At 51.6% G+C, this 142,223-nt stretch overlaps 1 protein-coding gene across 1 annotated transcript; it reads left to right on the top strand.

Annotated features, from left to right (window-relative positions):
• Positions 1-25,613: 25,613 nt before the first annotated feature.
• PAX7 (paired box 7) lies at positions 25,614-131,160 on the top strand. The gene is made up of 8 exons (XM_015441872.4): positions 25,614-26,175; positions 28,787-29,022; positions 29,617-29,746; positions 30,717-30,845; positions 86,644-86,843; positions 95,148-95,313; positions 97,884-98,086; positions 130,302-131,160. The coding sequence occupies exons 1-8, from the start codon at positions 26,091-26,093 to the stop codon at positions 130,707-130,709; spliced, it is 1,557 nt and encodes a 518-aa protein (XP_015297358.3). The 5' UTR covers positions 25,614-26,090; the 3' UTR covers positions 130,710-131,160.
• Positions 131,161-142,223: the final 11,063 nt, after the last annotated feature.

Here is a 142,223-nt window from a genome sequence, read left to right as displayed (position 1 = left end):
AGGTGGGATGGGTATGGAGGCCACCCAGAGAGACAGAATCAGCAAAGGCATTGACCATGGCTACATTGCACCCAAAGCCTCTCAATGCCTTGGGTCTGACGTGCAGCCCAGCCCGTCTGGCACAAATGACACCCAAAGGAAGCATTCAGATCCTTCGTTCCCTCAGGCAGCTGGGGGTCTCTAGGACCCTCCTGGGTCCCAAAGCTCCCTCTGCCAGCCACAGTGGTTGCGGGCCCACCTGCCCTTCCCAATGGGAGCAATACAGCCTTTCTGGACGTCTCTAAGGCCTCCGCCTCCTTCCTCGGAGACTGCCAGTGTCCTTGTCTTGGCCCAGGTCCTCACCTTCCTCCTTTGGCTCCCTTACCCCTCCCCACCTGCCCACCCCCATCAGAAGTTAATTCCTCAGAAACTTTCCTTGGGAGCAATTTCCACTTCTTATTATGCCCGCTGCGCCGGCCCGGCTCGGTGCTATCTGGCTCTGTACAGCAGGGAAGACGGTCTGACACTTGCCTGGAATAGCAGAGGTGACGGAGAGGGGGGCGGCTCCTGGGATTACGATAAGGGCTCTCAGGCCGCTTGGTATGCCGGCCCAGGCTGCACGCTTTACCTTCCATATTGGGGTGATAAAGATGATTTTCCATGCTGGTCCCTATCTCCTATCAAGACCAAACATTCAAATGCAGCCCTACGTTTTCAACTCTGCAGCACCCTGCGAGACACCGCCTCCTCCAAAGGAAATGGAACCTTACTATCTGAAAGTTAAAAAAAAAAAAAAAATTAATTGAAGTAGCCAGGTCAATCCCTCCCTATCAACTCCTGGATTTAATGAAAAAATGGAGACCCATTTTGAAGGCAGGTGTGCCTATGGGGGGGCAGAAAGAGAGAGAGGGGGACTGGGAGGTATTTGGCCAGCTTCAAGAAAGCCCCATGCACGCCTTCAGGAGGGCTCCAGACAAGGGCACCCTGTCCCAACCCACTTGCAGGTGCCCTGGCCTCAAAGTTGCAAAATCCCAGCCAAGGAGGAAGACCTTGACCCAAAAGAGAGGTGCCAGGTTGGAAGAAGCGGGAGGGGTGGGGTGGAGGAGGGAGCGTGACTTCCCTTCCCATCTTAATAAAATTTTACCAAAGAAGAAAGAGGCTTCAGGAAGGTTTGGCTTCTGTTTATATTATTATTATTATTTTAGGATTTCAGAATTGTTTCCTGGGTTCGGAGTCTGTCAGCAGAATATTTATTGTACTTTATGGTACATTAGTAACGAGATTGTCTTCCCTTTCCACTGCCAATTTCAAACCCCCTGTCATTCTGGAAGGAGAGGGTATTAAGGAGGAAGATTTCTTTTTTGCCAAAGTCAGCAGCTACGGCAGAGATGCCACAGCTCCCGGAACTCCAGCTGCCGTGGCGTCGCCCACAGGGCCTGGGGAGGAGTGGGGGAAGCCGCTAAGCTTTCAGGCTTTGTGCCCTGGCTGGGCCTGGCACCACCATGATCATTGTTCCTCTTGGTCATCGTGCACCCCGTGCACCCGCACCTGACACCACCTGAACTCTTCAGAGGGCTGCTGGGAGCAGCCTGTGGAACAGGAAGAGGCCCTGCCCCCTGTGTCTCCCCATCCCCAGAGGGGCACCACACCCCAGCACAGCCTCAGCACCAGCCACAAATTACAGCCCGGACAACCGTGGATCACTGGCCTGCAGGAAGGGGCCGGAGTGGAGCGCCGGGGATAAGGAGGCAGCCCCATCCCCCTCCTATGGGAGCAAAGGGACAAAGGGGCCGGAACAGAGAGGTTGGCTGCCTAGCCAGCTGCCCTGCCCACAGCAGCTTCTCCTACAGGTTTTACAAGTCTGCCCTGGAGGCGGGGAGAAACGTGGCCACAAGCCACTAATTACAAATTGGTTCAGGGAGGGAAAGGCTGGAGAAGGGGTTTCCACATGAGTTCCAACCTCAGTGGGAATTTCTCCTCTTTCTGGGATGGGTCCTGCAGCAAGCTCTGGGCTGGCAGAGGGGTCCCAGCCTCTGTCCCGCTGGGTGTTTGCCTGCCGTGCCTCTCCGGGCCTCATTTTTTTCCCACCTGTCAACCAAGGGATTAGATGAGATCAGCTCCAGGGATATTCCTAATTCTGGTAATAACAACAATGATAAAAGCTGCCACAGGCAGCCGGTCGCAGTGGCTCACGCCTGTAATCCCAATACTTTGGGAGGCCGAGGCGGGCGGATCACAAGGTCAGGAGATCGAGACCATCCTGGCTAACTCGGTGAAACCCCGTCTCTACTAAAAATACAAAAAATCAGCCAGGCGTGGTGGTGGGCGCCTGTAGCCCCAGCTACTCGGGAGGCTGAGGCAGGAGAATGGCGTGAACCCGGGAGGTGGAGCTTGCAGTGAGCTGAGATCATACCACTGCACTCCAGCCTGGGCGACAGAGCAAGACTCCGTCTCAAAAAAAAAAAAAAAAAAAGAGCTGCCATAGGTATTACCTCATTGAATCCTCCAACAACACTGTCAGTTGGGTATTGTTACTATCTTCACTGTGCAGGTGAGTGAGCAGGAGGAGCAGCGAGTGCGGCGGCCTCGGAGGAGGCAGAGTCAGGCTTGTCCTTAGGTAGGTAGTGGCAGTTGGTGCCTAGAGTCCTGCCTGACTGCAGAGCCCTCCTCGTGACTCTCAGCGTAACGGCATCTGACAAATCTGCAGGCCTAAGATTATACATTTATCTTCCAACTTTTCCTCATCAACTAAAAATAAATAAAGAAATCTGTCTAGAATCTTAAAAACTTCAGGATGAGTTCCTGGGCAGCAGCAGGACTCTCCGCACCCATGCAGACATCGGCTGCAATGTGAGAAAATCCAGGCCTGGGCCTTTCGCCTAGGTGGTGGAGAGGGTGTGGAGAAGGCAGCCAAGCCCGGTTAGTACCCTGGGGGCACCATCGCCCACCACCTTCCCTCCTCTTCCAGAATCCCGCATGCTGCCAGGCCCAAATCTCCCCTCTCTGGACCACCCTCAAGAAAGGTGGGATGTTACAGGGCAAAATTCCGTGTTTGGGGGGCTGTCCTGTGAATTGTAGGGTGTTCAGCGGCAGCCTTAGCCTTACCAACTAGATGCCAGGGGCACCCCCAACCGCAGTTGTGACAACATTCCCAAGTATTCCCAATTGTCCCCTGGGGGGCAGGGGGGCAAAATCCTCACCCAGTTGAAAAACTTGCTCTAGTACTTAAAATTATGGGGCCAGGATACCCCAGTTCAATGCCCCCTTCTGCCACCTAGAGTGTGGCATTTGGTAAGCTGCTCAACCTCTCCAAAGCTCAGTCTCCCCGTCCATCAAATGGGAATCGTAACGATTACAAGGACACACCCTGAGGACTCGACAAGAGAAAGCCTGTGCGGTGCACACAAGGCCCTTAGCCCAGAGCCTGGAAATGGCCTTAACCAAAGGAAATGGTCATAGGACGGGAGAAGCAATAGTGTCACCCAGAGAAGAGGAGCTTCACTGATGGAAGTCACCAGACTTGGGTCTGGTGTCATCACAGGTTGGGCACAGCACAGGCTGAAAATTTGTATGCAGACTTTGACACTCTGGCTCTGAAGGCCCTGGTAGTCACCTTGCCTGATCCTTTAACCAAACACCCCACATCAAGGTTTGCCTCATTTCATTAGGTCATCAGTTCTCAACCAGGGGCAGTATTCACTCACAGAGAACATATGGCAATCTCTGGAGACATTTTTTATCGTCACAACCAGAAGTGGGAGTGCTATTGGCACCTAATAGGTAGAGACCAGGGATGCTTCTAAACATCCTACAATTCACAGAACAGCCATCAGAGCAAAGAATTGCCCAGGCCAACATGTCAGTGGTGTCCAGATTGAGATATACTGCATCAGACTGATTTGACTCCACTTTCTTTCCCTTTTTGCCTTGGCCACCAGGAAGCTCAAGGCAAAGTTTTATACTCAACTGCCATAGCTGTTTTTATTCTTGGTTTCCAACTCAACTATTTATCTCCCCAGCTCTCATCTTTAATTACTCTATATGTTCTTTTATCCTTCTTTCAAAAGGCCTATAGGATTTTTATTTTGATTTAATCATGCTTTACTCTTTTAGAAAGAAGATGGTATATACACCAAAAGCCCAACTAATCTCTATTGCTTCTTTTTAGGTGATTAAAATTTTTGGTGTGTAGTTTGCACTTTCTTTTTTAAGTTATTTTATCCTCTCAAAAGCCAAAAAAAAAAAAAAAAAAAAAAAAGCATGTATGTAAAGAAACTGAGGCTCAGCCAGGTAATCCTGTGAGTAAATAATGAAGCTAGAACTTCCAAACAAGTGAAATGTCAGAGACTAAATGAACCATATTAACCTGCTTAGATGGGCAATAGTAATCATTCTTAATGTATTCATCCTAATTAACCAATTAATCCCTACAGCAACCTTTTAAAAACATAACACCATTTCCTTTTTAAAGATGAGAAAACCCAACATCCCCAGCCAACATGGATGACTAAATTAGATAGTCTCATCCAAAAGCCACTGGATTAATTCTGTCATCCACACAGACTAAATTATCCAGATGATTGGCACATGTGAGGTGGTCTCCTCATTTTTCAGCAAGCCATCATCAGGATGTGCCCTCCACTCGGCTGCCTGATGGATTGCCAAACTCAAAGTGGCAGAAACAGGTATATCCAGGCAATGAATAAAGGGAAAAAAGCCACGAGAGGAACAAAGTACTCATTCATGCTACAACGTGGAAGGGCCTTGTAAACATTATGCTGGGTGAAAGGAGCTGGCCACTAAAGGATACAGCCGGGCATGGTGGCTCACGCCTGTAATCCCAGCACTTTGGGAGGCCGAGGCAGGAGGATCATTTGAGGTCAGGAGTTCAAGACCAGCCTGGCCAACATGGTGAAACCCCGTCTCTACTAAAAATACAAAAATTAGCTGGGTGTGGTGGCCGGCATCTCTAGTCCCAGATACTCAGGAAGTTGAAACATGAGAATCACTTGAACTCAGGAGGCAGAGGTTGCAGTGAGCCAAGATCGTGCCACTGCAGTCCAGCCTGAGTGACACAGTGAGACTCCATCTCAAAAAAAAAAAAAAGAATATATATTGTATGATGCCATTGAATAAAATATGCAGAATAGGCAAATCTAGAGAGAAAGGAAGTGATTGCCCAGGGCTGGGGGCAGAATGAAGAAGGATTGCTGTGGGGATAAGGCTTATTTCAGGGTGGATGAAAATGTTCTAGGGCTAGGCAGCAATGATGGCTGTACGACATGGTAAATGTACTCAATGCTGCTGAACTGTGCAGTTTAAAATGGTATATTTTATGTTATGTGTATTTTACCACAATTTTAAAAAAATGTAAAATAAGAAAGAAAGAAAAAAAGAAAAGGGCCAGGTAAGGTGGCTCACACCTGTAATCCCAACACTTTGGGAGGCCAAGGCAGGAGGATTGCTATAGGCCAGGAGTTTGAGACCAGCCTGGGCAACACAGTGAGATCCTGTTTCTACAAAATAAAAAATAGGCCAGGCATGAGGGCTCCCGTCTATAATCGCAGCACTTTGGGAGGCCGAGGCAGGTGGATCTCTTAAGGTCAGAAGTTCAAGACCAGCCTGGTCAATATGGTGAAACCCTGTCTCTACTAAAAATATAAAAATTGGCTGGGCGTGGTGGCGCACACCTGTAGAGGTTGAAGCCACGAGAATTGCTTGAACCTGGGAGGCGGAGGTTGCAGTGCACTACAATCATGCCACTGCACTCCAGCCTGGGTGACAAAGTGAGACTCTGTCTCAAAAAAATATATAAATAAATAAAATTTAAAAAAACATTAGCCAGGAGTGGTGGTGCACTCCTGTGGTCCTAACTACTAGGGAGGCTGAGGCAGGAGGATCACTTGAGCCCGGGAGTTTGAGGCTGCAGTGAGCTAGGAGCATGCCACTGCATTCCAGCCTGGGTGACAGAGTGAGACCCCATTTCTAAAAATGATAATAAATAAATAAAAATAAAAAATAAACAAAAGGAAGAAAAGGCACAAGCAATCTCCCACTTCTGGGCCAGGAGACGGCATGATCATCTTTTTCTTTCTTTTCTTTCTCTCTCTTTAATGTTGAAATATTGTTGGCACAACAAACCAACCGAAAGAAGGAAGGAAGGAAGGAAGGAAGGAAGGAAGGAAGGAAGGAAGGAAGGAAGGAAGGAAGGAAGGAAGGGAGGGAGGGAGGGAGGGAGGGAGGGAGGGGGAGAGAGAGAGAGGGAGAGAGAAAGAGAGAAGGAAAGAAAGAAAGAAAGAAAGAAAGAAAGAAAGAAAGAAAGAAAGAAAGAAAGAAAGAAAGAAAGAAAGAGAAAGAAAGAAAGAAAAGAAAGAAAGAGAGAGAGAAAGAGGGAAAGAAAGAAGAGCCAAGCTGAAACCGCTGGAGCAGCTGAAGTCTCGCAGGCATTGTGGAGCATCAACAGGTCCAAAGGGTGCTCTGATTGGTCCGTCAATGGGTTATTTTGTCTACACAATACGGTGCAGCTGGTTCAAAGCTGGATTTTTGTTTTCATTTTCCCTCACTTTGGCTGGATGCTTTACCTCGGTGAATAAGCAATTTGAGAATGACTGGGGAAAAAATAATATTTTTACTCAAGTCCAGGTTTCCAAATTGCCCAATTAATAGAAGAAGGGGAAGTCCTTTCTTTGAAGGATCTGGCCTGAAGCATTTGGAGCCAAAGTGAGTTTTGGTCCCACCGCAAACGATGGGAAAATGACTCAACAGGAGGTCTGCCCTGCTTCACTCCTCCCTGGGGCCAAGAGAGGGAGTTTCTTATTTAGCAGGTGTACTGGGGGTTATTCATCCTACGGGAAGGGAAAAGCAACCTACAGAAATCCCAGTTGAGAACGGCTAATGAAACTGTGTAACTCCATACAAGAGAACATGATGTAGCTATTAAATACGCTGCCTGCAAAAATTAAAAAAAAAAAACAAAAAAACTAAAGACACAAAGAAGTATTTTCACATAGACTTGAGTGAAATAGCACTTGAAACTATAGTACAATTGCAAATGTAGGGACAGGGGAAATACTGGAAGCAAACACACCAAAATGCAGGGCTGATTCCCTGGCCAGTCTTTATTTTGTTCTACGTACGTTGCAAAGAGCGAGTGTGTTGCTTTTATGATCCAAAAACATTTTTTTTTCCAAATATTTTCAGGGAATATCAAGGACCAGCCTTCCCTTTGAAATGGCTTCCAGCTTGCAAATAGCCTAAACTATTCTTCGCTTTCTGCCTGTAGCTGCAGCCGCGGTGGGGGAGATTGCAGATCACAGGCAGAGAAGCGGCTCGGCTGGGTTGCTCCTGGCCACCTCCCAAAGATGCTGCCTCTGCAGAGAGCCGGAGAGAAATCCGACCCTGGAGAGGCTTGGGTTATGGGCTTCTGGGAACACATAGCCTCCCACCAGCACCAGGGCTCCTTTCTCACAGAGAATCCAAGGGTCATTTTAGATCAAAGTTGAGGCCATTCTTCCTGGAATCTTCTTTCTAATGCCCTCCATTTGTGCCTCCACCCTCTTACTGGTTGTGCGTCCTTAGGCAAGTCATTTGTACCACTTGCCAGTAAAAAGAACCAGTTGTTGGCTGGGCACAGTGGCTCATGCCTATAATCCCAGCACTTTGGGAGGCCAAGGGGGGTGAATCACCTGAGGTCAGGAGTTTGAGACCAGCCTGGTCAACGTGGCAAAACCTCATCTCTACTAAAAATACAAAAATTAGCTCGGTGTGCTGGCAGGTGCCTGTAATCTCAGTTATTCGGGGGGCTGAGGCAGAAGTACAATTTGAACCCAGGAGGTGGAGATCGCACCAGTGCATTCCAGCCTGGGCAACAGAGCAAGACTCCATCTCAAAAAAATAAATAAAATAAGCCAGGAATGCTGGCTCACATCAGTAATCCCAGCACTTTGGGATGACGAGATGGGCAGATCACCTGAGGTCAGGAGTTCGAGACCAGCCTGTCTAACATGGTGAAACCCTGTCTCTACTAAAAATACAAAAAAATTAGTCAGGTGTGGTGGCAGGCGCTTATAATCCCAGCTACTTGGGAGGCTGAGGCAGGAGAATCACTTGAACCTGGGAGGCGGAGGTTGCATGAGATGAGACTGCACAATTGCACTATTTGTAAATAAATAAATTAATTTAATTTTAAAAAAAGAGTGGGTTGTTCCAGTGAGGTTCAAATAAGCAAGTCCTGGGGCTCCAACCCTGCCTGGGGTGTGAACCCTGTATCCTGGCCAGTCTGTTCTGGTTCTTCACCTCTCTGGATAGTCCTGTAAGCCAGATGCTCTCTACCAAAGAGGAAATGGGATAGGCTCAAAGAGGTGAAGCCTCCTGCCCAAAGTCACAGAGCTAGAAAACTGCAGAGCCAGGATTCGAACCCAGATGCCTGGCCGCAGAGCCCAGGCTCTTTTGAATAGTTCCTCATTTTCATGTCCACATTGTCCCTCTGACTACACAGCAACTTAAGGATTGACACCACATTTGATTCAGTCAACATTTGTGACGAATCTCTAAAAAATGATAATAACACAGAGACACATATCGTAAGTCCGGGCATGGTGGCTTACGCCTGTAATCCCAGCACTTTGGGAGGCCAACGTGGGCAGATCACTGGCCACCGTGGTGAAACCCCATCTCTACTAAAAATATAAAAATTAGCTGGACATGGTGGCGGGTGCCTGTAGTCCCAGCTACTCAGGAGGCTAAGACAGGAGAATTGCTTGAACCTGGGAGGCGGAGGTTGCAGTGAGCCAAGATAGCACCACTGCACTCCAGCCTGGGCGACAAAGGGAGACTCCATCTGTTTTTCATACTTTGCTTCATTTAATCCTTTCATCAGTCCCTGAGAGGTAGCTATTATTATCATGCCCATTTTATAGATGAGCAGATGAAGACACAGAGAAGTAAACTGACTCACCCTACATCACACAGCTGTGGAGTCAGGAGGACATGAAGCCAAAGGTATCTGATATGGTTAAGATGATCAGTTTCACAGCTTGGGTATTGCAGTTGGTGTCTACATAGGACCAGGGGTGTTAAATTCTACACTGACTGTTTGCCCTGGGTGCTTTCAGCTAACAGGGTCACCATAAATCTTGATCCTTGCTTACAGCTGGGTGGCCATGCCCTGGGCCAGAGTGGTTGGCATGCTGAGTCTCCCTTACTAGACAGAGACTGTGAGAGCAGTGAGTCTGCCCAGCTGTGGCCAGTGGCCAACAGCCAGCTGTGGATTGGTGGACAGCGTGGCCCAGCTGTAGATCAGCGGACATTACCCAGCGACAGGAGACAAGAGAAGATGCTCTTTTCCTTGCAGATCACGGATGTGGCCCACGGAGGAACTGTAGGTGTTCACTTGCCAGCCTTCCATACATCATGGTGCACCCAGAAACTGATACGCTTAGGGACAGACAAGACCGCTTGCAGCTGTAGGCACCTGGCACAGCCACCTGCTCCCACCAACACATTCCCGCCCCAGGTTCAGGGGATCCACATCTTGGCATAAGAAGTGGAAGGCTGTGTTCAGGGGGATCCCTCTCCCTTCCTCACCCTTTAGAATTTACTTTTCACTCTAAGGAAAAATAAATAATTTACCTCAGAAAGGCTTTTAAAGGAACTCCCAGTTCATCCCAAGGAAGTACTGTTTTAATGTAGATTCCCAGCTTCAATGTAAAGACATTGGTGCCAATGAGTACATTTGAATGGCCCATAGTTTGCAATTTGCAGCAATCCAGTATCAGTCAACACTTTTTGTTAATGTATCTTTTAGAGAATAAAGAAAACTGATAAAACTGATAAAAGATAAAACATATCTCCATGAATCTTCTCAATAATGCCCAGCTCCAGAAATTCAGAACAGAATAGAATTTCCAGGTTTCAAATCATGGATGCAAGCTTAGGGACCATCTGACCTCATCATTAAACAGAGGAGCACACCGAGGCCCAGAGGGGGAGTGACTTACCCAAGGTCACAGAGCGAATTTGTGCTGGAGCCCAAGTGGGTACCCAGGCTCCCCGCGGTTCTCAGACCAGCACTGCCCAGAGAGGTACAAGAAATAAAAGTAATTGTCTAAATTGCAAGGAGACAAATACAACTTCTCCATCCCCAAGGAGAGTGAATGGACGGAATCTTTAAAAGCAAAATTGCCACAAAAAGTTTTCAAAGACTTTCCTAGCCTAATATATGTAAAGAAATCTTTGGAGAGTCATTCCCCATTAATCAGCTGTCAGCAGTGTTCTGAGGGAGGGGAGGGGAGTTGAGGATGGAGAACACTAACTCATTTCCCAGAGCCTGTCTTCAGGATTTCAAAAATGAGTTTAGCAGAGCCAGCCACTTTGGGGGCATCTGAGAAAATGAGAAATACTTCTAACACCCTCAAATGCTCTCAACCCACAATGGTACCTGTGATTTAGCGACTCTCACACTTTAGCATGCATACGGATCTTCTGGAAGGTTTGTTAAAACAGATTGTTGGCAGGGTGCGGTGGTTCATGCCTGTGATCTCAGCAATTTGGGAGGCCTAGATAGGTGGATCGCTTGAGCCCAGGAGTTGGAGACTAGCCTGGGCAACATTGAGAGACCTTATCTTTACAAAAAATACAAAATTTAGCCGGGTGTGGTGGCTTGCACTTGTAGTCCCAGCTACTTGGGAGGCTGAGGTGGGAGGATCACTTGAGCCTAGGAGGCAGAGGCTGCAGTCAGCGGAGATCATGCCACTGCACTACAGCCTGCGTGACAGAGGCAGACCCTGTCTCAAAAAAAAAAACAAAAACAAAACATAGACTGCTGCCCACACCTTCTCCATCCATGCAGAGTTTCTGATTCAGTAGGCATGGTGCAGGGCCTGAGAAGTTGCATTTCTATCAAGTTTCCAAATGAGGCTGATGCTGCTGGTCCATGGCCCACACTTTGAGAATCACTGTTTTGTGCTCTTGATGCTGTTTGGATGGCTCAGACAAAAGGGTGAAAACCAGTTTTATGAACCTGGGAGCAGAATCCCACAGCAGTTGGGCACAGAACTCAAAGTCAAGCAGACGTGGCTGGGACTGGAGGTCTGCTGTAGACTACAGGAGTCCAGCCTGTTGCTGTTCTTCCCTGGTGCTTGGCTCTGGGGCTGACACGCTATGGGTGTCCAATAAATGTGTCTTTCTGGGTGCTGTCTTTGCTTTTAGGTGGACGTAAATTACACCAGTGCCTCCCACTCCCTAAAAGGAAGGGAACGGAGAGATGGCACAAGAGTGTGGAAACATCAAGAGTGGCCATGGCTCTCTTGGTTTTTCACTTTGACATTGGTTTAGGAGCAATTAGGTGCTGAAGCCTGAACATGGATCCAAAGTCCATTTATTTTCATTGTAATAATTTTCACATGGGTGTTCTTATTTTTTAAAGTTGTAACCCTTGGCCGGGCACAGTGGCTCACGCCTGTAATCCCAGCACTTTGGGAGGCTGAGGCGGGCGGATCACAAGGTCAGGAGATCGAGACCTTCTTGGCTAACTCGGTGAAACCCCGTCTCTACTAAAAATACAAAAAACTAGCCGGGCGTGGTGGCAGGCGCCTGTAGTCCCAGCTACTCGGGAGGCTGAGGCAGGAGAATGGCGTGAACCCAGGAGGCGGAGCTTGCAGTGAGCCAAGATCGCGCCGCTGCACTCCAGCCTGGGCGACAGAGCGAGACTCCATCTCAAAAAAAAAAAAAAAAAAAAAAAAAGTTGTAACCCTCACCAGGTGTGGTGGCTCATGCCTGTAATACCACCATTTTGGGAGGCTGAGGTGGGCGGATCACAAGGTCAGGAGTTCAAGACCAGCCTGGCCAACATGGTGAAACCCCGTCTCTACCAGAAATACAAAAATTAGCCAGGTGTGGTGGTGGGCGTTACTGGGGAGGCTGAGGCACAAGAATCACTTGAACCCAGGAGGCAGACGTTCAGAGAGCTGAGCCTGCCACTGCACTCTAGCCTGGCAGCAGAGCGATACTCCTTCTAAAAAATAATAAAAAATAAAAAATAAATAAATAAATAAATTTATATATATAATAAAGTAAAATAAAATTGTGACCCTCATTATAGAAAATTTACAAAATGTTTGGAGGCAAAAAGAAGAAAATAGCTATTACCCATAACCTCACCCCTTAGGAGTACTCACTCATCATTTGGGAATACATTCTTTGGGTGCTATTTTTCCACACAGAAGTATTTTTTTTCTTAAGTAGAATCATGCTGTTTGGGAAGTTGCCTTTTTTTCACTCTATGTTCCATGACTATTTTTGCAGGTCATGAAATTTTTCCAGGTACAAATTCCAAGGGGTGGGATATAGTTCCATTAAGAACATAGACTCAGCCAGGTGCAGTGGCTGACGCCTGTAATCCCAGCAGTTTGGGAGGCTGAGGCAGGCGGATCGCTTGAGCCCAGGAATTCAAGACCAGCCTGGGCAACATGGTGAAACCATGACTTCTACAAAAAATGCAAAAGTTAGCTGGGCGTGGTGAGGCACATGTGTAGTCCCAGCTACTCGGGAGGCTGAGGCTGGGGGATCACTTGAGCACAGCTAGGTGGAGGCCGCACTGCACTGTGATTGCACCACTGCACTCCATCCTGGGCAACAGAGTGAGACCCCGTATCAAAAAAACAAAAATAAAAATAAAGAACATGTATGTAGACTCTGAAGCCAAACTACCTGAATTCACATTGGCATCTGCCACTTACTAAATAAGGGAAGTTGGACAAGTTACGTAACTTCTCAGTGTCTCCGTTTCTTCACCAGTATAATTGGGATGATAGTATTTGTACTTATCACAACAGTTGCTAAGAGAATTCAATGAGCTAATCTATGTAAGGCATTTAGGATGGTTGCTAGCATGAAGCTGAATTTCTGGTGGAATATGGGTTATAGCCTAAAAACACTACACATTGTTGCCTCTTATTATGTGTCCTTGTAATGGCCTGGAGTATTCCATCATATGGATGCTTCATAATATATCTGTCAATATCCTATTGTTAAGAATGTTTACTTTTTTCCAGCTTTCCCTTTTGGAAAAAAAATACTGTGACGTACTTATATCTTGGCACATATGCATGTAAATTCCTAGGCATACAAAGTGATGTACTGAGGATGGTTCTAAACATTTCTAGAGCTTTTGAAACACACTTGCTAAATTGCCCTTCAGAAAGCATAGCAATTTACTCTGCCACACAGTATATGAGTCACACTTTCCAGACCTCTCAGTCATCCTGGTAGTACCATTCTCCCCTTCACAACTGCCACTTAGATGGTCTGGGCATGGTATCTCCTTGTTTTAATTTGCTTTTCTTTGAGGTTTCTGGTAAGACAGACCATTTTTCATATACTACCAGCCCTCGAGTATGTCTTTCATAAAGTGCCTGTCTACGTCCTTTGCCCAGAGATTGTTCATCATCCTTATTGATTTGTAAGTGCTCTTTATATAGCAAAGATATTAACCCTTTGCAGCGGAGGCACTGAAAGCTTTCAATCTAGTTTGCCATTTGCTCTCAATTTTATTTTCAGTGTTTTTTTCTCCCCCTGTGTGTTACTTTGTTTGCCTCAGATCCCAGCCATGGGAGCCATAGCCTCCTCCCCCTCAGCATCTTCCCTGCCCAGCTCCACCAGCCTGGGGCCCTTTTAAGTCTGCAGCCTGGGGCAGTCTCTTTGATTTACTGCCCCCCACATAATGAAAAACCCCAGATTGGAAAGTGGTCTATCAGGTCTTTCCAGAAGTTTAAAACGACCCCCAAATCCACTGGATTCCTACCCCTGCTGGCTGCCTCATAAGGTCACAGGTCATAGGTCATCACGCCCCAATGACCCCCAAAAAGGGATAACTCAAGCCCCCTGGTGATAACAGTTGATACCAGCCAACAGGTTTGGCTGCTTGCTTCTCTAAAGTTCCCTGATAATTTTTGGTGGAATGTAGGTTATAGCCTAGGATAGCAAGAGGAAAAATAATATTCAATAGAGGATAAAAGATAAGAGATGCCCGTGACTGAGCCCTGCTAAGTGCCAGCTGCTCTACATGCATTATCTCTGCAGCAATCCCCACAAGCTAAGTGTCACTGTGCTCGTTTCTTAAAAGAAGAAATGGAAGTTCAGAGAGGTTAAGTAACTTGCCCCAAGAAACCCAGCTCCTGAGGGTTGAAGCCAAGATTAAAATTTAGCTCGTCAGATTTCAAAACCTGTGTCCTCTTCCTGAGCCTCACTCACCAGGCTTAACCCCTGGCTCTGCCACATGCTTGTTTTATGACACCAGAAAACCCCTTCACCACATTAGTCCCCAGTTTTCCATCATCTGGGGATAATAACAGCTTGCCTCCATACCATGCAGTATCAAGACGGGAGCCAAGTTTTTAAAAAAACATAGACATGAAGACTCCATAACTGTAAAATGAAAGCTTACCTTTGACAAAGGTACAAATGGCACCTTCGTAGATGAATTCTCAGAAAATAGCCGTTAATTCACTTACAACCTTACAACTTGTATCAGTCGTATATAGTCAGATATTTATATTTACAGAATGGATCGCCAACCCCCCTTCCCATTCCCACAAATCGTTTTCATTTATTCAACAGATATTCACAGTTTTCCAGGTCCTGTGGGAGAGAGGACTGTCTGTGACCTTAAGGAGTTTGCACTGATACACAGATGCACACACATACACACACATGCATTCTCCATTCTCACCTCCATTTGAGTTTTCCTTTACAGTGCCTTTTTTTTTTTTTTTTTTTTTTTGAGACAGAATCTCGCTCTGTGGACCAGGCTGGAATGCAGTGGCACGATCATAGCTCACTACAACCTTTGTCTCCCAGGTTCAAGCAATTCGCCTGTCTCAGCCTCCCAAGTATCTGGGACTACAGGTGAACGCCACCACGCCCAGCTAATTTTTGTATTTTTAGTAGAGACAGGGTTTCACCATACTAGTCAGTTTGGTCTCGAACTCCTGAACTTAGGTGATCTACCTGCTTCAGACTCCCAAAGTGCTGGGATTAGAGGTGTGAGCCACTGTGCCCAGCTAGAGTATCTTTCTCTTCCATGGCTTGAAACCTCTTGACTCTCCAAGGTCTTAGAGACACAGAATCCCTGCATTCACATGAAACTGGTTCCCTAACGAACCCGGCCTTCCTGACGCATGGCAAACCTGTGTTCACCTGAGTCCCCGTACCTGGGGGTGCAGTCAGAGCAGGTGTGGCCCTACCCTTTCAGAATGTGGCAGCCAGTGGCCAAGTGCCAAGGCTCATGCCTGTAATCGTAGCATTTTGGGAGTCCGAGGCGTGCGGATCACCTGAGGGCAGGAGTTCAAGACCAGCCTGGCCAACATGGTGAAATCCCTTCTCAACTAAAAATACAAAAGTTAGCTGGGTGTGGTGGCAGGCACTTGTAATCCCAGCTACTTGGGAGGCTGAGGCAGGAGAATCACTTGAACCAAGGAGGTGGAGGTTGTAATGAGCCAAGATTACACCCTTGCACTCCAGCCTGGGCGACAGAGTGAGACTCCATCTCAAACAAACAAACAAAAAAAGAACATGGCAGCCAGAGCCAACCCTGCATTTGCCCTGCAGAGCCCATTCTGCAGATGCAACTCCAATCAATGTCCTTCAGGATCCAACTGTATCTGCCCAGCAAATGAGACTCTTTTTCTCTTTGAAACCAACATTACCTGAGTCCTTAAGGATAATCTCAAAAACATGATGTTGAGCAAGACAAGCTTCAGAATGGTGCCTAAAGTATACCGTTACATAAACTGTAACAACTGTTTATTTTAATATACATATGTAGTAAAAAATATGGGCCAGGAGCAGTGGCTCTTGCAATCCCAGCAATTTGAAGGCCAAAGCAGGAGGATTACTTTAGCCCAGGAGTTCAAAGCCAGCCTGGGCAACATAACAAGACCCCGTCTCTACAAAAAAAATTTAAAAATTAGCCGGGCATGGTGGTGTGTGCCTGTAGTCCCAGCGATTTGAGAGGCTGAGGAGGGAGGATCGCTTAAGCCTGGGAGATGGTGGCTACAGTGAGCTGTGTGCGTGCCACTGCACTCCAGCCTGGGTGACAGAGACCCTGTCTCAAAAAAAAAAAAATTATAAAAGCATGTACATTAGTTTCCTGTGGCTGCTGTAACAAATTCCTACAAACCTGGTGACTAAAAATAACAGAAACTTACGCTCTTAAAGTCTGGAGGTCAGAAGTCCTCAATTACTATCTCGGGGCGGAAATCAAAGTGTCAGGTCAGCAGAGGGCGCTCTCTCCAGATGCTGCGAAGAGAATCCCTCTCTTGCTTCTTCCCGCTTCCAGTGGCTGCCGGCATTCCTGGACTTACGGCCACATCACCCGTCTCTGCCTCCATGGCCACATTACCTTCTCCTCTTCCATGTGTGTCAAAGCTCCCTTTTCTTCCCTCTTATAATGACACTTGTGATTGCATTTAGGGGCCGCCAAGAAAATCCAGGATAATCTCCCCATCTCATGATCCGTAACTTCATCACATCTGCAAAGACCTTTTTTCATTTGAAGGTAACAGTTACACGTTCCAGGGATTAAGACCTGATATTTCTAGGGGCCATTATCCAGGCTACTACAGAATGTAGAGAAACGACAGATGCCACCTTAGTGACTGTGCTTCCTTCCGGGGAGAGAACAAAGGGACCGAGGCAGGAAAGGGGTACTCGAGGGTGTTGACTGTGGCCCTAAATAGTTAATGGTAAACATTTATTAAAATAAATAAATAACTTAAAATTTAAAATTTTAAGCCCTGCTTTCTCCTAGCTATGCAACCCTGGGCAATTTATTTCACGTCTTGGGACCCTTATCTCATCTGTCATATAAGGATGCTGACTTGTATTAGGATTAAATAATATAATGAATGGAACATGCCTAACACAGTGTCCGGCTCATTGTGAGTACTGAGTTACCATTATGATGATTATTATTTTTTAAAGACAGGGTCTCACTCTTGTTGCCCAGGCTGGAGTGCAGTGGCATGATCATTGCTCACTGCAGCCTCCATCTCCCAGATTCAAGGGATTCTCATGCTTCAGCCTCCCAAGTAGCTGGGATTACAGGTGTGTGGCATCACACCTGGCTCATTTTTGTATTTTTACGAGAGGCGGGGTTTCACCACGTTGGCCAGGCTGGACTAGAACTTCTTTTATTTTATTTATTTATTTTTTTTTTTGAGACGAAGTCTCACTCTGTCACCTAGGCTGGAGTGCAGTGGCACCATCTCAGCTCACTGCAACCTCTGCCTCCCAGGTTTAAGAGATTCTCCTGCCTCAGCTTCCTGAGTAGCTGGGACTACAGGCTTACGCCACCACGCCCAGCTAATTTTTTATTTTTAGTACAGATGGGGTTTCACTATGTTGGCCAGGCTGGTCTTGAACTTACGACCTCAGGTGATCCACTCACCTCGGCCTGTCAAAGTGCTGGCATTAGAGGAGTGAGTCACTGCGCCTGGCCAGGCTGGTCTAGAACTTCTGGCCTCAAGTGATCCACCTGCCTTGGCCTCCCAAAGTGCTGGGATTACAGGTGTGAGCCACTGCACCCAGCCCATTATTATTATTATTGTGGTGGTGGTTCTACCTTTCTGAAATTGAGGAGCATTTTCTACAATGCATCTGTGGGTGCCAGCGTGTGCATATGGGCGCGCACACACACGCACACACACACACGCAAGCACACAACCCTTTCTGAGCAAGAGAAATAAGTTTTTCTGCTCCAAGCCCTGGTTTCTGAAACTCAGCATTGGTAAGGGGTTGGGTACTCAGGCAAGCTGGAAACTACAATGGTAGAAGCGGGGGGAGCCCTTTGCAAAGGTACTTTTTGATCTGCTCTAACTGCCACTATAGAGAATTAGATGGAATTCATTTTTATGATGAAGGAATTAATGGCTATGGAGAGAATCGGGTTCAGGTGGAAGACTTGAATCCAAAGGAGGGAATAAAGCCTTGAAATTCAAATGAAAAATTATTATATAAGCATAAAGGAAACCTATTTTACACCTGTAAGACTAAATGTATAAATATGAACCAACTGCTCCCTCTGGGAAATGGGGATTGTGCTTTTAATTCACCTAGACAAATATGCAGTGCATTCTCACTTCCACCTATACATTTCAATGAAGACTGGGCACCCGCCAGGGGCTCCTGAGTACCCCTAGACTGGCCACCTCCTTCCCCAGGCTAAGCACCTTCTGGCCCAGCAAAAGCCTCTCTGGCTTCCGCAGAATGCCCAGAAAGCAGGTGAGGCTCTCTAAGCTGCAAAATCCTTGAGCAAGGTCATCTCAAAGGCTGCCTCTTGGCAGTAACATTCTCTGATCCTACAGTCCCACACCCCCACCAGGACTCCCAAGGCAGTATCTAAAATTTCACAGTCATCAGAATGCTTCAGCTTCATTCATTCATTCATTCATTCATTCATTCAATAACGCCTCTGAGCACCCACCACGCACCAGTCTCTGTGCTCAGTGCTGAAGATCATCTGGTTTACAAAAGAGAAACTGATGCTGCAAGAGAAGAACAGAAGCAAGAAAGAGCTTTGAAATCTAGGAGGCCTAAGTGAAAAATCTCTTCCCGGCCAGGCACGGTGGCTCACACCAGTAATCCCAGCTACTTGGGAGGCTGAGGCAGGAGAATCGCTTGAACCCAGGAGGCAGAGGTTGCAGTGAGCCAAGACTGCACCATTGCACTCTAGCCTGGGCAACAAGAACGTAACTCCATCTAAAAAAAAAAAAAAAGAAAGAAAGAAAGAAAGAAAGAAAAAGAAAAGGAAAGAAAAATCTCTTCCATACTGTCTGATAACTCTTTGATCTTGGACTCACCTCTGAGCCTCCCTGAGTCTATTTCTTCCTCTGTAAAATAGAGATGCTGTTATCTTCTACTTGGGGTAGCCTTGAGATTAAGCAGACTCACTGTCAATTGTGTGGCACAGAGTGGGCATTCCAAAATTCTAATTGTGAACGTGAGTACCCAAGGTCAAAGAAGAACATAAGCATCCAACTTCAAGATCGTTCAGCTCTTTACTGTGTACCATCTGTGTTCTTTCAGACACTGAGCTCCGTCCCAGAATTGCAGAGATAAATACAAAAAAAAATTCCAGTGGCCAACTATCAAGGAAGTAGGAAACAAGGAGGCCAGTGCGTTGAGTGCCAACCAACTGTAGATCAACCATGACGCTAGGCGTTTTCACCCAACTCATCCATGCTCCTTCCGACAGTACAGATGGCCATGTTTTGAGTTCTGTTGGAGCACTGTTCACCATGCATATATGGCCATGCACCCTCGTGGTGCTCCAAGGGACAAGTCTCCAGTTAACCTGTGAGGAAACCTTAGCACACAGAGAGCAAGCCAAGGTTCAATGTACTGGATCATTCATTTGTCCATTCATTCACCCAATGACGTTTATTGAGCATCCATTATGGCACATAGGATACAGTGATGAACACACAGAACAAGTACCCTTGTCCCTGTGGAGCTTCCATAAGCTTCTACCAAGTCCATCTGTATGCTTCTCCTGCATGTGGGAGAGGAAAGACCCCTCCCCGTGGACTGAACCATGATAGGGGAAGGAGCACCCCAGGGAGAGAAGGAAGTAGGAGTCCTGCAAACCAAGCAGGAGACGTGCAAGCAAGAAAACTCAATTCCATCAGCTTCCTCTTCTCAACAAGCCAATCTAAGGTGGAATACAGGTGGCGTTTGATCTTTTCATCCTCATTCCCATCCTGCCTCAGCCCTGAGAAAGCCTGGGGGCCTGGAGGCAAAGTTCGCCTGGGCTTGTGGGCTTCCTTGGAACTTGTGCACAGCCCAGAGCTCCAGGCCAGCCAGCGCACTGGGCTCACCACCTCCCTTTGATTGTTTGATGAAAGTGCTTTGAAGGTCCTACAGATGCTCTGCTGTGATAAGGTAATTGTCCAAGGGCAACATCTACAACCCATTAAGGCTGGACTTGGTGCAAATTGAACTTGGAGAATGCACCTCGGCACCATCTGACACTTGGTCTTTTGTTTCGGCAACTGGGAGTTTGGGAGGAGGCTTTCCTCCCGAGGCTTCCAAAGGGTGCTAAGAAAGAGAAATTCCTGTTACACATGTGCTACCTCACATCTCTGCATGAGCATATGCACTTGTGTGTACACACATGCACGTAAGTACATATGTAGGCACTCTCATACTCTCTTGTATACATGCTTTTGTATACTCTTATATAGGTGCACACTTGCTCTCAGCCTCACATATTCATATGAACGTATCCCAGTACACCTTCATCCCAATGCATTCCCCTTAAACCACTGGGACCAGACTGGGGCAGGCTGGCAGGGGTGTTCTCTTCTTCCTGGGAAAGTTCTTTCTCCACTTCAGAAATGGAAAGGAAAGACGGATTCCCAGGCACGGGCAGAGAAGAAAAGGCTTTTACAGATATCAGGGACCACTCTGTAAAAATAGCTTTAACCACATCTCTGAAAGCCAGTAGAAAAGCATTAGTAGGAGAGGTAAGTGCAGACAGAAGAAGGAAGAGGAGTAGGAGAAGCACCTTGGCCCGTCCTGGGTCTTCTTCTAAGCTTCAGCCTCACTTGTCTTTACTTCCAGAACCTCAAGAGGTAAAAGGCTCCCAGGACCAGCCTGACAAAGAGATGAAGGGAGAAGAGGGAAAAATGGAGGAAAAGAAAGCAGAGAGAAGGAGAAAAGGAGGAAGAAGAAGAAGAAGAGAAGGAGAAAATGAGCAGACATGAGAAACAGGGAGGAGAAGGAAGAATGGAGGAAGGAGAAGCAGGGAGAGGAAGAAGAGGAGAAAGAGGAGGGGAGAAAGGCGAACACCAGGAAAAGAAGGAAAAGAGATGAAGAGGGGCCGGGCACCATGCCCCACGTCTGTAATCTCAGCACTTTGGGAGGCTGAGGGGGGTGGATCACCTGAGGTCAGGAGTTCGAGACCAGCCTGGTCAACATGGTGAAACCCTATCTCTACTAAAAATGCAAAAATTAGCCGGGCCTGGTGGTGAGTCCCTGTAATCCCAGCTACTCAGGAGGCTGAGGTGGGAGAATTGCTTGAACCAGGAAGGTGGAGGCTGCAGTGAGACAAGATTGCACCACTGCACTTCAGCCTGGGGGACAGAGTGAGACCCCTGTCTCAGAAAAAAGAAAATAAAAAGAGGTGAAGAGGAGGAGGAGGCAAAAGAGGAGGAAGAGGAAGAAAAGGGAGGAGAAAGAGAAAATAGAAGAGGAAGGGAAGGAAGAGGAAGAGAAAGGGCGAAGGAAAAGGAGGAGAAAGAGAGGAAGGAGGAAGACCAGGAAGAAGGAAAGGAGGAGGCTCACCCGAGAGCCCACTTAGCAGTAGGCCTGGGAGAATCCTGGTTATTATTACTGTTGTTGTATCTTTACTGATGTTGTTCTTGTCCAGTTCTTGAGAACTGGAATCCAATGCATACTATTCCATTATTCTGGGGAAAATGAAAATGTCGAGCAAAATTTCAACTTGGTTTCCTTTTCGTTCCTATTCACGTTTGGGCAGATTGTTTCAAGGTCACCCCTAGAAGAGTCCCACTTCTTAAAAGAAAAGCATAATAATAAAAGGTCGATGCTTCTTGGAAATGTAGTGCTGAGAAATTCCAGTCTCCGAAACCTGGAAGGAGCCTCCCGAGAGTCCTTTGTTCCTGGATGTTCAGTTTCCCTCCCCACCCCCACGCCCACCCCCTCCTGTCATTATCAAACATTTGAAGACTGAATAATTCCATTTGTTGATGTCTTTGGCCTCCTCTAGCAGAGCGGAGCAGGCCGGAGCCTCTGAAAACGCAAAAGGCCCCCAACGAAATCAAACCCCCTGGTTTTCAAGGTGGATTTATCACCCTTTAAAGGAATATTTATTGGGTAATCGCTTTCCAAAAGTGCTCATGACACAGGGGTCTGAAATAAAGAGCGTCCTCTCCCTTGGGCGGAGGGAAGAGGCTGTTGGCCACTTGGGTACAGGGAGGAGGGAGCCCCTTTGTGGCCTATGTCTTGGGAGGGAGCAGCCAGAAACAGGCCAAGTTTCCCCAGCTGAACTCAAGCTGGGTTCTTGCTTCTCTACCTTGGGCCTACTTATTTCTCTCCCATTTCAGTTGGGTTTGGAAGATGCCACTTGGAAACTTGGGAAGAATTCCTATTAGCATTGTTGTTGCCCTTAAGAAAAGGGAAAAGGAGGAATGCAGAGATTTCAGACCAGACAGGGTGAGCCAGAGATAGGAGACAATCGTCCAAACCAAACCACACTGAGATGCGAATGATTGCTGGGGGATTAGCAGGGTGGACTGGGCCCGGAGATGCATTCCCAGACCAAGCAGAGAAGGAGGATCACTTCCCGAAGGTCTTTAGTCAACCTCATCTGGACCAAAGGATCTTCCCAGGGATTCAGGTCTGAGTTACAGCCCAGAGAGCAACGGAGGCCCATACATACCTCAGGAAACCATGGAGATGGGAGAGGCGGTGACAAGACAGACGGTCCCAGAGAAAAGCCGCTGGGGTGAAGCCAGAAAGGCAAGGAGGAAAAGAGAAAGAGAGACCAAAAGAACAAAACAGATGGAGGAGACCATAAGATAGACTGAGGGACACAGAGAGACAGGGAAAATGTTTGTGTACGAGAGAGAGAGACAGAGAAAAAGAGACAGAGAGAAAGAGGGTGAAAGAGGGAGAGGAGAGAGAGGGACAGAAAGAGGGGGTCAAGGGCTAAAGGAGAACTTTCTGGAACAAGTCCTGCCCAGCCCACAGACTCAGAAGCCCCTCACAGCCTCCCTTACAGCAGCAATTGGAGGTCTTAGGAGTTGATTAAGCCTGCATGGGGGTGACTTTTTCTAGACAAGGGGGTAAGCAAAGGGAAACGAGAGGAGGGGACGCTGCTCTCCCCCACCCCCCGCTACAGTTCCCAGGTGAACCCCCCTTTTCCCCTGCTGGATGTGAAATCGCCATTTCACCCTGCCACACTCCTTAATTGTTGCAAAAATCATTTGTGAAATTGGTCTCCAACAGGCAAGAACGGCCACGCTCATTCCAATAGACAACCGTCCCCTCAACCCTTCCCCCTGCAGCGGCCCGTGGAATCCCGGAGCTGCAGAAACGCTGGGGGTCTGTGTCGCTACTGGACCCGCCACTGTTAGGTCTTTTGTGGGGAGGGTGAAGCACCACGCTGTGGGCGAGATGGCCCCAGTGCAGGACTCCTGAGGTTCTGAGGGTCCCTGGCAGCAGAGGTGTCCAGCTGTGCACTCTCCCCACTCGGCTCAAGATGCTACATGAGCACTGGCCAGAAGAGAGGGAGCCTCCCACCCTCGGCACACCCTGGAGGTCTTTTCCCACTCTGAGAAGTAACCTAAACACACACTCGCACATTCCTGACGCACGCTTGGAGCCATACCAAGGCAACATGGAGGTGACCTCAAAGCAGAAATACAGACGTGGACCCTCACTTAGAAACACACATTTACTCAAACTGACCCCAAACAGACCTACACACAAAACCCACCTACACCTTGACACACAGACCCGGGCACAGGGCTATATTCACACACAAGCACACTGGCATATTCCACAAATACAGGGAAGAAGTGCTTTCAAACCTTCCAGGCAAAGAGGACAACTAGTGACGAATGAATGGATGAATATGCAATACACCTAATACATATGTGTGTGTCTTATATGTGTGTATGCATAAGTGTATATGATACAAATATATGTATATATACACATAGAGAATATATATTCACCTATGGAGGTCAAAGCAGGCCAGGTCCCCAGCAAGGCTGGTGATGTAAGGGGTTGCCATCTTCCCTGGGCTTAAAGCTTGATATCCCAATCTCTCCTGGGGGAGGGCCCCGTAACTTGGGCCAGGCAAAGTACCCTGGTGTCCACCTTCCAATTCTAAAGTTACTTGGCATTTCCCTTCTCAATTAGAGACAGTGTGAACTTAACAAGTTTTTCAGCAAGGCCCCCATTCCCAGAAGGCCCCACCAAAACCTGATGAGCCCCTTGTGCTGGGAGAGTGGGGAGAGGAGGGAGATCTGTCACATGCTGAGAGGGGCAAAGGTCACAGGTGAGGCAAAGGGGAGGGATGGGGACACCCTGGGGCCAGCCAGCAGTGAACCCCCCAGGCTAAGACAAGGCTGACCCCACTGCCGGGAGAGAGCTGGCAGGGGGCGAGTTTGAGGGCTGGGTTCATTTTATTGTATTTTGCCTCTAGCGTGGGGCCAGAGACGCTCTTTCCCCCGGGAGACAAAAGGCCTGCAGTTGTGGCGTCCTGCCCCGCTGGGAGGGCGTTTCGGCCCCCAGGACTCAGTGTCCTGAGGTTGAGGCTGCTGGTCACCCTGGCTTCAGAGAATGAAGAATTCCGGAACCTCTGATCTCCCCACCCTGACTCCCGATCTTTCCATTGGGTCCTCCCCACAAACCCACCAGCAAGGAGCTCAGAGTTGATGAGCTCAGAGCTGTACCAAGTCTTGACACGCTCCCTCCCTCCCATCTCCCACCTCTTTGGGCCCCCAGATCCTCACACCAGCACCAACTCTCTGTAAACCCAACTACCTGCTGGAAAGGAGTTATGGGCCCGGCCTGGGGGCCTGAGGAGGATGGCGGCGGCTGGAGATGTCTGCACGGGGCGGGGCTGGAAGGGGAGGAAGAGACCTGTCCCTAACACTTGGCAGACCCACTTTTCCAAGCCTCGGAACCAGATACGGTTACTGGGGGCTTCTCAGAGCGGTGGGAAGGTAGAGTAAGAACCGGACACCGGGGTCTGACATTACACAGAAAAAGTCAGAATTCCTCCCTTCAAGTCACCCTAGGCCGGTTCCAGGGGAGCCTCACTGGAGGAGTTTCAGAGGATATAAGACGAGGGAGAAGATGAGAAATAGGGCGGACTCTGCCCCTGGGAGGCCAGAGAAAAGACCAGACTCCAGAGAGGCGCCGGACCGGAGGCAGACATTCCCATAGAGCCGGGACTCCGAGAGCGACCGTGGGCGACCTGGGGGCCGGGGACTCGGCGGATCCGGACCATTCATCAAAGGAAGGCACTGGGACAAAGTTGGCCTCCTCCCCTTCTCCCCCAGCCCCCAACTCGCCGGGATCGGCTCCCTCTGTTTTCACGGCGGTTCAAATTCTCCCCCAAAACGAGGTCGAGCCGGGGATTAGAAAAGAGGAAAAAAAATATTCGTTGGCTATTTCTTTTCGTTATTGGTCCTCCGCTCCCTTGTGCCCTGGCCCCCTTCCCTCCTCATGAATAAAAGAAAAGTCCGAACCTATCAGATCGCGTTCACTGCCTCCTCCTCTCCTCCTCCTCCTCCTCCTCCTCCTCCTCCTCGTACTTCGGTGAACACTTTTGCACAACTTACCCATCTGATCACTCGCGCCCCCTCGCTTTTCCATTTCTCTTTCCCCAACCCCGTCACCCCTGTCGCCTCTGTCCAGCCCCGAAACCCGAGGAGGCTCCTTCTTCCGTCTGTCCCCGGGTCTCCTAGGGGACGGGGGGTGTGAAAGCTGGTGTGGAGGGAGAAGCGAGTGTGGTCTGGAGAAAGAAGGCGTGGAGAAGAGGGAGGGAGCGAGAGCGAGAGAATAAATATATAAATAAATACGAGAACGAAATCCACTCCGCAGTCTCCGGGCTCGGAAACTTTGGCCCCGAGCGCGAGAGCGCGAGAGCGCGGCGCTCGCCACTCCGAGGCTGGCGGCCCCGATTCCGGCCGCGTTCCCCAGGCCCCCCTCAGCCGTCTGGCCTCGTCTCCGGGTTCTGCCAGGCGCATCAGCCCGCACAACTTCTGGCCGAGCCCAGCCGGCAGAGGCGGACTTGGGGTTGGAGTGTTTGTTTGTTTGAACTTCCTTGTCGTCGCCACCTTCCCTCCCCCCAACCTCCGCCTCCACCTCACCCCCCTCCCCAGCTTCTGGACGCGTTTGACTGCAGCCAGGGGTGGGGGGGGTGGGGGTAGGGAGTGTGTGTGGAGGGGAGGGAGAAGAGGTTAAAAAAAAAAGAAGACGAAGAAGACGGAAAGAAAGAGATCGCAGCAGGGGTGAAGGCAGCGGACGGGAAGCGATTTTTGCCGACTTTGGATTCGTCCCCGGCGTGCGCAAGAATGGCGGCCCTTCCCGGCACGGTACCGAGAATGATGCGGCCGGCTCCGGGGCAGAACTACCCCCGCACGGGATTCCCTTTGGAAGGTAAGAACGCCCAGGCTGGCCTCGCCGCGACTCCGCCGCCCGGAACTCGGGTTCCTTGGAGAGGCTGCGGTCTCCAGGGGACGGTGGCGGCGCCGGCAGTAGCAGAGGGATCCCGTTCTCTTCTGGGTCCCAGTCCGGGCGCGGAACCCAGGAACTTTCTGGGACCCATACTTGTCCGCTTCTACGTGGGTTTCACTGACCGGCGGCCTTAGCTTCGCAGGTCGCGAGCTGCCGGCCTTTACCCGCAGGGCTGAACTTCTCTGGTAGATTTGGACTCCTAGTAAATATCAGGTCCCGGTGAATTTCAGCTCTTTCCACTATTTCCATGCACTTCCCTGACAATTTCTCGGCTCTCCAGACTCCCTGGCTGCCGGCTTTCTACTCTTGTTTTGAATTTTTTTTTCCACCCCGGGATTGGTCTTCCAGTCCTTTTTATTTCGAACCACCTACCATGGGTGATACTTTATATGCCTCAACTACCACGGCTATCCATTTCTTCCGAAGCCACACTCAAACACTCCTGCTTTTCCGCCTGGAAACAAACTAATTGGAAATAATAATTAGTAACGATTTTCCCCCTAAAACTTTTTACTTGGGCTTCCGCACTCTGGAAATCTCCCGGGAGAGAACCTCTAAACGGCGAGGTTTAGAGAACCTCTCAACGGCGAGAGGGGCACGGCAATGTCCACACCAGGGGAAAGAGCTGATTTTGTAAAGCGTCCTTCCTAAATATCCAGCGCCCGCCCGGGGAGAGCTGAGAGGACGGGCGGCAGCGAACCGGTCCCGGCTGGAGAAAAGGCTGGGAGCGCACAGCCGAGAGACCCGCTCCTGTGTTTTTGTTTTCTTTTTAAACTAACGGAAGGCCTCAACCTGTCACTGAGGGATCATTTGGCTTCTGAGGGTAGGTAGCCCAGGGTGTCACAGAGAAGTCGTTAGAAATACGTGCGACTCTTTTTTTTTTTTTTTTTTAATTACTCTTCTTGTAATCGTATGAGTCCCTGGCGCGTGAGGAAGGGGAGAGAAGGCAGGGAGGGGGTGGGCGGGCTGGCAGCCTGCGATCCGGTAGGAGCTCCCTTGGGCAGCGAGACGGCGCCGGGTCCCTGAATTAGACAGAGGCGAAGAGAGCGGCTCCGTGATCAAGTGCGCGCCGGCAGCCACGCAGGCGGGAGAGCGCGCAAACCCGGGGATTTGCAGCGGCACTCTCCTGTAGCGAATGCAAGTAAAACAGGCGGCTGAGGATGCGCGGCGGATTAGAACAATATTTGCCCAACATGACGCAGAATACTGAGGAGAGCCGAGTGCCGGTCGCTAAAGAGGCTCTTGAATATAAAGTTGGGCGCTCGAGAGCTCTTGAGCGCTAATGGCATATCCCGCCACGGAGACCGAGTGACTCTGACTTTGCGACGCACGATTTCTGATTAAATCCGAGGGTGGCTTCAGACACCGACTTTTACAAAAAGAGGTGGGGGGACCGGGAGAGCAAGGGAGGGGGCGGTAGGAACGGCCCAGCAGCGGAGCCTCTTCTCGCCTCCTCCCTTTCAATTACAGTCAGCTCCCTCCACTCCCGCGGCTGTGAAATCGTTCTAATCTTCCAGATCTCCGCAGCCGCTGAGTCCCCAAATTGGGGGGATCGAGGCTGGATTAGTGCGCTGGGTGTCCCCCCAACCTTCTGTGAGGAAATTGTGTAGACTTCGCATTAAGGCGACCAGGGCGTTCTCCCCTCCCCAGTACACACCAGGGATGCCTGTCTTCCCGGTTCCCAAAGTCACCCCCACCCGGGGACTATGTCCCATCTGCCTACCAGCCTCGCAGAGCCTGCAGGCACCGTTCATGGATTTGTGAGGCCAAGTGAACTATTTAATTTCGGGGCTTTGGGGCAGTGGTGTCCTAAAATTGTCCCAAAACGAAATTAGGACTTCGAGGGTGGTTAGAAGCAAAGGGAGTCACCCAAGGGACAACCAGGTGCCCTTGGAGGCAGCAGCCAACAGCATATGTCACCAGTCCCTCGGCTGTGCCTCAGCTGTTCCCTGGGACAGTTCCACTGCTCTAGCCAGAGCTGTAAATGTAGTAATCAGTCAGCCCTTTCTAGCCCCCGACAAACTGGATCATTCATGACTACCAGGAGTGTAGAACTGACCAGATGAGCCACATCACACCCGTTATTGGCCTCTCCAAGACGCAGGCAGGCCTGCAGCCCAAGCTTCGGCCTGAGGGACAGAGAGTCATTGGTCCCAAGATCTCTAAGGCTTTACCAGCCTGGTGGCTCTGCTGTCTCACCCCCGTCTCTCTCCCTCCCCTTCTGAGCAGCATTCGAATCCCCCAGGTGTGTCCTCATCCCTGGTAGTGTGGCAGGAGTTGGGGGTCACAGCATCTGGAGAGATTCTTGCAGCCGTGACTCCTCTATCCATCTCTGCAGGAGATTTCCTAGATTTATGACAGTTGTTTCTCAAACTACCTCCCTACCAAAGCCCCAATGTGAGGACCACCAGGATCGCTGTCTGAGGTCTTGGGGCTCAAACAAACAAAACTGGAGTCAGGGAATGAACTCAGTGTTTGCTCTCCGTCCTCACCCTGCGCCTCTCTTATTCTGCATCTCCCCTCCCTTCTCCAGTGTCCACTCCGCTTGGCCAAGGCCGGGTCAATCAGCTGGGAGGGGTCTTCATCAACGGACGACCCCTGCCTAACCACATCCGCCACAAGATAGTGGAGATGGCCCACCATGGCATCCGGCCCTGTGTCATCTCCCGACAGCTGCGTGTCTCCCACGGCTGCGTCTCTAAGATTCTCTGCCGCTACCAAGAGACCGGGTCCATCCGGCCTGGGGCCATCGGCGGCAGCAAGCCCAGAGTGAGTGTCTTTGCCACAGAGGCTGGCAGCTGGCTTCCCATGGTCCAGGGGTCCTGGTTGTGGCCCCTCTTACTACCTCGTGTCATCCAGTGGCACCAGGCTGTAGGAAAGTAGAGCTGGAGAGTGTCTCCTACTCCCAGGTATCCTCCCATTGTTTTCCTATTATTTGAATTTCTCAGAGATGGGGCTAAGTAAGGTCTAGGTTGTCCAAGACCTTGAGGCCAATGAGCCATTCCTGGACTGTCCCCACATTTGCCTCAATCCGTGTCACCTTCCAAGACCGGAAGACATCTTCTCTCAGTCTTTCCTGAGATAATGATGGGGACCCTGGGGGTCCTAAGTAGAGTTTTTTATTGCCTATCCCTGTCTCACCCCCCCCCCTACACACACACAGGCCAGCAGACCCCCAGCTGCCTTCCTGGGAGCCAGGAACCAGTTTCTTGAAAGGATAAAGCCAATCTCTTGGGGGATGAGGGGACACATGGTAACCAGAACCACCAGCCTGGTCTAGGGCTCTTAAGAGGTGATATTAAAAGTATTTCCCTCCCCCCATCCCATCTTTCCACTCCTACTCTCCCACCTCCACTTCTGAAGCAGGTGGCGACTCCGGATGTGGAGAAAAAGATTGAAGAGTACAAGAGGGAAAACCCGGGCATGTTCAGCTGGGAGATCCGGGACAGGCTGCTGAAGGATGGGCACTGTGACCGAAGCACTGTGCCCTCAGGTGAGAAGGCAGCTGAGCCGGCAGAGCTGGCCCAGAGAGTGGCCGGGGCTCCAATGTGGAGGGCTGGAGGTGGGAGAGAGGGAAGGGGAGATGATGGTTGACTGGGAACTCACTGAGAAGTTGGGAGGAAAGGAGTACAGAAAGGCAGAGAGTTAAGGCATAGGAGTAAATCATAACAGAATGGAATAAGATGGAAAGAAGGAATAGGGAAAGAAAAAAAAGTTAAGAAAGAGGAGAGAGAAAGAAGAGAGAAAGGGAGGAATGAAGCAAGGAAGGAAAGAAGGAAGGAAGGGGCAAAGAGTTAACCTAGAAAGTTGGATGATAAGAGAGTCCCCCTGGAGGCTTTCTCAGAGAAAACGGCTTCAATAGATGGATCTGTCCTAGGAGGGTTGATGCCCATGGGCTTCCCTGGACCACCATCTCGGAGCTATCATTTCTGCTCTGTCGCCCACACCAGCCATTTGAGTCCTAAATGTGGAGGTCCCAAATCATACTGCCTGTGAGAGAGAAAGTGATCTGGGGTGTGTGTGTGTGTGTGTGTGTGTGTGTGTGTGTGTGTGTGTTTGTACATGTGCATTCAGGCATGCAAGGCCAGGATGCACACCTGAGTGTGGGAGTGACAGCAGGAGCTGGAGAGACTCCAGGGAAGCCCTGGGACCTCTCAGGGGTGTGGGTGAAGTGCACCTAGGCAGATGTTAGTGTAAGGCACAAATGCTTGCAGCATCTGCATAGGAATGCACAGTCTAACTACCCTGTGAGTGCCAGGGGTGTGAGTCAGGCTTCTCCAAGTGGGTGCTTGTTATGGAGTACGTGTCAATGCCTAAATGCCTGTGTGTGGAAGAGGGATGAATGGATATCTGTAAGGAAGCAGGGGGCTTCCTGACTTTCTTCCAGGGGCCCAGGCCACCGCGTGATCCTCTGCTCCAACAACTTATACTTGCTCTTTTGCCTTTGAATTTCTGAGGTTTAGTGAGTTCGATTAGCCGCGTGCTCAGAATCAAGTTCGGGAAGAAAGAGGAGGAGGATGAAGCGGACAAGAAGGAGGACGACGGCGAAAAGAAGGCCAAACACAGCATCGACGGCATCCTGGGCGACAAAGGTAGGGAACTTCCAGGGACTGCGAGGCCCCAGCCCGGGTTTTCCCACGGTCGGGTGTGCGGGCCAGTGGTTCGCTCCCGCCGCCGGAGCAGGCGACCAGAAATCCAGCGGGGAAACTCTCAGGCTGCGGGGCAGCCGGGAGCTGCTCAGGCTTTGCCGACAGCGCCCCCTCAGTGCGCACCTCGGATGCAGGCTAGATGCGAAGCCCGCGCCGCCTTTGCGCTATGGAGGCCGGGCGCGGACGGCCTGTGAGTCCCGGGAGAGTCCGGTTGCGGGGCCGTGAGCCTGGTCTACCCGAGTACTGCGGAGAGTGCGTCCTCCCGCGCTGGCGTTTTGGCTGCTACTCTCGGCGTCGATCAATTATTTATAGGAAACTTGGGCAAGGGGGCGAGGGGCGGGGGAGCGAGGAAGGAGGAGCCGGCCCGCGGCTCCCTAAATGAATTTGTTAACCAGACCCGCACACGCTCTCTAAACGGTCCCTTGAAACCCCGCCTGACAGTTGACTGACCGATGCAATCAATAAAAATTAGCTGGGGCCCCGTCTGACTCAGCCCGGCGTTGCCAGGGCGGACTGGGGGACAGAGGGTGCCTTCCTCTGTGGCGTGCGCCGGCGGGGCTGGGAGTGGAGGCCAAGTTCCCAGATGCCCAGGGTCGGAGGATCGCAGTGGGGGAGATACTCAGGCTCCACACACCCTCTTCCCATTCTTAGCACGGCTTCCGCGGGCAGGCTGGAGTCTGAGCCCTGCGCCATGCTTTTTCTCAGGACCAGCTAAGGAAGGCGTTTAGTTTTCAAGCGCCCGCAAGCCCGGGAAAGGGGATTGTGCTTTTGTCTCTTGACGGGAGGAAGTTTCGAGAGAAAGAAGGGAAAGTTCTTCCTCATTACCCTCTCCCCTTCCTAATTGCCCTCATAGTTCCCCTAAGTCTCTTTGAGACTTGGTAACTGCGCGTTAAGGGGTGACAGGGAGATGGAACAGAAGCAGAAATGGAAGACCCAGAGTCACAAAGACTGACAGTTAAAAGAGAAGGCCCCAAACACACACTCGGGGAGGCGGCAGGCTGAGGGAATCGGAAAGACGGTGGCCATGGGAAACCGCAGACTGATTGCTTTGGAAAAAGTGGCCAGTGCCCTGGAACCTGAGAGCTTGCAAAGAGCCTGTGTTGTTCCTGTTTCCCTCCAGAGGTTTCTCCTAGCACCCCTCTCCTCACGACCCAAGCACTCCTAGCCCAGGTCTCTCTCCAGTTCTCAGAAGACCCTCCCAACCTTGAAGATGAACTTCACAGACAAAGCGGGCTTGCTAAGACAACTCCCATCTACGCCCAGCCCCCACAGGCGTGGTTCGAGGAGGAAGGATAGGGGGCCGGGCAGCCCTGTGCGAGAGCGGCCTAGGGCGAAGGGAAGGGGCGGGCTATTGACACACAGGGCCCCTAGAGATGCCGCAGTTCCGTGGGACAAAAGGGCGAGGGAAGAAAGGGAGTGAGCTGTGCCGGGCACCCCGCTGTGCCCGGCCTGCCGAGGGCCCTCGGGTCTGCGGCGGGAGGCAGCCCTGCACTGTCAAGGGGTCCTTGGTTAGGCCAGTCAGCCCAGAGCCCTGGGACACCTGCCAGAGGACCCAGTCCTTATTTCAGTTCCCACTGGAAGGAGACTAGATGGACTTTTTGTAGGCTGTGGAGGGGAGGCATAGAACTTGAATAATCTTTCCTGGGCAAATAATCTTTCCTGCACAACAGACAACTCTTCTGAGAGTTATCCCAGGGAGAAGCAGAGGAGGTTTGGTTTTCCTTAGAGAGACTTTAAATGTGTTTGCACGCAGGGAGTATACCCAGTTCAATCTGTGAGGAAGCACAAATAGGTAAATTTCCTCTGAGAAAGAAGGGAAGGGAAGGAAAGGAAAGGAAGAGGATGGAAAGATCGTGCGGTCTGGAGGATTCCTCTGATTTCAGGAAATTCGGGGGCTTTCCGTGCTGGCCTGGGCTCACCACACCAGCTAACAAGCCACTTCGCTGGACAGAGGTTTTCCCTGCAGCAGGAAGCACCACGTCTCCAAGGGTTTAAAGAGGAACCTGTGCCAGATGCGGGAGGCTGAGGACACAGGTGCTGAGTCTAGAGCAGCTGAAGAAATGAAATGATCTGATGCAGTGAGCCTGGTGTCCAGAAAGTCCCGCAGTTTTTGCGTGACGGTGGGCGTGCTGGGTGCGGTGATTGTGCACTGAATGGCTGTGTAAGCGCAAGCATCTCTTGGTATGACTGTTTACCCACGGGCCTTTGGATCTGAATGCTGTAGGTCATATATCTGTGCAAGTGGAATTCAGCATAGGTGTGCAGGGAGCGTGTAGATGGGTGTGAATGGGCAATATGATGGTGCAGATGAGAGACAGCCATCTATCCATCTGTGAACAAATTGTGTCCGTTTCCTACTTGAGTTCCTGGACCAGTCAGCAGGCGCCCCTGTGAACCCCTCATCTCTCTCCCAGGCCCCAGACATCAGTTTCGTGGCCAAGTTAAAGGTGAAAAGACCTTCCAATCTCCATCTGAGTCATTCAGGTAGGGAGAGGCTGAGATGCCCCATGGCCAGAGCAGGGGGTGTTGTGCGCACACACAACTTTGTTTTGGCTTCTTGCTCTTGAAAAATGCTTTCTCTGGGGGAGTTGCCCCTCTCATGGCAGGGAGCCGCCAAAGAAGGGGTTTAAGAGCTCTCCTCTTTAAGCACTAAAGAGAGATCCCTCCCTGAGTCCGTTTTTTCCTATCGTCCGCTTGGCATTTAATAATGTTAAGACTTATTAGAGCTGGTAATGAAAACTGGGACTGCTGAATAGGAAACTGTGTTGGAGAGGGGTGTAATAGCTTCCAGGCATGGTAAGAAACTATTTATCCGCAATCAGTTCTCACTCTCAGAGTTTGAAGCACAAACGTTAAGTTGAAGGGTTTTAAAGCAGATTAAATTGAGCTTTTATTTCTGTGCACTTTCATCTCTGAACAGCTCACTCCTGCTCCCCTTGGGCTGATATTCATGAGGCTGTTCGTATTTTTTTTTTCTCTTATCCTTGTTAAGACTAAGTTATTAGGATTGTTGGTTGTGAGTATTCTCAGACCGCTGCCGATAGGTGCTTGCCCCAGCCAAACTCAGCTCACCTGGAGAGGGAAGTGGACAGTTCCTTGCCCCCATGCACTTAGACTCCCTCCTCTTCACCCCTTTCTCTGAGGATCAGGGGATAGACAGGCCAGGGACCCAACAGGGAGGGGATTTGAGGAGAGAAGAGAAAGGAAAAGATTTTTCACCGAATCTGAGCTCAGAGATTCTTGTGGGGAATTTGATAGGGGTTTGCAATGGGTCAAACCATTCCTCAGTGGGAGCTGAGGTAGTGAGTGTGAAGAAATAAGCAATAATATAAACAACAATAACAGCAGTGACAAACAGCAAGAACACCAAAACCGCACGCATCTGACAGTGCACCAGTTGAAGCCAAAACTGACTGGATGGGACCGGGGGCTCCACTTTGTTCTCCAGGATGGAAAGGCCAATGAGGTTACAATTAATATGAAATATAGGGAAGAGTTACAATGTGAGAAAAAAGAAGCAGTAGTAGTGGAGGCAGCATTTTTCTGGGGGTGGGGGGGGAACCCTGGGGGTGTCCAAGTCCAGCTGGAGAATTTGTAGACTTCCTGGGTGTGAAAGACTCTCTGAGATGGGGGGAGGGTTGGCGAGGAGGGCGTGTGAGGCAGATTTGTTTCTCTTTGCATTTTTCCTTTATTTATTTTTAAGGCAGCAAACTTACAGGTGTGGAGTGGGAAATGACGGGGAAGGATCGGAAAGGAGGGGAGAGCCCGGAGTGTGGGTTTTAGACACTTGTAAAAGGAGGTGGGAAACAATTTAATTTGGCAGCAGCGATAGCTGCTAATGCGGTTTTCGGTCGTTTGCTACACTGGAGGAAGCTGTTTTGATTGTGTGTACAAGGACCTGCCAAATTTAATTAGGCTCCGGGGGAGCCAGTGAATAGGGGAAGGGGGGCACGGCTCCCCTCAGCCCACACCATTTTTTCGGCTTCACACCTGGAAGGGACATTGTTTACGGGATCTTCGAGAACCAGGAAGGGGCGGGGGCAGAGAGGGACAGGAGCCTTGGAAGAGGGGGCGAGGGAGGGGACGAGGATAGTCCATTTATCACGAAACAATCTGCATTGATTTAAACCAACAAGTTCCCTCCTCTGTAAATGTGTGTTTAGAGAAAGGTAATTGACACTCCACCAAATCAAAGGATTACCCCGGGTTGGCAATCTAATCAAACAGAGTCCAGGCGGGATTTGAAGCTGTTCAGAGTGGGATCAGCTTCGCATAATGGGGGCTCGGAGGAAGATGGGAGGGTGTCAGGCAATTCCCGGCTTTAGGCAGCGCTCGGCGGTGGATATCCAGTGCGACCAGAGGGAGAGAGGGAGGGGGCGCGGGAGGGGCCCGCCGGGCCGGGGGCTGGGGGGGATGGGGCGAGCTGAGAGGGGAGTGCGGAGCTGGGAACGTCCCGGCGGAGGCGGAGGGGGCTCCCGGCGAGGGGCCGAGCCCACACTGGGCTGACAAGGCTCCCCTTTTCTTCCCTCCATCCCCCCAACCGAAGAAGAGAGAGGGGGAGGCGGGAGCAGAGACTAACGAGGAACAACAATGAGGAGATAACTATTACAAAGGCAAACACTGGCGCTCGCGCGCTCGCAGCCCCAGAACCCGCGGTAAATAAACAAAGTCTGCAAACTGTTTGCTAGATAAACTCGTGCCTAAATCGAGTGTGACGGGCAAGGAGAGAAGAGACAGAAGGAGATAAGGTTGGAGGGGGAATGAACGAGCATAATCTAATAGAAGACATTTAGAAAACAAACTTTAAACAAGGGAGAACAGGCGAACGGAGGGCAATTATCCGCCCCAGAGAGCGAGGGAAGCCGTCGGCGGTCTGGGAAGGGGTGGAAGGGAGGGGACTGGGAGCTGCGGAAGAGCCCAGTGTTGGGGGTGCCTTTGGGACTCCGTGGGGAGCCAAGAGGGGCTCCCTAGGGCGCACAAGAAAAGAGGCTCGGTTCCCGGATTGAGTGAGGTTCCCGCGCTCAGCCGGTCTTGGAACGCAGGCACGTCTAAACCGGGTGGGGTCCCCCGCTGCGAGGGCGTGCGGGTTTTGTGTTTCCCTCGGGGCACGCACCGCCACACATCGGCTGTTTCAAGGCGTTTGTACCTAAAAGGCTAGTGTGCACGGCGCAGCGGTTAAAGGAATTAGATATTTACCAGTTTGAAATAAGCCTGGCTAAGAAGAAGAGAGAAGAGAGAGACATTGAAAAGATGAGGCTGGGGGAAGACTTCAAACGAATTCATCATTTGGAATGGTGGAGGGGAGATTTACCAGACAGTATTGGGAAGTTATTTAGATATTAATAACACATTTTCCTGAGGCGCGACCACGGCAGCCATCTGCGCTGCTCTCGGAGCTATTTGGCTGGGTAAAATATGGGCGTCTCAAATGTTGGGAAGAGATAACGCAATCAGGCTAACCCTGGTCCTAAGACTGCATCGCAGCGTTAAACCCGGATTAACCTCCCCCCCAACTCCCGCGGCCCCCTCCCCTTTCACAGCTTTCCAAATTTTCAGTGGAATTTACATGGAAGGATTTAAAAGCACATATAACAGTAGCCTTAAAGCAGTAAGGTGATTATTTGGGCTTTTTTTTTTTTTTAAGAACGTCTTTCTGAAAATGATAGTTGTCACACGTTACATTATGTATAAATAATATTATATAAAAACATATTTTTATACAGGAAAAGAGGGCTGAGCAAATGAGATTTCCTACCAGGTTACCTCTTTGGAGTTTCTATTTGCCATCATTCTATCATCATCAACAAAGTTGATGAGGCTTCATTCTGTACTGTTGGGCAAGAGCGCCTAAGGATATAAACATGCAATGTACCAAGTTCTGGCCGTACCCTTGGAAGCTCAGAGTCTAAGACCAGACAGAACTCACAGCCCTGAAAAGACAATGCCTGGTCGAGGGAAGGGTTTCTGCACAGAGGAGAGACCCCCAAAGAAAGCTTCTCCAGAGGCTGTGGGGCCTTGAAGGCTATGACTAAGGAGGGGGGGGCACATTCCAGAAATTCCAGAAAAAGTATCTCTTCTCTCCCTTCCATTGCAGACTAAAGGGGTAATTAGGAAACTCAGGATGAGGGTAAGAGGCGCTTGGAAGACTGGGATACCCCCCTCAGTTTTTGCTGTCCGGGGCCTTCCCTCTTTTCCCCTTCCCCCAACTCTGGCTGAAAGAGGAAAAGGTGGAAATGGGGTCAGCGCTTTCTGACCTGCTCTGGAGCGATTGGCCCCGGCTGGGGTCGGACAGGGGGAGGGAGGGAGGGACGTAGCCTTCCCAAATCGAATCAAGGCAGAACGGTGACCTAAGGGGGAAACTTCGCCATTAGTAGATAGATCTCTCCAAAACTTCAAACGAAGTGGGGTGGGGGAGAGGTGAGGCAGGGAAAGAGTCCAGAAGAGCGCAGGGGGAAGTACCAGCATGCGAAGGGGAGGGGCCTGGAGGAGGAAGAGACGGGGTCGAGGGCAAAGGGGAGGCGGGGGCCAAAGGAAGGGGTGTGGGTAAGGGGATGCGAAGAGAGGGGGTCGGCTGCACTTGGAACTTCAACCCCTGGGAGAGGAAAAGCGTCTGCGGGTCCCTGCAGCCTCGGGAGGGGTGAGGGGAAGTTGTGTGCGCCCCAAGTCCACCTCCGAAGAGGCCCCGAGGGCATTACAGGGCGCCTTGGGCACGCGTGCCAGGCCCCGGTTTGGCAGCCGAGCTGAGCGAGGGTGGATTGTGAGGACCACTGGGGCCGCCGCGGGGCTCTGCGTGTCGGCTGCCAGGGAATTGGCCGATTTCCCTAATCTGAGGGTCAGCGAATGGACCTTTCCATGGCTTGGTCGCCCTAGTCCTGGAGGTGCGCGGTGCGCTGGGTCTGAGTTCCGGTGGAGACCAAGGGAGGGGTGGGGAGAGGCAGCGGAGACAGAGAGCCACAGAGGAGGAGAGAGCTAGAAAATTCAGAGTGAGAAAGGCTGAGCGCAGCAGAAGAGAATCTTGCGTACAGTTTGAGGACGCTGAAAAATGCGGAGGGGCCGAGGGAGGCGCCGAGCAGCAGGAAGAAAGACAAAGAGATGCAGAGTCACCGAGAGGCTGACCCTGGGACGGGCGGATCAGGACAGCCAGCGAGACCTAGAGACAGAGCCCGCGGGAGAGCATTGGCGGAGAGGGCGAGCGCGCAAAGCCGGGCAGCGGCGAGGGGAAGGCGGGAGGCGGGCGAGCCGCGGCCGCCCTTTTGATCCTTCGCGGCTTCCCCTTATCAGAAGCGCTTTCGGTGACATCGGTACAAAGGCAGTTCATCATATTACAGCACGTCCCGGCGGCTCGCTGAGATCCTGCCGCTTAATTAGAGGCGAGCGAGCTGGGCTGGCGGGGCGGGAGGCAGGCCGACCCCGAGGCGGGGGCCCGGGTTCCGTGCTCCAACCCGGGGCGCTGGGCAGGGGCCAGCCCGCGTGCCTGGCGGTGTTGGGACGTGGAGTGAGGGGGAGGCCGGGAACGGCATTCAGAGCCTCGCTAAATTAACAGGACGGCCCGGGCTTCACTGCCCGGAGAGTGAAGCTCGCCGCCTTCCAATTTAGCCGCCGCCCCTTCTAAGTTGTCGGCTTTGGGAAGGGATGGCGCTGTGGTCACTTTCCCCGCTTCCAGGATGTGAACGCTGCGGACTGGAGGGCGAGTAAGGGGGAGGGAACCCAGGGTGAGCTGAAGGCTCAGTGCAACTCCGGGTCCAGGTCGCACCCACCAGCCCCCCGAGGTTGTGTTCCATCCCCTCCTCCGACAGCTTTGCTCTCCATCCGAACCCAGATGTGCGAGGCTGGAGCAATCTGAGAGGGGCAAAGCGCATCGTGGTCGAGGTTCTAGTGTCCATCCCGCCCGCAACTCACTAGCAATATCACCCCAGACAACCCATTCAAACACTTTGGGCCTCAGTTTCCTTCCATGAAAAAAGAGAATTAGCTAAGACAAATGTTATCCTTTTAGGGGATCCTGGATCCCTTTAAGAATAGGCTAAAACCAAAAAATAATTTTAAAACCTTGCCATTTACATACTTACATACTTTCATACAGGCATAATTTTTCATCTGGTATAAAGGGGTCTTTGGGGCTTCTAGAGGCCACACCCCATTCAGAACCTCACATCCCCGTGCTTCCTGATGACTCCCGTATTCTCCAGGGAGCTTCTGATTCCAGGATCAGGAAGCTCAAAATGAGGCGATGGGGAGGAGGGGCACTGAGATTCTGCCCTTGGTCTGATCCTTGCTACTTCCTCCCCTCTCCAAAACAGAGAAGAGAGCTTCTCTCCCACCCCACTTGGTTACTGGGAGGGTCCTTTGGGAAGCGTTTATATGCTGGTATAAGCACGTGTGCTATGCTCACCTTTTACCTATACCACCCAAAAGAGAAATTTTCCTCTGGAGTGTATGTGTGTGAATGTCTTCATTCATTCTGCAAAAATTTTGTTGAGCACCTACTAGGTGCCAGGTATTGTGTTAAGTGACCTCAAGAAGGTCCCTGCCCTCATGGAGTTCTGAGCCAGGCGGTGGAGACAGAAAATAAGCCCACGAATAAACAGATGTGTATCATGGATGTGTTTGTTGTGTGTTTACCTGGATATCTTTGTGGGCTTCCCTCTTTGCAAGGCTGTCTTGTGTCTGGGTGTTTGTGCATGGTTTGTGTGTGTGCGCGCACGCACGACAGCAGAGTGTGTTTGTGGGGCTGGGGCTGAATTTGGCAGGCAGCCCCCAAGCTGACCTCTGGAGTGGCCCCAGTCAGGGAACTGGGACTTGCTTCGCCAAGGGTTCGAGGGAGAGGCGGAGGGAGGAGCGGCTGGGCTAAGGACCCTCTTGCCTTCACTGCACTCTTTGTCTGACACCACGAAAAGACCGAAGATCAAAGAGGCCCCCGGGCCGGACAGAAAAAGGGGTGGGGCGGCGGACCCGATAAGTAGCTCGGAAAACTCCACCCTCAACTTTTCTGGGTCCTTTCCATGGGACCCAGACCCTCCAGAACCTCACCCAAGTGGGCGAGTGGGCGGCCGGCGATGGGTTTTCTACAGTCCTAAGCCTCAGCAGGGCGACAGGTGGAGAAGGACAGCTTCGGCTCCAGGCTCCAATTCAGATGGAGGTCTTTAGGTGACTGGAGAAGGGGGAAAGAGAGCAACATTCGGAAGTTTTGTGAGGTGTGCGTGTGTGTGTTTGTGCTGTGTGTTCTGTATACATTTGCAGGGAGATTGTGGGTCCGGATCAAGCCTCCTGGTTTCTTGAAAACTTGTCTTCAAGTCTGCTCTGGCTTTACCTGGGCTGCAGACTTGGGAGCTGGAAGGAGTCAGGAGGAGTCCTAAGGAAGCTTCTGGAACCTCTTGTTCTCAGTGGAAACCTGCAGAAGCACCTCCCTCTCCCGCACTTTCTTGTAACCACAGACCTAACTCAGGAAGCTGGTCTCTAAGCCACCTGGCAAGGTGCTTTCCAGCCTTCTCGAGTTCCCTCGCCCTGCAGCTCTCCTTCCCCCCCGGACTTCTTGAGTTTGAATTCACCCTTCCGAAGGTCTAAAAATACTGTAGAAAAAGAAAGTCCAATTTGGGGGGATATACCCCATCCTCCATTCTCCTGCTTCCCGCTGCCTGCAAATGCCAAAATTCAAAGTGCCCACCCCTCCCACCTTTTCGATGGGGGGAGATTCTGAAAGACTGAAGAATCCCAACATCTCTGGGATTTGTTAGAGGTCCTCGGAGTGAACCCTAAGAAAAGAGGCCTTGGAACTTCCTTTAATAAACGGGGCTGAACCTCCTTCTCTCTTCAAATTTGGTTCTGGTTGGGACTTTTTCTCTGGTGGCTTGGTGGCCCATACAGGGGACACGGAGAGGTTCGCCCAGAGCTGCCTGTTACAGGAGATAACTGCTGTAAATGGCCCCCTTTGCGTCGACCCTCCTTCCCAAAGACCAGGTCTTTTCCGTTTCGGCGGTGCCTGAGCCTCAGTTTCCCTCTCTGATTAGTGAGGCTAAGAGCCGCTCCTGGTCTCCCCAGGCAGCAGGAAATTAGGGCCGGGAAAGCGGTTTGGAAACTGGTCAGCGGGTGCAGGCGGGGAAAGGGTGGGAGGCGCCAGGAGTTTGTCCTCCTCCCCGGGCCGCCCCCTCCCCGCCGCCCTCTCGGCGCAGTCCCCGCTCGCGCCTCAATGGCCACTTTAGAAATACAAACAACTTTAGAAATAAAGTAACCAAACCCCCGAAAGGGGCTTTGAAGGGGCGAATGCCTGGTGGCGCTTTACTATGGTGTGGGCCGAGGCCCCGGCCTAATCCTGCTTTCATTTCCACCGACGGCCGCGGGGGAAGCGCTCCCGGCCTCCCGGCCCCTCAGGAGGCTGATTAGGCCACAAAGAGCCCCCATTATCCCGAGAAGAAAACCGGGGGGCGGCGCGGGGCGGCGCGGCGCGGGGGGAGCGGCCCGCCCGCGCCCGGGCTATTGACTTAGTGGATGAAGTCAAGAGCGGGCACGCTGGAAGCCCGGGGGTGGGGGGCGGGGGAGGGCTGGGGCCTTGGGCGGGGGATCCCGGAGGTAGGGTGGGGGGAGGGCTGGAGGGGGAGGGGCGGCCCGCGGGGGAAGGGGCGGGTGACGGAACAAAACAGGACGCACAAAACCCACAACAAAACCGAGCTCCGGGCGAGGGGAGCCGGGCCCTGGTGCGGGGCCTCGTCTGCTGAGCTTGGCTGGGTCGGCTACCCGCGCCGGTCAGCGGAGGGGAGGGGGGCAAAGGACCTGGGCCCCGCCGCCCCTGCCGCCTGGGCTGGGTTGCTTACTTGGGATGGGGTGGTGGAGGAAAGGAGAAAGTTGCAGCCGTTGGACGGTCTGTCGCTAAGTGCTACATGGCTTGGGCACGCGGCCTGCGGCTCAGGCTCTCTCTTCCTCCTCTGTGACCCCAGGGAGCTGGGTACAGAGGTCTCCAAAAGTCACCCCCACTGTGGCGGCCTGCGAATCTGTGATCACAGCTATGGAGGATGCTGTAGAGGAGATGCCTGAATTGGGGGAGCAGGGAGGGGGGAAGGAGGCAGGGGATTGAAGGAGAAAGACAAGTACCCTGGATTCTGAAAGATCTGGGTAACTTTGAGTGAAGCATTCTGAGAGCCTTGACGTCCTCTTCTGCAAAATGGGTCCATGAACACAACCTCAAAGTAGGCTAGGAAGTGTAAGTGCTATAATTGCATGAAGTACAGCGTAAACTGGGAGGCTGGAGAAATATCACTCCCCCATCCTCTTCTACCTCCTCGTTTCCTCCAAGGCTTCTTTCAATCACTCACCTATGACTTGAGAAATAATAGGGGCCTTGGAAGAAACGGGCTGTGAATCCATAAGTGATCACCAAATGTGGGCACGGGTGGGGTGGGGGCAGATGCTCAGCCAAATGCAAATAAATAGTATCCCTCCTGATCTACAGTTCTATACAGGAGAAATAGGCCTGCTCTGTGGGCAGCTCCTCATTCAGCAGAAGGTCAAGAGAAGAAGGTAGAAACACAGAGCCAGTTCCCGGAGCCCAATAGACACTGTTCTGTGTGTGGAGGGACTTCCGTCCCCCTGATGGCTTCTGTCCCCACAGGCAGAGGCTAGGCAGCCTTGACTGACAGGGTAGGGAGGTGGGGGTGAGTGCTCTGGTTTGAGGAGATGGTGAAAACATCCTCCAGGTATAAAGGAGGCAAGTAAGGGTATGTGACACAGGCTTCTACCTGACTGGCCCCCAGTCACCTCCCCTCCTCAACCAGAGCTGTTTTCCCCACCCCCAGCCATCTCCCAGAAACAGGTCCTTACTCCAATGATTTGGAAGTTCTTTGAAGGCAACGTCACTCTTCATCCATTCACTCTACTACTTTATTTTTGTCTTTTTTTTTTTTTTTTTTTTTTTTTTTGAGACTGGGTCTTGCTCTGTCACCCAGGCTGGAATGCAGTGGTATGATCACTGCTCAGTGTAGCCTCAACCTCCCAGGCTCAAGCGATTCTCCCACTTCTGCCTCCCGAGTAGCTGGGACTACAGGTACGCACTACCACGCCTGGCTAGTTTTTGTATCTTTTTGTAGAAACAGGATTTTGCCATGTTGCCCAGGCTGGTCTGGAACTCTTGAACTCAAGTGATCCTCCCACCTTGGCCTCCCAAAGTGCTGGGATTATGGTGATGAGCCACCATGCCCAACCATTCCACTACTATTTATCAAGCCCTAGATAGTGTGGGATGTGCTGAGGAGGATACCCCCCCACCCACTGGGGTAAATTAAGGAGTTAAGACTTATTCCAAGGGCAGCGGGGAGCCATGAAGGATATTTCAGTAGAGGAGTGATGGACTCACCGAGCCGAGAATGTACCAGAAGGTGTGGAGATACCAGCTAGGAGGTCAAAGCTGTGGGAAAGGAGCAGAGAGGTACAGAGGAGCTGGAGAGCAGAGGATGCAAGGAGACATGGTTAGGAGAGGGCTGCCCCAGCTGGAGATGGAAGAGGAGGGAAGCAGCCCATTCCCAGACTCCCCTGACTGATGCCCAGGGGTACTGAGCCCGTTACTGGCTGCTAGGTTAGTTCAAGGGAACTTGGAATTCCTCTGCGGGCTGAGATCACAAAGGGTGGAGTCAGACTCAAACAGGCCTTAGAGGTCATCTGGGCATTTTACAGATGGAAAAGCTGAGGTCCAGAGGGAGGGATGTGAGGGAGGCCAAAGGAGGAAAAGGCCACTCTGGTCTGCTGGCAGTTACGCGCAGTTACAGGAGCAAAACAAACTGGCAGAAGCTTTGCTCCCAGGAATTAGGAAGGCATGGAATAAGGACAACCACAGGAAATGTGGCCTTTCCCCATCCCGCAGTTCATCACCCTTTGTGTTTAATGTGACACATGCCTTAAAGTTCTAATTCACAGAGGGGGAGACTGAGGCACAGAGGGTTGATTAGCCCAAGGAAGTAAGGGGAGGAGGGTTCCCTTCTAACAGGCTCTGCAGGACTCTGACACCTTTGCCCTAAGAAGCCTGAAGGGCAGCAAGAAGCTCCTCTTCTTACCCCATCTGGACATTTGCAGCCCCCAGCCCCCTCCCCTGTTCTTCATAAACCCCAGATTCTCAGGTCTAAGGGAGACTGTGGTTCAAGCCATTGCCACTCCCACCCCACCCCGCTACCACCCACACTCCCAGCACCCATAAGCACCTACTGGGATCTTGAGCCCTGCTAGATGCCACAAACTTGGCCTGCTGAAGGGTTGGTCTGTCTACCATGCTGGGAACAGTCCTTTTCAACAGCAAGGGAAAATGCAGCTGAGAGGGAAAAGAATCACAGATTGTGGTTAGGGTTGGAATTCAGATCCTCATGTAAATGGCCCCATGCAGAGGCCCTAGCCTGAGCACTAACTGCTATGTCATTCTGGAAGAGTCGCTTCGCTTCGTGTCTCTGACCCCTGGTCCTTTTGTCTGAACAATGGGCAAGGCAGGATCTGCCTAGTGGTTTTCAAACTGTGTTCCATGGAGACAGGATTCTCAGCCTCGGGCCAGCCTTTGAGCTGTAATACTCTGGGCATGTGTTCAGTGGAGGGCAAGCAGTGAGAAAACAGCCTGGCTGCCTATGGATAGAGGAAACTCCAGGGAGCCAGGGCTTTGTCCTGGGAAGAGCAAGGACCACTTCCCATCCAAGGCTGCTCTGGAGGAAGGTGAGGGGAAGAAGCTCTGTATACTCCTGGAATCAGAGCCCTTGGGCTGTGGTTATTGGTCTTCAGAGATAAGGTGATAACTGCTTATCTGGTGACAAATGATTATCCTCCTCTTCAATTCCTCTGATTAGGAAACTTTCTCTCCTGGCTGGGAGGTCTCTTTGGAAGAAGGGCAGAGCTGATCAAGAGACACTGACATCTGCCTCTTCTGTCCCTGCCCGGCTTGCTGTGTGATCAGAAAGCAGTTACACACTCTGTGCTTCATTTTGGGGCCTGCTGGAGCAGCTGGGTTGCAATGCCATCCTAGGATGGTGCTGGAAGAAGGATTCAGTGCAGCCTGCGGGGGATGGAAGGAGCAGGAGGGCAGAGGGCAGAGGGCTGTGCCCCAGAGTCATGCAGGTACTTTTGCAAGGCATGCACACCTGGGTGCTTTCTTGATTTGGGACATCCAAGCACAGTGGCTTTGGAGCAATCTGTCCTGGTCATTCTGACGGCCTCCCCAGCAAGAGCCACTGGTCTCATGCAACTCCTTTTTTTACAGATGGAGAAACTGAAACCCAGAGAGGGGAAGGGATTTGTTACCTGTTGCATAGCAAACAGAGAGGAGTCAGAAGAGAGACCCAGTCCCCAAACTATTAAACCAGGCACCATGAAGGGAACATTCTTCCAAAGTTGCTGGGTCCCTCACGTTTTGTTATGGTCACCTGCCCCCAGAGGATCCCATCTGCCAGGATACCATGATGAGAACAATGGGGCTGGCAGGGCAAGACCTCTGCTCTGTCCTACTGTCCCCAACTCCTGCTTGTGTCATAGATGGTCTCCTAGACACTCACTGTCATCTCAGCTCTGGGCTCTGAGCCCTTGTATCCACAGGCAACTTCCCTGCATGGAAGACCCCCTGGACTTGGAATCAGCAAGACCCAGGTTCCTCCCCATTGCTGCCCCCACCATGTGCCCTGAGCTGTGACTTCCCCTCTCTCAACCTTAGTTTTCTCATCCAGGCAATGGGAGCAAATGCATTAAAACACAGAAAGGCTATGTGATGCATAGGAAGTACATGCTTAAAATGAGATAAAAGACCTGAAAGTGATTTGTGTGAAATAGATGATCCCTAAAGATCTATACACTGAGAATTTCCTAAGTCAAGAGCACATTGTTTCATCGGTGGTTCTAAAATGTATATGCATATATTTTTATAGGTTTTTGAAAGATGTATTGCAAAAGTAATAGGTACTTGTAAAATTTCACATTGTAAAAAAGTATATAAAATAAAAATTAAGGATCCTTCTCTATCCCTAGCAACAGCTTTGTTGAGTTGGGATATAACTGTCTAGATTTATACAGTGATATATAGATCTATCTTTCTATCTAGATCTACCTATCCATCTATCTATTTAGATGCAGATATATATTTGGAGGAAAGTGGTGTCACATCAGCTTAACTTGGGGGCAATAGAGGCTTCAAGGGGGTGACTGTGAATCCTCAGAATTAATTTATCAGTGGTGGGTATGTGTCTGGAGAGAGATTCCAAGTGTTCCAGAGCTCAGGGTCCCCCAAAGGTTAAGCATCCTGAGTTGGAAGATTTGCAGGTGTTTGTTCTTTCAAAGATCCCTCCCTCCCCCGCACCCTCCCTCCAGGCCTCACAGTGCCTCCCCACTGCCCCGCTCTCTCTCTACCTCCCCACCTCCCCCCCACCCCCGCCCGCCGCCTCCTCATGCACCTGCTGAGGCTTCCGGCCTCCACTGCTTCAAAGAGGCAGGCTGGGCTTTACCTGCCTGCCTCGGAGAAAAACAGCCTGGTTTGAAAGGGGAAGTGGCATTTCAGGCACTTAATTAGACCCGGGACAAGAATGGAAATTGGCTCTCAGGTCAGGCCAGGGGGAATTGTTGGGGGATTAACACCCAGGTAAACCCATCAAGGCTCACCGGCCCCCTGGCAGGAGGCAGCAAGAGAATCCTGGGCAGCAGCGGAAAGGCTGGGCTGGCTGGGCCTACAGCCTGGGAATCACATTCCAAAGTGGGGTAGGGGGGTGTGCATAGCTGGTAGAAGGTGGGAGGGAAAGGGAGGGCCACTGGCTGCCTCCACCCTTAACCTCAACCAGCCCTCTTCTCCTCCCACCCCTCGCCCCCATTGCCCCAGGAAGGTAGAGTTAGAACTACTGTTTTATTCCTACAGCAAAATGTATTGAGAACCCACTATGTGCCAGGCGCTATTCCTAGGAGCACAGCCGGCAATAGCGCAAGGTCCCAGCTGCACAGAGCTCACACACTGGGGGTAGATAGGCGAGGAGCAGGTTCACCAATAAGGAAAGGTTTTCAGAAGGTAGATAAAGGCTTGAAGAATATAAAGCAGAATTCTGATAGAAAGGGACTGACGGTGGAGTGATGTTTATTAATACTCAGGCTATCAGGGAGGCCTGCCACCAGAAGAGGTAATACTTGACCTGAAACCTGGATGGCGGGAAAGAGGTAGCCATTTATTGAAAATATCTACTACTTAGGACAATGGCCAGTTGAGAGCTGACTGCATGCGTTAAGTGCTTTGCATTAATGAATTCATCAGATCCTCCCAAGAATACCTTGAAGGAGAGATTATTAATTAAGAAACCCATTTGTAGATACAGAAATTGAGGCACACAGAGAGATGCCTCAGCTCTTTGGGTCCACATGGGCAGGGCCATCTTGCTGGACGCCTGTGCTCTCCACCTGCCCACCTCTTGCTATGTGCCAGGAACTGCGCCAGGTGCTCTATACACCTCCCTTAACTCCCCAGCCATGCCCCGTGGGTATCTATTTTCCCAATTTTATAGATGAAAGCACAGCTCAGAGAGGTTTACTCAGTTGCTTGGAGTCACACAGCCAACAAGTGTAGAGCCAGTAATTGAAGCCAGTACAACAAACTCTTCCTGCTGCAACACCTGCGCTTTTGCAGGCATTGACTTTGGAATACCCTCAGCTAACTCACAGGGTCCTTTGTCCCTGGGGAATGGCCTTCCCTGTCTCCTTCAGGGAAAGGGTTTCATCCTTCAGGGAAGATTCATCGAATCAGGATTTGCTGTTTGTTTTTTGTTTTTTTGAAATGAATGGACTTCCTGGCCCGCATTTTGTTTTGCGCTTGGGTTTATGAATTGAGGAATCACAGTCAGCCTTGGAAATTAGTTGCAAGATAAACATTGCAGTCCTGGTTAAGGACTGAAGAATTGTCACTTGTGTGTGTATATTGTTGTTGTTGTTATTGTCATTGTTGTTGTTGCAACGGTGCTGTGTACACATGGTTAGTGTGGATCAAATTTGGGGAGTTAGGAAGGCAGTGGAGTTGGTTTGTGGTTAGACTTGGGGGAGGTGTTGCTTTCGGTTGTTGGTGTGCTGATGGCTGTGTCTCTGTGATATGGAGTGTACCGTCTGAGTGAGAATGTGTTCAGGGGTCTGTGATTGTATGGATATGGGTATGTAGCTGCTGATGACATGGATGGAAGGATGTGTCTGGGTGTGTTTCTGCAGAACAAGTGATACCTGAACCATGTGACTTTGTCAATTCCACCATGTCCAGGCGCAGGTTAGGGGGTTTGTTCATCGCTCTGAACGTTATCTGCCCCCATTTTACAGATAGGAAACCAAGACTTAGAGAGGTCATCTAGCTGAGAAGTGGCTAGGCCTGGAAGGGAAACCAGGGCTGCCTTCAGAGTCCAGCCTCTTTTCCCTGCTCCCCAGGAAAGGTTTAAGTGACAACAAAAGGTTTAAATGCCAGCATGCAGCGACGCCAGCGTCGGTCACGGGGCCTGGCAGACGTGTGTGCGGTCACATGCATGTCCCCTTTCTCATTCTGGTGTCTCAGCTCCTGCCCATTCCATGGGCCCCCAGCCCAGCCCTGTCGCAGGAGGACCTTTCTTTCTCGGGATTGCAAATACACGAAAGATGAACGCTGCCCACAGCTGGCTGCAGTCCTGAACAATGGCAAGACCTAGGAAGCGAAGAAATTGCCCCAGGAGCACAGCAGCCCGGTCCAGAGAGGCAGTTCACAGAGTCTGCCTGCTGGCTCTGGCTCCAGTGGAGTGAGCCCTCCCCACACCCGCCAGCTCCACATTCCCCGCTGGAAGGATCAACAGTCTGTAAAGAAATTCTCCCTAGAAAGAACACTTCATTAAGTGCAAGTCCACCGCCTTAGACCAGTGATTAGGGGAAAGTTAAAGAAGGGGGGATGTCCCCTCCCGGGGGAAATATGCGATAAATAATCACAGGTGGGAGAGTGTGAGGGCGGGGGCTGGAATCCCAGCTCCAACACTGTTCTCCAGAATGGATGACAAAATGCAACACAGTAAAACAAACCTGGTGCTCATGTGCAATGCCTTCCTCCTTCCTAAATCTCCACTCACCTACTTCTTCCCAGCGAGTGGCAAGGTGGCAGATGCCATCTGAGAACTAACCAGGGTAGCAGAGGAAAAAACCACAACATCGGGTGGGCTGCAAGGTAGCTTGTTCAAATTTGCCAGGCTGTAATAATTAGAGATGAACAGAGCATGCTCATGTCCAGCTGGGAGGGAGCTCTGGAAAGCAAACTTGGAATTCTGGAGGATTTACCATGAGCCAGACCCAGCTCCTTTAATTAGCAGATCCCTATGAACGTCACAGGTTTTACTAATCCCATTTTACAGATGAGGGAACCGAGACCCAGTGAGGTAGTCACTTGCCTGAGATCACAGGGCTAAGGAAAGAGGCAAGAGGAGGCATTTGAATCCAGGCCTCTCAGGCTTTGGGCCTGGGGCCTCCTATCACCCCTGGGGTGGCAAGGGAGGAGCCGATCAAAGGAAGAACTAATCTTGCTTGGCACGTGCCTACAATGCCACCGTGATATTAGTTCTTGGGCCAGAACCATATATGCATTCCTTTAATTTGGGCATCATTGTTATCGTTTAATTTTAATTCTGCTTACTTTTGTCTGGAGCTAGTCAGGTTTGCACAAACTCCTTCCCAATTCATCTCATTACTGCAAAAAATAAAGACTGTTATTTTCAATGAAGACAATGTGACTCCTTCCTAGCGGCCAGAAGCTGGTCTCCCTGGATTCCAGTTTCCACGGTCAGAAACAAGGGCTGCGGCCGGTCCCAGCCCATGACTACAGAGCTTAGAAATGCAGGTGGCACGTCCCCTCCATAGATGAAGCCACTTAATTACCACGCAATCAATATGCAAACAAGTGCCAAACTGGGTTTGAATCAAATTTCTCATTGGGGACTCAGTGGGGGAGGAAAGTCCAGCCGAAGGGGGGCCAACCAGGATGAGCTGGCAGGGAGGGGGCTTGCAGGATGAAGAGATGGGCTTCAGCTGGGACCCAGGCACCTGAGGGCTGCTCCAGAGTCCCCAATGTCTGGCATGGGGCCCGTCTCCCATTGAGGGGAGCCGGGGCCTGTGGCTCAGGGCTGCAGTCGGCGGGAGGGTTTCCAGGCCTGTCAGCTGAAGTCTGGCGGCCTCCGCTAATTCATTTGACTCGGAAATCTCGACTTGACCAGGTTCCCCCTCCCTTCTTTAAAACAAACTCATTAAACTTGTCAACACTCATTAGGCCTGTAAAACATTGAACTAGAGCCACTGGGGAGACTTGGAGAGGGTGTGTGTGTGTGTGTGTGTGTGTGTGTGTGTGTGTGTGTGTATCTGGGAGTGTGCGCTCCAAAGCTGAACCAGGCCCTGGGAGAGCCATCTCCGAGGCTTGGCAGGGGCAGAAGCCACCTTGGCTTGTTCATCTACTTCCTTCCTTCCTGCATCTGTGTTTTATCAAAGGCAGAACAGCATGGGGATTTGCAGCATCAGACTTGAGCTGGAATCGGCCTTTACCCTCTTGGCACTCCAATGCAGCCCTCTCCTTACCCTTGCCAGTGTGTCAGTTTACCCAATCTGTGATATGGGTATTATCATAACGAACCCATCTCACTGGGCTGTTGGGAAAATAATGTGTCTAAAGCACTTATAACAATGCCTGCTGCATTTGACTGGTAGCTAGCGCAATGACTGGTAGCTATTATTCTTCTTGTTGTGATTGATGATCAAAAATATAAGAGGCAAGTCCAGGCGCAGTGGCTCACGCCTGTAATCCCAGCACTTGGGGAGGCCAAGGCAGGTGGATCACTTGAGGTCAGGGGTTCAAGACCAGCCTGGACAATATGGTGAAACCCTTTCTCTACTAAAAATACAAAAAAATTAACCAGGTGAGGTGGTGCGCACCTGTAATCCCAGCTATTCGGGAGACTGCGGCACGAGAATCGCTCGAACCTGGGAGGGCAGAGGTTGCAGTGAGTTGAAACACTGCCACTTCTCTGCAGCCTGGGTGACAGAGTGACACTGTCTCCAACAAATAAATAAATAAAATGTAAGAGGCGGCTTCATTTAGCACTTTGAAATTTGGATTTGGAAAGATTCAAGTTTGAATTTCAGCGTCCTGGTGTGAGGCTCTAGATCAGGGACCAGTTCCCTGAGTTTCAGTTTCCCAAAGTAAAATGAGTAAAATAAAATGCATGCAAAAAAAAAAAAAAAGGATAATGAGGCAAGACATGGTGGCTCATGCCTGTCATCCCAGCACTTTGGGAGACTGAGGCAGGAGGATTGTGTGAGCCCAGGAGTTAGAGAGCAGCCTGGGCGACACGAACTCTCTCTCCACAAAAAAATCAAAAAATTAGCCAGGCATGGTGGGGCACGCCTGTGGTCACAGCTACTCGGGAGGCTGAGGAGGGAAGATTGTCTGAGCCTGGGAGGTCGAGATTGCAGTGAGCCGTGATCACACCACTGCACTGCAGTCTTGACAACAGAGAAAACCCTGTCTCAAAAAATAAAACAAAAATAGAATCATGGCAAGAAGTGAGTTAACACATACGGAATCAAAACTAGTGTGGTGTCTGTTGCTGTAGGAATATTAGGAATGTCCTTTTCTCTTTGTTTCCCTCCCTATCCAACCCACACCCCCCACCTTACCAGGCAGCGCAGAATCAGGGGGACAGGTTGAGATCCCATTGCTTTGGCACAGAGCATGGGGGAGATCAGAGGCTATACCTTCCTATGACCTAATCCGAAAGTGAGGCAGATATGGGCTCCCAGGAGAGGGGCTGCGGATTGAAACTCCACCCCTAGCCTAAGGGTGGAGGTCCCTATGATCTGAGAAGCAGAAGCCTCATGTGGAGAGGAAAAAGTGCTTAGAGGAGACAAAACTGGCCCCATCTCCTCCACCTTCCGCGAAAAAGCACCTGCAGTTTTTAAAAACTGCCTGATGGCAAAGAGACCAAATGACCCCAGATCTAGAAAGGGAAGCCAGAGGAAGGGTTCCTGGCTGCTGTTGCTTTCTGTCAAGAAGCAAGAAGCTCCTCTTCTCAGCCCGCACTCTCTGAGCTAGAGACCTGGTCTCCTCTGCCTCCTCCAGGCTGCCAGCAGGACCCAGCTCCACTAGGCCCAGGGACACTTACAGGGAGGCAGAATTCAGGGGCCCGATGAATAGCGGTTTTGTCTGGGCTGCCTTTTAGGGTCTGCAACTGTAGTGGTGGTGTGTTCTTTTTCCCTTGAAAGCGGGGTGTCTGCAGGCTCACACTCTTTCTCTCCCCTTCGCCTTCTTATTGAGAATGCCCCCTAAAAAAAAAAAAAAGACGCCAGCCTTCTGCTATTTTTCTTCTCTCTCTGAAAATGAGAACATCAGCTATTGAAGCGGATTGATGAACTCTTCCCAAAAGTTTATTAAGGGAAGGTTAGACAAAGGCCCCAGGGCCCGCAGGCGACTGAGCAGTCAGTATATATACTGGGCCCTTTTGTCCCCCCAGGGCCGACGCATGAATACCTCTCAATGGCCCTCTTTAGAGTGACAAGATCAAGCCAGACAACGGCTTGTTAAAAGGAACTGCGAGCTGTTTCTCTTTTTCCAGCCCAAAGCTCCGTCCCCCACTTCTCCTGCATTAATGTACATCTGCAGCGGGAGGAATAATCGGCTGGAATTCTGTCGGTTTTGTGTGGGTTTTTCTTTTTTCTTAAACACACCCTTCCTCCTCCTCTTCCCTGCCCCCACCTGCCCCTCCCCGCTCCTGCCCTCCCCCTCCCCCGACAAAGGTCCTGGAACCATATGTTACTGCACACATCCTGGCTGTGTCTTCGAGGGACTCCAGGGTGGGTATTTCCGGAAGACAGCGAGAGAAGGGGGTTCTGAAGCTTCCGTTCCTTCCAGTCCATGCTTATAATAATCACCCCGTTTCCGAACACTTACTGCGTAGCGGGGGCTGGACTAGGGACCCAGGTGTGCTATCACCTCTGCAGACTTTTACATCAAGATAGACGTTATTGGCCCCCACGTGATGGAAGGGAAAATGAGGCAGGAGAGAAGTAACTTTCTCAGGGAATCACCTCGGATGCAACTCCAGGCCTGTCCCACTCTTGGGGGGCTCACCCTGATTTTCAGCTGCTGCATTTGCGACAGGGGTTAAAGCCAAAAGCAAATCTTAGCCCCAGTTCTACAGCAGGCTTCTGCCCTGGCTGACTATGGCTCAGGCAGCTCAGAGAAAATGTGTTCTGCAAGGAGGTTTGTTGGTAGAAGTCTGACCCCAAGGACACGTGGCTGGGCAGGGCTGTAGGAGAGCTGGTTGGAGTTGACAGTTCATAAACATGAAGTTGCCTTGGGAGAAACCTTTCCTCATTATGAGTGTTAAGAGAACTGTTGCTCAAACAAGCCAGGGTTATGCAAACATCCAGAATTTCCTTCATTTGGGCTGGAGAGTGTGTGTGCTTATGTGTGTGTGCATGCATGTATATGTGTGTATACACATATGTGTGTGTGTGTTTGTGTGCATGCATGTGTAATGAATGTGTGCATGCCTGAATGTATATGTGTGTGCATATGTATTTCTGTGCCTGCATGTGGCTGTGTGCACATGAGCACATGTGTGACGTGTGTGTGTCTGTGTGTGTGTGTACTGCAGATTCACTGTCCTAGTGAGTTTTGTTCTGTGTTTCCAGCTCCTGCGCCAAATTAGGACCTTCTTTGAGAGCAAGGACCAGCCAACTACATTTTATTCTGCTTTGAGCTCACCAATTTAGTGCCAGTGCAATGCCATATGCAGAACAGGTGCTCAATAAATGCTCCCTAACTCGATAATTTCTCTGAGACACCTGAGCAGGAAAGGGGAGGGGACAGCCAGGCCTCCACTGAGGATTGAGGGCAAACCTTCCCCTCCCCCTCCTTTCCACTTCTCTTCCTCCCTCTCTCCCAATCCCACATCTGTCTTAATTTGGGTGCTACTGAGGGGGCCTGAGAAGGGAGTGTCCCTAATGATCATGGTTTAGAGAATTCCACCCATGTCATTCACCTTCACCTTCTAAGGAGCTTCCCTGCTAGCAGGGCCAGGGAGGGCATTTGAACTCACCTTCCCTGGTGGTTTTTTCCCCTGGGGAAACAGAGAGTGGGAAGGAAAGGACCTTAGGCAAGCAGCCAGGTGGGGGGAAAACTGCTCTTGCCTGAGAGGTGGGAACCCTGCCTCTGAGTCCTGGTAGGCAGGCAACTGTCCCATTTGGCCTGGACTTTCCTGGTTTTCTCACTGAGGGTCCCACATTCCAGAAAAGCCCTCAGTCCCACACAGACTGGGATGGTTGCTCACCCTACCCCCTGGGGTGTAAGGATCAGTCTCGTAGGTCCATGGGGGCTCAGGTACCTGTCACATGGAATGGCCTCAACCTCCTCCCACCTTTGTTAAGGAATGGGTGGGAAGGGAAGAGTGATTGGAAAAGAATTGGGAAAAGCCCAGCAGGCCATGTACTCGAGGGCCTTACCCTTCGGCATCTGCCCCTTGTGTCGGGTTGTTGAGGGGAAGCATGGATGTGGGAGGTAGGAATTCATCCATGCTCGTGGGTGGAATTGGAGCCCGGGGTGTCCTCCTTATCAACGCTCCCAAATTGGAGCCTCCGTCAGAGGAGGGGCCACTAGGATAGGGCCAAATGGACCTCCCATTTGGAACTTGGCTCTCTGACTTAGACCAACTCAAGTTCGAATCCTGGCTCTGCCACTTGCTGGCTGGGAGGTTTTGGCCAAGTCATCCCCCGACCTGTGGAAGAGAGGTGATACCACTTCAACCCAACTCTGCCCAGGACAGACCAGGCCTCCGACACATGCCACATTCTTCTCTTCCTTTCTGTTCTGCTCTTCCCCCAGACACCTTGTATTTTCTGGCTTAAGGACAGAATTAGGAGGGAGGAAAACGGAAAATCCAGATGCCAAGTCCTTCCAGGGAGACCAAAGCGGGGGCTGAGTGAGGCCTGGGAGGTGGAGGGAGGGCTGTCGTGGAGTCCTCATAATTTAAGAAATCTGCCTCCCTTCCGCGCCCCAAGTTGAGCATTACTATTTCATGGATGATTCAAGTCTAACTTTCCCCAAGGAAGGGCTGTGACCCCTGACCCCTGTAACCTGTGTTTACCACGTTCAAAAGCCCCTACTAGCCCCAGAGAGCTGACCTGAGCTGGGACCAAGGCACCAGGGCCAGCAGGGCTATAAACAAGCCTGGCTCCTTGGGCTCAGGAATCCTGAGCGAAAAAACAGAAGGGGGCTCAGAGGTGGGGCCCAGTCCTGGCCTGTGAGCCAGTGGCTAAAGGGAAGGGGGAGAGGATTCACAGGGGTGGGGGACCTGGAGGATGAGTTAGGGGAGAAATGAGCAAATAAGGAGCTATTTCCTCTCCTTGACCCTCGGTTTTCTCGGCTGTAAAATGGAGCAAAAGCTACTTTGCTTGTAGGAGTTTTGTAAGGCTGAAGTAAATAGTGAGTGTGAGGGCTTCAGAGTGCTAGAGGGGAAAGTGAAAAAGCAAACGTGTGCTAGAGCAGGGGGCACAGAATGGGGAGGGGGCCAGAGGATGGAGGCTGAGACAGTTGACACGTGGTTGTTAGATGATCGGTAAATCTCTGTTGAGAAATAAATACCCAGAGCTTGGCTGAAACAGAACAGCGTGGGTCCGTCCCTGCCCTCAGAGGCCCCCTTGCTTGGGGTAGACAGGCACAGATATCCCTCCCTTCAGCGTAAGGGTTGCCATGGGGAGTAGGGGGCACAGGGGCTGTGGGAGAGTCCGGCTTTGGGGTCCATGAGGTGGAAATGAATTAGTCTTTATTTTTTCAGACTCACATTTCCTGTGCATCTTTGCAGAAACTTTCTGATCTCTCCTCCCAGCCCAAACCTGCCTTTGGTGTGTCCACATCTCTTGGATTAGACTTTAATCCTCCTCCAGCTCCTTGATGGGCACGCAGAGGCTGAGAGGATAGAAATGGCCTTTCCCAGAGCTTGCTTCAGGACTGTCTGGAAGCCTGCACCCTAACTCAGCCCTTTGCCCTGCCCTGTAACTGCAGACAAGAAATGACCTCCATGAACCTCAGTCTTCTCATCTGTAAAATAGGGCTAACGACACCCACCTCACAGCGTCGGACAAAGCCACACACGGTGCCTGGCACACAGTAGGTGCTCAGAGTGTGGGCCTGGAGCCCATGCTGACTTTCTGGCTGCAGCACACAAGAGCTGGGGCTCCCTCAGCCAACTGGGCCTGGCCTTTGAAGCTTAGTGCGGCTCCTTATTATGCAATTAATTACCCAAGGACAATGGAGCACAGTCCTGCCCTCTGCCCGCGCCTTCCAGTGGCAGGGGGTGGGCAGAGGGCGCCGGGAGGGGGAGGTTAACCGGCTGCCTGTTTGTTTATGGGCACAGGAAGCTTTATTGGTTTCACACTCCAGCCTGTTCTGAAATCAAAGACCATTTCCAGGGAGGGGGTGGGAGTCAGCCACTTGGACCTCAGTGAGTGGCTTTGTTTATTTTGGGGGCCCTGACTGAGCACAACCTGGTCTCTGCCTGCACCAGTGTCCTAGAGACCTGCTCTGGGGTTGGTGCTTCGCTGGGGGTAGGGTGGGTGCTGGGGTGTTGTGGGGGCTGGTGGGGAGTGGGGTGGAGGGCAAGAAGGCAGCTCCTCCTGCAGGCCTGGGAGGAAAGGGAGCTTTGGTTTCCCAAAGCCTGGGGTGAGTGCTGCTGAAGTTATGTGACCCGGCCTTGGCCAAAGCCACTCCTGCTCTCTGAGCTTTGGTGATCTTGCCTTCAAAACGGGCCTAAAGATGACGACCCCTGCCCCAGCCGTCTTGGAGGATGCTCCGGGTAATGCTCATTGGTGTGGTTCCATGAGGCGACCTTTCTGCAGTCCAGGAGTTTGCGCTGCTCCTTTGTTTCTTCTTTAGTTCATTCATTCCTTCAGTCACTCATTCTCTCACCCTGTGAGAGAGCCTGTAGCTCCACACCACACTTCTGCTTGGAATTAGAGAAAAGAAAGCTGGTTTCTCAAATTCAAAAACACCGTATTAGTTTTAGTCTTTTGTTTGTTTTTTTGTTTGTTTTGTTTTTGTTTTGAGACAGAGTCTCACTGTCACCCAGGCTGAAGTGCAGTGGCACAATCTCAGCTCACCGCAGCCTCTGCCTCCCAAGTTCAAGCAATTCTCCTACCTCAGCCTCCTGAGTAGCTGGGACTATAGGCACACGCCATCATGCCCAGCTAATTTTTTTTTTTTTTTTTGTATTTTTAGTGCAGACGGGGTTTCACCATGTTGGCCAGGCTGGTCTCTAATTTCTGACCTCAGGTGATCTACCTGCCTCAGACTCCCAAAGTGCTGGGATTGTAGGCATGAGCCACCATACCTGGCCTGTTAGTTTTTTATATTGAAGGAATCACATATTATTGTGAAAAAACAAAAAAACAAAAAACCTCGAACACTTAAAGAATATAGAAAGTAAAAGAGTTTGTCAGCCTCTGCTTCCTACTCTCCAGAGTTAAATATGATGAATAACTTGGAAGTCTGATCTTCTAGATGTTTCTCCACAGAGAAACGGGTACATCTATACATATGTTTATTTTGACAAAGTGGGACTGTGCAACAGACACTGTTCTGGACTTAATCAGTTAATAATGTGTCCAGGACATCATTTTCCGGAGGCTGGTTCCTTCTTGACACCTCTCCAGTGATGGGTTTTATCGATTGTTTTAGTCACCTTCAACCTGATGATAGCTGAGAATGGATGTGTCTAGCCTTGGGCTCATCACTTTCACCTGTTAACTGAAGAGCCATAGCTGTGCCCATTGTACAGATGATAAGACCAAGGGCCAGAGAAGCTGGATGATTTCTTCAGGTCTCCTGCTAGAAAGCAGCTGAACTGGAATTTGTGGGGTTTGTTTTGTTTTGTTCCGTGTTTCTTTTTCTTTTCTTTTTTTTTTTTTTTTTTTGAGACTGAGTCTCGCTCTGTCGCCCAGGGGTTTCACTGTGTTAACCAGGATGGTCTCGATCTCCTGACCTCATGATCCACCCGCCTCAGCCTCCCAAAGTGCTGGGATTACAGGCGCCCGTGTTCTGTTTTGTTTTTGAGACAGAGTCTTGCTCTGTTGCCCAGGCTGGAGTGCAGTGGCATGATCTTAGCTCACTGCAGCCTCTGCCTCCCATGTTCAAATGATTCTTGTGCCTCAGCCTCTTGAGTAGCTGGGATTACAGCCATATGCCGCCACATCCAGCTAATTTTTGTATTTTCAATAGAGGTGGGGTTTCGCCATGTTGACCAGGCTGGTCTCAAACTCCTGGCCTCAAGTGATCCACTTGTCTCGGCCTCCCAAAGTGCTGGGCTTACAGGCATGAGCCACCGCATCCAGCCTGAACTGGAATTTGAATTTGGGTTTTCTGACTCTCAGTCCTCTAGGATAATTTGGGGTAGGTGGAGGAACTGGCCCTATCCTAAGTTCAGAGGACAGACTCCAGATAAGAAGTATAACAGCTTGTGGTGAAAGATACGTGGTATTGACATCTCCCCACAGGTCAGGAACAGTTATGACTTTAACAAAGCCTTGAAGTTCAGGCCAGCTGCTACCAGCCCATGCCTAACAGCTTCTTAGTGTCACAGTCTTCCCTTTTCCCTCCCAGCAAGAAAGCACAGAGGTGAAATGGGGGTTTAGAAAGCCCCCACCCCACCCACTGGCCTTAATAAAGTGGGATTCCAAGGCTGCAATTCACTTTCCCAATCCAGGATCTTGAAACTCACAGCTCTCCTAGATCGTTGTACCAAGATTGGGATCTGGAGCTGAAAAGAGCTTCTCCAGCAGACACTCCTCAGATGTCAGCTCTGGAAGCATCCAGTTTGACCCTCTCACTTTCACAGATGGAGGGGCAGAGGCCCCAGGAAGGTTAAGTGACTTGCCCAAGGTCACACAGCTAATCAGTGGCAAAGCTGGGACCGATTCCCTTTTGCTGGAAAGATGATCTCATGCCTCTGAGGCGGTGGTGACCTCTTTTCTGGACCCTGACAGCCTATGGCCACGTCTGAGTTTTTCCTTCACAACTGTTGAAAGTCTTCCAAACCTCGGGGAGGCTGGGAGGTGTAACAAATCGGGAGCTGGTGACCTGGAAGAGGGAACACCATGCCTGGGGAAGGGGAGGTAGGAGGGCGAGGCAGCCTTGCGAAAGTCCAGTTACCAGGCTGTCACAGCCCTCTCATTTGGCCAGCACTTGGACAACATGAATGTTTATGAAGCTTGTCCCAAGCTGTGATCCCTACAGCCCTCTATGAACTAGCCTCGTCACCCCTATTTTCCACATGGGGAAATCGAGAGGCTCAGAGGATGACATCCATTGCTCAGAGTCCCAAAGTAAGTGATGGAATGTCAGATCTGGGGTGAGACAGGGGAAGCTTGGGGCCATCTAGTCCTATGCCCCCATTTTACAGATCAGGAAGGTGAGCCCCCGCAGAGGGGAGGCTAGGAGCTCCCTGTTGTAATGCTCATTTCCGTAGACATATGCCAGCCTCCTGGGCATATCATGGTGAACCCCAAATCCTGAAGGGAGACAGGATCATGTGTTCCCTTTCCAGGGAACGTGCTTCTTGACAGGGCCCAGCAGGAGACACTACCCTTTGGTTCTAGTGATTCTAAACCTGGTAGTGTAGTGTGGTGGCTAATCTTGAGTCAGCTGGACCCAAGCTCCAGTCTGGACTCTACTGTGTGTCCTTAGGAAGATGGCATCATCTCTTTGTGCCTCAGTCTCCTCAAGTGCAATCTAGAGCTCCATTATAGGGTGGTTGAGAGGGTTAGATGATGTGATGTGTGCACACAGCTTAGCAGTGAGCCTGGGCACAGTAAGTGCTCAGTAAAGGTTAGTAGCTTATTATTATTTCTTAAATCAGGGTCTAGTGAGAGGGGTGGAGGGTGTCCCAGCTTTCAACCACAATGGCCTTAACAACACACCCGTGGCACATGACCATCACAGGTCTCTAGCCAACCTGCGAAGGTGAGCAGTGAGGCGGGCTTGTGCCTGGAACTAGAGAGATGCAGCATGAGCGGGCTCGGGTGGCATTGCTTTTTTTTGTTTGTTTGTTTTTGAGACAGTGTCTCACTCTGTCACCAGGCTGGAGTGCAGTGGTACAATCTCAGCACTGCAACCTCCACCTCCCTGGTTTAAGCAATTCTCCTGCCTCAGCTGCCCGAGTAGCTGGGACTACAGGCACACGCCACCATGCTCAGCTAATTTTTGTATTTTTAGTAGAGATGGGGTTTCACTATGTTGGCCAGGGTGGTCTTAATCTCTTGACCTCGTGATCTGCCTGCCTCGGGCTCCCAAAGTGCAGGGATTACAGGCATGAGTCACCGCGCCCAGCATTATTATTATTATTTTTTTAAACAGAGTCTTGCTTTGTTGCCCAGGCTGGAGTGCAGTGGCATAATCTTGGTTCACTGCATACTCTGCCTCCTGTGTTCAAGAGATTCTCCTGCCTCAGCCTCCCCAGTAGCTGGGACTACAGGCGTGTACCACCATGCTCAGCTGATTTTCTGTATTTTCAGTAGAAACGAAGTTTCACCATGTTGTCCAGGCTGGTCTCAAACTCCTGACCTCTGGTGATCTGCCTGCCTCAGCCTCCCAAAGTGCTGGGATTACAGGCGTGAGCCACCGCGTCCAGTTTGGGCGACATTTCAGCTGCAGAAATGGTGACGCTTTCCTGTAGAAAAATGAAAGAGGCTGGGCATCATGGCTCCAGCCTCTAATCCTAGCACTTCGGGAGGCTGAGGCAGGAGGATCACTTGGGCCCAGGAGTTTGAAACCAGTCTGGGCAGCATAGCCCCATCTCAATAAAATAAGACCCCGTCTCAATAAAAATAAAAGAAAGGTGGTGGTTCATTTGCACCTCCTTTCCCCCAGGCTGTGTCCATCTAATTCATTCTGTTTCAAATCATCGTTTAATTTAGAGGGGAAAAAATACCTCTGCAGACCAGGGCTGAAGGCCAACTTCAAACCTTGGGTCTGTCCCCCACACCTTTGCACTTAGTGGCCTGGCTGTGGTCTAGGGGAGGCCCTGAGCTTGCTCTGACCTGTGGGGACCTCATAGGCTCTCCAAAGAAGTTGTCAGGGAAGGAGGTGGCATAGTCTCTGTCACAAGCCTCAGAAAGGCTGATGGCACAGATGAACATACCTGCAAATATCACAGTCTTCCTAATAGCTGCCCAGCAACATTTTTAGGGATGCCGAGGGCCTGCGGTCAGCCCTGATCCTCTTAGCTCCCCATCTGAGTAAAGGTGATGCCAGTCAGTGATTATGGGCAAAGGCTTTGGGGTGGAGGAAGGGGTTGGTGGGGCCCAGAGGGTGACTGAGGGAAGCATCTGGCCAATCACAGAGCCCCAACACCACCCCATTCCCCAGCAAAGTCCTCGGGGTTCAACCCTTCACCTAGGTGCTGTGTGGCAGCGCTCTACCTGGAGACAGGCTTTGAAAGTCAATTATTTGAAACTGAAGAAGCCAAGGCCTCCCAGGCCTCTCAGCATTCTCAGAGCAAACAAACTTTTGGCAAGTTCAGAGAAAAGGAAGCAGGATTTAATTTCCTCTTCGACTCACCTGGGGAAAAATTCAGACTGCTTGGTGGTGGGGGCATCAGGGACCTTGGCTCCAGGATAGGCTGAGGGAGCGGGGGTCCCCTGGGGTCGTTGAGAAAGGTCCCTGAGGTGCTCTATAGCTTCTCCATAGCAGCTGGTTCTAGACCTAAGGGCTACCAAGTTTGGATAGTTCTTCCTTTGGTCTGACTTCATTCCCTCCTGCTGCAGATCAAAAAAGACAGCTTCCCCCTTGCTCACCAGCTGAGCCGAGGAATCAAGTTCAAGTCCTGACCCTAGCTGTGTGTGCTATCAGATAAGCTGCTTTACCTCTCTGTGCCTTTCCTCATCTATAAAATTGGGGAAAATAATAATTGCCCCCTCAGAAGTTCTAGGCCAAGTGAAAAATTTTACAAGAAGGGAAGAGGTGGGGAGAAGTTTGTTCAGTGGTTGGGTTTTGCGTGCATCCTTCAGAGAGTGGAAGGAAAGAAGGAAAGGGAGGGAGGGAGGGAGGGAGGGAGGGAGGAAGGAAGGAAGGAAGGAAGGAAGGAAGGAAGGAAGGAAGGAGGGAGGGAGGGAGGGAGGGAGGGAGGGAAGGAGGGAGGGAGGGAAGGAGGGAAGAAGAAAGGAAAGAAGAAAGGAAGGAAGGGAGTGAAGGAGGGAAGGAAGGAAGGAAAGAAGGAAGGAAGGAGGGAGGGGGGGAGGAAAGAAGGAAGGAAGGAAGGGAGTGAAGGAGGGAAGGAAGGAAGGAAAGAAGGAGGGAGGGAGGAAAGAAGGAAGGAAAGAAGGAAGGAAGGGAGGGAGGGAAGAAGGAAGGAAGGAGGGAGGGAGGGAGGGAAGAAGGGAGGAAAGAAGGAAGGAAAGGAAGGAAGGAAGAAAGGAGGGAGGGAGGGAGGAGGGAGGAAGGGAGGAAGGGAGGGAGGGAAGGAAGGAGCTTTGGTCTGCACACACCCTGGAGCAGCAGCCCCATAAAAGCGGATGTTTCCCCATGAAGCCAGATTCTCGTAAAACATTGGAGCGCCAGGAGGACAAATCACAGAACGTAGATGCTGGAGGATGCGGTGGAGGGATTGAGATTAGACGTAAGGAAACACAAACCTGTTAGTATCTACAAGTCATAGAATCCTGGGTTGAGGGGGGTGGAAATTTGAGGACCATTGGAAAGAACTCTACAAATGTGGTCGAGGCAGGGAGACGGTGTCAATGACCTTCCCACTCCACACCCAGGAACTCTGGCCCACCTGCCTACTTATGTGGGATCCCTGTCCCTAAGCCGGTCTAACCGGCACTGGGGGTTGAGGAAGGTCCAAGCTTTGCTTTCCTCTTTCCCAAGCCAAGGCCAGTGGGACACATGCCCTCTTCCCAGGTCCCAATCCTCCCTTTTCTCTTAAGAATTAGCTACATGCCTCCCAGCTGAGCTATCAAAAGATGCTTCCTCCACATCCCAGTCTCTTAACCATGCTGCCTCTGGAACCGAGTAGAATACGGGAAAATTCCAAGCAAAACCCAGGAGCCCAGGAGCAGAGGTCCTCAGCCTTGGCTGCACACAAGATTCATATGAGGGAGCTTTTACAAATCCCAGTGCCCAAGGTGTACCACAGCCCCATTAAATCAAAATGGACAGAGGGTGGAGCAGTATTTTTTAAAGCTCCTTGAGCGATTCCAAGGAGTAGCCCAGGCTGAGAACTTCTGGCCCAGTGTCAGAGCTGTGGATATTTCAGCCATATTAGGTGCCTGAGTCACACCCTCTGAATTTCAACGTCCTGGCCCACACAAAGCAGGCACTGTCAGGACCATATCACAGAGCTGTAAGGCAGACAAGAAGAGAAACCAGTGTGAGACAGCAGTGCCTGGCACCTAGTAGGTGCTCAGTAAATGCTTGTTAAAAATAATGATGGCCAGGTGTGGTGACTCACACCTGTAATCCCAGCACTTTGGAAGGCCAAGGCAGCCAAACTGCTTGAGGTTAGGAGTTAGAGACCAGCCCTAGCAACATAGTGAGACTCCATCTTTACAAAACATTAAACAAAATTAGCTGGGCATGGTGGCCTGTACTTGTGGCCCCAGCTACTCAGGAGGCTAAGGTGGGAGGATGCCTTAAACCTGGGAGGTCGGGGCTGCAGTGAGCCTTGATCTTGACACTGCACTGCAGCCTGGGCATCAGAGTGAGACTCTGTTTCAAAATAATAATAATAATAGTAATGACATAACAAAAATAATAACAGCTCCCATTTTTGCAGCACCTACCTGGTACCAGATACTTTGCATGCATTTGCATAAACTTTTCTCGGGACCTGAATGATTCCTGGGACTGGCACCACTTTTCCCAAGAGGAGGGCTGCCTGTGTGCTGGCTTGAGGCAGGCGGGTGTGTCTGGAAGCCCTGCAGCAGGACCCTGGCTGGTTCTTGTTTGGACACATCTTAGGTAACTTTTGGCAAACAGTGACTCAGCCGCCTTGGCTGTAGATGAGTTCTTCCCAGGCCAGGCCTGGCTTCCTCAAGTTTCCTCCTGCAACATGTCAGGGCCCAGGAGGATGCGGTAAGCACCTGTGTCGGTTTTCCTCGGGGACCCTTGGGAGGGATTGGGGGCCAAGGGACAGGGGTCTCTCCTTTCTTTCTGCTTTCTGATGTGCTTGTTTTGCTAGAGCATCCTCCTGCCTCCTAGATGCTGGGGCTCAGAGAGGCAGAGTGAGCAGCCCAAGAGCACCAGGATTCAAACCTCATTCTCAGTCTCTAAAGTCATATTCTGCTGGTAGCAGCCTCTGGTTCCACAGAGCAGGGGAGCAGATGAGGAATCCGTAGGCTCTTTAGAGCTCCAGAGCCGGCGTCCCAAGTCAGTGGCCTTAGGACTTAGCAAAAACAGTGACCGTAGGGTGGCACCCTCAGGAGATCTGCTGTCGGCCACCCCTTCACCTCTTACTGACACACCCCCAGGGTGTATGAGAACCAGTCCCAGCTCTCTCACTGACTGCTGTGTGACCTCTAGCAAGTCACATTCCCTCTCTGGGCTCAGTATTCACATCCGGAAGACAACAAGTTGGGACTAGGTTGTCTCTCAGGTTGCTCCCAGCTTGAACCGACTCTTTTGATGCAGAAAGGATGTCTCGGGCTTTGGAGACAAAGTCTATATGGGGAAGCTGTCCCAAAAGGGAAGGCTGGTGCCTGCCCCAGACCTCAGTACAATCCCATACTCTGCTGCTAAGAAGTTTTGAGACGTGGACAGCAGCTTGGCCTCTCTGAGCTCTGGCTGCTTTATCTGCAAATGGAATGATAATGGTTGCAACACAGTTGTCATGGATAAAGGAGCTAATTCACAAAAAGCCCTTAACAGGGAGGCTGAGGCAGACGGATCATGAGGTCAGGAGTTCGAGACCAGTCTGGCCAACATGTTGAAACCCCATCTGTACTAAAAATACAAAAATTAGCTGGGCGTGGTGGCACGCGCCTGTAGTCCCAGCTACTCGGGAGGCTGAGGCAGGAGAATCACTTGAACCCGGGAGGCAGAGGTTGCAATGAGCCAAGATCGTGCCACTGCACTCCAGTCTGGGTGACAGAGCGAGGCTCCATCTCAAAAAAACAAAAAGAAAGAAAGAAAAGAAAAGAAAAGAAAAGGGCCCTTCACACCTCCTGGTACATAGGAAGCGCTTTCTATGAGCTGAAATGATCACCGATGAGGATTTCTCTGCATCTTAGACCCCCTGCCTATAAAACAGTACCTACCTCGTGGAGCCACAGCAAGGCTAAAATGCAACAGTGAGTGCCCGTAGCTTGGTGTCCAGCAAATGATCCCAGCTATTGTAAAATCAATTATCTGCATGGGTGTGGCTGAGTCTCCTGTTTCCAACCCCCATCATGAGAGCAGCGACTGAGTAGTGGAGCATTGCAGGGCAGGGTAGAGGTGGCTTTTGTTTGCCCTACCCAGGGTGCCAAAGACATTCTGTTCCCAAAGTCCTGAGTGCCCAGTCCCAGGGGACCTGCCTCTGCACCTCACACCTCTTCGGCTGTGGCCCCACCAGCCCTAGCCCAGGCCTAGTTCTCCACTAAGCACCCCTTCACTCTCTTGCTTTCCCTCCGGCCTGAGCTCTCAACCCCTAATTCATGAAACCTGTTGACTTAGGGCCCAGACCTGCAGCCCCAGGCGTCCGTCCGTCAGTCTATCTGTCCATCCGTCACACCGGAAACTTTGCTGGCCTCTCTCCAGGGCCTGACCAGAGGGTGCCAGCCAGGCGGCAGGGACTGCAGGCCATGGAGACGACAGCCCGGGCCGGTGTGGGTCCCTCCACCTGGCTCCTTGTCCCATCAGGCACCACTTAAGAGGATGTACTGTTACATGTAGAGGGCGAAGGCAGAGCTGGAGACGGCCTTAGAAATGGAAATTGGACCCATTTGTTTATAATTTACTCTCTGACACTTAACGGGAACCCGATGGGACCAATAAAGCCTCAGAACTCACCCAACTCCTGCCTCGAAAGTGCTGGAGTCAGTCCAGTTCTCTGGAGGCAAACACATCGCGAAGCCGGGCAAACCGCTTGGCTCGCAGCACCCCATACCCCCTCGCTCCCTCCCTCCTCGCTAAACTTCTGAAAGACCCCTCACTGTTCCCTAGCTCAGCGGGCCTGCCAGCCTTTCCAAGCTGTGGGGCAGGAAGGCAGCAGGACTTGCTTTCGAGTTAGACAGGGGCCTAGAAGGCAATTCGGGAGAGGTCTAGAATATTCTGGGCACAAGGTAGGCAAAGAGAGGGGGCCAGTGATGGAGGAGGAATCCAGTTTTCAATTTTCCTCAACAGAAAAATGAGTGCATGAGAGACAGAATAATTTTCCACTGTGCAGGCCCTAAGTGAAACCTCCTTGAGACATTGTGAGTTATTAAAGAGGAGGAAAGAAAAGAAATGGTAAAATCAGTTTGCCTTTAGCAGAACTGTACAATGCACTCTTATTTCCAGGGGAATCTAATTAGAGGGCAGACAGCCGAGCCTGGAAGGGGAAGAAAGCCAGAGGTTGGGGCTGGGAGGCCCCGGTGGGCCAGGTGGGAGGAGAGTGTGATGGTGGAGGTTGGGCTCTGGGAGAATGACCTTGGAGAGACATATTCCCTCCCAGCATCTTGGAGGGCTCAGCAGGCCTGGATTCAAATCCTGAATCTTGGCCCTGCCTTATATCTTTGGGTTGCTGGCTTAATCAGAACCTCTACTTTCTTTATTTTAAAATGGGAACAGGCCAGACGTGGCGGCTCATACCTGTAACCCCAGTGCTTTGGGAGACTGAAGCTGGAAGATCACTCGGGGCCAGGAGCTGGCATAGCAAGACCCTAACTCTAAAAAAAAAAAAAAAATTAAAAATGAGCCAGGCGTGGTGGTCCCCTAGCTGCTTGGGAGGCTGAGGCAGGAGGATCACTTAAGCCCAGAAATTAAAGGCTGCACTGAGCTAAAATTGCACTACTGCACTTCAGCCTGGGTGACAGAACAAGACCCTATCTCTTAAAACAAAAAAGTAAATAAATAACTAAATAAAATAGGAAGAATAAAGTTCCTGTGGGTGTAGTTGTCAAGATGAAATGAGGGAATGTCTGAACAGAGCTTGGCAAATACAGGGCACTCTGTGAGTCTTTGTTTCTGTCCCTCCTCATTCACCAAGGTACTCAGCTTGATATCCAACCCTAACAGCTTCCTCATCCCATGCACCCTTGATAATACCCTTCACTTTCCAGAATCTTCCTTTGCCGTCTCCTGTTCTTTCACCACTGCCCCTCTGAATCTAGCCACCAGGTCCCCTGGCATCCTGGTATTACAGGTCTAGCTTAGCCTCTGAGGCCACCAAGCCATCCCCTTCCCCCATCTCTTACAGAATACATAAGATTCTTATAATAAAATATCAACTTTTTTTTGTTTGTTTAGAAAGATAAAACAGGAAATAAATGTCCTCAGGATTGTAAGGGTGCGTCATGCACCCACCCAGCAGAACCATGGCTGGCAGAAAGTGTGTGTCCTTCCACATCAATTTCAGGAAGCACAAGGTGCAGCATCTTCCCAGGATACGCATCCCTGTCTCAGGTGCAGCGTCCCCTCCTGCTAAATGCAACCCCAGACTGGACAGCACTGTTTCTGTTTTGTTTTGAGATTGAGTCTTGCTCTGTGGCCCAGGCTGGAGTGCAAAGGTTAGATCTCAGCTCACTGCAACCTCTGCCTCCCATGTCCAAGCAATTCTCCTGCCTCAGCCTCCCGAGTAGCTGGGATTATAGGCGTACGCTACCACGCCCGGCTAATTTTTGTAGTTTTGGTAGAGGGGGTTTTTCACCATGTTGGCCAGGCTAGTCTTGAACTCCTGACCTCAGGTTATCTGCCCGCCTCAGCCTCCCCAAAATGCTGGGATTACAGGAGTGAGCCACCGCACCCGGCCAGAGCACTGGTCTTTCATGCAGCCTCTATCAGGGCTATTTAGAGCAAGCACAGCATGGCGCTGCTGCGGGGAAGAGGAGGTAAAAGAGTGTGGATGCAGCAGCACTGGCACACGCAGAGCTGCAATTTCCAAGGCCTCCTCACTGCCCTCCCTTAGTAAAACGGAGATGGAGTGGCAAGGGGTCTGTAGCATGGGTTCTGACTCTTGACGGACCTGGGTTACAGTCCTGACCCAGCCACATATAGCTGTGTGACCTTGGATAAATCACTGCCCCTCTCAGAGTCTCTTCCTTAGGACTGGTTTAATATTGATGCCTACCATACTCACAACGGGTGTGCTTGGAATAATGCCAATTATGAATGCAAAGCTTAGTACCTGGCATAAGGCAAGAGCATCATAGACACCCATTACCACTGTTTTATCCCCATGGAGAGGACCACATGCTTTTCAGAACTGCAGAGCCCAATCCCACACTGTCAGCTCCTTATATGAACACATTTTTGTCCACCCCCAAATATCTAGAAGCATGACTTTGTGCCCTCTCAGAAGCAGTGCGTTTTCAGATTCTACCACCTTCCTGCTAGTTTAATGTAACTAACCTATGGCTGGCAACACTGTTGGAAAATAACATTGTTTATTTGATCAAGACTCAGTAAACTGAGCTCAGAGCAGTAATTGCCCCAGGGTGTGAGTAACAGGTTTTATTTTTATTGATCAGAAAAATGTTTTTTATCTAAAACACATCAAACTTTTAAAAGTCGTAAACAGCAGAATCAAATTGAATTTTAACTCCTTTAAAAAGTGTCTCCTTCAGGAACCCATTCCAAAGATGTCCGACTCTTTGCAGTGGGATACTCAAACCCCAGGATGGATGAGGCATTCCACGGGCAGGGGAGGTTGTTTTGGAGCCATAATGAAGACACTGCATTTGCATTTGGGGGCCCTCTGAGTGGCTGAGACATCTGGAAGCAAAAGGGGGAATTTGATGGAGTACCTGTGTTGGTCATTCCTCAACCTCTTGGAACTTGGGCCCCTTGGAACTTGGAACTGTTCAGCTGGCTAGCTGGGGCTTCCAGCACGGGGCCAGGTGTCTGCTGTTGCATAAATACATCTCTATTGAAATTACTGTACAAAACAATCGCAACATACTCACCAACAATCACGTTGGCTTGAAGAGCAAACTGTTTGGAACATGGCACCTTATTGCACAGATCTGCTCATATGAGAGGACTCAGTTCTTTCATTCCTTCAACAAATGTCTGTTGAGCAATTACCATGGGCCAGGCCCTCTTCCGGGCATTGAGGATAAAGCAATGAATACAACAGATAAAAATCCTTATCTTCATGGAGCGGACACATGGTTCCTCCAAGTAATTCAAGAGGGGAGGCTGGAAGACAGCTCATGGAAGAGGTAGGTGTCAGGTGTGGTTCCTGATTTCAGCCTTTTAAAGGCCACTCTCCTGATACTCTAACAGCTCTTTTCCCCTTGTGAATACCAATGACACACCTGATTGCTGAACACAAAGGGAAAGATGGTGAGGAGAAAACGGACTTAGGAAAAGAGCCAGGATGGAGAGAAGGGGTGAAAAGAGGTGATTCCAGAGCCCGGAGCAGGCCAGGAGGCAGGCTTCCAGGCTGTGGTCTGTCAAGAATCTGATGACACAGCCACCACGGCGAGTTGCAGGAGCAGGGGCAGAGAAAGAAGTTCCCCCTCCAAGCTCGCCCCCTTGGCATCGTCTCCACCCTTTCCACGTGAAAAAGATCCAGGGCTTTGGAGCCATGAGGGGCTAGGACTTGGCACCGCTGTCTGTCCCTCTTTTTCCACTGTGGCGATGGGTGAGAGGGGTTGTTTGTTTCTCCCTACGCTCTTTTTCCCTTTCACAGAGCAGCATGGTCCTGCTTATTTGCTGTTGCTAGTTTTCTCTGCATTTCTATGGAACAGTGGTTCTCAAACTGTGAACCACCCCCCCCACCCCCACCAACAGCAGGGGCAGCATCATCTGGGAACTTGCTGGGAATGAGACTTCCTAGGCTCCCTCATGGGGCCCGACAACCTGTGTTTCCAGAGGCCCTCTAGGTGATTCGGATGCTGCTAACACTTGACAGCTCGTCTAGAAGATGTAGGGAGGTGGCTTGCTTTACTTAAAATGCATTCATTGGCTTTGGTGTCTGCCCCACCTGGGTTTGAAAGGAGACTTTGCTGCTTAGCATCTGAGCAAGTCTCCACATCTTTCCGAGTGTTTGAAGGAGTCCTCTTCCCATGAGATGATTGTGAAGATTCTATGAAAGGATGCAGTGCCCACTGACTTCCTGGGACATAGTAAACCCTCAGTAGCCCCCTTCTTTCCTCAGTGGCTGCCTTACCTGACACACGCCAACCATGAAAAGAAGCTGAAAGTGTCCAATAGGCACATGCCGATGGCCTTGGAAAAATCAACCTCACCAACTTTGACAGCAACAGAACCACAGCATCTTAGAATCGCAGAATCTTAAGATGTTAGAACCAAAAAAGGACTATTTAGCCCCACCCAGCCCACCTAGTTTTATGGGTGAAGGAACAGAGGCTCAGAGAGGCCACCTACTTGGCCAAGGTGACATAGCATGTCAGGGCATCTCTCTTGTCCCCAGCCCAACTGTATGCCGGTGTTGTCCTGGGCTCTGGAGGTGGGGTAATGAATACATCAGATACAGCCCAGGCCCCCTTCTCAGGCTGCCCCTCCCACCTGCTGTCCTGCTCTCTGAATAGCTTTGCAGAGACTCCCAGCCAGGAAGCCAGAATGAGCCCCCGGCTGCTTTTTGTAAACAGCTTTTGAAGTCTCGTTTTCTGTCACAGCTCTTATAACTAGCTCAGAATGGGGCTCATACCTGTGTTCAACCCTGATGTGTTGAGTGAATTCATATCTTGAAGGCGTGGCTCTAAGTTCGAGTCTTTCTTTCACTTCTTCTCTCAGTGGTGTTTCGGGGGGCAGGAGTCTGGGCAGCGGGGAGATGAAGCAGGCCCCAGGATCGCTCCCCTGATCAGGGCAGGTGACGGCCCTCACTTAGCCTCCCATCTGCCCACCAGCATCCCTGCACCAGGAGCTGGTTCCAAGCCAGGTCCGCTCAGGACCAAGTTTTCCAGGGTTGGGGCCTCCGCCTGACATAATACGTAACAGTAATTAAGAAATAAGCCACCTCGCCCAGCTTCACAGCAATCATTTGGCTAAGTAACTACCATGGTCCAGTGCCTCAAAAATCACCATTAGAGTACGCTCCTTATGGCCATAAAATTTCTCGTTTTCTGCCTTTCACCAGCCTCCCCCTGCCATCTTCGCCTTGCTTTATTTATACATTCGTCCTCAAACAATGGCAATAAACTCTTTCCCAGAGTGTTGCAAATCAGAAATTTGTCCACATTTTTCCACCACCTTCCACTGTGGACCTGCTCTGCCTGGGAACGGCCCAGCCAGGCCAGCTGGAGAGGGCTGGGTTGCCGTAGATTGATGGGGGCACGACAGGATGGGGTTGCTGGGGAGAGAGGGTGGGGAGGGGGCCAGCGGGAGAATGCACCATGAAAGGCCTCTCGCTGCCCAGCGACCAGCCGGAGACACAAGGGGCCCATGAGTGGCGGGGGGAGGGGAGGGGAAGTTGGGGGAGGAGAGGGGAAGGGAAGGATAAGGCTTCCCCACCCCCTTCTCCTAAGAGGAAAAGAGGGGGATTGGGGGATCCCGGGAGGCAGGGCAGGCCCCAGGCTGAATGGGAGGGTGATGACATTGGTCCTTCCCCTCCCCCACAGGAAGCAGATGATCTCAGGGCGTCCTGTAGCTCATGCTGCACACCACACAGCTTAGGATCCTTAGGATCGTACCCCTTTCCGAAACTCCTCAGCACCCCCACCAGTCAATGACCCTTTCTCCAGCAACAGGCATCGTTGAAAGCCGGCCTCACTGTATGCCCCGCACTGTCCTGAACCCTGGAGATGGGGTTTATCCATCAGATACAGCCCAGGCCCCTTCTCAGGCTGTTCTTTGAGATCCAGGAAGACCCCTTGGTTTTAGGGGTAGGGAAAATGCGACTCAGAGAGGGGTTTAGACTCAGCAAAGGTCACACAGCAAGTTGGAGGTAAAGTCAGGGACAAACTTCAGGGTTTCAACCCCAGTCCCCCTCGTCTTTACAACCAGCCCACAGGCTCCTCTGGGCCACGTGAAGAGTCCTCTCATCTAAATGGGGCATGCTATTGACTGGAGGTGATTTGGGGGACACTTCCGCCATGATAACTCGTGTTTTAATCTGGCGTTCCTGGAGGCAGTAACAGGGGAAATAACCAAGTTAATGGCTTTGGTATTGGTGTCTCCAGAGCACCGGTGAAGTCTTTGTCATTGGGCGGGCTTCTCAGGTGGAGATTTTGTTTCTAAGGGGGGCGGCATGGCCTCCATTATAGCAACTGCCCCAGTGGTGGGCGTGTTGGGCTTGTGTTTCCAGCGATCCTGCTTGACTTTCTCATCAGCACTGCAGGACCGGCGCACAGCATGCCCATCTTTCAGAGAGCACGTCTCTTTCATGGTGGCAGGATCCTGAGACCCCTAGTTCCCGTCGTGATGAACATTAACTGCTGTAGCTTTTGTTAGTGTGGTTTGTGAGGCACAGCTGGATGCTTGGTAAACACCTGTGGGGCACATGCTTCTCTGCACACCTTGCTAGGTGCACAGAATGTCAGGTTTCAGAGTTTTCCTGGGAGGCCTATTTGAAGGAAGATAGAAGTGTGGGGATAGACGGGAAACTGGAAGGATAGAAATAACTCCAGAGGGAAAAGAAACTGGTACAGAGTCCTGGGGGAGAAGCTCCAACTTTGGGGAAGCTTAATCAGTTCTTCTTGCTGTGCGTGTGATGACGAGGGTGGCTTTATTTAACTGATGGCTGCAGTTCCTATAGACTGTGATTAAAAGCATTCTAGCCGGGCACAGTGACTCACGCCTGTAATCCCAGCACTTCGGGAGGCTGAGGTGGGCAGATCACGAAGTCAGGAGTTCAAGACCAGCCTGACCAATATGGTGAAACCCTGTCTCTACTAAGCATACAAGAATTAGCGAGCCATGGTGGCATTCACCTATACTCCCAGCTACTTGGGAGGCTGAGGCAGGAGAAACGCTTGAACCCGGGAGGTGGAGGTTGCATTGAGCCAAGATCGCGCCACTGCACTCCAGCCTGGGTGACAGAGTGAGACTCCATCTCAAAAAAGAAAAAAAGAAAAAGAAAAAGAAAGAAAAGTAAAGAAAAGAATCATTGAGCCAGGCACAGTGCCTCACGCCTGTAATCCCAGCACTTTAGGAGGCCGAAGCAGGTGCATCATCTGAGGTTGAGAATTCAAGACCAGCCTGACCAACATGGAGAAACCCCTTTTCTACTAAAAATACAAAATTAGCCGGGCGTGGTGGCGCACGCCTGTAATCCCAGCTACTCGGGAGGCTGAGGCAGGAGAAACGCTTGAAGCCGGGAGGTGGAGGTTGCAGTGAGATGAGATCGTGCCATTGCACTCCAGCTTGGGCAACAAGAGCAAAACTCCGTCTCAAAAAAAAAAAAAAAATCCTAGAATGATAGGAACTGCAGAGATGTTCTTAGTCACCCTGCCCTCGAGCAATGCCCAGTATAATAAAAAATAGAGTTTCCACCCTCGAGGAACTCCCAGTCTTATTATAAAGGCACATCTCTACCCTGGGCTGTCCTCAGTTTGATGGGGAGATGGACTTTCCACACATATCCACATATCCACTGAAAGCTAATTATTAGTCTCTAGCAGGAGTTGATACCAAGGGCTGAGGGGACGGCACGGGCAGCAAATGCCACAGGGATTCAAGCAGAGTTCTCTGGATGTGGCAGTCTTGGAGGGTTTCATGGACTATGTGGCCTTCGTGTCCAGACTGGGAGGATGGTGGGGTTAGACAACAGGAACTAATTTGAAGGCAACATCCCAGGACACAAGCCGGTATGGAGGCTGGAAGTGGGTCTGCAGGGGGGGGCATGTTTGAGCCGGTGCCGGGGACCTGGCACGGCAGGCTCAGAAGTGCCACCTCGATGGTTAAGAGGGCACTGGGACCGACGCCTGGCCTTCACTGTCATTCTGCCATTGAGTTACTTAACCCCTTTGAGCCTCAGTTTCCTCACCTGTAAAATAGGGCTAATGGAAGTACTGATGAGCATTGTAGTGAGGTGATGTGACTTGCTACAGGAAAGGTGCTTTCGTAAGGTCAAAGCACACTAGCAGTGGTTTGAATGCTTCTTCCCCTGTGGCCTTCACACCCAGCCCCACCGGAGGACACTGCATGGGTTCACAGAGCCCCGTCTTCAGGGTAGAGTGAGCCCCAGGTTTAAGTCCTTCTTCATGGCTGAGCCCGGAAGCAGGGAGTTACATGGGCAGAGGGAGGAGGCCGAAAGCCATTTTCCATCTCCACCTCCAAACAACTTTCCAACTGGACACAGCCCCTCTGTCTCCCAGGGCTCCAGTACTGTGGAGGGGTGAGGGCATAGGGACGGGGAGAAGGAGGGTCCCGCAGGCTTGGCCTCTCAGGCACGTGGTCCTTTCACAGTCGCTCTGTGGGGCACGGATGGGTGATCGGGCTGCCTTTTCCTCGCCATGTCGGGCAGCTTCCTCTGGCCACTGGAGCCCCAGCTACTGCTCTTTCCCCTCTGCTGATTTTGAGACCTCTCCTTAGGCCTCCCTGCTCCAGCTTCCTGGGCGTCTGTCTTCCTCTGGCCCCTTAGTGCCTCCAGCATTTATGCTACAGCTGAATCACTTACCTGAGACCACCTGGCCCCTTCTTTGTAGGTACATTTTGCATCCAGGACAGATTTCTGGGGAAAGGATGGGATGGGATGGACGTGGGGTCTGTGGACATGGCTTGGGGTGTGCAAAGCCTCCACCGTGGAAGAATAAGGAAAGGATGACAAACGCATGTTCATTCATTCAGTCATTTGCTCATTCATTCATCCGTGCATTCATTCCTTTGTGTTTTGTGCCAGGCAAATGTGCTTGCCTCTGAGGGACACAGAAGTAAAATAGGTCCACGCTACATGGAGGGGCCAATAATAACAATAGCAGCAATAATAACAGCTAACATGGATTGGGTGCTTACTGAGTACCTGGAACTGTTCTTGCCTTGCAGTAATTCCTTTCATCTTTGTGCATGACAACTCTATGGGGTTGGTACTATTCTTGTCCTCATTTTACAGATGAGGAAATTGGGTCCCAGAGGAATGAAGTCACTTTCCTAGGTTAGTGGGGGTAGTCGTATCAAGGGTACCCCATTCTGTGTGTTTCTCTAGGTTCCCTCCCCTGGAGCCACACCAGTACCCTGGGGAGTAGGCAGGGTGGTAGCTCTTACTCCCAGGGGATGGATAAGCAGATGGAGATTCCAAGAGAACAAGTGACAAGTGACATGCTCAGGGTCACACCGTAGGTCATGGATGAGCCCAGAGTGCCAGCTCTCCACCTGCCAGGCTGCCGTTTTGAAGGAGAGGAGAGACTGGGTCTGGGAGTGGTGGCTGGCAGGCTGGCTAGCCCAGGAGTGCCCGTCACACACAAGGCTGGGAGCTCAGCCTCCATCCAATTTTCCTCACCTCCCCTCCTCCTTTCTGTCTCCCATCACTCTCGCCCTTTAGAGATAACAAGAATGAGGCTTAGGACTTAAATATACCTGGGAGTTATGGCTGGTGGGAAGCAGATTCCAAACTCGAACCCAGGTCCATCTGACCCCATTGCCTCTACTCTTCTCACCTCTCCCCCAGTGCCAGCCCTTGCTACCTCCACCACACTCTGTGAGACAGGACCAAGCGGGCAAGCCCTTCAGGAGCAGCATAGTGACCTCTGCTCTGCCCAGCACAATCGTTGCTCTCCCTACTGCTTAAATAACTTGGGTGAGTAAATGATTGAAATAACCCACGAGAGAAGTGAATGAGAACTAGCGAGCAATTTCAAGATGGACTTAAAGTCACAGGAAGAGTGTAAAAGATTTTGAGCCGGGTGTGGTGGCTCACGCCTGTAATCCCAGCACTTTGGGAGGCTGAGGTGGGCAGATCACTTGAGGTCAGGAGTTTGAGACCAGCCTGACCAACATGGAGAAACCCAGTCTCTACTAAAAATATGAAGTTAGCCGGTTGTGGTGGTGCTTGCCTGTAATCCCAGCTACTCGGGAGGCTGAGGCAGGAGAATTGCTTGAACCCAGGAGGCAGAGTTTGTGGTGAGCTGAGAGTGCGCCATTGTACTCCAGCCTGGGTAACAAAGCAGGACTCCATCTCAAAAAAAAAAAAAAGATTTGACACTGAGCTCCTCTTAGAGTAGGCCTGCCCCTGCCCCCCAAGGTGCCCTCTTAAAATGTCCCACCTCGTCCTCCTCACTAATCCACAGCTGCCACCCCTTCCAAAACTCCATATTAGCTGCACAGGACACCAGCATGATAAAGAGACTGAGTTGGAAGGGTCCTCATGACATCTTCAGCTTCAACCTCTTGCTTCATCTTCCATATGTGCTTTGTGCTTGGTACACAGCTTGGTGCAGAAGAAAGAGCTCTGGGTCTGCCACGAGAATGCAGGGCTCTGAATTCTGTCCGTGCAACTACACAGTACCATTTCAAGCGGTACTACTTCCTTCTTCCTAGAAAGGCTTCTTCCTGGCAGGAATGTATACACAGTGCCCTCTAGTGTCTAAGGACAGTACCATGCTGCTAGCACAAAGCCAGGATCAGAGAATGCCCCACTGCAGTTTCCCCTTGCATCAGATTTTGTGGTGCAAATCATCTACCTAGGGCTTAGAATTTTATTTTATTTTATTTTATTTTATTTATTTTTATTTTTATTTTTTTATACAGAGTTTCATTCTTGTTGCCTGGGCTGGAGTGCAATGGTGCAATCTCCGCTTACTGCAACCTCCACTTCCCAGGTTCAAGTGATTCTTCTGCCTCAGCCTCCAGAGTAGCTGGGATTACAGGCATGCACCACCATGTCTAACTAATTTTGTATTTTTAGTAGAGACGGTGTTTCACTATGTTCATCAGGCTGGTTTCGAACTCCTGACCTCAGGTGATCCACCCGCCTGGGCCTCCCAAAGTGCTGGGATTACAGGTGTGGGCCACTAGGCCCAGCCGGGCTTAGAATTTAAAAATCCGGCCTGGTGGGGTTCGATGGGAGCTCCCTGGAGAAGAAAAAGTTTTGTCAAGTTTTGTGAACAAGGGAGAGTCCAACTGTGGCTTTCCTAAAGACACTCTCCTCCCTCCCTCCTCTCCTTGAGTTGGGAGAGTGAAATTGAACCTGTGGGCTTCTCTCAGTCACTGGGAGACAGCGTAGGATTTGGAGTCAGACAGAGCCTATTTGGATCCTCATGTTGCCAATGCTTCCTGGCCCCCAGGAGGCCTCTGGGGCAGCCAGAGGACCTGGCCACCGAGCCTGAGGCCTGGGTTCTGGTTAGGGGCCGGCGGGACCCTTCAGATGTCAGCATGGAGGGGTCTCGCCCTTTGCCTGCTGTTGGGCCCCATGGAGGGGGAGGAGCCACGTCGCCCCCTTTCTAGAATCCCCTTTGAGAAGAAGCAAGAAGCGCTCCCCACTGAATCAATGCCACCTCACCCTGTCTTCTTCCCAGTAGAGAATTGGGGGTGTGGGGAGCAGCCTGAAGTGGGTGGGACTCCAGCCCTGGAAAACCCCACATTAGAATCCCCACCTTCCACCTTCTGGACAGTGGCCCTGGGCAAGTCCCTGAGACTTGGCTCCTGTCCCCTCCTCTGGGGCCAGCAACTTGGCTGTGTAACCTTGGTCCAAGGGTTGGAGATAATGGACTCCCCAGATGTGCTGTGGTCTTAAGACATACCCGGCCCCTCCTAGGCCTGCCTGGGAAGGGGAGAGAGAAGGTACTGCTGGGCTGTGGGGGCAGGGTAGGCAGGACCTGGGGAGTTGATGGAGATCCCATCTGTCAAGGACGGGTCTCAAGGGGAAGGTGCAGAGCCCCCTCTCTACTCCTGTACCCTCACTCAATCCCCTTCTCCACCTGTCCCTGCACTACTGCCCAGCTGCCTGGATGGGGCAGGGCACCTGGCTGGGGTCCCTGTTCACCAGGACAAGAGAGTACATGTGTGGAGGAAGAGGGTGGGGGTCAGGAGAGTGGTCAGGTACAACCAGAAACCAGAGCAGGGCTAACTGGTCAGGCAGTTGGCTCAGTGGCTCCATCCAGGACCTGACCTCCCCTCCACCCGTCTCCCCTGCACCCCTAGAGTAGGGCTGGGTTGATTTCACCTTTGAACTCCCAGATACTGGGACTGAGTGAGTACACAGACACATTCGAAATGAATCAAGCGTGGATAGTTTTGCTCTGTCCCATCAATGAAAATGCAGCTATGGATACCTTAGACCCAGAGGGAGGAGAGCACCGAGGAAGGCTTACCTGTCAGCACAGTTGTTTTTCTACATTTCATTTTCTTTGAACATTCAGCTGTTACCAACTCAGCACTACTTTATGTGCTGTAAGATACCAACTCATTTTATCATCCATTCATTCATGCAACAAATATTTGAGTGCCCACTTTGTGCCGAGCATTGGAGATTCGGCAACGAACAAAAGGACAGTCAAGAATGCCCATTGGCCAGGTGCGGTGGCTCATGCCTGTAATCCCAACACTGTGGGAAACTGAGGTGGGTGGATCATCTGAGGTCAGGGGTTTGAGACCAGCCTGGCCAACATGGCAAAACCCTGTCTCTGCTAAAAATACAAAAATTAGCCAGGCGTGGTGGCAGGTGCCTATAATCCCAGCTACTTGGGAGGCTAAGGCACAAGAATCACCTGAGCCTGGGAGGCGGAGGTTGCAGTGAGCTGAGATCAAGCCACTGCACTCAAGTGTGGGCAACATAGGGAGACTGTCTCAAATAATAATAATAATAATAATAATAATGTCCATCCTTGTGGAGTGTGTGGTGGGTGGTGGACGGGTGCTGGGAACAGATGCCAAAACAGAATACATAGCACGTCTGACTGTGATATGCGCTGAGGAAGAGTTGGGGGTGTCTCTGTTATTATCTGTGTTTTGCACATGTGGGGGCCACAGAATCCAGTCAGACTGAGCCCGGAGCCTGTGCTCCTCAGTGCCCACTCTCCTTGGCCTGACCAGCAGCAAACTGCAGCAGTTCACCAGGCCATGAGGAGGGCAGGAGGGGACGTAGGCAGAGGGCACAGCTTGTGCAAAGGCCTGCCATTGCGGGGGGAGAAGGTGGTGGCTGGAGTCCAGGAAGAGATGGGGTGGGCAGATGCCAGGACAGGTTCCAAGCTAACAGGGGCTCAGGATCTCCTGGCCTCAGTGCTGGGCTGGCTGCATGGGAGCCATGAAGGGAGAGGAGCAGAGATTAAGGACAGTGCTGGCTGGGTGTGGTGCCCAACACTGAGATGAGCACCCAAAAGGAGTGTGAGCAGAGGAGGTGGACTGTAGTGGGACACTTCATCCTCTCCTGGGCTCCCAGGGAGGTTTAACTTGGAGTCCAAGCCCCTGCCTCTCGGTCCGATCCCCCGTCGCCTTGTCCTTGTGTGCGGTCTGACTCCCGCAGCCATGCCCAAGCCCGACGCACCGTGCGCTGGTTACAGCTGAGCGGTTCCCTCGGAGGGGCAGGGAGGGCTCCTGCCATGGCCCCGGTTTGCTGGGCCCCCAGCTGAGCTGTAAATGACTTTTCCATTTTCTGAGACCTGCGCCCAGGCCTGTTTGGTATTCAGGGAGGCCTGGCCCACTCTCGCCAGCTCTCAGCTCTGCCCGAATTACTTGATTAAAACGCATATCAACTATTATGTGATTCGTTTCTCTGCCACAGCTCCACGCCGGGGCCTATGTTAAACTGTAATAAAAGCTGGGTTGGGAGTCTGCTGGAGAGGAGAGCACAGGAGCACGGGTGGGAGGGTTTCTGGGGGGTGTGAGGGAGGCTGAGAGAAGGACCCCAAACCTCAGGGTCACTGCTGGCCTCCACTGATCTGGGGTGGGTGATTTAGAGATGGGTCAGCTGCTTCCTGGTCCTCTGTGAGCTGGGTAGGTCCAGAGATTGTGGCCACTTTAGTTCAAGGATTTTCCTCTGGCAAAAGATAGAGGAGGGAAAGGGTGGGGATGGAAGAGAAGCCACATTGGTTTTCGGGATCAGAAATGGAATGTTCCATCACCCGGGAACTTGCTGTAGCCAAATTGGCCTTCTCTGGACTGGACTGGGAGTCCTGAGTCCTGGGTTTACTTTGCAGCCTCACTGCCCTGGGACTCCACTGAGTATCTGTAAAATGGGGATAACAGTGCCTGCCTTCCCCTCCCCTTATTGGGAGAGACTGTATTGGGACAACAAAAGGCCTTGTAAACTGTAGAGCACTGTGCACAAGTGCAAGGGGGTGACTGCTGCAGTGTGTCAGAGTTCAAGAGGAACGTTGTGATCACTCTGCCAAGCTCTATTCATTCAAGAGGCCTTTACTGAGCACGTGCTGTGTCCCAGGTGTAGTCCCTGCCGCACTCAAGGATCTCCCAGCCCAATGAGACCCACAGAACCATAAACGGTTGAGTTCAGTGTCTCCTGATGAGCTTTGAGAACCCCAAGTGGGGGGGACTGAAATCACCTTGGATGGGCCCAGGAAGCCTTGCTGGGGGAGGTGATCCAAGAGCTGGATGGTGCTGGATGAGCACTCCCAGGAAGAGGGAAGGCGCTCTGAGCAGAGGAAGCTCGTGTTCAAAGGCATCAAGGCAAGACCCACCTGGCTCACTCACTCACAGAAGCTGTGAGTGACTGGACAGGGAACTGCATGGGATGGTGTGGCGAATGGGGGGACACATGGGAAGGGCCCATGGTGGTTGAGGCCTTGCTGGCATGGCGGAGGCTTCCTGGCACACGCTGGCAGTCAGTGATGGCTTCCAGAGGTCAGTGGCTGTGAAAGGAGGCTTTGAAGGGGAAGGGAAAGGGAAAGGCAAAGGCTGGGGGAGAGATGACGAGAGCTTCCCCCAGCAACCTTCCATCCATCACCATCACCATCACCATCACCTCAGCCTGGGCTTGACTCTGCCTGGAGCTGAACTTGCTCCTGCCCACCCCAAAGCTTTGACAACCCAAACGGCTCCTAGCACCTCCCACCCCTCATTCTGTCCCGAGGCTCTGCTTCTCTAACGAGTCACAGGCTGCCTTGATGTTTTACGTCTGTCCTGCGCCCTGGTTCATCTGGCAGTGTTTCCTCCACTGGACTGGAAAATCCCCAGGACAGGGGTGATACCTCCTCTATCAGACTGGGAGCTTCCTAAAACAGAGGCTGTTTCTCCCCCATGAGATTGGGAGGTCTCTCAGGTAGGAGCTGCAATTCTCCTTTGCTCAGTATGGACCGCCCCACATCCGTAATTAGAGACAGGATCCAGGAACCCAGAGAGAGCGTCTCTCCCTGTATCCTTCTGTTTTGGGACAATCTCCAGACCAGCACTCCCTGGGACCATCCATTCCTTAGCTATTTGAGAGTGCGAGGGCAGGAGCCCAGGCTGGCCATGAGGCTGCTCCCCCACTGCGCACCCCGAATCTGGCTGCCGTTTAATGAATGCATTCCCATGTTCACTCCCCCACATCCCTATCCCCGAACCCAGGCTTCACCAAGGTACCAGCTTTTGGTGCACAGAAGACTCAGCCCCAACCAGCAGGGCCTCTGTGGCCAATTCCACCTAATCCTGTTGATTAACTCTGAGGCTAAATGGTTTCCAGGGGTGGGGAGTGGGAAGGGCACCCCAAGAAAGTGGGGGTGCAGGAAGCTGAAGTGAGGTTGATGTGGTGGCAGTGGGGCTCTTTGTGTCCCTTCTCACGCTGCTTTGGCCCTGTACTCCCCACCCTGTTTCCTTTTCTGTCATCACCACCGTCATTGTCCTCATCATCAACAATAGTAATAGCCTTCATGGGTCCTTGAAGTTGCAAATTACTCCCATCATCTTTATTTTATTTTATTTCATTATTATTTTTTATTTTTATTTTTTGAGACAGAGTCTTGCTCTGTTGCCCTGGATGAAGTGCAGTGGCATGATCTCAGCTAACTGCAACCTCCACCTCCCAGATTGAAGTGATTCTCCTAGCTCAGCCTCTCAAGTAACTGGGATTACAGGCACGCACCATCATGCCCGGTTAATTTTCATCTTTTTAGCAGAGACGGGGTTTCACTATGTTGCCCAGGACTGTCTTGAACTCCTGACCTCAGGTGGTCCACCTGCCTCAGTCTCCCAAAGTGCTGGGATTGCATGCGTGAGCCACCACACCAGGCCCCATCATCTTTATTTCACTCCATTGTCAAAGCCATCTAGGGAGGCATACAAGGATGTATTGTTATCTTCATTTTTATAGCTGAGGAAACCAAGGTCCTGAGAAGGGGAGCGACTTGTCCAAGACCACACAGCTAGGGAAAGACAGAGCCCACAAGCCAGGTCTCAGGCTGCCGAGACCAGGACTCCTGATCAGGCCAGGGCTATCCCAGAGGCCCTCAAACTCCCTCTCCCAATCTGTCCCTTCCTGCCATTTCCTCTCCAGGGCTTACTGGTTGTGTGTCCTCCATCCAAGTGACTGAACCTCTGTGAGCCTCGGTATACCTATTTGTAAAAGAGTCAATAGTCCCAGCTTCACAGACCTATGAAGGCTGGCACAGAAGTTTCTAAAATGGGGGTCTCTTCCCCTGAACTTGGCCAAGGCGGGTGGTGGAAGCTCTTTTTCAGGGGTTGAAGTCACAAACAAAGTGCAATTCTGTTCTCTTGAGATCTCTCTGGATCTCAGTGGACAGCGAGACAGAGCTCTGCCCTCCCCACTCAGTGTCCAGAGGGTTGTTATGGCAACCTCCAACATCCCAGAGGATCATGCCAGATCCTCTTGGACAAGAGAGACCTATGGGCCCTGCTTGGCCTTCCCCAGTCTGGTCTTCAGTCTGGGCATCTCTCTGGATCCACGGAGTTCCCCAAATCCCTGCAGAATAAGGAGTGGGAAGGACAAGGAGACAGGAAGGAATTAGACCTAGAACTCCATGGTGAGTCTAGAAAGCTGCAGGTGACTTGCAGGACTGAGGGATCAGCTGACGCATGAAGGCACTGAGGCCGGGGCTCGGCAAAAGCACCTTGAATTTCATCTATCAGTGGCATAAAGCAAATGTTGGTCCTTTGCTAACTGCAGTCATGATTTTGGTCACAACTCTATATCTTGTCCTATTATTTCCTTAATATTTTACTATATCCAAAAGCACCTTTAAAAACCGAATTCAAGGATACTAATGCTCTTATAAATGGAAAATGAGTATCATTTCCTATAAATAGATGGGAACCATAAAAACCATAAATAGCATAAAAACAAGCAACGTTGTTAAATTCTACCTAGAGACTTGCACATGGGAAGCTGTGAGCTCGGGGCCTGCCCTCTCTTTGTTAAGAAGAGAGAAAAACTGTGTTAATGACTGTCTCAGACTGTGCTGGCCTCAGTGGGGCCACCAGCCACGTGTGACTATGTGAATTTGAATTGAAATTAAATACAATGAAAGATGAAGTTCTTCAGTTGCAGTAGGGAAGTTTCAGATGCTCAAAACCCCATGTAGCTAGTACTGCCACATTGAACACTGCGAATCTACAACGTTTCCCTCATCGCAGAAACTCTTATTGGACAGCGCTGCTCTAGAACTGAATGGAGACTCAGTCAGATTAGTATTTCCAGACCAGGAGCGGTGGCTCACACCTGTAATCCCAGCAATTTGGGAGGCCGAGGCTGGCGGATCACCTGAGGTCAGGAGTTCAAGACCAAAGTTGGAGACCAGCCTGGCCAACATGGCGAAACCCCGTCTCTGCTAAAAGTACAAAAATTAGCCGGCCGTGGTGGCATGTGCCTGTAGTCCCAGCTACTCGGGAGGGTGAGGCACAAGAATCATTTGAACCCAGGAGGCGGAGGTTGCAGTGAGCAGAGATGGCACCACTGCACTCCAGCCTGGGCGACAGAGCAAAACTCCATCTCAAAAATAAAAAATAAAAAAGACTAGGATTTCCCCCAGGACAAGCCTGTGCCTCCTCCATCAGACTGGGGCTTTCCGAGGGTAGGGCCTGTGTCTGCCCTCTGACCTCTGTGAGGTCAGACCTCACAGCTCTGAGGACAGTCTCTGCCCAGAGATTGCACTCCCTACAACTCTGGTCCCCATCCCACTCAGCTCCTCTCTGAGCTCAAGTGTCCTCACTGGAGAACTGAATCTGGTGCCCCATTCCCCATCCATGGGCTGGCCTCCCTGCCTGCCCGACAAATGCCTGCTTCCTTCTTCTGAAGCCCCAAGGGCTGGCTTTCTCAGTCGCCGTCAGAACACTGAGGTTATGCAGTGCATTTCAGGAATTGAATCCTTGGCGTTAGTTGTATTTGGCTCTGAGCCCCAGACATGGTGGGGAAGGGCCCCCAGAATGGCAGCTGTGCCCACCGTGGTCTCCCCACAGTGACTGGGGGGCTGGGCAGCTGGTAGCCCCGGCAGGAAAGGCAAGGGCAGAGGAGGGTGTTAGACCTGACCCCAGGTCTCTGCCCTTGGGGATGAGGCAGGCCACGATGAAGGCAGGACTCCCTTGCAATCCGTTCCTTCGCTGTGTGGCACAGCATCATAGTCAGAGACCACCTGGCACTGGCCAACAAAAAGCAAGGATAACTTCCCAACGGACAAGATAGCAGGATGGAAGCAAGTGGGTACAGGGCAGAGAGGCATTGCCAAGATGGATGACCCTCCAGGCGCATGACCTCCCACACCCCCAGGCCACACCCACCAGCTTCCTGGCTATGAATGTGGCCCCATGATTAAATTACCCAGCATGCCTTTTGACACCCCAGGCCTTTGCATGTGCTCTCCCCTCTGCCTGCAGTGCCTTTCCCTTCACCTCCACTTAACATCTAAGGCTGTACTAGTTTCTCTTTTTGTTTTTGTTGAGGGGAGGAGGGGATTGTCCCTTGGGGGAGGAGTCTAGGCCTATTCATGTAATTAACACTTGAAGCGATTGGGAGGAAGGGATCTTTGTATTGGTGGAAGGGGTCAGGGCGGGGAGCAGTGTTTCAGTGCACCTCACATTACCTTTCTGGGACTCAGTTTCTCCCATCTCTGATGCAAGCATGAGGTCTCCCAAACTCTTCTAGCTTGACTCAGGCTGAGTGCGCTAAGCCCAGGGCTCAGGTCCTACCTTGCCACTGCATACCTAGCCTCTTCAGGTGCATGGCAAATACTCAATACTCAATAAATGCTTTGGGGGAGGGAGTGAATGAGTCAATGACAAAAAATAAAAGTGCTTCCAGGAATACCAGAGATGGAGAAGGAGAGGAAAGGGGAGAAAGAAATGAAGGCAAAAGAGAAAAAGGAGGAAGAGGAGTGCAGAGGAAGGAAGGTAGCCTCTGAGTGTCTGCTCTCTTTTCCATCTTTCTTTCTGCTTCCGCTTCTCCATGCTCCCCGCGGCTCCCCAGGGGCTGCTGAGGGGCAGCTTCAGAACCCTAGCTGGGAGATGCCCTGCTAGCATCCCCTCTGCTAGGTCAGAGATGGGCAGGAGCCACAGGATTGATGGGGACAGGGAGTTGGTTCCTGGGTATCTCAGTCCCAACAGCTAAGGAGGCTGAGCAGGGGCTTCCTGCAGCCTCCTTAACTTGGGCCCAGGGCTGAAGCAGATTCCTGGCCTGATAACCCCAACCAGGCCTGGGAAGTGAGCTGGCTCCAACCTTCTGGGCTCTCCAGGCCCAGGAAGCAAAAGGCCTTCACCCACCCCCAGTCTCCATGGTGGAAATTAGTGGGGATGATGGGATGGGGTCCATGGCCTTGACCAAGGTCATTCAGGTGAGGTCTCCTCTAGCCTAGGAGGATCATTCACACAACCCTGGGACATCCCAGAGAGAGCTTGTCAGTGGAAGTCACCTAATCCAAACCCTTCATGTCACAAATGGGGAAAGTGAGGCCTGAGGAGGGGAGGTGGCCTTCCCAGGGTCACTGACATTTAGGAGCAGAGTCAGGCCTGGAATCTAAGCTTCTTGATGGGCAGCTCCGGATGTATGCACTTTTTCTCTTTTTGAGACAGGGTCTTGCTCTGTTGCCCAGGATGAAGTATGGTGGTGTGATTGGCTTACTGTAACCTAGAACTCATGGGCTCGAGTGATTCTCCCACTTCAGTCTCTTGAGTATCTGGGACTACAGGCATGCACGTCCACACCAAGCTAATTTTCTTACTTTTTTCTGGAGGTGGAGTCTTGCTATGTTGTCCAGGCTGGTCTTGAACTCCTGGGCTCAAGACCTGGGCTCTAGCAATCCTCCTACCTCAGCCTCCCAACATGCTGGGATTACAGGCATGAGCCACCATACCTGGATGCCTTTTTCTTAAAGTCAGGATTATTGAGGTATAGTTAATATACAGAAAAAGTCTGCCCTTTTAATTGAGAATATAGCTCTATGGATTTTGTCAAACGTATCTCACCATGAAACCATCCCTTGAGTCTTATGTCATGGACATCCTTGCATGTCAGTGAAAATAAACAAAATGCCCAACCAGAGGGGACTGTTTTGTTGTTGTTGTTGTTTGTTTGTTTTTCCCTAAAGGGAAAGATTTTGCAAGAAAGTATTTAAGCAATACTCTAGGGTTGGGCATGGAGGTTGCGTCCCATCCTTCACATTGATAAACAATGCTAGGGTGAACATCCTTCTATCTTGTGCTTGGGAGGAGTCTGATCCTCAGTGCGGTGATGGCTCCTAGGTGGGCACGAGTGTGCCTGGTGGTCTCCTCCCAGACCCGATCACCCTTCCATCTCTCTAAGCCCCTGCCCTCTCCCTCCCTCTCCTCCCGCTGCAGGGAACCGGCTGGATGAGGGCTCGGATGTGGAGTCGGAACCTGACCTCCCACTGAAGCGCAAGCAGCGCCGCAGTCGGACCACATTCACGGCCGAGCAGCTGGAGGAGCTGGAGAAGGCCTTTGAGAGGACTCACTACCCGGACATCTACACCCGTGAGGAGCTGGCGCAGAGGACCAAGCTGACCGAGGCGCGTGTGCAGGTGAGGAGGCACCTGCGGTGTTGGTGCTGCAGGTATACACCAGAGATTCAGAAGTTTGGGTTGGCCAAGGTCAGTGGGTTTCATAGGACCTCTCAGGGGGGTTTACAACAGGTTCAGGGGGTTGTGTAGACAAGTAATGCCACCAGTGCAGAGTTAGTAGGCAGCAAATGTTGATTGACTGAGAGCTGGACAGCCCAAAGAGGAGGGAAGAATGGAGGAAGAGATAGAGGGAAGGGGGAAGAATAGGAAGAAGGGGGAAGGGAAAGAAGGATGAAAGAAGGAATGAAAGAAGGGAAGGAAGCCAGGTGCGGTGGCTCACACCTGTAATCCCAGCACTTTGGGAGGCTGAGGTGGGCGGATCACTTGAGGTCAGGAGTTCAAGACCTGCCTGGCCAACATGGCGAAACCCCATCTCTACTAAAAATACAAAAATTAGCTGGGCATGGTGACGGGCACCTGTAATCCCAGCTACTCAGGAGGCTGAGGCAGGAGAGTCACTTGAACCTGGGAGGCAGAGGTTGCAGTGAGCCAATATCACACCACTGTACTCCAGCTTGGGCGACAGAGCAAGACTCTGTCTCACAAAAAGAAAGAAAGAAGGGAGGGAGGGAGGGCATTAGTTCAGCCAGAAGAAGGGGTTTGGGGAGTATAAAAATCTCCAAATCTCTGATGAGCAGAGGAAGTGATCAGGAGGAAGATTTCCAAACAAGCCTAGCTTCCTCTGATGGGTGATGAGTGTCCCGTTACCGGAAGCATGCAAGTAGGATGGGCAGGCCAGTTCCTGGCAGGTTAGATGCATCAGGGCAGGATGGGCAGACCCCGAAGACCCTGAACATCCCCTCCATGGCCTCAGTGTGTGGGAAGGAAGAGGGGAGAAGAGCAAGAGCCTCTCGACAGCTCGAGGACGGCCCCGCCTGCTCTCTGTCGGTGGGTTGAGGGGCAAAGGCCTGCTGCAGGGGGCCTGGGGGCATTGCCTCACCTCCCCAGGCCAAACTCTCAGATTCCAGGAGGCCTACAGTTGTTCTCCAAGTGCAGGAGCCTCTCTGGGGGCCTGGCTGGAGAGGGCTGAGGCTAGAGGATTGCGGATGGAGGAGGAAGAGCCGGGACAAGTCGTGATGAACGGCTCCTGTGGGAATCCATTCCCCAGCTGTCTCCTCCATGGACGGGGAGGCGTTGAGGGAGGGGAAAGATCCCCATTACCAGAATCTAAGCAGTGCTCAGGGAGTCAGAGCAGCCTGCAGAGGCGACACCCCAAACTGCTGACGGCAGGCATTTCCACCCAAGAGGAGCCAGCCTTTGGCCGGCACCCACTTAGCCAGTGGCGTTGCTGGGGCTGCTTCTCAAACGTGACCTAGTGGAAGCTCGGACCACCTTGTCAGGTCAGCATGGTCACCCCCTACAAGCCATGGGTGCAGAAACTGGAAGTTCAGAGAAGCAACATGCCCAGGGGCACAAGCTGGATGGGGGCTGAGCCAGGCCCAGCTGCTGGCAAAACCCACGTCATTTCCATCCAGGGAAAGGAACAAGCTGAGTCACAAGCTGAAATTTGAAAGCAACTGGGACAATCCTAGAAGCAAGGGACCTTTCAGCACTCCAGGACCCAGCGGACACCCCTGCACCCCCCTGTCCCCACTCCCAGATTAGGGGCCCTTTGCTTCCTTTGAGGGAGACCCCAAGGGGAAGGAGGCAGAAGGCAGCAGCCAGCTCATCTCATTCCCTCCCCTCCTGACCGAGGTGATATCCGAGCTGGCTCCAGGCCTCCCTCCCGCTCTGATCCTCCTGCAGCTGTTCTCCTGGGCACATTCCTGGGCGCTTTCTCGTTCCCACGTCTGGCGGCCACGGCGGCTTCCCACCACCTTGAAGCCTGACTGCTCCTTGTAAAATTTCCTGGCTGTCAGAGCAGTGCTTTTATTGGCCCAGGGGACTCAGAAACAGGTGTCACTCAAGGTCCACGGAGGGAGGGGGTCTGGGAATGGAGAAGCAGCCAGAGTCCAGGCAAAGCCATCCTGAGGGGGCGGGGCCTACCTCCTGCTTGTTGACTTCCTGTCATACTCTATGCTTCCCCAGTGCAGGGAGCTCCCTCTGGGTCAGGGCAGGGACTCCTCATTAGACCAGAATCTCTCCCAGGGCAGGGCTGGATCTCCCCACTTGGCCTGAGAGCTTTCTCAGAGAAGAAGGAACAAAAAATGTTGAGTTTTTAAAGAATAAACGGCCAGGCATAGTGGCTCACTCCTGTAATCCCAGCCCTTTGGGAGGCCGAGGCAGGTGGATCACCTGAGGTCGGGAGTTCGAGACCAGCCTGACCAACATGGAGAAACCCCATCTCTACTAAAAATACAAAATTAGCCCGGTGTGGTGGCGCATGCCTGTAATCCCAGCTACTCGGGAGACTAAGGCAGGAGAATCGCTTGAACCCGGGAGGCAGAGGTTGCAATGAGCCGAGATCATGCCATTGCACTCCAGCCTGGGCAACAAGAGCAAAACTCTGTCTCAGAAAATAAAAATAAAATAATAATAATAAATAAATAAAATAAAATAAAATAAACATTTAGCCTGGAGAAGTAGAGACTTGAAGGACATAGCTGCTCTGAGAGTCCCCAAAGGGTAAGCCCAGGGCAGGGTCAAGAGAGGAGCATCTAAAGTCCAATACGAAGGTCTGCAGGAAAGAGCTCAAGACTGAGAGCTCAGGGTTCCTGCCTTTGGTCAGCTGTGCCACCTTCACCAGGTCAATTTCCTTTCCTGAGACTTCGTTTCCTATCTGCTCATAAGGGGATGGAACCCAACAATCACTAAGACCCTTGCATTTCTAAGATCCTTACTTATTGACAATCAGGGATGCTTTGCGAGGTGATGAGATTCCCATTACCAGAAGTGTTCAAACAAAAACGCAATGTCCAGTCAATCAGGGACCCTGAGGTCTTTGAGTTATGACCTCAAAGTCCCCTGAGTACTGCTTAGATTGTATGGCTTCATACATTTTAGGTCTTGGTCTTTGATTCTAAAGGTCTGTGGTTCTGGGATTTTGCAATCCTATAATATCTCATCTCAGTGGACCTGGGAGATGGGTGAGTTGGTGGATTGGCTCAGGGCGGGCTTGGAGCCGAATACCTAGATGTGGATTCCAGCTCTATCTCTTACCCTCTCCACCGTTCACCCATCTCTCACCTGCAAGATGATGATAATAATGTCTGCCGTGCTCTGAGGATTAAATGATTACATGTTAAAAAAAAAAAAAAAAAGAGGAAGTACTTGCACACAGAAGGGCCGTAAATGGGAGTTGTTCTTACTAAAATGCTGCCTGTTCTTGGCAGCTCCAATACTAGCCACCTTTGCAGCTCCAGGTACGTTCACCCAGCAGTCATTTATGGAGTCTTTGCTGTATGCCAGGTGCAGTTCTAGGCATTGGGGATTCACTGGGCAGAAAGCTTTGCCGACTTGAAGCTGGCATTCTCATAAACACGTGCGCAGGTAAACATGATGTCAGGCGGGGATCTGGTCACCAAAGAGTGGCCTGTTTTCCTCTCTGGCTCCCTCAAGCCCTGCTTCACTGCAGGGGCCGGGAGCCTCTGCTTGAAGCCTGCTGGATGTTACCAGTGCCTGTAACACGTCTGCCTCAGCCAGGAGAAAGCCAGAGCCACGTGAAGGGCAGCCAAGGGGGTGTCAGGCAGGAGAACCCATGCCTGGAGACGCATCACTCCTTTCTCTGGAGTGACGCATATATCTTCCTTAGAGGTGAACAGATCCATTTTTTCCAGGGTGCCACAACCCTGAGCCTGTGAATTTCTTTCACCCCATGGCCTTTCCCATGGCTGCCTGTGATGACTTCCCCGTCCTTCAGATGATCAGCACCAGGAAACTAAGGCTGTGTGCAGTGCCTCTTTACTTTACGGTCCTTGGAACCCTGCTCTTTGCTTGGGGTTGGGATGGGATGTTCTGAACAGAAATCCCATCGTGGAGACACTACAGGAGATTCACCAATTAACAACTTACACTGAATCTCTTAATAACACTAGGTAGCATTCATGGTGCATTTCTTTTTTTTTTTTTTTCCTTTTTTTATTATTATTATTTTTTATTTTGAGACAGAGTTTCACTCTGTCACCCAGGCTGGAGTGCAATGGCACAGTCTCGGCTCACTGCAACCTCTGCCTCCCGGTTTCAAACAATTCTCCTGCCTCAGCCTCCCAAGTAGCTGGGATTACAGGTGCCCGCCACCACTCCTGGCTAATTTTTTGTATTTTTAATAGAGACAGGGTTTTGCCATGTTGGCCAGGCTGGTCTCAAACTCCTGACCTCAGGTGATCCGCCTGCCTCAGCCTCCCAAAGTGCTGGGTTTACAGGCGTGAGCCACTGCACCCGGCCTTCACGGTGCATTTCTTATGTGCCAGGCATGATGGCTCACCAGCCTACATATGTTATCTTTATTAATTCTCACCATGACCCTGCGAGGTATGTGTGATCCTTCTCTCCATTTTGCAGATGAGAAAACTGAGATTTAGCTAAGGAAAGTAACTTCCTGAAGCACAGTTATACACACACACAGTGAGTACTATTCAGTCATAAAAAAGAATGAGATCCTGCCCTTTTCAACAGCATGGATGGAACTGGAGGTCATTACGTTCAGTGAAATAAGTCAGGCACAGAAAGACAAACTTCACATGGTCTCATTTATTTGTGAGAGCTAAAAATTAAGGCAATTGAACTTAGGGAGATAGAGGGTAGAAGGATGGTTACCAGAGGCTGGGGCAGGCAATGGGAGGTAGGGGGAGAAGTGAGGATGGTTAATGTGTTCAAAAAAGGAATAAGGATGAAGAAGATGTATTTGTATTTGATAACACAATAGGGTGACTATAGTCAATAATAATTTCATTGTACCTTTAAAAATAAGGGGTATAATCAGACCATTTGTAACACAAAGGATAAATGCTTGAGGTGACGGATACCCCATTTACCCCTGATGTGATTATTATATGTTGTATGCCTATATCAAAGAACCCCTCTATCCTATAAATATGCATGCCTACTATGTAGCCACAAAAACTACAAATTAAAAAAAAGATACAGTTCAAAGTGACTGTGCTGGACCCAAGTCTATCTGCTCAGGTTCGTTTCCTCTGTGCTACATAAAGAGAAGGGCCAGATGGAATATTAGACTTAGTACCCAGATGGCATCCACTCTACCCTACTCCCAGTGCAGAGTATTGAGAGAAGGATCAGAAATGAAGAATAAAACCCAGCCCCTGCTTTCAAAGAACTCAGTCCTGAGCAGAGATTCTGGGTAGGGTGCTGGGGCTGTCACTGTCCCTCTTAGAGCATTTGTTTCCCCCTCTGTAAACAGGCAGCTCACACGAGACGCTGGCAGAGATCCTTCCAGCTCAGCCATCCCAGAGGGTCTCCAGCAGAATGATACTTACCTGTGGCTGACGCTGTTCTAATCATGTTGCCTGTGCTAACTCATTTGAGGTCCAGAACCACCTAGGAGGTGGCTGTTATTAGCCCCATTTTGTGAAGAAACTGAGGCACAGAGGGACAACAAAAATTTTCCCATCTTAGGAGTTAGAGGCAGAAGTCCATCCCAGGCAGTTGACTCCAGAATCCCTGCTCTCACCCATCCTGTTACACTTCGTGAGAAGGGAGTTGTCTACTAGGAGGGATGTATATCTAGGGACATAGGACAATGAAGGAAGACGAGATGACAGAATTGGCAACAAAGGCATGCCCTGTCCTCCAGGAAGTCCTCCTGGATTCTGAGAGGTAAAGTTGGAAGCCCCTCCTCTGAGCTCCTTATCCAACCTTGCATGTCACCCCATCTGAGTTTACTGCACTGAAAAGCAGCTGCTCTTTGACTCGTGCCCAGGCAAAGGGCAGCTTGAGGGCTCAGACTGGGTTCTGTCCATCTCTCTAGCCTGTCTTGCTTGGCACAGACAGGAGTCCCAGTAAAAGTTTGAGATGGGAAGATGGGAAGTAAAGAAGGAAGGAAAGAGTAGGAAAAGAAAGGGAAGGGATGAGAAGGGAAGGGAAGGAGGAAGAATGCATCCATCTAACTTTATTCAGAATTTTTTTGAGGAAAAGACAAGCGGCACCTAAAGACCAGCTGCTACATAACAAACTAGAGTGGCGCATCCCAAACGCCCGTCATTATCCCACCCACCCAAGATGTTCGCCACGTTCACATATTATCTATATTGTTATTTACTTTTCAACGAAATCGATGTGTTTTAAAATAAAAATGCACAACACTCCCATGAAGGGAAGACGATTGTTAAAACACACACATACACACACACACACACACACACACACACAAAACACACAAAGGAAAACAAAACAATGTGATTAAAGCCTTTCAGGAAAATGTCACCTGCAAACGCCTGCTCTCCCTGTGCTCAGAAGGGAGATTAGCACAGATTAGAAAGGCGCTGAGGATGCATTAGCACCAAACTGAGACCCCTCTTCCCCCCTTCTCCATGCCCAGGAGGCCTGGGACAGAAGTGGAAGGAATAACTTTCCCATCCTCATGTCCAGGTTATTGAATTTTGTTTCTCCAACAGGGAGCCGTGGCAGGAGGCCCCCTCTTTGGGAAACACTGAATTAGTACAAAGACCTCCCCACACCCTTCCCGCAGAGCCTGGGAGCTCGGAGGCAAGGCCCATTCCTTACAGGGTTCCCTCTCCCGCATCCCTCCCACCCCAGGGTGCCCTGGGAAAGCCCTCAGCACCCTGCGGAAGTGGGGAGAAGCCAGGGCTGTGAATCCTTTGGGAGCCAGTCGTTTTCCCTTCAGGCTTGACTGCCTCCTCTCCTTTCTCTGTGAAATCTGGACAGGTCAGAGCTGGCAGCTCTTGTTTATCCAGCCTGCGAAGCTGAACGCTGCTTTTCCCACCTGGGAGGGATGACTCTAGGGGCACATAAGCGCCCTCCACCCAGCTGCACTCCCCTCCCCTCCCCCATCTCGTCAGAGATGGTACAGAGATTTGGGGGTCCTAGGTGATCAGGTGCCAGGGGAGTCAATCCTGCCTCCCCTTGTTCATTCATTCATTCATTCATTCATTCATTCACTCCTTCATTCATTCGACAAGTATTCCTTGAACACTTACTGAGCTCCAGGCATTGGGCAAGGAATGCATGGCCTCTGCCCCATGGAGCTTGGGCCCAAGGGGGACATTAGGAGCAGCACAGCCAAGAAACGGGCACACAGAATCATTGCTCCTGTGGGGAAGCACACAGGCAGGAGGCCCCCTGAGAGAAGGCAGAGAACCTACCTGAACCCACCTTAGATGCGGCGATTAAGGCGTTGGAGTAGGAAGAAGCATTTCAGCTGAGCTCTGAAGGCCAAAGAGCCAGCTGCAGGAAGAGTGTTCGGGTGAGAGGGAACAGCATGTGCAAAACTCAGGGTGGAAAAGAACCCCCTCAAAGCAGCCCCAGTGTGCACCCTCATTCTCCTCTTTCTCTGACCTGTCCCAGGAAACTTGCAAATCCAGATAACTGAGCTCTAGAAAGCCAGACTGATTCTAAGTTTGAATCGCAGCTCCAACACAGATCAGCTAGGTGGACTTGGGCAAGCAACTTGACCTCTGTGAGCCTTGGTTTCCCCTTCTGTAAAATGGGGATAGGAGAATACATCTCATGGGTCTGTGTATGGATTGACACGTGAAGCATCAGCACAGGAAAGGGAGACAAAGATGTTAGGTTATTATCCCACTAATGTTTGATAAATCCGTGTGTGTGTGTGTGTGTGTGTGTGTGTGTGTGTGTGTGTGTGTTTCCTATTTCATGGAGGCCCAGGGTATGTAAGCAAAGTAGGGCCTCAGTCTCCAGACAAAGAACCTGGTTTGCACATCTGGGTCTGAAGTGCAGGTCTCATCCAGGTGGGTTGCAGATGTGTGGCTTCCTCCTGGGGGGCTTCCTGGAGGAGGTGGTCAAGCAGGGCCCCAGCATCCCTCCAGGAAGGAGCAGCTGTAGAGGAAAGAGTACTGGCCTGAGAGCCACACAGGACTGGCTGGGCCACTGACTCAACCTGGCCCATGGACAAGTCACCCACTTTCTCTGGGTCTCAGTTTCCTCATCTGTAAAATGGAGATAATATAGAACCCCCTCCCTGGTGGTTGTGAGGGCAGAATGGGGTCATACCTAGGAAAACACTTTGCAAACCATCCCATGCTGCACAACGCTGGAGATTTCCCTCCCTGCAGGAGGATGCTGGCTGGATCAGAGGATGATGGCTTGGGCAACTGGGTCTAGATGTGTTGCAGCTCTCTGCCAGGAACCTGGCCGAGGGGTCTCCATTCTCTGCTCTCCATCCTCCAGGTCTGGTTCAGTAACCGCCGCGCCCGTTGGCGTAAGCAGGCAGGAGCCAACCAGCTGGCGGCATTCAACCACCTTCTTCCAGGAGGCTTCCCGCCCACTGGCATGCCCACGCTGCCCCCCTACCAGCTGCCGGACTCCACCTACCCCACCACCACCATCTCCCAAGGTGAGCATCCCAGCCCCATCCGGCCATCGCAGTGGTACCCCTTCCCTTCTTTCTTTACTTTCACTTACAAAGACTCTTTTTTAATGACCATTTCTTACTTTCATGTAAGCAAGCTATTAAGAGAAAAAAGATGCAATCCTGCCCTTGAAATTCTTGGCCCTAACACAGAGCAGCCAGGTGGGGTCCCCAAGGCAGCCCCTGTGCACCTGTTTAGAATTGAGCTTCTCAAATGGTACCATGGATCTCCCAGGGATGTTACTAAAATGCTGGTCTGGGTGGGGCCCGAGATTCTGCACTTCTAAAAATCCCCCTGGGGATGCCCAGGCTGGTGAGGCATGGACCAGGCTTTGAGCAGCAAGGATTTGGAGCACAGGACACTGGGCTGACCTGCTTTGGAAGGAAAGGGCCAGATTCTCCAGGAACTTTGGGACCATGCATAGTCACAGCCTTTGAGTTTTTAAAATGAGAGTGACATGAGTACATGTGTGCATCTGAGTGCATGGATGAGTGTGTGTGAGTGCATGTGTGTAGGAGTGTGTGCGTGTGTGTGCATGAGTGTGTGCATGTGAGTGCGTATGAGTGTGTACATGTGACTGCGTGCATGAGTGTGTGCGTGTGCGTGCCTGAGTGTGTGCATGAGTGTGTGCAAGGGTGTGAATGAGTGTGTATATGTGCGTGCATGAGTGTGTGCATGAGTGTGTGTGCATGTGCATGCATGAGTGTGTGCATGAGTGTGTGCGTGTGTGCGCATGAGTGTGTGCGTGTGAGTGCGTGCATGAGTGTGTGTGCGTGTGCGTACCTGAGTGTGTGCATGAGTGCGTGCATGAGTGTGTGTGTGCATACATGAGTGTGGGTGTGTGTGCATGAGTGTGTGCGTGTGAGAGTGTGTGCATGAGTGCATGAGTGTGTGCACGTACGTGTGTACCTGTTGGGAGGATGTTGGAATCATATTGGAATCTTTTTTTTTTTTTAGATTATGTTGGTCTCCAACCTATTACCAAAAAAACCAATTTACAAAGGGGCTTATATAATTCGCTGGGACCTTATTTTCTTGCCTCTCTCTCAAAAGATCCATTTTCAGAGATGGAATAAAGGTCAGGGTCTCTTTTGAGGACCGGAGAAAGCTCCCTTCGAGGGATTCCCCCCACTCTGGGGTGAACAGCCCTAGGCCTGGCTGGGCTGAGCGGGGTCAGAACCCTGAGGTCTGCCTGGGAAGGAGGCCTCACTTGGGCCCAGTTCTCCCAGTGGCTTGAAGTATAAGATTCCCTTCTAGGCTTGAAAAGGAGTAGGCAGAGGGAAGAAGGTGAGTGGGTGGGAGAGGCTAAGGTATCAGAGGAGACTTGGGAGAGGAAAGGAAAGGCTGGGTCCCAGGAGAGAAGGTGAGCCTTGTAGGGGAAGAAAAGTTCCCTCCCCCCAACTCACCGGACCTTGCTCATTCTGTCACCCCCCATGCCCTGTCCCAGCACACACTAGGAATATCACTATTTGATATTGGCCTCATGGGCTGGGCGCAGTGGCTCAGAACTGCAGTCCCAGCACTTTGGGAGGCCGAGGTGGGCAGATCTCTTGAAGCCAGGAGTTGGAGACCAGCCTGGCCAACATGTGAAACTCCGTCTCTACTAAAAACACACACACACAAAAAAAATTAGCTGGGCATAGTGGCATACATCTGTAATCCCAGCTACTCGGGAGGCTGAGGCAGGAGAATCGCTTGAACCCAGGAGGCAGAGGTTGCAGTGAGCCCGGATCACACCACTACACTCCAGCCTGGATGACAAAGCAAGACTCCATCTCCAAAAAAAAAAAAAAAAAAAAAAATTAAATTTTAAATTTAAAAAAAGATAGCTACCTCATAAAGCCTCCTTTTAAATGACTGGCAGGCTGGAGTTCTGGAGGCCAAGAAGAGAGTCAAAGAGCCCCCGCCACCACCACTGTGACTTGGTAAGATAAATTGAACCAGTGCTGAGGGTCCCAGTCCCGGCAAAGCTGCACAGAGGGGCTCAGAGAGAGCCGAATAATATCCTAGCAGCAAAGAACAGAGATGGCTCCGAATTTAGGCCATTCAAATCCTGGTCCCATCACTCACTAGCGTGGTCATCTTGTGTGAGTGCCCCAAGCCCACCAAGCCTTGGTTTCTTCATCTGTAAAATGGGATTTATAGTCTTGCTTCACACCCTTAGGCAGCATTTGTAATAGCACCTGGCAAGTGGTTGATGCTCACAAAACAAAACAGATCGGGTGGATTAAGAGAGTCCCCATCAAGGTTTGGCTTTCAGCCCAGCTGACATTTATTGAGTACCTACTGTGTGCCAAGCACCGAGCAACAGGGGCTGGTGTGCATCTATTTAGGGGTTGTCTGGAATGTTGGGTTGTCAGTCAAGACCTGGCCAGTGTCCAGTGCCCTGCCCAGGAGCTAGCTTGTCTCATCCCAGGTAGCATGAGAGGGTGGTCCCTTCCCTCCAAGGAATAGAGACTGGGAGGAGGAGGCTCATGGCTTGCCTTCTGCTCTCGGAGGCCCAGGGTCCAGGATGAGGTCACTTGCTTAGGACCTCTCTTGGGTCTCTCTACAGATGGGGGCAGCACTGTGCACCGGCCCCAGCCCCTGCCACCGTCCACCATGCACCAGGGCGGGCTGGCTGCAGCCGCTGCAGCCGCGGACACTAGCTCTGCCTACGGAGCCCGCCACAGCTTCTCCAGCTACTCCGACAGCTTCATGAATCCGGCGGCGCCCTCCAACCACATGAACCCGGTCAGCAACGGCCTGTCTCCTCAGGTAGGTGGCCTCAGCCCAGCACCCAGGGTCCCACCGCCACTAAAAAGTCAGACATTTGCAGACAGCACGTGGGTGGAAGCCTTGCGCTCTTTCCTGTAGGAGGCTGACTGTGGTCGGGGTTTTTGTTCTAGAACCAGGAATCCTCCCTGGATTCTGTCCTGTGCTCTTGGCTTTTCACCAGGACTGACCAATTCCTGAAAGGCAGGACCACGTCCTGTTGGTGGAGAGAATTGTGGATGGGGTTCTGGGCCGGTAACTCTACCCTGATTGGTCATTGGAATTCTGTTTGCTCCTGTGTGATTGGCTAAGTCACTCATTGCCTCGGGGTGCTGGTAGAAGTCACAGGACCTGCTTTGGATGAAGTCAGAGAGAGAATGTGGGCGTTGATGGTGGTTATAGGTGAGTTTGGGGAACAGGACTTGATGATGCCAGAAGTCCCAATGAACTTGAGGAACTGATGGGCCTATCCGTGGGGGAAGGGATGAAGTGTCCCCTGCCACATGTCTGTGGTGAGAATCCGCTGCATGTGATGCAAACTGATCTGAAGAGCCATAGTGTGGCCATAGTGTGGCTCTTCAGATCAGGGAAGGCTGTGGCGTGGGTCTAAATCCCAGCTCTACTGCTCAGGAGGCTCTGAGGCAAGTCAGCATCTGTGAGCCTTAGTTTAACCCCCATTAAACACAGCCTGTAACTACCCTCTCAACAAGGGGTGCTTGCCGCATTCAGTATGCTAACAGGTCAGAGCACCTAGCCTAGAGCCTGGCACGAAATCAGTGCCAAGTAAATGTTAGTTCTCTGGCCCTCCCAGTGCCAGGACAATGTGATTAATATGGGAAATCCATTACCTAGAAGGAAAATAAAAAGAAATTCAAAGAAGGCCAGCAAGCTACATCCTGCAGGCCATGTCCGTCCAGCTCGCTGTTTTTTGTAAATAAAGTTTTATTGGAATACAGCCATGTCCATTTATTTATGGTGGCTTTTGTGCCACCACAGCAGAATTGAGTAGTTTTAAAAGAGATCATATAAGGCCAAGGGTGGTGGCTCACACCTGTAATGCCAACACTTTGGGAAGCCAAGACAGGTGGATCACCTGAGGTCAGGAATTCGAGACCAGCCTGGCCAACATAGTGAAACTCTGTCTCTACAAAAATACAAAAATTAGCCAGGCATGATGGCAGGTGCCTGTAATTTTAGCTACACAGAAGGCTGAGGCGGGAGAATTGCTTGAACCCGGGAGGCAGAGGTTGCAGTGAGCCAAGATTGCACCATTGCACTCCAGTCTGGGCAACAGAGTGAAACTGTGTCTCAAATAAATAAATAAATAAATAAATAAATAAATAAATAAATAAAAAGAGAGCTCATGTGGCCCACAAAGTCTGAAATGTTTACTGTCAGGCCCTTACAGTAAATTTAAAAAAAAAAAAAAAAAAAAAACCTTGGTCTGAAACATTCCCAAGAATGTTAATTTTCTGCTTGTCTGGATTCATTTCTGTTTGCCTCCATTAATTTGTGTAGTTGAGGGTTAATTGCATTTCAGCTCCATCGTTGATTTATGGGGAAATCCTTGAGTAAGTCCCTTCCCCTTTCTATGCCTCAATTTTCTCATCCATGAAATGGAGATAATCCCAGTATTTGCCTCCCAAGGTTGCTGAGGATTGAATGAGATGATCTGTGGAAGGCACTCAGTTCAGGTCCGGCACAGCGTGAGTGCCCAGTACCTGTAGGCAACTGCCTGCAGAGCTCCTAATGGTGATGCATCAAGCCCTCTCAGGGTCCACAGTATGAAGGGTGATGCCACTTTCTTGGCTGACCTTGTCCTCACCAGGCCACCCCACTCTCTTGCTGGGATCCCAGGTGAACCAAACCCTGCACGTGGAATACAGCCTGTCAGCCAGAATGTCTTCCCTGGGGACCCCAGTTGGCCTCTTTGGGGTTCAAGGTCATGGCCTCCATTTCATGAGTGCTAACCTTCTAGAGCCCTTGAGTAAGTTCCAGAGCCCTTGAGATGAGTCACAACAGGATCCCTGAGCTGGCTGGGGAAGGACACTGCAGAGATCCAAGGTGTCCACACCCAAGAATGGGGTCCAGGAGCAGCTTGGTGGTACAAAACAAATTTGGAGGAGTGTCCTTAGAAAGCTGAAGAGGGTCTTTGGGGTTCTGTGCGCGGCTGTCTTGCTTTGGAGATAGAGGGCCCCGGTACACATTGGCCTGGCCAGGGTTGAGAATCTGGGGCACCTGACTCCGTGACCACCGCTTTTCCCGGCCCTCCTTGTCTCACTGTGGGCTGAGGTTTATCCCCAACACAGGACTGTCACAGGACAAAAGAGAGACTTAGCAAATAAGGGGCCCCAGGCCTCCAGAGTGTGGGTCAGGGATGGGAAACTGACCCATTGGTGTGACCAGTGGATCAAGGGGGAGCATCACCCCCATGGCTAGGAGGCTTCAGAGTTGGATGAGGTGTTTTTCACCCTTTCCTGGAAGTTCCTAAGTTGGACCCCCAGCCCTCCACCCAGCCCAGAATTTCACTGAAGCTAAAGGCGAGAGACCCTCAGGAGGCCTCCGGCCCATTCCTCAGGGCCGGGAGACTGACATGATGAATTGAAGAAGCTCAGAGGCTCCCATCAAAGGTGTGAAGACAGATGGAGGGTCTGACAGGGGCAGAAGGGACCAGGAGGTGAACAGCTGCTGGAGGAGGCCGGGTGCAGGGGCAGCAGGGCAGGCCGTGTGTGCTTCTGTGCATGGAAACTGCAGAGGTTAAGCTGGGAGCACTTCCTGAAGGATGGGTGCAGCGAGCGGGGCGGAGTTTCTGGGTCTTGTACAAAAGCTCCCGGGCTTGCTAGGCTCCGACTCCCACTGCCCTCCCGCCTCAGTCTGGGCAGGTGGACTCGACACCATCAGCACATCGCTGTGGTCCTGGGGCCAGGAATCCTCTGTGCATAAGGATCTACAGGGAGACGCCCTGTAAGGACAGATCTGCCTCCCGCATCCTCTCTTCCCAACAGGACTGGCTTCTCTATAGCTCACCTGGGCAGGAGGGACAGGATAGGCTTCCCCTCTGGGCTGTGGGGTTGGCACACTGTCCCTTCCTTTCCCCAGGACGGCAGGTCTCTGACACATTGCCCAGATATCTGTGGACCTCAAAACTGGAAGGAATTTTTTTCTTTTCTTTTCTCTCTCTCTCTTTTTTTTTTTTTTTTTAAACAGAGTCTTACTGTGTTGCCCAGGCTGGAGTGCAGTGGCACAATATTGGCTCACTGCAACCTCCGCCTCCTGGGTTCAAGCAATTCTCCTGTCTTAGCCTCCTGAGTAGCTGGGATTACAGATGCCCGCCGCCATGTCTGACTAATTTTTGTATATTTATATATTTATTTTGTATATTTAGTAGAGACGGGGTTTTGCCATGTTGGCCAGGCTGGTCTTGAACTCAGGTGATCCGCCCACCTTGGCCTCCCAAAGTGCTGGTATTACAGGCGTAAGCCACTGCGCCCGGCCGGAATTTTTGTTCTTACAGAAGCCAAAAGGGCTTACACAGGAGGATGAAGTTGTGGCTCTACCGAGCACCTGGCGGGGAGACTCGGGATAAGCTAGCTGTGCATCACACTGGCCAGCTTGCTACTACTGTGAGGAAGATGTGCCTCCTCCAGTGGCTTGACCCAAGTCCCTTGTCTCAAACCCAGCCTGGGAAGTGGGGACCACGGAACATCAGGGACTCCATGCAGAATCTCAAGGAAAGGCCATTTACTCATCTCATCTCTGCACGTGCCCCCTGGCTTGGAAGGGGGTCACTAACATAATGAATATTTATAGAGTACCTACTATGTGGCAGGCACTGTTCTAGGCACTTGGGATAAATCAGTGAACATGAGAGGAAGACCCTTATATTGTCCCAGTGGAGGTGACAGTACAACAGGGTCAGACAGACAAAAAATATAAGTTTAAAAGGCATGCAGTATATTTAATACCAGTGTTGACAAGGACAGCTGAAGTTTCTGGAGTCCTTCTAACCTTCAGATCCTACTCTCGGTGTTTTACACATATTAATCCACTTAAAGGGTAGAGCCAGGATTCAAACCCATGTCTTTAGAGCCTGAAATCTTTTTCTTTTGTTTCCTTTTCTTTTTCTTTTCTTTTCTTTTTTTTTTTTTTGAGATAGGGTTTCACTCTGTCACCCAGGCTGGAGTGCAGTGGCGTGATCTTGGCTCATTGCAACCTCTGCTTCCTCCCATGTTCAAGCAATTTTCCTGCCTCGGTCTCCAGAGTAGCTGGGACTACAGGCATGCGCCACCATGCCCAGCTAATTTTTTTGTATTTTTAGTAGAGATGGGATCTCACCATGTTGGCCAGGCTGATCTTGAACTCCTGACCTCAAGTGATCCACCCACCTCAGCCTCCCAAAGTGTTAGGATTACAGGTGTGAGCCACTGCGCCAGACCTAGAGCTTGAATCTTAGTTACTTGTTCTGTCTTCCTGCCTCTCAGAAATGCCCACACTTGTACTCTTTTAGAGATTGGCTGGTGCAAGAAGAAACCATCTAGGGAAGCCACCCCCATCTAGGGAAGCCATCCCTTTCAGCTTGGTGGAGGAAAGAGCTCATTCGACTCACGTGGTGGATGAGAAAACTCAGGCCAATGACCTCAGGTTAGGGACCAATGGGCAGAGCTGAGTTATATGGGCAAATGCCTTTCAAGAAGTTTAAATACCCTTGAGGCTTGGTTCCCTCATCGTCTCCCCTACCCGCCCAAGCCCTGGCCTAAAAGGATTAGGGATTAGGCACTCAGCACATGGATGTCCCTGGCTTTGTGCACTGGGTCCTTCTGAAGAGATGTAGGGAAAGGAATCCTGCTTGTGAGACCTCATTCCTGATGAGGTTCATCTGGGGTTAGGATCATAGACCACCCGCAACCCCCAGCCTATTCTCTCCCCTTCACTCCGGGCTGAGGGCCAGTTACTTAGACAATGACTGTTAGAAAACCACTTAGAGGTGGGGCGCCGTGGCTCACGCCTGTAATCCCAGCACTTCGGGAGGCCGAGGTGGGAGGATCACATGAGGTCAAGGAGATCAAGACCAGCCTGAGCAACAGAGCGAAACCAAGTCGCTGCAAAAAAAAATTTTTTTAATTAGCCAGATACAGTGGGGCGAGCCTGTGGTCCCAGCTACTAGGGAGGCTGCAGTGGGAGGATCGATTGACCCCGGGAGGTTGAGGCTGCAGTGAGCTGTGATTGTGCCACTGGGCGCCAGCGTGAGACCCTGTCTCAAAATTAATTAATTAATTAAAAACATAAAACAACTTAGGACGAAAGGAACCTTTTGTAATGTGACTGACTTTGAATAATGTGCCACCTGCAGATTGATCCCTTCATACCAGCCCCTGTCTAGGAATCCCAAGCAGGCCAGGCGCTTAGGGGCAGTGGCCACAGGTAGAAAGGAGAACACAAGGCAGGCCCTTCAGGGGTCTCCAGTCTGGTGGGGAAGACACAGCCCCTGTCCTCAGGAGTTCATAGTCTGATGGAAGAGACAGAACCCTCATCCTTAGATGTCCCAGTCTGATGGTGGAAGCACAGCTCCAAGAGACAGGTGGGGCAGACAGGCATCAGAAAGTCATTCAGAGCTGCGGTTCTTGGCAGGCTGAGATCCCAAGCAAAGAACCAGGAGAAAAGTTCTGCCAGTTTCGAGGGTCCTTTGGGTTGAAGGCTGCAGGCAGGGTGCCTTGGGCTGGAGGCTTCCTCAGGGCCCACGTGGTATGTGCCAGGTGGGGCTGGGACGTGTGGTTAGCTGGAACTTCCTCATGTCCCAACCTTTTTAAGATGTCAACTATATCAGAGTAGGAAGTGGAAACTGAGGCCCAGAGAGGGCCCCGTCTCCCCCAGATTTTGTGAAACTCACACCGTTGGGTTGGCGGCACCCTTGGCTGAGGTCTGGAGGGCGCCTGCCATGGCCTCATGGAAGGGGCATCGGTCTCGCCAGCACCGCTCCTGGTGCTCTTTCGTAATGTCCCACGCTCATTGTCTCCTTTGTTCCTTTCTGGAGCTTAAAATGAAGGAACCCATAAAGGGATTTACATATTTACAATTCCTCCACATGCCGGCCTAATGAAGAATATTCTCTAAGCATGCAGTTAACCACACGACCACAATGACAGCCAACCAGCCCCTCTGTCCTTTCCTGCTTCTCAATACCCTTCTCTCCCGTCCAGCCTGTGCCTTTAGTAATCACGGCAACAGCAATGGCAGAGATCATGCTTACAGCAAGCCAGGTCTCGATGGGCCTGAATGCTGACCCCACTTGCCCTCCTTGACTCTTGGCTGTTACCTTGTGATCCTCGTTTTACAGATGAGGAAACCTTCCTTGTCCGGGGTCCCCATCCATCCAATCACCTAATGCACATTTACGGAGCCTCTCCCAAGTGCCAGGTTGTGTGCTAGGATCTGGCAAGTGGCAGAGTTAGGATTCCAACAGTGGCTCCAGAACCCACTATACTACTGTGTTGTATCTGCCTGGTGAGGTTGGTCTGCCGGTTCATCCAGGGAAGCTGAGGTCCCAGGTCCCAGGGGCAATTAATGGCAGAGCCAGGTTCAGAGTCACTGTCCCCAAACGCCAAGCTTCCTCTTTCCTCCTGAGACCCACAGAAATCAAGCTCAAGGCTTTACCTTTATTTATTGTGGATGGGGTCTCCTGGGTGCGTTTTAACAGCACATGCCCAGTACTGCCCTCCTGGCATTGTCTGAGGTCTCTGGGCCGCCAGTTCAGCAAGAAAAGACATTCCATCAATGGCACACTTACTGGACGCCAGATCCCGTGTAAGCACTTTGCCTATTTGAAGTCATTCCAGCCCCATGGCACCCCTACTCTTGGGGAAATAGGCTCAGAGAGGTCAAGTCACTTGCTGAAGGCCACAGAGCAAGTGAGTGATGGAGATGGGATTCTAATTCTGGTCTGCCGGACCCAGGAACCTCACCACCACTTGACTCTCAGCAAGACACGACCAAGACAGTCCACTTGCCCTAGGGAACTGGGCAGTGCCACTCACACAGTGGGCACTGGAGATTCCCTACCCCTCTCTCCTATCACTTCCTCTTCATGCCCCCGCCCCTTTATTGGCAACACTGCGTTTATAATAAGCATTTAAAATGAGTCTTGCTGGACCAGGGACGAGGAAGGAGGAGGGAGCGAGAGATTTGTAGGCAGGAAGATGGGGAGGGGGATTGTGGGGTGTTAAATAGCCCAGAATTTTAAAAAAACTGATGCAAATCACTGGTAGAAGAGGAAATTATGTGCAATTACGTCCTGATATTGGAAGGTTTTGCCTGGCCCAGGCAACAAGATCTCATTAACAAGCAGAAAATAAGATTGAAATGGTGTGTAAAAGAGCTGAAAAATGAATTTGAATGCTGCGTTTGTCCACAATTACCCCCTCCTTCACACATATTTTATTGCAATTTTTTTATTATTCTTAATCTCTCCATTCCTCAAAGCAGATTGGGGACATCCTGGCATTACCGGGGCGTCAGGAGGAGGTGTGGAGGATTGCCTGCCCCCCTGAAAGCAGACCCTTCTCTCGCACATTTTCCAAGGTTGGGTTTTGGAGGGATCAGAATTCATTTCTCCGGCTTAGCGGGTTGTAGGAACATGGGGCTTTAACCCCGGCTGCGCGCTCCTCTGCGCCCCGCCCAGCCCTTCCTTCTCCTCCCTTCCTGGGCGATTCTCCTGCTGTCCGCTTACTCCCTTTGCCTTCTCGGGGTCTCTTTCAGGCCTCTGCTTTCTCAGGAGGCCTCTCCTTCAGGCCCCATGGGTAGAAGGAAGCCTGGAGCGGGAGAAACTGCACGGCCTGTGCCAACAAGCAGCCCTGAGTTGGAGCTCTGTTTCTACCATTTACTAAATTGCTGTGTGACCCTGGCACCGCTTGCTTAACCTCTCTGGGCTTCCTTTTTCTCATCAGAAAACAGGGGTGATCATTGCTACCTCTCAGGGGTTGCTGTGAGAACTAAGGGAAAATTCAAATTAGGTGCCTGGCACAAGTAGGCGCTCACTAAATGTGCACTCGTCACACACCCCTCACCTGTGCCCTGGCCTCCACCTCTGCCTCCCTTCTGTTACCTTCCCTCTGTTCCCTTCTTTTACTTCCCTGCTCTCCTTGAGCCCCTTCAGTTAGCTGGACAATGCTTGAGTTGATTTCCTATCCAGGGCAATGTAAGGTGTTCTGCCGACCTAAGTCTGGGGAGGAGAAGGTGCCAGGTGCAGGGGGTTCCCTCTCTGCAGAAAGCAGGGGAAAGGCTGTTGGAGTTGATGGAGGAGTGCTTGACTCAAGTTAGAAGAACATGGGCTCTGAGTGGTTTTTCCCAGGATTAGGGGAAAGCTAACTGAGTCATCCTCCCACCCTCCAACACACATCCTCACACACCTCTTTCTCCTTCTCTTCATGACCAGTGGTGATGGTATGGAGTCAGGGGTCAGTTTGTGGAGTGGGCCAGGAGTCTGTGGCTGGATTTTCTTGGACCTGAAGCCGAATGACATTTTTCAGTGTCTGCCCTCCCCAACTGGCCTTCTGTACCCAGGAAGAGCCCAGCTCCCAGAGACTGCCCCTCCGCCCCCATCCAAACCACATCCACCAGCCTCTGGTCACAGCATCAGGCTAACAGTTAGGCTGCCCGTCCACTCTGCTCATCAGGCAGCCCCCAACCCCCTAGGGCTTTTTCCCCCGGCTCTTTTGGCAAGGCCAGCCCCAGGGTAGGGATGAACTGCAAGGCTCAGGTAAGCAGCCACGGCGAAGGTGTGAACTGATGGTCAGTGTGAATTGGTGGTCAGTGTGAACTGACAGTCGCTTTAGTCCCTGGCCCTGGGCATCCTCAGCCCTTCCAGAACCTGGGGAGACAGACCCGGCCAAGACCCTGCTCTCACATCCAGCTCTGTCTTTGTCCACAGTTAACCCACCTCAGTGGGAAAAGCTGAGTTATTTCCCCCCTGGCAGCTCCTCACCAAACAAAACCACCTGCTCACATCCATCAGAGGCCTCAGCTCCAGCCCACAAGGGAGCGGCCTGGGCAGAGCCTCTTCTCCTGTGAAAATAGACTCGTGTTTATGTCTCTGCCTTTCCCACCCCTTTTTCCTGGGTGGAGGGGAATGAGAAGGCAGGGGAGAAGGAGGAAGCCCCTCCCGGAAAGAAAGGCCAAACGGGAATCAGGAACTTTCCCAACTGCTGCTGAGGGGAGTGGAGCATGCCTATGAGGAGGCTCTGCTAGGAACTGGGAGGCCTGGCATATTGCCTGGCTTTCGGGGTGACATTAGAGCCTTTGGATCATTGAGGGAGAAGTGGGAGAGCAACCCTGACCTTGCCTCCATTCTTAGAGAACTGGGTGGGATTCTGGGAAGATACCAGGTCTTCAGCCCACCTATCTGAGTCTGAACAAGAGGTGGGTGGAGGGTAGACTTCAAGGGCCACTCTGGGGCCAGGTGTGGTGGCTCATGCCTGTAATCCCAGCACTTTGGGAGGCTGAGGCGGGCGGATCACTTGAGGGCAGGAGTCTGAGACCAACCTGGGCAACATGGTGAAACCCCGTCTCTACTAAAAATACAAAAATTAAGTGGGTGTGGTGGCGCATGCCTGTAATCCCAGCTACCTGGGAGGCTGAGGGAGGGAGGATCGTTTGAACCCAGGAGGCGGAGGTTGCAGTGAGCTGAGGTGAGGCTACTGCTCTCAAGCCAGGGCGACAGACCAAGACTCCATCTTGAGAAAAAAAAATGGGAGGGGCACTCTGGGCCTCTTTTATGCCCACCAGCAAAACATCGGCTTCCATCCAAACTCCACACCTCCAGAGGGTGTGGGCAGGAGCCGACCTCTGCCCCTTTGCACAGGTGGAGTAGAGGCCTGGTATAAACACGTGGGGAAGGGGAAAATAGCCTGCTTGGAAGCCTTAGATGTTTCCACACATCACTGTTGTCAGGAACCATGGTGTTCAGTAGGACCACAGGCAGCATGGTGGTACTTGGCACACAAAATCTTGCTGTGACACTTGTGTTATAACTAGGTGTCTGGCAGGTAATGGACTACCACCAACTGTTGGACAACCCCCGGGCGTACAGCAGGCCTGGTGAGACTCAGCTGCAGTCTGTTCTCAAGAGGATTTTGAGGCAGCTGATCACGTGGTTTGCCCTTGAATATCATTACGTATGATTCTCTTCAAATTCATTTATCTCACTCCCCTTAATAACAGCATAGAGGGAGGCTCAAGAAAGAAACATACATGGCTATCTCTGCTCTTATACTTTGGAGAGACAATACTCCTCATCCCTCCCCAGAGATAAATTAAAGTATTCATTGTGGACAGTGTAGTGTGATTTCTAGTCAGACAGGAAGACCAGAGGAAGTCTAGAGAAGGGAGGGCATAGTCAGAGAAGGCTTCCTGGAAGAGAAGTCCCAGTGGGAAGACAGGATTTGCTCAGGGATAAATAAAGGAAGGGGTAGGAGGTTGGTGCTGACCAGACAGCAGCAAATGATATGGCAGATGTGAAAACAGCCACTAATTTAGGCACATCGTGGACACAGTGAAATGATCATACAGACCAGGGCTCAAATGCTAGCTCCACGGCCGGGCGCAGTGGCTCACGCCTGTAATCCCAGCACTTTGGGAGGCCGAGGTGGGCGGATCACTTGAGGCTAGGAGTTCGAGACCAGCCTGGCCAGCATGGTGAAACCCTGTCTCTACTAAAAATACAAAAATTAGCCGGGCGTGGTGTTGCATGCCTGTAGTCCCAGCTACTCAGCTGAGGCAGGAGAATCACTTGAACCGCAGAGGCGGAGGTTGCCGTGAGCCGAGATCTAGTCACTGCACTTCAGCCTGGGTGACAGAATGAGACTTTGTCTCAAATAAGTAAAAAAAATAATAAAAATACAAAAACAAATTATAGCTCCCCTATTTATTTGCTGTGTGATCACAGACAAGTTATATGAGCTCTCAGAGCCTCAGTTTACTCATCTGTGAAATGGGGCCTCTGCCACTCACCTTGCAGGCTTATGAGAATTAAATGAGATTGTTCGTGTGAAACACTTAGTTCCATACCTGGCATCTAGTAAGAGCTTAAGACAATGCTCCCCTTTCTGCCTCTCCTTGCCCTGAACAGAAATTGAACTCCAGGAGTCTTGCTGGGTTTCTCTACCCAGGCAATTTCCTTTCTGGGCCTGGTCACAGGTTGGAAACTCAGGAGATCCAAGTTTCCTCTAGGCTCTGCCTCCGAACCACCATGGGATCTTGATATAGGCCTTACTGCTGTGGGCCTCAGTTTCCCCATCTCTGCAATGAAAGAGATGGACCAACTGCTAGCAGGAAACTTGCCTGCTCAGAATCAGTGATTCTGTGGGTTACTTGTACATCCACGGGAGTCACAGCCTCCAGATCTGCGGGCAGGGCTGGCCCACCACTCAGTCGTACATCTACACCTCCTTCCTGCCTCCTGGGAAGCCCAGCAGGCCCGGGGTTTAGCCTTCCAGAGCTGCCTGGCTTGGTGGGAAAGAATGCAAATATTGGATTTGTCCTTCTTTCTGATTAGCACAGGGACTGGGGACGAGACAGTACAGCAGACAGAAGGAAGGAAAATGAGGGAGATTAGCAATTAATACAGCAGGCCGACTTAGAGTTTCACAGGCCTGTCCCTGGGGTCCCCTGCGGGGGGGAGGCCGCCGGGATGGTTGGGCAATCGGGCCTGGGAGGCCAAGCAAGATCACTGGTAGGAGAGATGGGGGTGACTTTGAGGGTCCCCAAAGGAGACCCGTGCTCGCCTCTGCCTCCAAGCCTTTGTACCTGCTGCTCCCTTGGCCTGAAACACCTTCTCCAGCACCCCATTGTCATCTCGAGCCCACCCCTACTTATTTTTTAAGACTTGGCTCCCTTCCACAAAGCCTTCCTTCACCATACCCCCCACACGGTGGGTTAGCTGTGCTTTCCCTGTGCGGTTACCACATTTTATCAGTACATTAAAAGTATATATTGATATAAGTAATACAGTATGTCTGTATTGCTACGCAGATATTATTAAATAGTAATAAGTAAAATGTTTTAGCACTTACACAAGCCAGATGCTGTGCTAAGTCAGCTACATGAATTATCTCATTTAATCGTTATAACATCCCCGTGGAGGAAGTGCTGGAATGATTATTTCTGTCCTACAGATGTAGGGACAAAGGCACGGAGCAGTTTAAATAATTTGTCTAGGATAAGTTGCTCATTAAGGCAGGAGAGCAGGGGGGTCAAGATGCGTGCCGGAATCCCAGTGCCTGGGCTCAATTCCCAGCACTGTCACTTCCTACCTGTGTGACCCCAAACAGGCTCTTCCCTGCCTGTTTCCCCTTCTGTAAGGTGAGGCTAATAATCATTCCCGTTTTATAGAGCTAGCCTGAGAAGTGTGTTCATATATGCAAAGCATGCAGGAGAATAGCTAGTATAATATGAGGTAGCTATTTGCAGATGGGGTCTGAGGCTCCAGCAGGTGCCACCAGGGGCCAAGGTCACAGTGAGTTAGCTCAGGGCCAGGACGCAGACCTCCTGTTGCAGAATTCATGTTCCCTCAGCACCTTTGCAACTGTCTCTTCCACACTCATTTCCCATCTTCTTTCCATCAGCCTTTTCCATCCTGTTCCCCCGCTCCTTTTTGCCCCTCACTTTAGGTTCCTGCCCTGCCCCTACCTCAGCCCCAGGGCTCCCTAACCTTCCCCACCGGCCCTTCTCTCTCCTGGTCCTCTCCCCATTTCTCCAACACCTTTTTCAGTGGGGATATGTGTCCTTGGCCACCAGGGGAGTTCTGCTAAGGGCAGGGGAGGCTCCTCCCTTGGAGCTTCAGAGAGCATTGGAGATCTGGGTCTGGTCCCCCAGGACATTGCTGGAGGCCTTTGGAAGGATGGTCCTGAGTGCGCCCGAATTCCTGTGCACCTCAGTCCTGTCACTCCCTCGCTCTGTGGCTCTGTCGCCTTCTGAGTGATAAGGGCCTGCACTTTCTTATGAGGGTGGACAGCCTCCCCGACCCCTTAGCCCAGCCAGGCCTGCCTTCCACTTTCTCCCTCAGCCTTTCTTGCCTCCCTGTCCCCTCCCAGCCCAGAACTTTCTCTTGGGTTCAGCTGATGGGAAATCCACGTCTGTTTTTTTGTTTTTTGTTTTTTTCACACACTCTCTGCTTCCTATTTATCTCCTTTCCCCATTTCCTCTTTTCTCCCTTCGCGCCCCATTTCCCTTCACCCCTTGTGCGCCACCCCCTTGCTCACTGTCTCCCTGTCCACGTCATAACCCTGAGAATACCTCCAGCCTGAGTCCTCTCTCCACACACCCCCTTCTCTCAGACCCTCATTTCCCTCTCGCCCTGTCTCCTCCCGTAACCAGCCTCGCCTCCACCCGTTCTCTTCCCCCTAATCTCTCTCATTTTCGTCTCTCTCACTCCGCACCCAACAAACACCTCTTCCCCCTCCATCTTCAGCCCCTGCGCGCCCCCCTTGCCGTCTCCTCCGCCCCGTGTCCCCTTTCCGAATTCCTCCGCTTCTAGTGGGTTCCGAGGCAGGGGCCGGGCAGGGGCTCCCAAGGCCGGGCGGACCCGGGTCCGGGGCGGGGGGTTGGGGCGGCGGCGTGGAGGGAGGGTCGGGTGGGGGGATCCGCGCGGCCGCCCCTCCCCGCGCTCCGCCGCCGCCGCCGCCTTTGATCCATGGCCCGAGGCCGCCTGACAGTGGAAAATGCGGGGAGACAAAACCACTCAGTCAAAGTGATTCCCAACAACTGTCTCCCCGAGATAAGGACGCCCTCAGGCTCGGCGGCCTGCTTAATTCCCGCTGCCCGGGCCTGGGATCCCGAGCAGCCGCTCGCCTGGCCGCCCCGGAGACTGCAGAGCCGCCGCTCGCTCGTCCAGTCTTGGTCGCGGGGTCTCGGCCGTCGACGGGCAGCCGGTAAGCAAGACCCTTGCTACCTGCTGGAGAGAAAGGCTGAGAGGCTCCCACGGGAGCTCCCCGTTCCCCATCCGTTCCTTAGGGCCTTCTCCACCAATGCACTTGCCCTTCCCTCCACCTAGAACCTTCTCGCCCCCGCTCTCCTCGCTTAGCCAGCCCTGCTCATCTCTCTGGTCTCAGTTCAGAGGTCGTTTCCTCCAGAAGTTTGCCCTGACCTGGCTCTGGTGGCCAGGCCCCCTCCCATGTCCCTTGTATTCCCCTGGGTAGCAGCTTTGCCTCTGGTTTCTGACTTTTTGGATACCGCTCTCTCCCTCTAATGCAAGGACCCTAGGCTCTTGGCCTGTGTCCCCAGCACAAAGCCTGGCACGGAGTAGGTGCCCAATAAACAGCTGCGAGAATGCCCTGGGCTCTCCTGAGGGTCTATTCTGTGCCCCATTCTGTGCACAGAGGATGCCAGGTGAGCTAAACCTGGCCTCTGCCCTCAAGAACCTTCCAGTTAGTCCACCCACAGACAAGCAAGCAGACAAAGGGTGAACCAGAAGCCTCCAAAGAGGAGGGAGGCCTGGGAAGGGTCTGCAGCACCCTCGTAGTGGGGGAAATACCGTCTTGAGGGCCAGCTGGCCCGACTCACTGGACAGACCACCTAGAGCCCCGGCTCTGCTGTCTGACCACCCTCCTTGGCAAGCTATGGTTAGACACTGTGGAGATTCCAGAGGGACAGGAGATGAGATTATGTAAAGTGAGGCCAAAAGGGAGCCATCATGATCCCACCTGAACCTCCATGGGGGTGTCAGGGACAGGAGAGCCAGCATGTTTGGGATGATGGCTGGAGGCACATGTCCTGTGGAGGCAGAATTCAGCTGAGCTGAGTTCACTCGGAGCTGGCCAGGGATGGAAGGGGTAACTTTGGAAAGCAGGGAGCGTCCCATCTCTGCTCAGAGCGGGGTGCAAGCAGAATCCAGGCCATACCTGCCAAAATGGTTGGAGGGTGAGTCCTTGCAGGGTGGGGCGATTGAGCTAGAGTCAGTGGTTCCTAAACCCGAGCCTCGAAATGATCTGGGAGACCTGTTAAAAATCTTAATTCGCAGACTCCACCCTGAGAGGCTGTTATTGTTGCTCCATGGTGGGACTGGGGAAATGTGTATTTTTTAAAAAGGTACAGTGCAAGGCAGCCAGTCCCAGGCCTAGCACATCCAAAGCATGGATTAGCGAGCTTCCACCTTGTCAACCTCACATGGGGATCTGTCGAAGGCCTCCCTAACCTCAGTGCACCTGAGGGTCCCCGTGCACCCCAGTGGTATCCACGCCTTGACCCACCCTTCCTTCCTTCCCTCCCTCCCTCCTTCCTTCCTTCTTTCCTTCCTTCTTTCTTTCCTTCCTTCCTTCCTTCCTTTTTTTTTTGAGACGGAGTCTGGCTCTATTGCCCAGGCTGGAGTGCAGTGGCTCGATCTCGGCCCACTGCAACCTCCGCCTCTCAGATTCAAGCGATTCTCCTGCCTCAGCCTCCCGAGTAGCTGGGATTACAGACATGCGCCACCACGCCCGGCTAATGTTTGCATTTTTAGTAGAGACAGGGTTTCACCATGTTGGCCAGGCTGGTCTCGAGCTCCTGATCCTCCCGCCTCAGCCTCCCAAAGTGCTGGGATTACAGGCATGAGCCACCATGCTCAGCTGACCCTTCTTTTCTTTAGAAAACAAGTTGGAGGGAGTGTCTGCTTGAAATGACCTGAGATCCCCCTCCCCAGCAATCTCAGAGCTAGAAGACACGTAGAAAGAGTTAACTGGCTGTCTCATTTTGCAAAAAGAGAGACTCACAATGCTCCTGCACACTTTCACCGTCCAAAAAGACTCAGGAGTTAGCAGGGCTTTCCGAGGGCACAGTGGGTGCAGCAATGGCCTTATTGCACGAGGTTGGTTTGCAGCATGTGCGGTCATCCGTGCCTCTGCTCCCAGTGGCTCAGGTAACTTCTGCTTCGACACAGAGCCCTGGGGAATCTTTTCAAGCATCCAAAAGAGGCAACCCGTGTGGGTGAATGAGTCCTGGATGAGGAGACAGGAGACCTGGGTGGGGCTTTTGAGGGAGATCCGCCCCTGCCCTACTCCTGTCCCGCTCCTGTCCCTCTATCCTGCTGCGTGAGGACTGGGGCTCTGGAGGACAGGAAACAGCGTGTGCTCTCAGAACCCAGCCCCCAGGCCCTGGGGACTGCCAGTGGAACTGGCCTGAGGCCAAATGAATGTGACCCTCTCATCTCCCCAGGGGTCTCTGACCAGCGGCATTGGAGGATTAAGGTCCCGTGAGAGTCCTGGCAAATGTCTTATCGCAAAGGGGACACGTCCAGGCTGAAATTGAGACATGATGCCCAGGGGCAGAAGTTCCAGAGCCTCCCCCGCAAGGGGCTCCCTTCCCTTCTTGGGCATAGATAATGCCCTCCTCCGGCCCTGGAACTCCACAGCATCCTTCCCTGAGCCCCCTGGGTTGTGGCTCCAACCCCAGCCAACCTCATTCTCCTTGTCTAGGTCTCTGGGGTGAAACAGCTGTCCCAACTGGAGTCATACTCTGCTTTGACCCCCAAAGAAGTGGAGTTGGCATCCCAGCATGGTTACTGATCTCAGTAGCAGTCATGCCACACCACATTGGTTTGGCAGTTGGCAAAGGCGCCTCTACTCCTATTAGCTATTTGGTCCTCCCTGAGCCCTAAGGGCTTGGAATCATTGTACCCGTTTGCAGACTCAGAGAGGTGAACTGCATGGTCAGCAGCAAGGGACAATGTTGGAACCAAAACTCCTGGTTTATCCAGATACTCAATTATCTCCTCCAAGCTGGGCTGCCAGAACAGGCAGGGTCTGGAGCAGACCCTTGCTACTCCAAGTCTGTTCTGCACTTTAACGAGGTCCCTCCGAGGCTCTACGTGCCTGTGGATGTTTGAGAAGCACTAAAGGATGACCTCTCATGCCTTCCCCTCCTCCCAGCTGTCAGATGCTCCATAAGCTCCCTGCGATGACTCAAAGTGGGCCACCTGAACAGCAGAGGACAGAGGAAGGAAGGGGCCTGGGAGGGAACCCCAAATCCTTCCGAGGCCCAGAGGAAGAGGCAGGAGAGCAAGGGAGGTGGCTGTGGTTCTGTACTCAGCCAACACCCAGCTAGACCAGGGTATGGGCCTGGCACCCTGGCATGACAGCTCAACCCTGGGCACATCAAGCTCCTGGGTTGATTTGGCAGGTGACTCTAGCAGGGAGGTATGCAGTGGGCAAGGAAGTGGTCAGAGAGACAGACAGACCCAGAGAGAGCCAGGGCATGAGGTGTTGATGGAGAGAAGGGAGGTGGATGCAGATGGACCCATGGAGAGAGGGGAGGTGGGTGCGGACAGACCCACTGAAGCGTCATGGAAAGGGAGGGATGTATAGGGGTGGAGGTTGGGGGGAGAGAGAGAGAGAGAGGTAGAGAGACACCTAGAGACCGAGAGACAGAATCAGGAGCAAGAAGACCTGGGACAGAGCAATGCAGAGGCGGGGGCATATACAGGGGCGGGGCCAGGAGAGGAAGAGACACAGGGAGAGGGATGAATCAAGAAGGCCAGGGATGATGGAGGGGGGACCCCAGAACTGGAGGGAGGAAGGTTCAGAGAGAGGGCTTGAGGGATCGGAGGAGAGGGACACAGACAGCTCTGCCATCAGAGGAACCCGAATTTGAATTCCAGGCCCACCACCTGCTCCCCCATGTCGATCCATGGGAGCAGCAGCAGCAAGCAGGTCCCTTTCTCTCCCAGCCTAGTGACCTGCCAGACCCAGCGTCTCTCCACACTCCCTCCAGCCTCTTCTCCCACTCCCAGTCCAGGTGTCCATGGCGAGGACCTTTTCCCATGCATGGGGGCTGCCCAGGCCTGAACCCCAGATGCCCTGGCCTCCCAGAGTGGCGGTGGTGGGTCTCAGAGCCCTCAGAGCCCAGGGTGAGAAGTCCTGCCCTTTTGCCAAGTGTTTTCCTTTAGTTCCAGATGCCACCCTGACAGGTGCTACCCTGTGATTAATGTCCCCACCTCCAAGGCCTGGGACCAGCCCCTCCTCCCCAAGCCAGAGGTGGCGGTGGGTGGGCAGTGCAGGGACTGAGCTTCCAGAATCCGTTCCTGGTTCCTCCCTCTCCCTGGACCCCCTGTAGCCACCAGCAGCAGAGAGCAGACCCTTCCTCAAAGACACTCTCAGATGAGCCACATGGCCGTGGCTGAGTTTCCCTCTAAGCCTCAGTTTCCCTGGCTCTCTGAAGGTGGCAGTAGTCCTGCTGCTGTGCTCAGGAGGCCGTGCCAGCAGAGATCCCATAGCTCCCTGGGGCAAAGCAGAGAGACTGCTGGGGGCCTCTGAGGAGCCCCACACAGTCTTGATACCAGAGCTGCTAATGGTGGATGTGGGGGTGAAAAGAACCATTTCTGCTCTGTCAGTGATGCAGGCAGGAGAACCTGGCAGTTGTCAGACCATGTCTGGAAACACAGCCTTCAGCAACTTGAAGGCCCTGTGCAGAGTGGCAGAGAAGCAGACCATGGTTACTTCAAAGGAGAGTCATGATTAGGGGCGTTGGCATGGTTTGGGGGACTGCTATCAGAGATAGGGATCAAGGTTGGAGTTAGAATTGGTCGTGTTAAATTGGAGAGTATTATCTAAGTTGGTGGCAATGGTTACCAGCTGTGTAATCTTGGGCAAGTGACTTGACCTCTCTGTGCCTCCATTTGCTCATCTGTCAAATGTGGATGACATAGGGTTGGGCCTGCCTCCCAGGGCTGTTGTGAGGAGTAACTGGGTTAACTCACTGAAATGCTTAGAATACTACCTGACATGGGGACAGCATTAAAGAAATATTAGCTTAGGGTTATGGATGGCTGACCTTGGAAGTGTGGTCAGCACCAGGGTCATGGAGTGGGGTCGTAATCAGAGCAGGGGGCCCTGGTTGGAGTTGGGGTGCATGCAGTATAGGATAAGGCGGGGACTCCATTTGCCCAACCCCTTCCCCGTATAACCCGCGGCATCGCCTCCCCAGCCGGCATCGCCTCCCCAGCCTGCATCGCCAGCGAAAAAACCACTATCTCCTCCCGCATCTCTCAGGGCCCGGGGACTGAACTGAGACAACATCTCTCCGCACCGTCCCCAGCCTCTTGTTTGTTTGGTACGTGGATGCCGTGGGCACGTTTTTGCTAATTTCGTAGCTGCCTTTATCAAATGGGGATTCACAAGCGCTTTATCCTCGATAAGTGGATTAGTCGGTGAGCTAAACAAGAAGGTGTGGGACGCGGGGGCTGCTCCGGAGAAGATATTTGTTTTGCAAAGAATGGAGCCTGCGTTCCCTGCCCTGTGTGGGTGAGGCGGCAGGGCGTCGACGTAGCTGGAAGGGCTGTCTGTGTTCCTTCTCCCAGGGCCCCGGAAGCCCTAACTGGTGGGAACTTTCTACAGTGCAAGCAGGGAGCAGGAGGGAGGCTGGATCTCTGCCGAAAGAGCTCCTGGGTCCATCTGGGAAGGGGAGAGGGAAACTCCAAATCAGACCTGGGTAAACAGGTATGCCGGGGCTCATTTTGAGTTGTGTCACCTTCCTGGGCTGCAGCTTTTTCCTTTGCATCTTCTGTCTTTGTCCACCTTTCCTTTCCTTCTTACCCTTCACCTCCTTTATTTTTGTCTCCTTTCTTCCTCCCTCAAACCCCTCCAAGGGCCTTTTGCTAAGAACTGTAAATTCAGGCACTGATAAGACATGGTTTCTGCTCTTGCAGGCTTCATAGTCCAGTTGGACAAAACCAAGACAACAAATGAATGGGCCCCCAAACGTGGCAGCGAGAGGTGAATCTGGTAGGAAATCCTAGAATGCTTCCAGCTGCTTCCTTAGCCTTGATGCTCTCTAAGGAATGGCCATCTGGTGCTCACAGGGCTTCTCAAACTTCTCTTCAAACACCCGGGATAATAGTTGAGTATGTTCCCCCTGACGCCCTGGGGGTGGGGTGTCACATAGAGTTTCACGTATTCTCTTTGGGAGGCATTCTTTGCCACTGCGGAGCCATGTAAGTTGGGTCATAATAATGGAATAAGCTGGCATCATGTCAAGTTGACTCCTCTCCAGGAAGTTGCGCCATGTTCAGCTTGTGACTTTGCATGGCACATGATGGACGACTGAATATGGGCACTGAGAGGGGATCAAAGATGACTGGGATGTCTGAAGTCTGAGTGACCAAGAAGGTGAAGCATCGTAGACAGAAACAGGGAATGCAGGAGGAGGACCTGGGTCAGAGGTAGCTCTTTGTAGGTCAAGATCAGGAGAGAGACACAAACGCATCCAGAACAGAGGTTGGGCAGAGATGTGGATTTCAGAGACATCTCTCAGCAGAGACCTGGAGATGGAATAAGATGCACAGGGATATAAGACAGAAAAACTGGGAGGTTCATTGCACCCATTGGGGAGGGGTACCAAAATGCTTTCTTTTTCCCTTCCATTTTGAATATGCACAGCCAGGATCTTGAGGTTCTTGCTCTGTGTTGCAGCAAGAGCCTGGTTGAAGGGGAGAGAGGGAGCAGAGACTCTAAGAAGGAAGAAAAAGAGCGGAGCAAAGCATTCGGGTCCCCAGCTGGTCCTTAGCAGCGTCTGTCCTCCCCAAGCTGCCTCCAGCTGAGTGTGATTTTGCTATTTATTTACATGTAATTATTGCTATGAGGTGCAGATATTAACGCTGTCAAGAGCAATTTGCTCTGACATTTTTCACTCGCTCAGTGCCCCCGCCACTCTCGATGGGGCCCAGGGTTCTCCCGGCTCAGGCCGCTGCGCGCTCGGTGGCCCAGCCGGGAACCACCCAGCCGGCAAGGAGTGGCGTCAGCGGGCTCACCCGGCTTCTCTGCAAACTCATTAAGCTTCGAAATTGAATTTGGTCTGGGAGAGGGCTGACTGGGCCCCACTCCACCAGCCGAGGCTGGCTCAAGGCCTCCCTGCTCTGCCTTCCCCTCGCTGGGGGACAGGCCAGTGGCTAAGGCTGGCAGCGGGCTGCAGAGGCAGCTGGTGAAGGCAGTGGAGGGTCATGGTCAGAGAGGTGAGATGTACACAGCCACCATCAGCAGAGCTCCACCATGGCCATGGCACGGTGCGGGCATGGTAGCTCAAACCCTCTCTGTATGCTCCATTACCAGGTCACCCAAGAAACCAATCCCTGACTTTGAGGGACAGCACTGCAATTGACAGGTGCACCCCCTTAACTACAGACTGTCCCATGAAGCCAGTCAAACACCTTAGTTATCCTTCAGAGGACGGTACCGTGGGGGTAGGAGGAGGTACTGAGCTGGCCCTGCAGCAAGGCCCCTGGGTGGACACTGGGAAGAGAATCGACTTTCTGTTTACAACTTTTGAGTTCAAGTCCAAACCCCAGTGCTTACTAATTGTGGAGACTGGGGCAAATTATTTAGCTTTCTAGAGCCTCCGTTTCCTGATCTTGAAAACAGAACAGCCATTTTTCATTATATTTCATATTTCATTGAATCTAAGACATCTGATGCTGGCCCTTCCTTGATCCTATCAGAAGGTGGGAACAAAAGTTTTCCACACAGCTACGCAGCCACATAGCCACAGCGAGGCAGTGATGAAGGCACTACGCATCCTGATTTCAGAGAGGTGAAAATGTACGTCTTCGACCTGATGTGGGGAGGAGGGGCTGGCGGCCCACCTGTACCTAGTAGGTGATGCACATAGTAAGTGCTTAAGGCTATGATCCTTTTTCCATGTGAGCCTCTCTATAACCAGGGGCCATTTTACAAATGGGGAAACTGAGGCTTATTTGTTCATTCATTCCACTGAAGGGATTTTGTTCCTGGGAGGGGGCAAGCTGGGCCTGAGCTATCACGGCCCTGAGTCCTTAACACATTGTGATATGTGCCAGCTTGTCTGCCCAGGTACTAACAAGGCCTCCCTGCCACTGCTCAGTCCCTGCCACAGCCAATCTGCATCCTCGTCTCCACCAATTACTGAGGTGGAGATGCCCCCCGCCCCAACTCCGCCACGCCAGGGGGCCTGAGAGCCCAGACCTCCTCCTTTTCCAACCTGGGCGGGGGACCAGAGTCAAGGAGGCCCTCCTCCCTCCCCTCTCCTTCCTCCTGCCTGCCCCTCCTCCCCTCAGCTCGGCCAATTAGGCCCCTGACACCTGGAGCCGCTGACAAACTGTTTCTGTCACTTGCTCTCTGTCTTTCATTAGGACTGCAGAGGAGGGGGAGCAGGGAAGGGAGGGGGAGGAGATGGGATCTTTCATGCTTAGTAAGGCCAGATACATTAATTACAAAACGGCCATTTGCCGCGTGAAAGTGTGCTAATTAAATTTATGCAATCATTATCTTTAAATAGTCATATCTTTCCCAGCGATCGGCCCCTTCCCCCCAAGCCCCGCCGCTCCGAGCAGAGTCGCTCTAATCCCTCGTCCGCCATTTATCGAGCCATCAGAGATGGTTTCTGAATCTCACTACACCCTTTTAGCGCCAGTGCCCACCAGGGACCCTGAGCCCTTGGACCCATCCTGGCATGGGCACCTTCAGACTCAGGCCGACCCAAAGATCTGCCCTGGATGAGGGGCAAAGCCTTCATCTGGTGTTTCCAGATATTTCTAGATGTTTCCAGATATTTGGAGATTGACATCTTGTAAAACGGACATTGGAAAAGTGTGTGTCTGTGTGTGTGTGTGTGCGTCTTTGACTTCTTGGACAATGAGTGTAAAGCCATTCTGTTCCTCCCTCCACCCCCACCTGACCTCTAGACATCTTATGAAACAGACATTGGAAGAGTGTGTGTGTGTTTGCGTTTGTGTGTGTGTGTGTGTGGTGTGTGTGTGTCTTTGACTTCTTGGACAATGAGTGAAAAGCTATTCTGTTCCTCCCTCCACCCCCACCTCACCTCTAGACATCTTATAAAACAGACATTGGAAGAGTGTGTGTGTGTGTGTGTGTGCGCGCGCGCGCGTGTGTGTCTTTGACTTCTTGGACAATGAGTGGAAAGCCATTCCGTTCCTCCCTCCGCTCCCACCTCACCTCCAGACAGTCCTTAACTAAAAGCCTCCAAGGACCCCTGGGATGGGGAGGGGGCTCTTAGAAACCCACTGGGTTGGTGGATGTTTGCCATATGACCCCTCAATTTATTCTTTTCCTTCAACCAACTCTGTGCTAGACCCTGTGCTCAGGATAAAAAGATAAATTTGTTTCTTCATTCGTGAATTTCCTCGCTTAGCAAATGTTTGTTGGGTGCCTTCTGTGTCCCAAGCACTGGGAATAAGACGCCAAGTCTGTCCCCAGGCAGCTCCTGCCAAATCCAGGCACGTCATGGCCACAAGAAAACAACAAACAGGGTGAGGCTCAGTCTGTTCCCAGGCGGAGGGTTGGGCCTTAGTGAGACTGAGAGTTTCCACGGGGTAAGGCTTGAACACAGGAACCTCACAGCCTCTTTTGGCTGCACCTCCCGGGGTCTCTCCCTCACACAGTAGACAAAGTCTCAGTCGGATGTCTTCTGCTGCAGTTTCACAAATTACCCCCTGTGCTTTCCTCTTCACTCAGACAGAGCCAGCCTCATGAGTCTTTCCAAGTCTGTGTATCAAACTGCACATGGGAGGAGGAGAAACCGCAACAGGGTTGTGGGTGGGTAGCCCCTACCCTAGTCAGAGATGGCAATGACCCGGTGTTCACCATGTATCCTCTGAGCTTCCAAGGTCCCCAAGCTTCAGCCTGTACTCTGGGTTGGGGCACACAGGATCTGTGCCCCATACATGTGCAATGCTCACATGCACACACACGCGCAGGCAACACTCACACATGCACACACAGTAGTAGCTACTGTGTGCACATACAATAATTATGCACACACAATGTTCATGCACACAATACTCACACAAGCACACATACAAAATTCACACATACACACACAAGTACTTGCACATGCACACAAAAATTCTACACATGCACATACAATACTCCCATGCACGTATAACACCCAGGCACATGCAAAGACACAATGCTCACACGTCACACAAGGACTTAGAAGCATCCATACAACACACATGCAGTACTTCCATGTGCACAAGCATGCATGAACACACAGTACTCACACATGCACATACAGTACTCACACATGCACACACCCTCTCTCCCTCTCTGTCTCACACAGGCACATACACACAAACACACACACACTGAGTTAACACTCAGTTAATAAATGACCCTAAGCCACCTATGGTAAATGAAGGCCACAGCCAGGCACAAGGCGATCGCCTTTTAGCATCAGACCAGAAGTCAAGAGTCAAGGGTCCTTGCCCCGATCCTGCCACTCATCCCCCAGGGGATTCTGGGTGAGCTGCAAAGCCTCAGTCTTCTCATCTGAAAAAGGGAGTAACAGTGCTTCCCAGAGTCGTTATGAGGCTTAAAGGGAAATACTTCACAAACTGTAAAGTGCTGTGCTTGTGCAAGAGAATGCCATCAGCCAGGCTTAGAAAAGTGTTCGTGGAAGGCTTCAAGGGTGAAAATGAGAGGGAACCAGGAGTCAGGGGGCTGGGTTGGGGGAGGGAAGGGGAGCCTCTTGCCCACAAGGCAGGTGCAGGGCTTCGGTGTGAGATGCTGGTAGTGGAGGGGGTGGCGTGTGGAGGCCATAAGCAGAGATGGAAGCTGAAGTGGAAGGTGGGGGACAGGGAGACCTGCAGGAAATCTTGTTTGGAAGCTCCAAGTCAGCACCCGAAGCCCATTACCGCTGTCCACAGGGGGGAAGGAGAGGGAGGGTCCAGATCCTCTTAGTGGAGAATTGAGAGGAGAGGGAGCGAGGGTGAGCAGCTGCCTGGGTAGGTGATTTCTAGCTTGCACTAATCTCAGTGTGGGGCTGGGGACAGGCAGCCGCCAACAGGGACATGTGTGTGTCTGGGTGTCCCCTGGGGGCTGGAGGAGGGTGAAGGGGCACACAGGTTTGTGTGAGTGAGCTGGCAAAGGCGGAGTTGTGGGGTGGCAGTGTGTGGGTGCATGAGGGTCTGTGTACCTCTGTGTGTGTGTGTCGGGGAGGCCGGTGGATCTGTGGCCAGCGGGGCGTGTATGTGTGGGTTTTCATGGATGTCATTCTCTGCGTGTTCCTGTTGGTGCATCTGTAATGTGTGTGTCTTCCTGCGTGGGTGTCTGGGTGTGTTTTGTGTGCATCCCATATCTTCGCCTGTATGAATATAGATGTGTCATGGTATTACGTGTGTGTGGCAATTCACAGTGATGTCTTGAGACTAGTGGCTCCCAAACTTGGCTTCTCATTAGAATCACCCGGGAGCTTAAAAAACTCCCAACCTGACTGGGCACGGTGGCTCACGCCTGTAATCCCAGCACTGTGGGAGGCCAAGGCAGCCAGATCACCTGAGGTCAGGAGTTTGAGACCAGCCTGACCAACATGGAGAAACCCCATCTCTACTAAAAGAAAGAAATTAGCCAGGCATGGTGACGCATGCCTGTAATCCCAGCTACTCGGGGGGCTGAGCCAGGAGAATCCTGGGAGGTGGAGGTTGCAGTGAGCCAAGATTGCGCCACTGTACTCCAGCCTGGGCAGCAAGAGTGAAACTCCGTCTCAAAAAAACAAAACAAAACAAAAAAACTCCTGACCCCCCAGACTCCCCAGTGATTCCAGTGGACAGTCAAGATGGAGAACCAGTGATGGAGCAGACAGACCCAGGGGAGCTGCCCGCCCGTCCCTCTTGCCCAGTCCTCAGCCTGCTCTGACAGGATCTGCTTGGAGGTAGAGGTGGATTCCAGGCCCCAGACCCTTAGGAACCAAGGCAAGTTGTGAGCTGGGCTGCCCCAGGTCATCTCCCAGTCTGGGGACAGTTCTTGGTCCACAGAGACACTTCCATGCAATTCAGACAGACAATGCCTTCTACTCCTGGCAAGCTGTGTTCTGACAACGGGAACAGATGGCTCTGAAAATTTCTCCTTTTCTCACCTCTTGTGGAAGTCAAAATGGTGAGCCAGGGCTGGAGGTGGACCTGAGGCTTGGAGATAAAAGTGCTCTGTGGGTCAAGCCAGCAGATCCTTTTGGAACCACACCCAAGACTGGGGGCAGGAGGGAGTGGCAGTAATCCCGGGGGTGCCAAGTCAGTCCCCCTCTTTGAGGCTCAGTTTCCGCATCTGTGAACATGCAGCAAACTCCAAGTTGCCTCCCACTTTTCATGTGCATATTTGGGTGTATTTACATGCAAGTGTGTGCGTGTGTGTGTGTGTTGGATGAGTTTGAGAAAGTGGGCGTGCAGATGGGCAACACTATGCTGCTAGATAACTGGGGCTCTGATGAAAGGCTACTGGACGATCGGGACCAGAGATGTTTCCAGTGAACTCATCGTCCTGGATTCAGGTGTGTGTTCTGCAGGGTGTGGTGTGGGCTGCCCTGTGCAGTGTGTGTTGTGGATTTGTGCGGATTCTAGGCCTTGCTCAGCTGAGACTGGGAGACTCCAAGGATTTGTGCTTCGATGGTTCCTTCTTTCTACAGGGGAGCACATTCAGGCCAGAGTGGGGTGCAACTTGTCAAAGCCACACACTCCTGGCTCCCTTTCCAGTGTGTAGGCCCCAGCTTCTGCATGGGGACGGAACAGTTCTAAGGGGACAGAGCAATGCTTCATTCAGAAAGCACCCCTTGGGTGGTGGCCCCCGTGGCAGAAAAAGATGAAAAACTGCATGGCCCTGACTGAGAGGTGTTCCCAGAGTCCGCTTCCAAGTGCTCATTTCCATCTCAGGCGAGGTCCCTGAGCCACCTGCCTCTTCCCTTCTAATCCTGGCAGAAGAGATGTCAGGGAGTTGAAAAAGGAAGGGGAGGAGGACAGCTGATATTTACCGGGAACTAACAATGCAGCAGGCATGGTACATCCAGTGTACATTTACTCACTTAATCCTTAAAATAACTCTCTAGGTAGCTACGATTATCATCATACCCATTTTATAGATGAGAAAACTGAGGCACAGAAGGTTAAAGAAATTGCCCAGGGTCACAGCTAGTCAGGGCAGATATTCTGGCCCCCATGCTGCAGAAAAGCCCTTCTGAGCACTGACTGGCCCAGGCCCAGTGCCCTCGGGGAAACTGTTGTCCCTCTTAGAGCCTCGGGGTCCTTCTCAGTGCAGAGGTGGGGCTCCGTGACCTGCCGCTGGTCCCTGCAGCCTTGACCTGATTCCTGACCCCCACCCCTATCCTGACCTTCAGTCTGTGGGCCCTGTGCCTCCCTCTCCCTCTGCACCCTGCTGCAGCCCCCACCCACCCACCACAAACCCTGCCATAGAGCCCCAGTGATGACGATTGCCCCTTCTAATTGCAGCCGCGCTCCCAAAGCCACGTTCGGTTATCACAGAGGGTGCAGATCTCGAAGCTCAGCCTCCTCAGTCCCAGGCCCTCGGGGCCAGCTCAGGAACGGAGGGAATTAATTACATTTTTCCCATCCCCTTCTTTTAAAGTAGGGGAACGGGCCGGCACGTCCCGGGGGAGAGGGAGGTAAGCAGAGGCTGTGGAAGGGGGGCCCCCACCCCCAAACCAGCAAGCCTCTCCCCAGCGGGCGGAAGGGAGGGTGAGGCTGGCCTCTTATTGATTTAGTCTGGTCGAGGCTGGGACTGATTTGGAGCAGAGGGAGAGGAAGGGGTTGGGGGCGGGGTAGGGGCCATGGCAGGTTGGGGGAAATGGAGGAGGAAGGGAGAGGAAGGGACGGCTGTCTGTCAGCCTGACGGACAGCCCTGAGATTTGCCTTCAGATAAAACCTTACAGATGTGGAGGTCGGTATTGATTTTGAGTTAGTAACGGTAACGTACCAAGAAGTAATACATTAGTGAAAGCAAGGTCACCCGGAAAAAAGTCAAACCCACCCGGGGAGAGGCCTTAGCATTCTTGAGGGGGGTGGATTACTGCATCAAACCTGAACTTCCTCAAGTTGAAAAGTTTGCAGGCTCCGGACCTCAGCTGTGCTCCTAACTGTGGGCCAATGCTTTCTGCTTCTGCAGGCCAAGAGGGGAGCCCTAGAGGTCCCCGGGAAGCCAGAGACCAGCGAGGGTCATTTAGGCCCGTAGGGCTCTGTGCAGTGAGGTTGCCAGACCTCTCCTTGTGTGCTCTCCAGCACAGTTGGTGGCAGGGAAAGAGCACAGCTAGGGACCCGGGAGGCCCGGGTGCAAATCCCAGCTCTGCCACTTACTAGCTGTGTGGTTGCGGCTGAGTCCTTTTGCTTCCCCGTGTCTCAATTTCCCCATCTGCATAATGGGAGTAATGATACCCCATCTGCTTGAGGAGTCCATGAACTGACCAATATATGACTCAGGCCCTGTGGTCTTCATCGGTGAGTGTTCTCCCCTCCCGCCGCTCTCCAGTTGGGTCCTGTCCCATTAGCTTAGACGCTGCCCTGCCTGGAGACAGGGGGTTGGATGAAATGGAAGCCCTTTGATCCACAGACCCCCAGGGACTCTGGAAGAGAGTCAGCCGCAGCAGCACATCCTCCATTCACACCTTCCCCAGATGTGGATTTGATTTGATGTTCCAGGGCAAATCCCATTGAGCAAATCCCATTATGGGAAAGTGAGCTGTCTGTTCACGGCCAAGGGTCCAAGGCCTCCTGAGCCACCGGGCACCACCCAAGCCCCTTCTGAGAAAGGACTGCAAGAGCGCTTGCAGCTCCTGGAATTTTCACTCTCCACCTTCACCTTCTTGCTATTTCCTAAATCTGCTGAGTGTATCTTGTGGTTCAGCCCCCTCAGCCCCAGGGACCTTGGGGCCTTGGCACTTGCTGTTTCTCTGCCTGGAAAGCTCCCCTGTCTGGTTCTCTCAGGGCTGTTCTTTCTGGTCTTGCTGGATATCACATCTTTGGGGAGGTCCTGCCTGACTATCCCACATAGCCCCTTATTTTTCCTCCATAGCATTTATCAGTATCATAAATTATATTATTCGTTCACTTGTTTATTGTCAACTTCGTTCCTTAGGCTGACACCACCAGGAAGGCATGGGATTGGCATTTTTCATGGCTGTGTCCCCAGTGCCTGGCTCGGTGTCTGGTATATCATAGGTGCTCAGTAAATGTTTTTAAAGGAATAGGTATGAATTCAGCAGAAGTTTTCTGAGCTCAGAATATGTAGCAAGCACCACGTAGGCGCTGGGGCTACAGAGATGAACAAAACGCAGTTTATCCTGCTCTCAAAGAGCTCAATACTCCAGCACTAGCTCCAGACTGGCACAGAGTAGCACTCTACGAAATGCTTGTGGGATGAATACATGAATGAATGAAGGATATCTTCAAGAAATAACGCATTGTTTGGGAGAGCTGGGATGTAAAAGTGCAAGGTAGAAAGGGGTGAAAGGAGTTGGGACAGGCAGCTAGAGGTCTGGTCACTAGGAGCTTTTGATGAGAGGTAATGGGGAGCCATTGATAATTCTTGAGTGATATTGTCAGATTGGGCGGCAGTTCTGTGTAGGTCTCTGTCTTAGAGGATGAGTACTGGGTCTACACGTAGCTCTCAGCCTGTCTCAAAGCATCCTCATCCGCTTCCTAACCATCCCCCCACCCCTCCCCTCCCATCATTCCGTCTGGACTTGGCATCTTGGGAATGGGCAGGAGGGAAGGATCAAACTGGAATCTCACGGAGCTGACAAACCCTCCCAGGAGTCTCCCAGCCCCCGACGACTGTCCTGAAAGAAGGGATCTGGAGCCTGTGTGTTTTTTCTGAACCCCTAAGTCTATTATTGGAGTCCAGGCCTCCTTTGAGCAGGGAGCAGGGTCCGTGTTTGTGTTGGGCCAGAAAGGAGATGGGTAGGAAAAGGTCTAGACTGAGAACTCCAGGGCAGAGTTAGATTCCTGAGTTTGCCCTGGGACCTTGCTCTCATCCCCAAGCCCTTAGACACTCTTCAAGCTAAGGAGATCCCATCTTGACAGACAGAAAGCAACAAACACAGCCCCGCAGTGTCAGACACCCTCACATACTCCTACCCCAACACCCTACTGTTGACCTGACCACGACAAAGACCTCAGAAGCACATTGAACACAGAGCGAGCTAGGGAGACCTCAGCTCCCTAAAGTAGTGCTAGTGTCCAGAGGACTCCAGACACTCCCCAGCCCAGCCTCCTGCCTCCCGGGCAGACTTTCTCCTTCTTGCAAACACATTCCAGTGTGTCTTTGCCATCTTGATGAAGTTGACACACCCCTATGACACCCCTATGTCCCACCCAAATCTCCCTAGCTGCGTGGAGATGAAGACTAGACCGTTGACAACCCCAGCTGGTCTGAGCTCTGAGGTCTGAACTCTGGCTCAGAGGGAAAAGGTGGAGGAGGGGAGACCCCCCAGGGCTGAGGGCATGGGGGAAAGAATCAGGCATAGGCTCTGCTCAAGACATTTCAGAGGACCTAAGCTTCCCCCAGAATAAGGGACCCCACCCCACTCACCCCCGCTTAGCTGCCCAGGAAACAAACTACTGCTGGTGCTCGGATTGAGACCCTCTAAAGTAATCAGATGCCTCAACCTCATTCTTTCTTGAGAGCTGAACTTAACATTTTGCAGGTGAGCCAGGGTCAGGCCTGCTGTGAGATCTAGGGAGGCCACGCCCCCTTTGCAGGCCTCAGTTTTTTCATCTGAGAAATGGGCATCCTAGCTTTGCCTCACACAACTCTGTGGGGTTTTGGCTTGGGAGGGTCAAATGAGTTAACTGCTCAGGGATACTCCTGAGGTTACACAGCTGGTAAACGGAAGAGCTCGGTGTCTGTCCCTGGCCCGAAGAATCCATCGATGCCCTCAACTGTGGTGAGGCCTCAATACCTGTGGCACAAGCCAGTAATAAAGGCAAAGGTAAAAATCTTAAGAAGGTGTCTAGTCGGCAAAACGATCACTGCTCCAATGCCCGCAGCCTGCTTTCTTACCCTGAAGGGGGAGTTAGGGAACTCAACTGTGTGCCCAGCAGGGATTGCCACGTGGTTCTCCATTTCGGTGCTGGGCAGATTATCAGCAAAGCCGTCCCCACCTCATATCAGGGTCTTCCTCCCATAAAGGGCGGCATCACCAGAAGGTCATCAGGGGCCTGGGCCCTGCAGGTCAGGTTCACGAGGGCCTGCCTCTCCCTCCTGCCCTCTCCCCTGCCCTCCTCCGGACTAACTGGGACACGATGCCCTCTCCCTCCTGCCCTCTCCCCTTCTCTGCTCTGAACTGACTAGTACATTGTGCCCTCTCACTCTCCAGGAGCTCCTGCTGCGCCACCCCCAGCCCCGCCCAAGGAAAGCACTGCTTTTCCCGCCCCCTTTCCTGGAGAGCTGGACAGCAGGTTCCACCTCCCCCAGATTTCCTGGACTGCCAGGGATGACTGGACGCCCTCCTCTGTGTCCTTTGATAGATACGATGCCTGGATCACAATGCCATGTCTCTATGATCTTTGCTAGTAGCTTCCCTCACCCGACCCAGACCCTTTCTCCTCCTCTCCCGCCACCGACGGCAGGGACCATGGCTGTTTCTCCTCTGAAGTCTCAGAGCCTTCAGCTCTCAGCCTGGAGCCAGAGTCACCATCCATGCCTGTTTGTGGAGTAAATAAGTGAACATCCCAGTAAGTGAACACCTGGACCTCCATCCAGGTCCCCTAAGCTGAGTTTCTAGAGACAAGCTTCCCCTGGTAGTCTGTGTTGCCAGCACTGACAGTGAGTTCCTATTTGGGGAACCCGGCCAGGCAGGGAAGGAGGGGATGGCCACAGACCTCAGGAGCTGGTAGAATCAAAGGAAGAGGCCTGCAAGCCTCTTTGAAAGCACTGGCTGTGGGCTTTGGTGTCGAAGGGACAGGAAGCTCGGAGTCCAGAAAAGTGGCAGGCAGAGCAAGCCACACACAGTGACCCCAGACAGTTCAGAGTCCTGCTGTAACGTTCGTGTTAGAAGATGGGGCCATCCCAGTCTGATGGGGGAGGCACAGTTCTCTGAGCTTGGAGAACTCGCTGACTGATGGGAGAGGCCTCATTAGCCAGTTCGTTTATTCACGCATTCATTCACGCATTTATTCATTCAATAGACAGGCCCAGAGTGCCCCTTAGAGCCAGGCCCTGGAGCTAGAGAGGCGAGTAAGGCCCTGCTGAGCTCTCAGTGGAAGGAGGATCCCTGGGTCAGGACCCTCCTTCAAGAGAAACACCGAAGACCAGCAGCCATCCCATGCATGAGGGCACGCAATTCAGGTAAACTGAGGACCTCGAAGCGACAGAGATTTCAAGGGAACAACTCCGGCAAAGAGCATTCCAGGGCCAGCCTGGCATTGTGCCAGTGTGCTCATGTCTCTGGGGTCTGTCCGGTGAGCCTGGCACTAATGGCCTTTTCCCCACAGGTGATGAGCATCTTGAGCAACCCCAGCGCAGTGCCCCCGCAGCCACAGGCTGACTTCTCCATCTCCCCGCTGCATGGCGGCCTGGACTCGGCCACCTCCATCTCAGCCAGCTGCAGCCAGCGGGCCGACTCCATCAAGCCGGGAGATAGCCTGCCCACCTCCCAGGCCTACTGCCCACCCACCTACAGCACCACCGGCTACAGCGTGGACCCCGTGGCCAGCTATCAGTACGGCCAGTACGGCCAGAGTGAGTGCCTGGTGCCCTGGGCATCCCCCGTCACCATTTATTCTCCCACCCCCAGGGCCTCCTGCTTGTTTGTGGAGAGCTACAAGGTGGTGTCAGGGTGGGGACTGTCCATTTTACAGATGGAAAAATTGAAGTCCAGCAAGACAGAACAGTTCACCTAAAATGACACTGAATTGAGCAAAGCCCAGGACATCTCCTGGCTAAGCCCCTGCTATGGCTCCAACAGAAATATAATACACAACACAACACTTAACATTTCTAGTGGTCACTTAACATTTCTAGTGGCCACATTTTAAAACATAAGAAGAAACAGGCCAGGAGTGGTGGCTCATGCCTGTAATCCCAGCACTTTGGAAGGCTGAGGCAAATGAATCACTTGAGCCCAGGAGATCGAGACCGGCCTGGTCAACATGGTGAAACTCTGTCTCTACTAAAAATACAAAAATTAACCAGGCATGGTGGCACGTACCTGTAATCCCAGCCACTCAAGTAGGTGAGGCACAAGAATCACCTGAACCCAGGTGGCTGAGGTTGCAGTGAGCCGAGATCACGCCACTGTACTCCAGGCTGTGTGACAGAGCAAGACTGTCTCCAAAAAAAAAAGAAAAAAAATTAAGGAGAAGAAACAATGGAATTATTTTTACTAACATTGTATTTAACCCAGTACATCCAAAAGAATATCATTTCAAAATGCAATTCATATATAATTATTGAGATATTTTACATTCTCTTCTTCATGCTATGTCTTTGACATCCTGTGTGTGTTTTACCCTTACAGCCCATTTTAATTCCGACACTGAGTTTTCAACAGAAATACTTGATCTGTATTTAAATTTCATATAGTTTACAATTGAGAAAATAGACTTACACACCCAAAGTGTTCCAAATTGTAAGTTTTCCAACCACTAAATAACCCAATTGAAGACTGGTTTTTGACTTTAAATTAGTTCAAGTGAAATCAACATTTGAAATTCGGTTTCCCGGTTGCACTAGCCGCAGTTCAAGCGCTTGGTAGACATGGGCTGCTGGTGGCCACCGTGCTGGACAGCTCAGTGGGAGACCGTGCCCTTTCTGCCACAGGGCATGGGAAAGCTGTGTTTCCAGCTCTCTCCTCCACTCCAAACTCTGCAATGGTCCCGTGCACCCATCTCAGCTGCTATCCCCTTTGTGCCTTGCCTTGAGGCAGGGACTGTGGACCCTCAGACCAAAGGCTGGAAAACACAGGTCTGAACACAGCCTCCGCCACCTGGCAAGGCCAGCAGTGGGGCACGCCCAGATGGGACAGGGAACTGGAGGTCACCAGTCACTCTTCCTGCCGCACCTCCCTGCAAAGGCCTCACCTGCTGGTGTCAAACTAATCAGAAGGGCGTGTGGCAAGAGGGTGAGGCCCCATCCCTGAGGGCATCCTCTCTCCCAGCCCAGCCCTGGGCCAGCCTTTCTGACCTCTGCTTCCTGCCCACCCCCCCAACCCACTCCTCCTCACGTGGCATTCGCCTCCACTGCCAAATGAGGGCCAGCTGTGTTGGCCTCCACCTCCCAGCTGTGTTCACAACCCTTCCTGTGTGTGTACATGTTTGCGTATGTGTATGTACATATGTGTATATGGGTGTTTGTGAGTACATATGTTGGGACATGTTACAATTCGTGTGTGTGTGCATGTGATGCATCTGAGTATTTCAACTCCCATGTGTTACTGCATGCACATTTGCATATACGTGAATACACGCATGTGTCATTGGGCACGTGTGAGCATATGTGTATATGACTTCACATGTGTGCACATAAATGAGCATATTGTGCACACGTGATGTGCACATCTGTTTGTGTGTATGAACACATGTGCGCACACATATATGTAAGTATATGTGTCTGCTTAAACAAACATGTTTAAATGTGCATTCAAGTCTGTACATATGGTTGAGTGTGTCTTTATGTGTACCTGCATGTTTGACGTAGGTATGCATGTGTCAATTTGTAGATATGTATAATGAACACGTATGCGTGTGTATAGATGCATTTGAGTGTGTAAATGTGTGACTGTGCATGTGTATAGCCGTGCATTGGGGCATGTACACATGCTTCAGTGATTGTGTTTGGGAGTACCTGTGTTTGGACACACATACTCTGTGTGCAGTGTGTAAACAGGGGTGAGCGTATGAGTGCATGTTTGGGTATGTCATAGGTGTGACTGTGTGTACGTGTGTATGGATGTACATCTGGGTGTAGACATATACCATGTATAACTGTGTGTGTATGAATGTGTGCGTGGGGGTCTGCGTGTATATTTGAGAGCAGGGTGCATGCATGTGCATGGGAGAATTTCCGGAGGGTCCCAGGGTGACCTCCTGACCCAGCCCATGTTCCTGGGCATGGAGCAGGGCACACATGCTCTTGATAAATATTTTAGAGTGACCTCAGCGGCAGCAGCAGCGCCGGCCTGGGGCGGGGGTTAGTCACACCAAAGCTCGGTGCCCTGATCCAGGGGAGCCTGCTCAATTCGGAAATAAAATTAACCCCAAAGTCAGCATGGGGGCGGCAGGGGAGGGGATCAAAAGGGAAGAGGCCTAGGAGGCGAGAAAGGAGGGTTTGTTCTCTTGCTTGGGCAAAGCCAGCCAGAGCAGCTTCCTCCTCCCCCACCTCCCCCAACTCCATTCTTCTCCTTTCCATCCTCTCCTTCCACTCCCTTCTCCTCCTCCTGTCACTCCCCTTCCAGCTCCACCCCTGCTGCCCTGGCTTCTCTGGGAATAGCTCAGAGCTCCTCTTGGCCACATTCTCCAGCCTTCCCCAAAGGGAGCCCAGCACAGGCCCCACCTCACCCCACAGAGACTCCAGGCCTGAGCTGAGAGGGAAGGACTGGAGGAAAAGTCCCCTCCTCTGCCACCAATTAGTGTGGACCAGCCACACACTTGCCTCTCTGAGCCTCAGTCTTCCCATCTGTGAAATGGAGGCCACAGATTAGACTTAGCCATCTCAGAGTGTTTCCATTGCACCACCTCCCTCTCCTTTGGCATTTTGGAGGCCCCGAGACACATCGTGTTCCCACTAACCACTTGCCCCACATCCCTGGGCAACTTAATCCATCTGTGGATGGGATGCCCCGGCGTGTGTGCAACAGTCCCATGTCCTGGACTGTGCCCATGTATGCCCAGGTCCACCTGTCATCCCTTGACGCCTGTCCTCTGCCCAAGTTCATCCCACAGGGCACTGGGCAAAATGCGTGCTCCTCATTCATGTCATTCTCTAAGTTATTTGTCCCCAGGTTGCAGGTGCAAAAATGAGGCTCAGAGAGGCTAGGTAGCTTCTCCAAAATCCCACAGCATGGCAATGGTGGACCCAAAGTCTCCTAACTTCAAATCACAGATTTGTGGAGGCCACTCAGCAGCGATACACACATGAGCCCACCCACGCGTGGATTCACGTCCACAGCTTCACATGCACCTGCATACGGACAGATGCACACGCAGAGAGAGGGGTTTATATATGAGTGTTCACTAATGTGTAGACACACAGCTTTAAGATACAAACATACAAAATGTGCATGTGTAAAGGAAGGAGGAATGGCCGTTTATTGAGCATCTACTATGGGTCTGGCATTTCATCCTCATGCCACCCTATGCAGTGCACGTGGTTATTCCCATTGGACGGATGAGGAACTGGGATCCAGAGAGGCTGTTTGCCCAAGGCCTCCCGGCAGCCCATACCGATGTGTACACAGCCACACCTGCAGCCTGATCCCTGGAGAGCCACCTTCAGGTGTGCATTGAGCGAGCATACACATGGGCCAAACCCTTAGGCACCAGAGTCCTCCCCCTCCTCTCCATGGGCTTCTCATCTTCCCAGGGACACCCTCACTCCTTTTCCTGCTCTGGCCCTTGTCCATCCACCTGTCTGTCTTCCCTCATCTCTGGAGGGGTGGGGGCAGGGGCCCAGGGATGGGGCACACGGAAGATTAATATGGCCCTGGTGTTCCCAGAGGCCAGGGCCGTACTAACGATGGGGCTGATAGAACGCAGAAGTGTGAAAAGAATTTTAATAGATCTGACAAGTCTAATAAGAATTTGTGTCTAGAAGGGTCCTCCTCTGGGGCTGCGAGCTGACGAGGCGCTGACGGCTGAGATTGTTTACCGGTTGGCATCACCACCACATCTCCTGCCAACTCCCAATTAATCTAATTTGAGACATTTAGAGCCCAGGCATGGGCACGAGGCAGAGGAGGGGAGATGCGTAAAGACAGAGGGACAGGGAGGGCCGTTGACGGAGGCCGTAATAAGAAATGTCACAGCCCTGCCCTCGCTGGCCCTTCGGCTCCACCCCAGGGAGAGGCAGGTTCTGTAGCCTGTTGGGTGCCCTTGAAGTTGGCAGGGTCGTCAGGAAAGTTTGGCTTCCTGGTGTTTCGTTGGCTACCTAGACAGGGCCTGGCAAGCTCCTACTGTGTGCTGGGCCATGGGCTGGTCACTGGGAGAGGCTGAGAAGGATAAGGCGCACAGAGTGGCCAGAGGCACAGGCAGGACCAATGCAGGTTCCTCCATGACACACACTGCATGTGACTCTGGGACAGTGACTTCTCTGTGCCTCAGTTTCCACATTTATAGAAGGAGAACACTCATAGCTAAAGCACTTGAAAGAAATGGGTGTGGTCATGCCTGCCAGCGCACAGTAGGTGGTCCACAAGTGAGGGTGCTCGCTTTGTTGTTCTCATTATTATTCAAAGCCAGCGAAAATTAGAACGACCATATTTATCCAAAGGATGGGAATCAGTGTATCAAAGGGATACCTGCACTCCCATGTTTATTGCAACGCCATTCACAATAGCCGAGATATGGAATCAACGTAAGTAGCCATCAACGGATAAACAGATAAAGAACATATAGTCTATATACCCAGTGGAATACTATTCAGCCATAAGAAAGAATAAAATCCTGTCATCCACAGCAACATGGATGGAACTGCAGGTCATTTTACCAAGTAACATAAGCCAGGCACAGAGAGACAAACATCACATGTTCTCATACGTGGGAGCTAAGAAGCTTGACCTCATGGAGACAGAGTCAAATGATGGCTACTAGAGGCAGGGAAGCAGGGAGGGGGATGAAGGGAGGTTGGTTAATGGGTGCAAACATACAGTTAGATAGAAGGAGTAAGTTCTAGTATTTGATAACAGAGTAGGGTGACTACAGCTAACAACAATGTATTGTATATTTCAAAATAGCTAGAAGAGAGGACTTGAAATGTACCCAACACATAGAAATGAAAAATACTGGGCCAGGCTCAGTGGCTCACACCTGCAATCCCAGCACTTTGGAAGGCCAAGGTGGGCAAATCACCTGAGATCAGGAGTTTGAGACCAGCCCGGCCAACACGGCGCTGTCTGAAAACTACAAAGATTAGCCAAGTGTACTGGTGGGCACCTGTAATCCCAACTACTTGGGAGACTGAGGCAGGAGAACTGCTTGAATCTGGGAGGCGGAGGTTACAGTGAGTCGAGACTGCGCCATTGCACTCCAGCCTGAGAGACAGAGTGAGACTCCATCTCAAAAAAACGAAAAACAAAAAAACAGAAAAGAGAAATCCTGAAGGTGATGGATGCCCTAAACAGCTTGACTTGATCATTACACATTCTATGCATGTAGCAAAACATCACAGGTACCCCAATGAATCTGTGCAAATATTATGTATCAATTGTTTAAAAAGCCAGAGTTCTCAGCCCACCCACAGGAATAGCTGGAGAGGTTGGTGTGAGAGGCTGGCATGGTGTGAAGTAAGGAGGGGAGGCAGTGGCTGCTGTGACTCAGGGAAACAGTCACCTGGCTCGGCGGTGTGCCCTTGGACAGATCGCTTATATTGCCTGGAGCAGAACATGGGATCAATGTAGAATTTGGGGTGTAGAGCACCTCGTGCACTCTAAAATGTTGTGCATGTACAAAGGGTTATTCTCTAGGAGTCTGCAGGGGTGGCTGGGAGCTAGGCTCAGACTGCCTGGGTTTGAATCCTGGCTCCGCAACTTATGAACTGTGTGATCCTTGAAGTGGTGCAGTCTCTCAGAGCCTCAGTTCCATCATCTGTAAGATGCAGATACCACCACTACCAGCCTCATAGAGTTGTGAGAGTTAAATGGAAAATGAGCACAAAATGCTTAGAACAGGACCGGGATAGAACAAGCTCTCTGTAAACACTGGCTCTTCCTCTTTCTATTCCTACTGTCCCTCTAAGAATGAGGCTTCTTAACGGGATGGACCCTGGAGTCCGGGTAAGGCAGGCTCCCAGTGGTAGAGTTGGTGTGGCCAGGGCTGCACGGTCCCCCCAAAGCCAGAGATGGGAATGGCCCTACCCTCACACGGAGGAAGGGGCAGACCCAAGGCAGGGCTGGGCTGGCTGCCACCAACTTTGCTCTACCAACTGGGAGCCTGGAGGCCAAGTGACTTCAGAGGAAGGCTGGCAGTCCCCCAGGGCTCAGCTCAGACCCTAGACAGACTTAACTTTCCTCTCATCACCCACCCTGGAGCCTGGTAAGCAGAGGGGCACAGAGTTCAGACACTCCAGAGAGACCCCAGGGCATTTGCACATCCTTTGGGAATGTCGAGGGCCAAGCCCCTGCGTGCTCTGTAACCACCATCTTAAAGAACACTGTCTCACTTCATCCTTTTAGCAGCAGCCCTGGAGGAAGCTGAACTTTGTTTTCCCCATTCTACAGACAAGGAAGCAGGTCTAGAAAGGTCAGGTGATGTGCCCAGGGCCACATAAGCGGGAGGTAACTGGGACTGCAGCCACCTCATCTGCTGCTCCATCTCCTCCTGCCCGCATCAAAGGCCATGTTTGCTTACTAAATCCCAATCCTAGTCTTCCACTGCTTCCAAACCCACATCTCTCGAGCTCACAATGTGCCAGGCACAGTACTAGCTAGCCACTTTGTACGCATTTCTCCTTTAACCTTCATAACAGCTCCTCAGATAGGTGCTGTTACGATCCCCAATTTACAGACAAGGAAACAGGTTTGAATAGATGAGGTGGGATGCCCCAGATCACACGTTAAAAATTGGCATGTGCGGGATTTGAACCTCTGTCATTTGAGCCACTAGGCAATACGGCCTCCCATGGTTCAATGATTGGCACTGCCCACCTGGCCTCCCTGGCCTCATCCTCAGGCCATGCCTATCACCTTTTGGCTCCACCCACCTGCCCTAGGCAGAAACCTCCAACCTTGGGGAAGCATGTGGAATGCTACAGGGTCCCCTGTGGGCAGGTGACAGGACAGGTGTTGAGCCAGGCCTCGTAATTCCTAATGCAGTATTCGTTCCATCTTCCTCTTGCTTCTGGATCCTACAGATCCCAGGGGTTTGGACTGGCCACAGCCACAGACCCCAGCTTGGGAGCCAGCATCCCTGTGCCTCTGGAGGCCTTGGCCACACCCCAGCCAAATCATTTGGTCAAGGCTGATTTCTGTTGTAGCCTCAGAAAGGCAGAATTAGTACAGTCAAGACAGAACACATGTACATGCAGGTCAAGGGTCATCCCTGCACATACACACATATAGAGACAGGTACCTGGCTCAGTTGGAACTCACCTGTACACAGTGCCTGCACATGCACTGGCATTCCCAAAGTTCATCTATTCACAAAGGTGCACACAACTCACACACACATGTGCACGTGTGTGTGCAAATGTTGCTCTTGTGTGGACATTCATGTGCAGGCCAATTATTCAAGGAAATTCTTGTTTCCATTGTTCACACACACAAATATGCACCACTCTCAGGCACGTACACCCTCAGACACTCATCTGTCTCCTCTGGGTGACCAGATGGACAGAGCTGTAAATCTCAGCTCCCTGCGTATCTGTGTCCTGGCTCCTTCTGCATGGATCCCTCAGCTCACCCACAGCCACTCTGGCCTCGCAGCAAAGGTCTTGCTTTGCCTTATCTGTAAGCCGGGCACAGATAGAAAAAGCAGAGAGACCTTGCCCTCATCATTATCTGCACTCAGGGATTCACAGGGCCTTATCCATAGCAGGTGTATGTAGTGGGCTTATTGAGGGGTGGTTAATTCTTTTCTCAGCAACGTGGATAATCTTCTGTGCCTCTCTAGGAACTTACCAGAGAGCTGGGCACACAATGCATTAAATAAATATTTGCTAAATGATTGGAGAGGAGGTGAGAGAAAGAGCTTCATGAAGAGATGGATAGATGGAAGGATGGATGGATGGATGGACAGATGGATGATGGATGAGTGGATGAGGTATGGATAGAGGATGGATAGACAGAGGGCTGGATGGATGGATGGATGAAGGATGAGTGGATAGAAGGATGGATGGATGGATAGATGGATAGATAGATGGATAAATGGATGGATAGAAAGACAGAAAATGGATAAATGGATGGATGGATGGATGGATGGATGGACAGAATGGATGGGTGGATAGATGCATGGATATGGCTGGATGGATGAGAGGATGAGTGGATAGAAGGTGGAAGGATGATGGATGGATGAAAGAAAGGATGGATAGACATGGATGGATGGATGGATGGATGGATGGATGGATGGATGGATGGATGTAAATAGAGTGAATGGAAGAATAAACAAAAAGAACCTCGATTTCTAGCAGAGTCTCTTCTTTTTTCCAGCTGCTGTTGATTATCTGGCCAAAAACGTGAGCCTCTCCACCCAGCGTCGCATGAAGCTCGGGGAGCACTCCGCTGTGCTGGGACTTCTGCCTGTGGAAACTGGCCAGGCCTACTAGGGCCCCCGGGGCAACTTGCCCCAGCCCAATTCCCAGCCCAACCCTAACTGACCCCTGAACCTCCCAGCCTTGCCTCCTCATCCCCCTGGAGTCCTAGGGGGCCAAGAAAGGAACCCACCTGCTTCTCATCACTGGCACCCTGGAGATAGACAGCCAGCTTGTCACTCAGCTGTGGTTAGGGATCCAGAGTGATGCCCTTGGAGTCTGCTCCCCACTTTCCCCAAGGAGGGTTTCTGGTCAGCCTGAAGTCCTCCCCTGTCAAATCCCATGGTGGCCTCTGTGCCATCTCAGGCATGGAGATCAAGGCCCACCTAGAACACCTTGGGCACCCAGAGGAGGACGATGCCTGAGAGGAAGTCCTGCAGCCCTTTGGACCCAACTCCAGAGGGTGCCCTAGCTAGAGGTGGATGTGAAGCATTCAGGGCTACTCTCAGCTGGATGCACTGGGAGCCAGCCCTCCAAGGAGGTTCTCGGGCTCAATGTCAGAACGGCAGCCCTTTCCTCCTCTAGACATTGGGACTCCAGCAGAGAGGGGACCCTGGCTTTGGGGTCTTCCCAGGGGAGTCAGCAGAGGGGCAGTCTCACCCCCACCCAGGAATTTGAAGGACTTCAGAACCCTCCCCAGACACCTCTACTAGGTGTACGGGGAAATCTAGCACAGTCAGGGAGACTGGGGAGACCAGGAAGAGGCTTAACCAGAGGGTAAGGGCACATGGGGGTGGGGCTTGTCAGCCATGGGCCTGCCCAGGATACAAGGACCCAACTCAGGCTTCTGGAAGCAGAGGGCTCTTAGCCTGAAGCCCAAGTTCCCACCATGTCCAACCCATCTGGGGCCTGGGGAACCCACAGAACTTTTCAGTTTCCTTCATTAGCTGAATCAGATGAGATGGGGAGGGGATAAAGTCTTGAGGATACATGAGTGGAGGAGCATGAAGTCGGCTCAGAAGGGACTTTCACAACCAGGTCCCTTTGTTTGTGGGAGGGCAAGCCTTTGTTGCCCAAGGCTTCAGCTCTCTGCCTGCAAGTCCACACCCCAGGGAGCTGAGATTTTGCCCAAAGCCTTCCACAGAGGCCCGAGCCCATCCTTACCATGCCCCATCCTCTAGGAAGAGGCCTCCATCTTCCCCAGACCCCTTTCCGTTTCTGGGGATGCAGAGAGCTACCCTCAGAGCTTTGGAGGAGGGTTCTAGACTGGACAGGGGTTGTTTGCCCCACAGACAAGAAGATTCCCCCTGGCATGTTGTTAGGGGCATATTGTTGCCCTGCCCAGAGTAGCATCTTTCAATGTTGCCTCTGTCTTAGCCAAGAGGTCCCTGCCTCCTGATCTGGCACAGCTGAGCTGAGGCAGATGTGACCAGTTTTCAAGCTACCACCCCTGAGCAGAGGGAGATGTCAACAATTCCAGAGGAGAGGGAAGAGGCACCTTCCTTGACCACGCCAGTGGCCTCCTGAAGTTCCATTCTCTTAAGAGTTGGGACCTTGAGGGGATGATTCAAACCCCTGATTCCTCCTTCCTGGGAACTTCTTATCACCTTTACCTATTTATCAAAATCATCATACCTATTTACCATCACTGTCGCTGTAATCTACATTCCATCACCTTTATCAGGTGCTGCTGAGTACAAAGTACTTGGGATGGGAGACACAGCACTGAATTCACAAACATTAGACCAAACTGCTTGTCCCCCCACGTCTTTGCTCAATCCATGCCTCTTGCCCTCAGCCAACAAGACATTCCTAGAGGGAAAGGGCTGCTGCTCTGGGAGTCAACCTGAGTTCCTCCCTCCTGGGGAGCTGGGTTGGCAAGATTCTAGGACAGTCTCCTACGTGGACGTCACCTCTGTGACAAATGTTCACCTGGTTCTCATCTTCAGACTTGGTCATATCAAGCCTGTCCTGGACCATGGCCAGGCTGGCTCATATCTCTGGTTTAGAGAAACCAGTGAATAACTGGAGACAAACAGACTCTTTGGTAGCAGCAGACACATGTGACCCATCACGGTCAACCAAGGTTGCAACCGGAGCGTCCACTGCAGAAGACTTTTGGTTCTTCATGTTCGGGACAAAAAAGAAGGCTCTGTTGTCCCTTGGTAACCCAGTCCCTGCTTTTGTAGCTATCACAGCAGAAAGCAGCTCTTCCTGAAGACCACTCTTCATCCACATTCCTTGAATGGCCAATCCTTCCACCTGGAGGCCTGGCTCAGAAAGTGTCTGAGTCTCCTGACACCTTCTATGACTCAGGAGCAGGGATCTCAGGCAGGTGACATCAAAACCACCCAGCCCTATCCCCAGGAGGTGACAGTCCAATGCTAGGACCAATCCCAGATGTCTGATCCCGATGGTGAAATGGAACCAAGACCTGCTTGGGAATAAACCAAATGATTTCTCATAACGTTGAACATAAGTTCTCCCAAGCCATCATCTTGGTAGAAAATGGGACTTATTCCTTGAGGGGCCCCACCCGCTTCAGAAAGAGGCCCTTGATCCTGATAGGTTCTCTCTAAAACCCCTATATTAACGTGTCTGGCCAACTTGGGTCATAAAATTCAGCCTTGTGTTGGCAGTTTGAAACATCACGAGAGGTGATGTTGAATGAGAGACACAAGGCCTCCATCTCTTTGGGGCTGACCACAGCCTGAGAAAGAAGGCCTGGGTTCCAGTGGCCAGGCCGTCCCAGATACAACCCCCATCCATCCCTGTAAATAGAGTCTGTAGCAAAATAAGAGCTGCTTCCTCCGACTTATCACAAGTCGCTGTTGGTCCTCTCTAAGGGGGGCTCTCTTTTGAGTTCATTGTACAATAGTTGGAAAACGTGGTGATGTGCTGTTCGTTTATAGAAAGTTGACTTTTTATAAATATATATATATATATACTAAAAAAGGAAAGAAATCCCCCACAGTGCGTGTCGTGCTAGTGCCAGAGACCATCTGTAGGGATATATC

The sequence above is a fragment of the Macaca fascicularis genome, chromosome 1, assembly GCF_037993035.2.
Source record: "Macaca fascicularis isolate 582-1 chromosome 1, T2T-MFA8v1.1".
Taxonomy (NCBI): domain Eukaryota; kingdom Metazoa; phylum Chordata; class Mammalia; order Primates; family Cercopithecidae; genus Macaca; species Macaca fascicularis.
The sequence above is the reverse complement of the archived record's forward strand: the minus strand, read 5'-3'. Positions and strand labels throughout refer to the sequence as shown.

Excerpts from the sequence above, each read along its gene's own strand:
- PAX7 (XM_015441872.4), top strand. The coding sequence starts at position 26,091 with ATGGCGGCCCTTCCCGGCACGGTACCGAGAATGATGCGGCCGGCTCCG. Across the intron at positions 26,176-28,786 it reads CACGGGATTCCCTTTGGAAG|TGTCCACTCCGCTTGGCCAA; the intron begins GTAAGAACGCCC and ends TCCCTTCTCCAG. Across the intron at positions 98,087-130,301 it reads GCAACGGCCTGTCTCCTCAG|GTGATGAGCATCTTGAGCAA; the intron begins GTAGGTGGCCTC and ends TTTTCCCCACAG.